Source organism: Nelumbo nucifera, chromosome 6, assembly GCF_055504915.1.
Source record: "Nelumbo nucifera cultivar China Antique chromosome 6, China Antique-T2T, whole genome shotgun sequence".
Lineage (NCBI taxonomy): Eukaryota > Viridiplantae > Streptophyta > Magnoliopsida > Proteales > Nelumbonaceae > Nelumbo > Nelumbo nucifera.
Genome location: NC_142654.1, coordinates 1,278,159 through 1,414,332, shown reverse-complemented (window position 1 = coordinate 1,414,332; position 136,174 = coordinate 1,278,159). Strand labels below are relative to the sequence as shown.

The window sequence follows — 136,174 nt, the reverse complement described above, 5'->3', positions numbered from 1 at the left end:
CAAAAAAATAAAATTTAAAAAAATTAAAAAAACCAAAACCATTGGACAGTTCGAATGGTTCAAACCGTCTAATTTTTCCGGCTCCCCAGCAAACACACAATACAGTGACACAACATGCACTGATAGGTTGCAATATTTTAAAGCTTGTATTATTGCCACTTTGAACCTTGCTATATTCATGCCCATATGTGTAGTAAAGCGTAACTCGATACTTCTCATTTCAACTGAGGCAAGCGAGGAACTGGGATGGCTACGTTGTCGTGAGAAAACCGAACCTTCACTCAGTAGAAAATAGAAATAGACTAATCCTCCATTGCCAACAAACTACTACCTCCAACAGAATTAAATAAAAGAAAAAAGGTATAATACATTTTCTTTCTTTGAACACTGTCATCTCTTCTAACTATGTCACATGAAAATTGGGACTATTTTTTTTTTGCTTAAACTGCTATTTATGGAACAATTATGGGGAAACAATGATGATATAAACCCACCCTTCTGTGGCCTTTTTTTGATTGCTTTCTAGGATCAAGAAAGAAGAGCCACGAAGGGGATGGGTGGAGATTGGAGAAACACATAAAAAGAGGGAAACGGGATTAACGGGCTATGAAGCTGTCAACGCCTTTGAAAACCCATTAGCAGTTTTCAGTGATTTCCTCTTGAAATTCGATATGCTGCAGTGAGGACAAATGTACTCCAACCCATCCGTTTTTGCGTAGTCCTGTCATGTGTCATTACAATGTGATTAACCACCAACTTAACCAAGGGAGTTGAATCCCAATACAAAACAAAACTGTTGGTATTGGTTGCTCTTTCTAACAAAAGCAATCTGGAAACTCCAGGCCTAAAAACATTTCCTACGTAACAGAAATATTGACTTTACCCTGCACAATATGTGATCCAAGTCATGGTGAAAAAGACTTCACCAATTTGGCAACATGCAAATGTTAACTAAACTGATAGAAGATTCTGTAGCCTTATCATATCTTCATTTTCCAATTTATAATTTTATATCGGTTTTCTTTTTAAATATAGACAAAGATAACTGCTATAAATTCAACATGCGGGTTTCTATATAGTAGGTGCACCATACCTTAAAGGCACCAAGGCCCTGCCGTCTATCACAGCCAAAATGCGCCCACTCACCACATATTCCACAATTTACCCAATCGCCTGCTGCGCTACTGGTGAAAGATAGCATCCACTGTCAGAATATATTTCATACCCACACCCACACACACACTGGCACATATACTATGTTAAACATAATATACACTACAATCTAACATCTTATTGAAGATATCCAATTATTCTTGTCCATGAGAGATACTAAAGTTATGTAGAGGATTCTCTACAGAGTCATCAAAAGGCAGCACGTGTCATTGAAAAAGCTATCTTGGCTTGCTAGAAGTCTAATACATCTGCTATTATCCTGGCAGCAGGGGTGCGACTTGGGCAGGCTTGGGTTGGACTTTTGTCAAAATTGAAATGCTAACCCACCAGGCCAACCCAAGTTGCACCCCTCTTGCAAATTGCATATGTGTGGGTCAGTGCTTTGGTAAGTGCAATGCCCGTTCGAACAGCCTTTACAGCATTGCATTGGGAATATCTCCATACTTATGTGCTTTATTTCATGGGGAGATATTCCCAATACAAGGTTGCAAGAGTCTGTTCGAACAGTGTGAACACAGGCTTGCACTGACCGAAGCCGGACTGTGTGTGTGTGTGAGTGAGAGAGAGTGAGAGAGAGTGAGAGAGAGTGAGAGAGAGTACAAACCTGTGACATAACAAGCAGCATTCACCATCCACATCATCATGGGCCAATTCATACTCTAGAAGGTAAGTTTCATAATGTCTTTTTAGAGTGTTCCCAACACCCTATTGCAAGCAACCAAAAATAATGAGACTCCACAAATCATATTAAAATGACTATGAACACTCAAGAAGAGCAACATAAAATGATATAATTAAGTAGATCCAATCAGACCAGTATATTTTATTTCTTTTTCTAGTAAAAAATCACGAGATTTTGCAATTTATACCATGTAAAATTTGTATATTTTCATTGCCATGGAAACCAGATCTTCATCAGCTAGATGGGATAGGCTTGTGGAAGTCGAATTATTATTATCAAATATCAATGTCATGATGACTCATGATCTTCATCAATAAACAGGTACAATTCTATAATAAGCATATAAACATAACTACAAGGATCTGGCTCTACAGAGAAGCTAGGGAAATCACCCCCAACACCACCCAAAAAAATATGGGAAAAAGAAACTAGTAAAAATTAGATTCTACAAGAAAGAAACGCAGACCAAAGTTGTAAGATTCAGACAGGACTAAAAACCAAAATGTTGTATGGGTCACAGTTTTTCCAGTTTATTGTCCAGTTAACCTGTTCAACTCCTAAAAACTGTAATTTAACTGCAACTGGAAAGGTTACTTGTTCCTGGTTTTCACTGTCCAAACATCCAGTCTGATCCAAGTCTTAGCAACACTGCAGCAGACATGTTCTGGATTATCGGATATAAGCATGATGTATTCAAGGAAAATTGCTCTTATTGAATATAAGCATGACATATCAAGGAGAATAGTTCTCTGGAGGTCACATACTTGAAATCGAGCACCATATGTCAAGCCAACCATTTGTACAATTCCAAGATAAGTTGCACTTTATGATGGCTTAATGAGATGAATTTCAGACTACTGAATTTTGTTGATGGCTTAAAGGATGGCAACATAAGTTGCCATCCATTTGTATAATGCCATTGCCAACGCTACTGAATTTCAGACTACTGTAGTTCTTAGCTTGCTTATTATAGCAACATAAATCTATGCACTATATTTTGAGAGAGACAATTATTGAATGTCAAGAACCACTTCAGTATAATGGCTTTCAAGTAATCTATTGTCTAACAAAACTTTTTACTTCAAAATACTTTTTTCAGTAAAAGAAAATGTTTTGATAATAAGATAAAAATTAAATAAGAGAAAAGAGAAATACAACAGGTGATGCAATATATGGCATTGAAGGGGGTATGGTGGAGCAAACCTGACCATTACAAAATCAAACAACTCAAAAAGCAAACCAAAAACATGTCGACCTTGGAAACAAGGCAGACCTATAAAATAAACCAGTGTCAACTTATATTCTGATTGCACCGACGCACTCTCCATCCTCCAAAATCATAAAAAAAGAAAAAAACGAAATAGCAGAAGTCCATTAGAGTTTATGAAATCTTAAAGCACCAATAATCTTGTTAATATTACTAGATAGACACAAAGGTAAGAAACATGCAAAATTTTTTTATTGCAAGCTTATGACAAGAAAAATTTGGACATATTATCTGAATCCAAATACATCCTTCAACAATATCCTCTCTAGAAAAAAACAAGAACAAGAACAAGAAAAGACACAATTTTTATGATGTCAGAGCATGATACCTATTTTTTACCCTTTAAATGTTCTGTGCAAATGCTTTTATTAAGAAACTTAGACAAATTGTGAAAATGAATAGGCACACCAGGAAGCATGGAGGCTTACAGTCATTCTGTTGGTCATTGTGTGATTTCGCATCTTTGAGAAAACCTGGCCTTTCCAGTTAATGCCATTCCCAACATGAAAGCCTCCCCTAGAAACCACCTAAAAGAACCCCAGAACAGTAATAACAATAGAGGGAATAATTAAATCATATCCAACTTAGAAAGATATTTTACCGATTTTGCACTGGCATGCTGGGCAATGGGAAACAGCACACAAACGAAAAAAGAACAAGATCTCACCTCCCTATACAAATTGTAGAGGTCAAGACGCTTTGCATTTAGTATGGCATCAGGGAATTCAGCTAATCCACCTTGAGGGACAAGACGGCTATGCCCTCTAAGGATTAGAAACTGCATCACATCCCTCAGAAATTCCTCCTGCAAGAAAGAAAACATCAGAAAAATAAAATTAATAGAAACCAACCAGGAGTACTGGATGAATTCATTGAGGGAAAGAAAAAACCCCTTGCCCGGCCTAAACCATAAATAGGACACAACTAGGTGGAAGGTGGGGTCATAGATGATATAATGGGAATAAAAACTCAAACCTAAATCAAATCAATTCATTAATTAATCGTATTAGGGATTATACAAATATAACTGCACAGAAAAAAAGATCTATAGATTGGACATTAAGTCAGATATCCACATTAACAATATTATCAGAGGGAAGCAAGTTGGGTACTCATCTTGAGAATATACACTGCATTAGGCCTGGCCTAGGCCCCTTGAAATTTTAACAATTGCTCAACCCTAGCCCACCCAAGATGAACCATTAATAGTACACCTCAACACCAAAGGGGTCCAGCTCTGCTAAAACCTACCTACCACACCATTTCTTTCTAACATGATAACAATTCCTCAATCTAAAGTTGGCAAAAGTGCTGGCATATAGCACTTTCAGACATGGTGTTTCAATTGTCAAGGGATAGCACAAGTGTGCCTTGTATGGTGTCAAGAGTAAAATAATAAATAGCTAATTGTTTATTTGCAGTTATGACCCTAAATTGTAATCCAAGGAGCTGTGACATGCCAAAGACCTGGGCATTTGATTATTTGCATGCATGACCGACGCATCCAAAAGAGTGCAAACATAACAATAAGCAGGGAACATAAGGTATTAAATTTTGGTTGAGAGAATTTTTAACCTCCTACAAAAAGAATTTTGCTTTCAATGTTTCACTTGAATTTCCAGATTCGAGATGAAATGTAGGGAAAAATCTCCCTAGTTCAAGAAAAATAAAGAAACTGTTTTTCTTTCTATTTCTACATTTTTCCTGTTTTTCTCTCATTTCCTTGTCTACATCTGACCAATTGCTATCTATTGTCTTTCCTTCTCTAAACCTCTTTAAAGCCTTCCGACTTTGTTTAGGTTTCCAAGTATACTGAATTCTAATGCTGGAATGAAATTTTAAAACTCAAATGAATTTTAGAACCTTGTGGGCACGGATTCAAATGCTGACACATGCATGAGTATAGTTCCATAGCCGCATCAGACATACATGAATACCTAACGAGTCAGATACTTCAGCACCCAAATATACTTGGCACTCATACCAAGGCAACGATGATTGCAACCAAAGGACCTGATAATATACACATGCACATCTCAGTCTCTAAATAGCCCAGATGTGTCTGACACGGAGTACCTACTCCACAGGCTAACAACCAGTACAAACATACTCATGAAAATGGAGGAACTTACCTCAGAGCAAACCTGGATGGGAGATCTGCCACAACCATGTTTCTTCAAAGGCAGGGGGTTCAAAGAAATAATCTGCTGAGCTTGAAAGGAGCTTGACATTGATTTTCGATGTATGATAGGTGTTGGCACAATACTTGGCTTTGTTGAAGGGATGATTGGTAAGTTGGCCTTTGCCTGGCCTCCATCATGTCCATCTGCATCAGCAACACCTGAAAAGGGAAGCATCTTTTGCTGACGAGTATGAGGGATAGGCCTCATAGCAGCAACTTTTACTTTCTGTCTTAAGGGTATTAAGGGCATGGTAGGCTCATCTATTGATTTAATTTCCTTATTGCCATCTTGATCTACTTGCCTGACAGAATTGCCATTTTCCCCCACCATGTCACTACTGCATGTATATTTAATATCTTGAAATGGCTCAGATCTCTTTCGGCTAGGAGCAGGTGGTCTTAACCAGATAGGAGGATTGACCATGGTGTTGTTTGGAACAATATCCTTCCCCTTCCTAGTACAGAAGAAAAGGAGGCGTTCAGCATCATCTTTCTCAAAAGAAGCAACTGATGATCCCTGAATGCTAGCAATGCCAAGTGTCACCAAACTACGGTAAGAAACTTCTGGTGCTAACTGCCTCAGTACCTGCAAATGCATGCAGCAAGAAACTCTGAGATAATAAGAACAAGTGCACTATGGACATCCAAGAAAAACGAAATATTAGAAACAATTGAAAACCACCAAAACCCAAAAAGAGACTTCAGAAATGAAAAGAAGTGGGAAAAAGCAAGAAACAAAGAAAGACAGGAAACAGAAAGAATGGTAGAAAAAGAACCTGTGAAGCCCATGTTGGGACCTTCATGCAAACTTCAAATACAGTGGCCCCACAAGCTATTGAAGCTGATTTTCGAGGCTCTGACAGTGGTTGTTTGTTTTCCTCACAGCTGGGCAATGCATGGACTAGCTGGCTCTTCTCAATAAGTTCATTTTTTATATGATTCTCCAGAAGCTGAAAATTTAAAGTGAAAAAAATAAAATGAAATTAACACATTCATGCATACAAATTCATAAACCCCAATGGAACTCAAACATGACAATTCTACTATATCATAATTACCTGGTCATCAAAACAAGTCTGTGCACTACCAGACACTAAAAGAGAAATGTGGGCTGAACTACAAGTAGATAAATCACAACGCATAGTTACAACACCACGGGAAAATGTCCCTGCCTGAAGAGGAGGCGGCGGAGCACTGGAACACAGTAAAATGCAATCAATCAGTTCAATTGCTTTATTGTCTCCAGATAAATATGCAAAAAAAAAAATCAAAAACTTCACCCAAAAATACTCATTCAGCAGATGGCATTTGTAAGTTAAAAATAAAATAAAATGAAAGGTTTTTAAACATCCAAACCATCAGAACATACCTAACACGATTATGAAGCTTACTCCCACGTATCTGAAACATCACAGGAGTTAAAAACAATGAGAACTCGCATAATCTTAAGCTCTAACTTTCTATTATTTTCATAATATAAGTATATAAATGGGCATAGATAATGCCAGCCTAATAGCAGCTGGTACGGTCTCCTTCTGGTCGTAGCAGAGACTTAAGATCAAATCCCTCCTGCACCTGGGTTGATGGGGGTTACGGGTTGGGGGATGGGCTACCCCCCCCCCCCCCCCAAGTTGTGCAGCCCTTTGGGAGATATAAAAAAAAAAGCCAGCCTAATAGCTTGGCAAAATAAATGCATTTTTTCTGGCATCCTTTCAATATAGTCAAGAATTTTTTCTTCCCGAATACATTCAATTGGAAAATGTCTCCAAAACAGAATTACTAACTTTGCACAAGAATTAGTAACTGTCCAAAACAGAAAATTTTCCTCCAAAGTGGGCAGGCTTAAAGAGGACCAAAAAGGACATGGGTTTAAATAGTAAGAAATGATTTAAGGGGCCCTAATCTAATAATGGATATGCTACTGAATAGAGCAGAATAGTGAAAAAAGACTTGTGTACCTAACTCCATACAGTTGCAACAAGGTTTAATCTAGTTGAATTGAGTTATGGACAGGCTGGAAGAGAGTATGATTTACATTTTTTATGCATTTTGAAACACATTCCTAGTTCCACCTTAGAATTTGGACCTTAAACTAGAGTTTTATACATTTAATAACAAAAATGAACATATATCAGTGAAGAAAGAAATTGAGGTTAAATAGTTATGGATGTAAAACCAAACAACCTTGCATCATACTTACTTCAATGCTTAAGATGGCATTTAAGCCATCTTCCAAAGATCCCAACAAGAATGCATCCTTCAAAAAGAAACAAGCATGTCATAAGAAACAAATCCAAGGAAAAGAATATTATTCTTTTATTTTTTTAGAAAGAAAATACATGATGAAAACTAAGTGCATCTCACCAATGTGCATGGCACTCCACAAACAAGAAACCTCATGTTCACATCATCATCATATATTTTTATCGCTGGGAGAGAGCCGGATGAACCTTCTTCATCTTCTTCCTCAGCCTCCTTCTCAGGTGGAGCAATATTAATCTTTGGGGGTTCACCTAGTAGGCGTGGCCCCACCTTACTACTAACCTTGTGGCTGTTGGTTGGCAAGACATGGTTGTTTCGTACACAATAGAGCCTAAACGATGCATGGGCAAGTTGGAATGCATCCCATGTATGGCTACATGAACTAGCAACAACCAACAGAAAACCCAAAATACCAGAACAACACAAGTTAATTTTGCTTTCCAACAGAAAAAAAAAAAAAAAGAAAACAAGAAAATAAAACATTCTACAAGCCCATTAATGGATGGTGACTGATGCAACCTTCCTCTACATATGGATTAACCAATAAAGAATCTAGATCATACAACACTTAGACCAAAGATCAAATGAAATGGACAACCCTCACTGTTGAATAAGTGAAATTTTCCACATGTTACAGACATTTTAACCAAAACCATTTAAAAGGAAGCAATTAGCACTGTTCGGCCAGCAAGGATCATCCAGTAGGTCCATTTTTTGTGCTATGACCAGGCAAGAAAGTACATCAACCCTCCATCATGGGCAAGGAGGCTACTCATTGTTGAATTCCTTATACAGTAAATGATAATACCTCTGTACCACTGATAGCAATGCCTGTCGAAAATGGCATGCTGCATAACTAGAAAATGTATTCTTCCAATATATCACATAAGGGACTCCCTGTCAAAAAAATATTAAGGAAAATGTTTCAATTGTTCCTTTCCAATAAAAGAACCATCAGTAAAGAGCATACAAAACTACAAAAAATATCTTACTTTGAGTTCTCAATTCAGTAATTTTCCAATTTAGCATAATGTTTTGAAAAATAATCATATCATAAATAAGTCTTAAATAACCTAAATAAATTATATTCTAGTAAGAATTTCAAAACAAGTTCCCTTGAAAAAATTATAGGGAATAAAAGAATGACGAAGTAGAGAATTAGGTCTTAATTAAGTTAATTCAAATCACATGAATCATATAAAATGCAAGATTCATGAATTGAACTGTAATAACTAAACAGTAATTATAAGATTTATTTAAGAAAAGGATTCAGATGTAAGATTCAAATTGAAACCCTTGAGATCCATGATTTGAATCATAAAATGTATGATCCTGTCAACTATAATTCAGCATCTAAATTTGAACACAAATCAGATCTACTCAAGATCCTTGATCTGGGTCTGGGTACATCCTATTTTGGATTTACCAGGTACATCTTTGAAATTTGAATGAGTTCAAAGACAAGCACCGCTTTCTCAATTGATAAAGTTAATAATAGAGGTCCTTGTATCCTTTAAAACTAGCCTTCCCACCTAACAATTAATAGTCTGTAAAGTTTACCAAGAATTGTTTATGCCCAAATTGACTACCCCCACCCCCAAAAAAAAACAAAAAAAAAGGCTAGAATCACCTTAGAATGAAGAGCCTCTGCCAATTTTTCACCATTTGGGACTTCCAGATAAACCTGCAGCCACATTTGATGATGAATCAGATCAGTTACAATAAACATTTATACCAATTACTAAGAAGGGGTAATGCTTATCATGATAGGAACATCAAAAGAAAATGAGAAACCGGATACCCAATATGACTGACAATAAGAAGAATGGATCACATGGAATTTAGAAGCAGATCCAAACCACAAAAAGACATGAAAGTTTTTATCAAGTTCCTCATAGAATCATGTGCATATATACCTCCTGCAGCATTTGTCTTCCTGTCCTTCGTTTTTTATTTCTTTTTTTTTTGTGTGTGTGTGTGTGAGGGGGGGGGGGAGTATAGAGTCAGGGAGCTTGTAAACTTTTTAGTTCAGTGGTTATTGTACAAGGTGTTGGTTTACAACATATAGCCTTTTTTCCTCAGACACTCTTTTTCTCTACTTTCTTTTTCCTACTTCTGTTGAGTGACTCTTAACTTTTTAATATAATTTTATTTCTATCAACTAAGTTAATGTGTTGTCAAGACATTATAGCATTCTAAGTCACAATTTTATGGCCTTAGGTGAAAGAATTTAGTTTAACTCAAAAGACATATACATGGACATATGAAACAGTAATTATTCGCAATATTTTTTTTAATAAATTAATTATTCACAATATTATCATGTAAAAATATATAGGTAATAGATATTAATATCTCCCAGTTTAATTGATAAGGACCACAGCGATTATCTAATGTAAGTAGCAGGAGTCATAACCAAACATATATCTTTTATTTGAACTACACATACACTCTTGTTTTTATTCATATTTACATCATGACCTTTATAGCTACTTATTTTCATAGCATTCCTATTATTCCTTTATTTAACTTTAAACCTAGTTTTTCCCACTTCCACCATATTCTCTATGCTTCAAAAGCTACAATAAGTGCATAATAATTGTTCAAAGTATAGAGTTTTTTTTCTAGATGTACATTTTGCTGTGTATGCACCAAAGGTACATCTTGTGATAAACTAACTGTTTTATCAACACGAAACATACGATGGTCAATATGAGCAACTACAGAAAGGTACCAGTGTTGTGTTGCATGGACACAGACAAGATTTGGAATCAGAAATAGATACTCTAAATTAGTAAGATGAAAAGATGGATTTCAGGGATGGACTCAGGGATACCCATTAAAGAAAATAATATATTACTAAAACGGTCCGCAGATTTGAATTCTAAATCAGAAAAGGTTGAAAGGAAATAGGCAAGGGAAGATTGGTAAAAATATTCACCAAGTAATTAGTTGTTCTTCTACATGAAATAGGTAGGCAAAGGGAATAAGGAAAAAATGTTATAGATTTTCCCTTCACGTATCCATAGAATATCAGAATCCTAAGGTTGTCCAACATGGACAAGCCATGCATAAAGGGGAGTTCATAAAATACTGGAGGTAACTCTAGTTTAATTCTATGTTCTCCAGTAGTTTCTTGGAGTTGTAAATTGAAAAAAAAAAAAAAAAAACTTTTTGGAAATAAGAATATCAACTGCATAACAGATTAAAAAAGACACTAATACATGCAAGGAAACATGTAATTGTATATGTAGCTGTGGAGTAGCCTCATGGTTATGCTACAAAGGTTTGTTTCGAAGTATTTGGGAGTCCCCAGTTTGTTCAGAAGCAGGAAAGAAATCATAGTTAAAAGCATAAAGTCTCAAGAGGAAACCAAAACTGCACGAAACAACCTTGTAAGAGGTAAATCACTTACAGTGGTGGGTAATGTAGTACCAAATAGTCCACACAAGACTTCAGCACTGGACAAGTCAACACCTCCCCACACCAGAGAACCTATTTCTTCCTCATTTGAGAGCTTTTCTCCTTGCAAGTAAACAAAATTTGGCTCTGATGACTCCAAAACTCGCCGAAACTCATCTGTAGTTGGATTAGTTAGAGTGTGAACCTGCATTGAAACGGAGAATGGTTTGTGAAGCTTAAACAAATGTATAGATATATAAAAAACGAAAAAAAAAAAGAAAAGAAAAGAGAATAATTTGCACTCCGAGTATATTTGGCACCTCTAAACGCCCCACTGAAACAAACTCTGGAAAAGGATATCTTGGTCGATCATCTGAGATATCCTGTTTATAATCAGGATTTTTTCCACAGAACACTGCGAGGAGACTACAAGTATGTTTTGAAGCACCTTGAGCATGAAACATCATTCATACATCACAATCAACACTCCACCCAAATAATCAAATGAAGCAGAAAAGAGAGAAGGTATGAACTTCTTCCGCCACAAAATTGCTTAAATTTGCTGCAAACACGGACCTGGCAACTAGAAAACTGTCCCAAATCAAAACCCCTGACGCATTACTACACCATAATAAAAGAAGACCAGCCTCAAAAGCTTCTCCCGAAATAAAACCCAATTTCCACCAAGCAAACAAACCAAACCTCTAAATCCGCCACAATCCTTCCAAGCATAACATCTCTCAGAACCACCCCCACCGGGCAAGGTCGATAATCCTAAAACAATCTTTTCCCTGGAAGAATACGCACAAGGAGGAACGAAAACCCCGCCAGAACACTCAAATCAGACCTGAAATCTCATCCAAGTCGACAAAACAACCGAGAAGATGAGAGAACCAGGAAAAATTCACAGACCTAGATGACAGAACAGGAAAAATTACAGAGCTAGATGAGAAAACAAAGAAAAATCAAAGGCCCAGATGGGGAAATCAAGAGAAAACTATAACTCAGATGAGGAAATCAAGAGAAAACTATAACTCAGATGAGGAAATCAAGAAGAAAAACGACGACGTAACAGAGAAGAACCAGGTATTTAGCTCCCAAAATCGAAACCCAGGTCGTAAGAGAAGAGTAAAGTAAGATAGAAACCCTAGGCTTCTTAAAAATCACACAAAACCGGAAAGGACATCTCTCTAATAAAAATCCCCTCCCACCGCAAAATCAACAGAGAGAGAATAAAATTAAATTAAATTAAATTCGTATTTGTTAAAGAGGGTGTCAGTTTTCCTGCTGTCACAAATAGACCCAACTCAACCAGGTCAAACAAAACAAAACATCGAAACAAAGAAAAGAGAAAGTGTAGGAGCGGATGGATTAAAATTAACATCTTTTGACAATCCCAGAAGGAAACGAAACAAAACCGGAAGAAAAACAAAACAAAGCAAACCGAGGAAAAAAAAGAAATAGAAAAAAAAACATTAATATTAAAGAAAGTAGTCCTTTTTATCCAACCAAAAAAAAAAAAAAAAAACAGAAGAAACTTTGTGATTGTTTTGATTCATGGGTACCCACGAGATTCGGAGATTATGAACCCAACAAGTTGTCGTGCTCGAAAAGATAAACAAAAGCTAGTTTTAGTTCTTTCTCTTCTTTTTTTTAGATTTGGTTCTTAGAGGTTGGAAATTCTGGAAAATCACGAAATGGATTTTGTTTCGTTTCGTGATTTTGTTTTGTAAATTTTTTTTTGGGTTCTGACTGACGCGATTGGATTCATGAGGCTTGACTGATGTTCCCATCTGCCCAAAGCTTTGAGTCCAACTCTCTCTCTCTCTTGAGTCTTTATAGCATCTATCGATTTTTTATTTTTGATACGTTTAGCTAAATTCCTCCTGTTGCAAATTGCAATTTAATCTCACTCTCTCTCTTCTCTCTCTAGTTTCTATGGTGTCTATGTGGTAAAAGTGGTAGTTCGATCTTCCATGGTCTGATGAGATGAGCTGAGAAAGCGATGCATATCTGGGTCCCAGTCAGACACGAGGATGTATCTATCTGTCTGTCCCTGTGTTCTCAATCTTTCTCATCTTTCCCTGAGAAGTGAGAATTGTTGCAGTGCTTTTTAGCGCTTCATCTTATGTTCACATCAGTCTGTTGTCTGGACTTCCTGTTCCAGATGATTGGCCATGCTTGCATCGAAATTCGGAGCTTGGAATTAACACACGAAAAGGGTCGGATATGGACTGCATCCAGCCAAATGGCCCAAATCCAATCCACTCCAGTCGCTTACTACGCTACTTCCTACATCACTGCATGTAAGGAAATATGCATGATTGAGATTTGAGATCGAGATCCATATTCCATGCCCTTCAAGTGTATCAACCATCCCCGCTCCGGATTATTTACTCATCTTAAAATACAAAACCTCCCCTGAAATTTTTAACAATCATAAAAACCTCTCCTTTAATTTGATTTTAATAAAATTCTCCTCCAATTTTTTTAAAAAATTCAACAAAAATTCCCTTCTATCACTGATTAAACAGAAAAACATATAAAATTACAAAACTATCCCTAATTAATCGTCAAGGCATCCTACATAGAAAAGAATTCAAGAAAAGGAAATGGCGTTCTTTTGTCAATGATACACTTTTAAACCCAGAAAAAAGAAAGAAGAAGAAGAGCCAATAAATATCAACAACCGTAGTCCATTAAATAAGGAAAAAGATAGGAAATTAAAGAAAACTGATGTGATATATGCCAGTACTAAACTGATGGAATCGAACCTCATCCAATTTTTGTTTTCAAAAGAGAAATTGTAATCAATAAGCCAAAGCTTGAAGTAGATGGCGATCCCCATAAACAGAAGCAACACCAAGCCAATAAAGATGAGCCTTTCACATACACAGCCATTGGTTTATTTGTCTGCATGCTTATCTGTTGTCTCTCATTTGCTTGCTCGCTCGTAAACTCAGAAAGAATCACATGGGAGTCCATCTTAAGCTTCACCCAGCCCTAAGTGAATGGGAAACTACAGATTACAGACTAGTGGCGCAATTAAAGATACAAAGAGAGAGGAGCAGAAGCTTCCATTCAGGAAGTGAATTTGAAAATGGCATATAAAACGTAATGAACAAGCCCTAATTTGAGAATGAGAAAGAATTTTGGCCCAGTCGATACTCAATATGAGTGTTTAAATTAAACGAGCACATTTGTTACTTTCAAGAAGATGGATAAATGGCAAGGTGCATTTTTTCAACTTATCATCTAAAATGCAGCGTTGAGAACATATGATATATAGCAAACAGGTAGGCGAACTCATTCACATCTGCCATAACCATAGCTGCAGCGATTCATTGACACGGTCTGTTTGCTTTATACGATGTTTTTTCTTAATCATTTGCGCGTCTATTTTAAATTTTAGCAATTCTTGGTATTTCGAGCAATGGCACCACTGCAAGTGTTTAGTGGTGTTATTTTCTTTTGCTCTGAAAAAGAACGGAAACCAATTGTGGAAGTGTTGTTGCGCAAATGAGGGCAATTTGGGATTTTAAATGACGCCGTGCAGATTAGTCAGGGGTAATTTCATAAGTTTACTACGTTTCTGGTCTGGGTAAATGACGGAAGGGAGGTTTTTGTTTAATTTTTTAAAAATTTAGAGGAAATTTTTATTAAAATGAAACTAAATAGGAGATTTTTATGATAACCAGAAAATTCAGGGGAGTTTTTTGTCTTTTACCCTTAATTTAAAATCATGTTTAGGGAAGAGAATCCATATCTACTAAGTCGGGTTTTGGATAGAATCGCTCCATTTCATAGACTTACCAGGAAGCAATGATCCCGACCGGATCGGTCTCCTTAATTAGAACGTGGGCGATATATGAATATGACGAGACCCACTTAAATGAATGGTCTCGATTCTTCTTCGTTTGGGGTGGGTAATGATTTAGGCACATCCCATTCTCTATAACGATTAACGACGGCACACTCGTTACTCGAAGATCGTAATCATGAGACAAGAGTGTGTACATCTATGCAACATTTACTAATTGCCCTTTCCATATAAACCTGGTCCGGGTTGTGCCCAAATCAGACCAGAAAACGGTTAAAAAAGAAGGGAAAAAAATTAGAATCTACCCAATCCCATACCCGTTTGATATATGTAACAGCTGAAGTTGCTGAATACGAATGACAAAACAATAAACTTTTCCGCTCAGCCACTTCAGCTGTTATCAAATGGCCCTGAAAAGATAGAGATTGCTTTGTAAAACAAAAGGCTGGTCACTCAGTCTCGGTGTTTTGGTCGAAAGTCCAAAACCAGAGGTCGGTCTGCTGATTAACGGACGTACGTGTTTGGAATATGTGATTCTTTTACAGGCAAAGGAGTAGTATTGATCTATTTACCGAAACAAGAGGCTGCGCCTTTGCAGTACATCAAATTAAACAAAGAATTAGAAACAGTTCATTAAAACTTCTCTCTTGGATGGCGATTTTCATTTAGATATCCAATAAGGGATCATGGGGATGAGGATAGGGAGTGAAGTCCCTGCCCCAACCCCAACCCTAATCGTAGTCGAACGTATGAACAGTCCGGGTAGCGTATGTAATGTTTTGCTATAAATAAGTAATATAAGTTTTCTAGGTTAAAAAAAAAAAGTCAACCCCAATCGTAACGTTTTAAATATTTTAAAATATTATTTGTAGATATTCTTAAATAGATTTATATTCATTTCAAATCAAATAGATACTAGGGGAGGGGTCTTACTTTGCAGGGGCTGGAATGGAACCATCAACCCATTGACCCATTGATTTGGTCATTGGCAAAAAACCGTTGAATCAGTCAATGATCCATTGACCCGAGTGATCGAATCATCGACCCGTTGATCTATAAAATGATTTTTGGCCGTTTTTTATTTTTTTAATTGGAAACCATCCAAGCAATAAGTTTCATTTTATCCTAATCTCGGTCCCTGGCCAAAAATCGTTGAATCGGTCAATGACCCATTAACCCGGGCAATCGAACCATTGACCAATTCAATGGTTTTTGGTCGTTTTTTTATTTTTTAATTTTGTTGTCAAAATGGGCCATTCGTTTGAACCAAACAATCGAACCGTCGACTCGAAAACCGATGGCCAAAATGGTTATGTTTTCAAGTCGTATCAGATGGTCGAACAGTCGACCCAAAAACCGATGGCCATAACGGTTCCATTTTCGGGTCATGTGAGTCATACGCTCGAATGACATAACATCATGGTTTTTAAAACCGACCTAGAGATCGAACCAATCAGGGATTTGGTTACTAGGTTGAATGATCTGACCGTTCGAATCAAACGATTGGCCCGTTTTGACAAAAAAAAAAATTAAAAGAAACGGTCAAAACCGTTCGAACGATTCAATATCTAATTATTAACAATATTTATAATAACTATTATATATTTATATAATTAGATAATTATATATATCTAATTATCTAACAATTTATATAATTAATAGGAAATGGGTTGCAGAGAGCACCCCAATCTTATATATAACTAGTCTTTTATATATATAAAAGATTAGTTAAGTGCGAAATCATATTATATTAATGATTTCTTTTCTTTCTTATGTAAATATTTTCCAAAACAAATTTTTAATTAAAAAAAAAACAAAGATTTCCCGATATAGAACCTATCACCAACAAGGATTGGGATTGGGAGTTCATTTTTCTCTCTAACAGGGATCGGGGTAAGAGGATAGGGAGTTACTTAAAAATCAGGGTCAGAGATGGGGGCTGGGGAGTATGATTCCCACCCCAAACCCAATTCATTCCCATTCTTCTTCTTCTTTTTTTTTTCTTTTCTCTCTCTCTCTCCATCGACCAGTTGAGCAAACAAAATAAGATATTGGTTATGTTCCATTAGCTAAGCAATATTTAGTATTTACTTTCTATTTTATTGTTTTATTTTCAAAGAAGTTATTAAAACAAAATGAGCCATTCGTTCAAACCAGATGGTCAGACTAGATGGAATCATCAACCCAGACAACAAATTTTGGCCATTCGTTCAAACAATCGAATCATCAATTCAGACAACAGTTTTTGGCCATTTTTTATTTTTTATTTATTTTTAAATCAGAATGAGCCGTTCATTCAAAGCAGATGATCAGACTATTTAACCCGGGAAATATTGGCCAAAATGGTTCCATGTCCGATCCAATTTGATCTAATTTTTAAAACCTTGGTTCAAATACCTGAGTCATATTTTGTTTGCATTTTGTTGTTTTATTTTAGGAATAAAGTTATGCTTTAAAATCTTCATTTTTGTAGTCAGAATTAATTAGTATAAAAGTTGCCATATGGATAGTGAGGTGGAAGAAATTAATCAGTTGAGTAGTTGCTCTGACTTTGTCCCTTCAAATCGGACTCTTTTCTTTATCAGTTATGATCGTTTGGGGTTGTAAAAATCTGCAGAGTTTTGTGGTCTAAAGGGGTTGAAGTTATTATGAAAACCCAAAGTATGGTATAATTATGTATTTGACCAAAATCCCACAAAGAAATTTACCTAAATAGTTACCAAGCAACCCAATCAACTTGAAGGAATTCTTTAAGATGTCAACTTTCTAGACCCAAAGAAGAAGCTCTTAATCAATATTATTTATAATATAATACTTTACATGCATCAATTATAAATTGTCATTAACAAGTAAACCATGCAACTTTTAAGTTGCAATTTTGTTCATTGTCAGAATTGCAATTGAAATTCCAAAATTTTGGAATTTAACGAAAAAGGTCATTCCTTAATCCCTACTAAACTCTCAGCTGGAAAAAACCCCTCCAATCTACAATATCCCAAAAATCCTCTTATTTGTATCAAGTCCTTGACAATCAACCAATTAGTTATTGGGTGTTAAATTGGACTAAAAGAAATGTTTTTAATTGCTAGTTGAATTTTTAAAGTTTTTGGTATAGTTCTAATTTGAAAAACAAGGGATCATTTTACAGATTCTTTAAATGTACTCTAAACCTTAACTAGACATTTCCTCTAAAATGAGTAGTAAATTCCTTTTTGTTTGACAACAATTCATTCTAATACACTTCATTACCAACCCAAGCTTCTCACTTGACCAGATAAAACAACTCAAAGTTAACATAATGCCCAAAATTGGTTTAACCCCCTCCAACTCTAGTGATATGGGTGAAGAAACACTTATTGTATGTTTTTTTTTTTCCTTCTTTGACGCCAAAAAGGCAAAATTAATTCATAAATGCTCAGATTACAAATTCAAGATATAAAATCAGCAAGAAAAGTGAAAATTACAACACCACTTCTTGTAGATCACCATAGATATAACTCTGAATAGTGGATTCATTCTTTTTTTTTTTAATTTCCTTAATATTACATGCCACACATTACAGGGAATAAAGGGACGAAGACAGAACAGGATGCAGGTGAACTTGCAATTACATGGATTTGATCTTGTGCCTCTCTCTATAAAAAATTTAACTAAACAGAAGGGGAAATACAACCAAAAGGGTCCAGCCAACTGGGCGTACTATACCACCAAACTGACCTATTCCTAAAGCTTATTCGACTTCTGGGCCACAGTATGAACACTAACTGTTAAGTTCTTGTTTTTACAAACTTTACTGAATAAAAATTCAAAATACCAAACTAAACTTTAAAATATTGTCTATCCACACAAAAAAGGTCCAAAATATGCCTTCCCATTACAGACTTCAATCAGAGCTTTGGAATCAGAAATTATTACTACCGGACTACTGAGCGCCAATGCTGTCCTTGAGTAAAACAAAGAGCCTCACAGACTGCAGCAAATTCCGCTTCCATAGGCTTAGAGATCTTACCTAATCTTCCACCTACTTTCATCTTGGTAAGTCGTCCAATGTTCTATCAAACCGTAAAGGTTGACTCCATATAAAGGTTTAGGCCTTGAAGGAATTAAATCTGAGTCTCCCTCGGTTACAAACTTACAATTCATGCACATAACTGATTCCATATTCTTGCGTAAAGGCCACTGGGAGCCATCTCACAGAACTAGTAGGGCTATAACTTGTGCAGTTCTAACTCAATCCCAGCCCAATCCAACACAATCTTTTAGGCCCTAGGTTCAAATATTTTTACTTCTGGCTGGACTCGAGCCTAGAAAAAATCCTGGGCCAGGCTCTGGTTAAAGCCTAACCAGATGTGAGCCCAAGTCTATTTTTTGGCTTGATTTCGTTGTAATTTATGCTAAAAATAAGATATAAAGTAGGGATGGCAATTTTTATCCTGTCCGGTGAGTACTTGCCCCTACCCTCCTCGATGGGGTGTCTTTTTTTTTTTTTTTTTGCTTAAAATCAGATTTTGGGATGGGTATGGGTCTTAGGACTTTACAACCCATATTGTTGCAAGGCATGCGAACTTATGCATTAAATGTTGAATTTAATAATATTTTGAATTTTTTGTAAAGGATAATTGATAGCTTATTTGTTTTTTACATGTTTTAATCAAATAATTAGAAATTTAGGTGTTTGTTCATGTTATTTTACTAATTTACTTGTTTATTGCTTATATATAATAAAAAATAACAGGAAATTAAATGTGAATTCTAGACCCAACCCATCTCACCCTCAAATGTGAGGAGGATAAGATCAGGGAGGGTTTTGCATTTTCATGTACAGAAAGAGTTTGGATTTTGAAAATTCAACCCGCTACAGGTTGGAAAATCTAAAGAGGTGGATAAGGTCTAGAATTTACAAAACCCACACCATTACCATCCCTAATATAAAGCCACAAAAAGGAAGAAGAAGATGGATGAGCAGAACAAAGCCAATGGAGGACATTGATCTCATCAGATGAAGTTCAACACTGAGAATAAGATGTCTACTACGGTAGATAAATCCTCTGAAAGAAAAGCACTGACCAAATTAACCACTTCAAATCACTTGGTAGAATGACTAATTGAAGATCAACCCCCTGAGAAGGTCAAACAGCAAGTAGAGTGGCCACAGCTTCAACCAAAAGAAGCAATATACATTGATGTTTCTACTTAGGCAGCTAAGAACAAAATAATATTCCAGAGCCTCTGATTATCATACATACCATAGTCCATAGGCACCTCCTGCCCTCCCGAAAAGCACTATCGCATTTGATCATGTGTTAACATCCTGAGAAGAGGATATGTGTTTAAGTGTAACCATCAGCGTCATGAAGTTTGGTTTTAGCAGAGAAAACAGTATTTTTTTTATCAGAAGGAATACAAGGTTTTACACTATATATATATATATAATTCTGACTCCATCATATGTGGCTGACACACAGATTCATGAAAATCCAACCTGAGAAAATTGTAGATTATCAGGATTGAGGACCAAAGATGATTGAAACAAAATTTGTAATAAATGATTTTATTCATTATTATTGTTATTACTATTATTTTTTGATAATAAAGAGAACAAGAGTTGTTAGAGCATTCTCACAGACACAGAAGTTGCAATGATTTTGGCCTAACAATTCTCAAGTTGAATGAAATGATGCTATGGCTATGACATATTATCTGACATCACCACTTCTTTTGACCATCTTTATTCTCATTTACATGATCTAAATGTTTGGACAGAGCGCCAACATGATGATCCCTGCCCAAACATTTACATATCGGAGCTCTGTCCAAATAATAATAATAATAATAATAATAAAAGAAACAATTTTTAACGTAACAACTAAAAAGTCAACATATAAACTGATGCCGTCACCCCATTTCATTAGCCGATCACCAGATTCAGAAAAGCTTAATACTTCAACAATTTTCTTACTACTTTATTCGTTTTAACGCTTGCACTTCTTTCTTCTAGTACAACGACACCTAACACTAAAATTGTGACTTGGGACTGGGAGAAGAGAACATCACGTCTCTTGTCTTTGTAAATTTTAATAAACAAGGGTACTGAACTGTATTTTGATTTGGAGGCAGGTCTTGACTCTTGGCGCTCTCTTTCTCTCTCTCTCTCTCTCTCTCTCTCTGTCATACTATTCCCATTTCCCAAATAATGCATATAAGAACCTTTGTTAGCTACTGTCAATCTCCCTATTTCTTTCTTTAAACGCTTTCCTATTTCTGGATTTCTATTTAACTCAACTGTCTCTTTTGTGTTCTGACGAGAACCAACTATAAACAGACAAACAGCACTGGCCAACGGCCTAACACTACCATTTACTTCAGTCCATGGTCGATAGTCTGAAAACATAGTCTCAATCATCTCCGTTTTTTAAACTCCCGGAGAGAAGCAAATCAAGTAGAGAAGAAAGCTTATCATTATATTATCATCTGAAAGAAAAACCACGAGTTCAAAGTTGGGTAACAAAGGTACTAAGGTTAATTTATGCAAATCACTGAGGTTTAAACATTGAATCAAGCTGGAAGGATACATACTGAAATAAAGTTCTCTATCAATGCTGCATCGAATTGTATGATCGCCCTTCAACCATTCATGGCATTAATAAGCCAAGTTGAAAAATCAAAATGCAAATAAGGCCATAATAAACCATTAAGAGAATTTACATCACTTGAGTGCAATGCAAATCCAAACCCGCCCACCCACCACCCAGCAAACAAATGACTATCACATACATATTATTATCTCCTATAGGATGAAAACAGCTTACAAATGCCAGCAAGGGATCAATATTACCACCATCATCTAAGCCTTATCCCAACTATGTGAAGATCAGTTACATGAATCTTGTTTCGCGATTCCCATTCTGTTATAAAAATCTACTCATATACAAATATGCTATAAAAATTTACTCATATAAAACAAACCAAAGGTCCACAGATGGGCAACTCATGAGGTATTAGCTCCAGTTAAAACTGCAAGTACAGTTTAACAAATTCATCACTGACCACTGAGGGCATTAGAATACCAAGATCTGTAAACAGAAGGGTGAGATACCAGGGTGGTGTTTGAGTTTAACCCCTATCAGATGTTTCAACCTCAACTCCTTTTGGGTTGAGACCCCCAAAATCAAATGGGCATAGGGCAAGGACCACTTCCTTCTGGTGGGGAGGGTAGATACGTGCAAACTGCAAAGCAAACAAAGATATGATGTTTATTAGTTAATCTGAACCTAATTTGAGTGAATTTGAAGTGGTATATGCTGATCTGCAACATACATTATGTTGACATCACACTTCAGCATTATCAGCATGTAATAATGAGCATTGTGCCAACTGCCAGTGCCTAATGACAACAAATCTAGAAGCCAGAACTGTTGGGCGTTCTTTCAACATTATTTTCTCTGTACTAAGAACTCCCTCCTAAAAATAAAAAAATAAATATCCCAAATGGGAAGTTCCAAAAAAGAATTAAACAACACAAGAAGGGAGCAATAAGAAGAAAATAAATAGCTATACTAAGGCTTCATCAATATTTCTGGTTTAAGGGCCAAAAATTCCAGGTCTGGAACAGGCCAGGGTTTGCACAGGTAATGACAAAGCCAAGTTGGGGCTGGTATCAGGATCACAGATATTGCTAAAGGGCCGTGACCAGCAGATAGCCCAGACAATTGCAACCCTAATTAGCCATTTGTAATGAACAGTTCTATGAAGATCTCCTATATTATAAAGATAAATAACATGCCATCATTATTCAGTAGACTTCTCTCTAGATATCTCCTCCAGGATTTTATTCACCATCAAAAACACATGTGACAACATAAGAGGTTTCTATGGCAATCCAATTGATTAGATTTTTTCACCGAGGAATGACACCAAATTAGACTCCAACTATAAATTCCTATAACATTACCTTGTAGCTTCCAGCAACCACAAAAACCAGATTTCTTCATGCCATGAGCCATCAATGCAATCTGATATGTTCCCATCATGTTAATTGTCCCTCCACTTTCAACTATTCCATAGCCCCAACAAACACTGTGTCAACTTTATCCATTGCATAAGTCGCTGCAGAGTCAATTAGAAGCTTTAGAGGAACATCAAGGTTTGCAAGCTCATTAAACAATTGTAACCCTGTCCTATTTGGCCTTCCTTTGCATATTTCAAATGCATGCAAGAAATAACCTCCAGGTAATTGCATTGACATAACTAAATTGGAGCCCAAAGAAAATGGAGAGTAAAACAACAATCCAAGTAGTGCAATCAATTGGACTATTATAATAATTTCTTTTTCTTCGTTTCCTTTTTGTTGATTGGTCTGCTTTTTCTTAAATTTCTGACAGCATTAGAGGTGTGATTAAAGTACTTAGTCCTTCTAGAAGGCCTCTAGGTGGATGAGGGACCACTAAAGATTTCTTGTTCATTTTCATATACACCCTAATTTTTGAAATATAGTTTATAGTCAATAATAATTGATTCGCCTTATCCCACCCCAGCACCACCTCTAAACATCATATTAGAATAAATTAATTAAATGCAGGAACTAAACACATTGATGTTTCACTTGAGGATTGTATCTCCAAAACTGAAAAATTAATCTTGCTAAATAGTGAAATGCAAGTATATCCACTTTTTTCATCAATTTTATAATTGTTTAGATGGATGGCAATGTAATCATGCAAACCTTTAAAGTAGACAACATTTCTACTCAAACATTCACTTTTACCCTGTTTGCAGTTGAAACAAGAAATGGACGAAACAATCCTGTTCCCAAAACCCAGAAGAGTTCATTACTTTGCTCTGCAATCCTTGGAATCTCCAATAAAACTCCTGAGAAACCATGCACCAAGATGGTACAATCATCAAACCACAATAAGCTTATATACATCACGAGATATCTCCCCAAACTTCTCTCCATGTTCAATCAAGCGAAAATTTGTAGTATTAAACTCCTCATATGCTAAAGCTGAGGTTCTGGTTACATATTGCATGAATGGATCACAACCAGCAGTCAAGGAGATTGAGGTTGTATCCCATGAGGCCATGACTGAAATGCACAAAATGGGGTTAACTTTCTTTATTTTTATAGTAGAAACAAAGTTCAATAAAAGAAAAGGAAGAAGAGAGATATAATCCAAGATAATGACTCATCACCAAAATATCCAAAAGCAGATGGTACATTGTTCATTTTCCTTATGGTACATACTTTATGCCGAAATTACATCATTACCTCCCCTATCAACTGTTGGACCCTCTATCCGATAAACAAGATCCATTCTGCAATTAAAAAAAGAAAAGCACCCAAATGAAGGCTTATGACTCCTTTTATCATTTCAGTAACCCAATCATCTCAACCTTTTTATCTTCCATTCAAACCATACCATCTAAACATACTTACAGCTTCCAATCACCCTCACCCCCATCCCTTCAAAACCCCCAGTCTTCCACCATCAAATGGTACCTCGCCTATTGGTAGGAATTAGGAAAGCCTACATGTTGAACTCATCAAATGGTACCTCTCTTTCTCTTCCAACCATTTTACTTGAAAGAAGAAGAACGTAGCTCCTCGTTTTTAGTTTATTCACTCTACCTAGCAAGATGAAAACAATTTCGTATAAACACCTTTGTTTTTCCTTTTTTGAGTTGTAAGTTGATCATGCATGATAAGGTAAGAATCCCCAAACTCTATTTGGTGATTATGGTGCTAAGAAACATTCTCCAAGTGCAAGAGAAATCAATGACAGCAGGATAGAAGATTTGATAGTATGAGCAGAGAAAAAAACAGAAAGTAAACAAAACAAGGATGTTGATGTTGGCATGCATAACCAGTAAAAATTTAAAAGATATCTGATACACAACTTGTCTAGAAAAATATATTGTTTGCTTACAGAAGCTGTGGAACAAAATTCTGAAGCAGAAAAATTCTTAATGAATGCCTGGAGTAAATGAAACTGTTTAATGGAGAAGATATTCTTTTATTTTAAACTGATGCTCAGAACTTCAGATTTTTACAAATCATTAGGCCCCATGCCTACATAAGCTTCAAAAGTTAATATAACATTAAAACAGAATGACATAAAAAAGATGCCCTAAGAGTTATGTTTACTTTTTCTTGTGTGAAACAGGTAGGAAGTCTCCTAATGTACACTGCAGGCAACAGAAAATGGAAAATGCAAAAGGTAAACAGAATTTTAAATTAAGTATGAAAGATAGATGATATTATTATGATAAGAGTAAGAAAATAAACTTTCAATCAAGTAAGAGAGAGAGAGAGAGAGAGAGAGAGAATTTTCAACCAAAAAAAAAATCAAAGGCTGGCCCATGTTTCTCAAATTCCGGGTGGAAACATCTAAAGTACATCAGTTCTCAAATCTCAATGAAGATAGTTAATTTCATAAAGTTGTGTTTGAATCAACCAGACGGAAATGAAAATGTTCAAATGAATTCCATCAGCATTAATTTTGGTTTCAATTTAAAAACTAAAGAAAAAAATGTATAGAAAAAGACCTAGATACCATACTCACTGTGCCTTGACAATGACATTTTCTCCCAAATATTTCATTTCTGGTGTCTATCCTTTACTCTTCCTTTGCGAGGTAAAAAGGTTGTGGGCCATCACCAATTCAACTGGAAAAAAGAATGTGCAGAATGCGGTTTCATCCTGCAGTTCCACTGGATGCCTCTCTCTGTTGCAACTACAATTTCAGGGCTTAACCTCAGGTTTCCACCATTGAAGCTAGAGCTGCATCATGTTGTCTCTCCATCAGGTCAGATGCAGCAGACAGGACCCTCACTATATCCAAGAATGAGTTTTAGGAGGTCAAGATTGACAGAGGATTCTAGTTCATCAAGCCCAATAAATACATGTTCTTGAACACTTGAATTGCTTCTCGAGTGAAATCTTCCCCCCTCAGCTCCAACATTAGGGAATAATAAGTTGAAGAATGGCTTGCAAGCCCCTTATCAACCATTTCCTGGTAAAGCTGGAATGCCTTTTCTGGTTCGTTCAATTTGCAATACTTCTTAATAAGTATTTGAAAAGGTATATGGTCAATAACTAAACCAGATCTTTGTACCTTGATGAAAATCTCATGTGCTTCCTTTGTTTCCCTCCATACAATGACCTTGAATCAGATCAGTGTATGTAATAATATCTGGTTGGCAGTTGGCACCCTCTTCTTGGCATTTCACTGTGCAACTGCAATGCACAATGAACATGCCTAAAATTACAAACAGCCCCAATTAACAAGGTGTAGGTTATAGTATCAATGAAAAGCCCATTTGAGAGCATCTCTTGCATTAAGGGTTGTGCATCGACAATATTTCGTCCTTTTATTTGTGCATGAATCAATGCATTATAAGTGAAGATATTCGGCACAACACCTGATGCTACCATCTGATTTCTAACCAGGAGAGCGTTGGTAAGATTTCCAGATCTCCCATACCCATCTATCAGTACATTCCAAATGGTTGACACCGGTTTCACAGAATCTTCTAGCATATGTAGATGAGTAACTGGTTAGCTATAGATATCATAAGCTTGACTTCATGTTATAGACTGGTTAGCTATAAATCATTTTGAAGAAAGATGATCTGGTTTAACACCCATTCTTGACTTCATGTTATAGATATCATAAGCTTCATCAAATATCCCTTCTTTACAAAGTGCACTGCTAAGAGTGTTGTAGGTAAGTACCCCAGGAAGTAGGTCCGGTCCTTTCAACATGTCAGAGACATATCCATACCATATGCAAGCTTCATATCTGCTCTCCCTTCAGCTACGAGCGAAGGAAACCGAATTTGCTACTCATTGATCGCTCCTTACTCCAACCTCATACCACATCGCAGCCATGCATTCCCATGAATGGCCTTGCATTGGGAACAAAGGCAAGAGAAGTTTTGCCCAGGTTTCATACCTTTCCCTCCGTTCCCCGGCTTTTCCTTCGTACCTTTATGTTTTTCAAGAACCTAATTTTCCGGGTAATTGCACTCATGGTTTTCAAAACCGGACCGGACCGGAAGACCGGGAATCGGTCAGGTGACCGGTTCTATTTTCCTCAAAAACCGGATTTTCCTCCAAAACCATTGATTTTGGTCAGAGAACCGCTGAACTGGGTGGTTAATCGTTCGAACTGTTCAAACAGTTTTTATCATTTTTTTTTTATTTTTTTGTGAGAATGGACCAAATATTCAGTTCAAATGATCGGACCGTTTGACCTGATAACCAGACCCCTGACTGGTACGGTCATCGGGTCGGTTTTAAAAACCATGATATATATATATTAAATTTACCTGCTTAAATGTATCTTGTGGCTGTGGGAGTATTTCATAAGTCAGGTATCACTCATACCAATTTTGTCATGGGTCGCACATGATGGGAACCATAATCTCATTGACCTAACTCCCCTCCACCCACACACACCTAAAATCCCAAAAAATAACAGGGCCTCAAACCAAACACAGTCTTAAGGCACCAGATACAACTTAAGAGGGGTTTTACAACATGAATGTTTTTGTTTTTAGAATCACCACATCATCAAAAAAAAGAAAAAACAAAAACATGTTTTTGTTTTCAAAGTGAAATATAAGTTGGTTTTGTTTTGAAAAACAATACATGTTTTTGAAATGAACAAAATATTGGTTTTTAAAATAAAAACAAAATTTCTAATATAAAAATTATATGATATATAGAACATTTGTTGAACAATAAGATGAAAACATGTTTTTGAAACCATATTTAAGAATATATTTTTGGTTTCCGTTTTAAAAACAAAAAACATGTACACAATCAATAATATGTTTGTTGTATTTTTGTTTTAAGTAACAATCTGTTTTCAAACAATATCATTTTGATTTGTTTTTGAAACAGCAACTAAAAAAATAATTCATGTTGTAGAATGCCTCCTCAGGATTGGTGGGTTGTCTCTGTCCATTTTCCCCAGTAATGATATCTATCCCATAGTAGTTTCTTTAACAAGAGTTTTATTGATTCTTAGACCTCATAAATTTTTAAGAGCTTATAGAATTGAAAATGGTGACAGGTGGAGAAACCTCTCACAATGGAATAATGTAGTAAAAGTAAGATTTGGGACAATACATTCACAAAACTGATAAAGAATTTATGAGGGAGGCAACCGAAGAAACCATAAATTCCCTTACAATATTTTCTATCGATTTCTAAGAATAATAGGTCAGACATCGTGGGGTTCAAAAAGGGATATTTGTTTGAATACACAGAAAATATATTCTGCCACCTAAGTTGGTATTTCACCGGAGATGCTGTGTAATTAATTAATGTGTTTTATAGAAAGAAAGAAACCACTTCCACTTATGCTTTGAAATCATTTTCTTATGCTTCAAAATGTATCACACGGTCCCCAACATTAATTAATTTCCTGTATGGCTTGATTAATTAATATACTAAGTTTGACATACATCGTTTTTAGCTTGCCCTTTTTGATGAGCTACGTACATACATCACTTGTAGTAGTAAATAGTAATTAATTTGGGTTCCTGATAAAGGGGGTAGGGGTAGGGGTAGGTAGAAGGACTTAGGAGGCGAGTGGATGAATTAATTAATAAGCACGTTCTGTAAGAGTAAGACCATGATGAAATTAGCTAGCTATAACTACATTTCTAATTAACAAAAAATTAACCAGGTGTGTAGGTTATGCCGCAGCAGCAGGAATTCTTCTGGAACGACCAGGTCCTGATTGTTGAGCCAGACGAGTTGTTCCACTTCCACAGAGGCCAGAATTTGCTAGCATCTGTTTCCTAAAAGCCTCCAGCTCTTTCATTTCATCCAGGAGGATTTGCCGGCATCGCCACTTCACACTGCAGAAACTTTGATCACCCCTACCCCTATACAATTATATGCCCGCCGATCCAGATAATTAATTCCAAAATCGTATTAGACGAACGTAATTAAGGCCTCATGGACCGTGCATGCTTTATTAATTAATTAAATTATGACGAAAACGTTCTGTAATTAAATTACCTGTACATGCAGATGTCCTCCTGTGGGATCAGCTGCTTTTTGCACATATGACAGGTTTTCAGAAAGTTGAGAAACTCACCGACCTTTACGTGGTGCCGTTAAATTGGACAAATATACTCTTTTTTTTTTTTTCAAATGTTCAAAAATACTCTTCTACCCCAAATAAATGATTCATCTCCCTCTTCTCTTGAATCCATCACCTACAAATCATACGATTCACCTCCCGCAGCTGTCGCGTCATTTACTTGTGACTGATGAGGGCAGATTTGGCGCTCCTCTGACTTAGCAACACGTGGTACAACAACATCACACCTTAGTGTCACACGAACAACTGTGGATCCCACAAAGTCAAGGAGGCACATCTTAGAACCAGTTCGAGCACCTCGTACACAATTTGGGCACCTTGGTAGGGTGGTTACCAGCACCTCATTCAGGGTCGACTTGTGGTACCTCGTCGTTACCGGTCCAATGGATCTCGGCCTGAGAAGTGACATCCTTGAGGACTTGCCTGTTGGAGAAATGGGATCATTGAAACTTGGAGGGGAGAAGCTCTGAGGCGCGACTGAAGACACTGTCTTTAGAATGTTATTTGCCCCCACTCAGATTCATTGAGTTTGTTGTTGGGTTACAGGCAAATCCATTCCCAAGATACAACAGAGCCTTGGGCGAGAATCTACAACCAGCAAAGTTGAAGAGTCTCCGAAGAAACCTTCTGTGAGACTGTAGCAGACCGGACAGAGAGAGAGAGAGAGAGAAAGAAAATGAATTTCGAAATTGTTGTGTGTTAGATGTCTGATTCATGCTCCTTAAATAGTTTCTGAAGAGTTATGAAGAAAAGGTAAGTGCTGGTTCAGAGAAGGCTCCTTGAACAGTCACAATTTCAAACATTGTGACAGTTTAAAAGGTAGTTAACAGTTAATGACTGTTAACTTTAAATTGTGCCCTCTTGATCACACCCGATCGAAGTGTGAGCAAAGTGCGCCTCATTGCGCCACACACACATGCACGCGTGTTGCGCGCTATCAAGTCTTCGTACTCTCATCTTCTATTTCTAAGGAGTATAAATCAGCTCCTATTAAAAAACCCAAACAAAACTTGTAAATATCCAATGTGGGACAAGTTAAAAACAGTTTTTACTAAGAAAAGAAGTTATTTTCAAAACACGTATGCAAGTGAAAATTCTTATGTAATTGACCAATCAAACCTATTGGATTTAATCCCTAATGAGATTAAAATCCAACATTGCCTACCTGTGGTACCTTGTCAGTACCGGTTGAAGTGACCTTGGCGTGAGGAGCGACCTCCCTCAAGGACTTGCCCGACCTGACTAAGGTCCAGGTGGTGACCTGCGAGACGTGCTCATCAACCTCCTTTGCATGCATCATGTCACTCCCAGGTCTCTCGAAAGTCGGCTCCCGCACTGAATGTTCCGGAGGAAACCGAATAAGGCACAAGGCTTGGTCTATATGCGTGACTACCTCCGAGGACTTCGGACCGGTCAGGCACGTCTTCCCAAAGATCTTGGATGCGGTGCATGAAGCTCACACCAAAGAAAGCCTATACAAAGGTTTCATCTCCTCCCTGAGAGAAAAGGCAACCTCAAGCCCAACGTCCAAGTTGTCCTCCAGTAGGGAGCACCAAATTGCGCATCATCAATTGGCGTCATCTGTGGGAACCGCAACACAAAAGCTAAGTTCTCACCCATTCTCTAAGCCTCAAGTAATGGCATCCTCAAGCAACAACATCAACGCCTAGATCGAAGGAACCCCCCAGGGGGTAGAATCAAAATGATTGTCCCAAATAAGTTCCAGCAGCCTTGCCCAAATAAAATCTCCTAGCCTTGACTATAAGGCCGCTCCTACGTGTTGAGCCCTACATGCTCTTTACGAGAGTTGACGACCAACAGACAGTGAGGCTACCCCCACAAGTTAAGCCCTCTATGGTTCCGTGGGAGTTGATCTATTAGACAGTTTTGTATGCCCTTAGCTTCAATCTGATTTGATGTACTTTTGACATTTAGTGTAAATAAATAAAGTGCATGTTTGATTCATGTTGTTTGGTATGATTCTGTGTAAGACCCTAAAACTGGACACTTAATGAGACTCGTGTTAGTTTTAAATGTTCACAACCATTGGATAAGTCTAGGGAGATTTATCCTGCCAAGGCTGATACTGGTGTGCCGCCAAGTGTTGGGATGGCCTGTCTCAGCCACCAGGGTAAGACCTAAGGCACGTGCAGTATGGGATTACTCGAATCCTTGAACCGGACCAGATTTCTAGTATTGCCCTGGACCTTAGAGATAGATGGGCAAAACTGGAAAGTTACACCTGACCCCTAGACTCAATTATGATACTTCACTAGATGTCGGATTGGGCTGTCTTTGATATGCCAATCAGTGAGATCCTTAGCGGGGGTCAAAACCTGGGCATGTTGGGGCAGTCTGAGAATTCATTTGAGTGGGTGATCATAGTGACAGGATCAGCCCCTTTGTCGGACAAAGGTAATGATCGGGAATACACTCTCTCTGATGGAAACCAAACTACCGGCAGTTGATTTCAATCGTTGGAATTTTGTTTTTGAAAAATTTATATATATGAAATATATTTAAGTATGGTTTCAAAATGTTTGCAAATGGTTTTAATTCCCGGGATCCATGTGAGTAGAGAGTGCATCACTATTCCTTGCAACCGAGGGAGAGGTCCTCTCTTGTCGGGCAGTGCTTGATCATTATGGGCTGAGAGGTTAAGTGTAAGGCCATTTAGGATAATACCTGATGGGCTAATCTTGCACATGCCCACAGTCCTTAGGCTATTATAAGATGGCTTGGCACATGGACCACTTAGTGTAACTGTTGGGCCCATAGGGTCCATGTGATGGCTCAGGGGTTCACTGGGCTTCTCAGTGAATTCGGCTAGGCCTTGTAATAAAGGTTGGGCCGAACCCATGTGGCTGGTGTGTAGATCAATGTTTGGGTCTTACGCCATACAAAGAAGCCCAACTAGGCAGCAGATTGGAAACCAATTGAGCATTGATTATTAGATGGGCCAAAAGCCCATTTCGGACTGGGCTGATATGATCACCCACTTAAGGGGCGGATCTGAGATTAAGGTTAGTAAGAGGATTGGGCCTTTAACCTAATCCACTCCAGGAGACCAAATTTGAATAAGATTTGAATATTGTAATCTCCTGATAAGATCAGGAGTAAGCTAACATAATCTGCAGATGGGATTAAGATCATCCTCTATCTAGATACTGATTTGGATTGAGATAACTCCTAATGGGATTAGGAGATTTCTTAATCAAGAAGAAAGAGGAGAAATCCTAAGAAAAATAACAGAATTCGAACCTAGGATTTGGAGTAAGAAAACTTACTGCGAATTGAGATAGGATCTCATACACTCCAGAGAGAAGAGAAGCAATCTTCGCCATCTTCATCTCAGGTGTTCTCCTCCAGCTGCCACCATTCTCTGAAAAGATTCGATCTTTGAAGAAAAAAAATCAAGGAATCAGTTCTGCAGAAAGAACTGAAAAGATTCGGTGCTCAGTGTTTCTAGAGGGTTCTTGTGAAGGATTCAGTGTGTAGGACGCACTCTACTGGTTCCGTTTCACACATTGCTGTGTCATCTTCGGCAGGAGCGGATCTTGGTGTCCTCTTTGGGCGTGAACACCATCTTTGGGAGATACTGCTTCTCTGGATCAGGTATAATTCCTCCCTTGTCTTTTGGTTCAGATCTGGTTCGATTATGGTTCAAGTAGGATCCCTGAATATTGTATTCTAAATTTAGGGAATATGATTCTCAATTGGAAGAATGTAGGAAAATTTTTGAAATTCACCCTCCCATTCCGCAACAGCTTTGGCGTCCATAAGATGGATCCTACCATTCTTTTAGTTGATGGCCAACAAACTATGAGGCCGCCCCGCAGGTTGAGCCCTCCATGGTTCTCATGGGAGTTAATGGTCAATAGACTATGGAGCCTTGTAGGTTAGCACTACCGAGGTGACGAGGTGTATGTAGGCCGAGGTGCAAAGAGCGAACTGGCTTGTTAAAATTTCAGTGATCTGACTGAGACTCACTTTGGCGACCTGGACGAGTTTACTCGCGAGACGTAATCATCCTGGACTAGCCTCGTCAACTCTGTTCACGAGGTCACCCTACAGGTTGAGCCCATTGTGGCTACTACGGGAGTCGGCGGCCAACGGACTACAATTGCCCTTGCGGGTCAAGCCTTTCAAAGTTCTCATGCGAGTTGGCAACCTGCAGTTAGTAGAGCTGCCCCCGCAGGTTGAGCTCCCTATGGCTTATCGTAGTAGACGACCAGTGTGTCTGAGGACTAACGTAGTGCAGTTGTGGCACCGACCCGCCATTCAAATGCTAATAGCAATGCACGTATCAATGACGCTATCACAAGGGGGTAGAAACTAAACGACCAGCTTGGCCGAGCTTCAGCGGTCTGGCCTAGATTGTCTCCCAGTACAATTGTAGAGCCTCTCTATGGATCGAGCCCTTCATGGCTCTCGTGAGAGTGGGCAGCGAGCTGAATGTGGAATCGGCCTCGCAGATCAAACCTTTCACGGTTCCTATGAGGGTAGGTGACTCGTAAACAATTGAGTGATCCCCTCAAGGTGAGCCCCCATGGCTCTCGGAGTGGACGACAAGCAGTTCTAGGAGCGGAGTAGCACATGTGCTTCATTGACTTGCGAACACAAACATGAAACAGTCAATCCTATGTGATGGCATAGATGCAGCCGCGTTTAAAGCTACTATAGAATGACCATTTGCTTTGGTGACCTGGTTAAATTGAACTCTAAGGGGAAGCCAAAATCACTTTCAGCATCAAGGCCCCTAAGTCGATCTCAAAACGCGTTAGCAACAGGTAGTCCGCCCTATGCAGGTCGGCCCCCATCTATCTAGCTTGACATCATTTTGACAGCCAAAATTATAAGCGCTTTGGTGATCTGGACAAGCTGACTCACAATACGTGGACGTCGACGAAAATCTACTAAGAGGAAGCCAAACCGCTTTTAGCTAAGGCCCCCATACGCCGACCTTGGGATACATCGGTAGTTCGACATCGTTTTGATGGCCGAAATTCTGAGTAACCACTTTGGCAACCTGACCCAATCGAATTCTAAGGGGAAGCCAAACCGCTTTCAACTTCAAGGCCCTCTAAGCCGATATCGGAACGCGTTGGCAACAAGTAGGTTGACCTATGCAGGTCGGCCCTCATCTATCTAGCTTGACACCGCTTTTGACTTTGTTGCTACTACACTACATCAATCTCAAAGGATTAAGGTATCTCACCGTTGACTTGATTAAAAAAAAGAAAGAAAAGAAATGAAGGAAAGGAAGACTTCAGAGAGGATTTCATACAACCAACGAAATAGAGAGTAGGTCACCTCAGGCCACATCTTCAAACAAGCTACACCCTTCGTCGAACTGACCTTGGCTCGAGTGTGGGGGCAATTGATGAGGGAAGATTTGGCCACCGCTGACCTAGCAACACATGGCACGACAGGACCGCCGCATGACACCTCAGCGCCTCACAAACAGCTGTGGATCCCACTAAGTCAAGGAGGCACACCTCAGAACTAGTCTGAGCACCTCGTACACAACTTGGGCACCTCAGCATGGCGGCTAGCAGCACCTTGTCCAGGGCCGACTTATGGTACCTCATCATTATCGGTCCAATGGATCTCGGCATAAGCGACTTCCTCAAGGACTTGTCGACCTGTGGTACCTTGTCAGTACCGGTTGAAGTGACCTCGGTGTGAGGAGCGACCTCCCTCGAGGACTTGACGACCTGACTAAGGTCCAGGTGGCGACCTGTGAGACGCGCTCACTGACCTCCTTTGCATGTATCATGTCACTCCTAAGTCTCTCGGAAGTCAGCTCCCGCACTAAATGTTTTGGAGGAAACCAAATAAGGCACAAAGCTTGGTCTATGTGCATGACGACCTCCGAGGACTTCAAACCAATCAGGCATGTCTTCCCAGAGATTTTTCAACTTTTGTAGGGGCAAACATAAATGGGACTAAATACTCATCATGACATTAAAGCCAGCGCCTAGCGGTGTGATATGAAAATCCATCAAAGCAATCCGGTAAGGCTAAGGGATCGACGAACAAGGTTTGGCTGAATGTTATAGCTATTCAGTAGATTGTGAAACCAATAATAAAGTTTCACACCAGTAATAAAATACATAGGGCCGCACGCCAGTCAAACATCCATCGCGTTCAGCTAATCCGAATTCCAATTGGCAATCCCACGGGTTCAAAGCTTTGACACGCCATTATGAACTTCTTCCCTCCACCTTAGTCTGTTCCAAGCTTTTGACGACTTATGCTTTGATACAAGTTGGCATTGATGATTGATCTATTCAATACAATAAAAAATTTTCGTTTGTTCTTGATAGAAAGAGGTGCAAGGTCAGTGGTGACTGGTGAGGGCAAAATTGGGTTTTCGATAATTTAAAATATCAGATAAAGGGTAAATTATAAAGATCCCTCGTACTATGGGGTCAGTGACAAAGAACCCCTATATTTTTTTTTTTTTGCGACAAAGACCCCTGAATTTTATTCGTGAGACAAAGACCCCCTAGCCAAGTGGCCATTAAGTCGATGATAAATTACTTTAAATTACCAAAATACTTATATAATTTTTTTTTATTTTCCTTTTATTACCCTTTTCTCTTGAACCCTATTCCTAACCTACATGCGTTAAATTACCAAAGTTGGCTACAACTAACAAGGACGATTGAATTCTTTGTATCCTGTCATCAATTCCGATCCGTGGAGGGAGTTAAAGATTTCATCATCTTCTTCGCTCTGTCCCTCCCTCGACATGTTCCCATTCGTTCTCGAGCTCGCAACCTCTGCATTGATGATGTAGAAAAATTTCTACAACCAGCAATGATGTTATGACACGTCTTTTTTTGTGAAATTCATTAAACAACAGAATGTAAAGCGATAGCGGACGTTTGGACTCCATTAAAAAAAGCTAAAATACTTAGAAACCGCTCTCAAATTTCTCTCTCCCTTGTTTCGTCCCCCCTTCCCTCGAGTTCCTCTCTTTCCAACCACTATTCATCTCATGGATGTGAGTGCCACTACAGCCATGAGCCCCTGCCAGTTTTGCTCCTCGCCAAGTCGTTCTTCCTCCGACTGCTAACTGCTTCTTGTTAATAATCAGTGGGTGATCAGAGGGATCGTTGGTTGTAGCAGTGTTCGAAGCTGCTGTTTGGAAGAATGATCAGAGTTCGGAGCTTGTAGTCAACGATCGTTGGTTGAAACAGTGTTTAGAGGGATCATTCTTCCTACGACAGCAACATTTGGAGCTTGCAATGGTGGCATTTTTGGGTTGAAGAACGAAGAATGAAGGAGAGAGAAGAAGGGGAGAGAGTGAGCAGGGAGAGAGAGAGAGTGGTGGGTGAGGTTGAAGAAGAATGAAAGGGAAGAGGGGAGAGAGAGAGAGAGAGAGCGGGCAGGTCGAGAGGGAGTTGGAAAAAGTAGGCGATGTACACGGTTTATAAAATATCAAGTTTTTGGAGTGTAGACACCCCATCAACTGTGGATTCCAGATTCCATTAGGTTTTTGCAGATGATGCTACAACCAACGATCCCTCTGATTATCAGTTGCAACAGGTTTGAGAAAGCTCTGACGGGAAATAACACAAAGCGAGAAGCTTGAAACTTAAAAAATAGAAAACAAAAAAATTGAAGTGGGTAGAAGATTAAAACTCAAAAAGAATTCTTATTTTGAAATCTGATGGACTTCTTTTAGTGTGTTTACAGTCTAAAAGCCGAGAGAATTGGAATATTTGAGAATCAAGCCAACGGTTGCAGAAAAAAGCAAATGGTCCCCCTTTCTTTCCTCACCTATTTGAACTTGAACTGATTAACATAGTTGAGGACCGTTTAAAACTATTTCCCTGATCTTCTCTTTTATCTAAATAAATTCAGCTCACCAGCATTATTAGCAAACACAATTGTAATTGTCCAACCGGAAGACAGGATTTCGGTAATAGAATGGGAATAATAAAACAACGCACACAGAAAACAACTCCAAGTCTAAACCTAGTGAGTAGTGTCCCTTTTTTAAAGGCCTAGCAAGTAGCAAGCAGCAGCAGTCGGAGGAGCAAAACCGGCGGCGGTTCATGGTTGAAACGACACTCTCACCCATGAGACTGGCAGTGGTTGGAAAGAGAGGAACTTGAAGGGGGCGAAATAGGGGAGGGAGAAATTTGAGAATTTAGAATTCTTGTAACAGTGAAATGAAATGAGAATCTTTTTCGATGATAACTGACGGAACTAGGGTTGTTCACGGGTCGTATTGGGTTGGTTTATTGATGTTTTTTCAACCGATCCGACCTGGTCGGGTTACCTAAAATTGAAACCGAAATCAACCATATGTTAAGCAAAACCAACCTGATCGGTTCGAATGAATTTGGGTCAATTTGGTTAGTTGTTGTACAACCTAACTTTAAATTAGGTTGTAAATAGGATAGAGACAACTTATTTAAGTAGGAACTAAGCAGGTTGTAACTACTAACTAGGAACTAACTATTAAGTCGGTTCGATTCAGGTCGGTTTCGGTTTTTACACATGAAAACCAAAACCGAACCGAATCATCGATTTATGATTTTTTATAACCCAAAACTGACCGATGTTAAAAAATATCCGACCGACTCGAATTGGGTCGATCCGAATTGATCGATTTGATCGGATTAGGTCTTCTTATGAACAGCCCTAAAGGGAACGCAGACGGAAGAGGTCTTTGTCGTAGTTATGGCAAAAATTCAGGAGAGTCTTTCCCACTGACCCCACAGTAAAGTGTGGGGTTGGGGGGGGGGGGTGGCTTTGTAATTTACTCTAAGATAAAATGAAATCTGACAAAGGACTAACTAATGGGTAGTATGCATCGTAAGAGGTCATTTTTTAAGAATAATTTAAGTAAGTTTTTAAAATTTAGGGGATATTTAAGTACTTTTTATCAGATAATTTAAGATAGAGTAAAAGAGGAAAATTAATTGAAGGTTTGCCCTGTCCTCCCGGGCTTTCTTTCACTTTTCACTTCTAACCTGCACGCCATGGCGTAAAAGGAAGAGCAATCAGCGTGTGTAGCACTACTCCTGGCTCCTGCTAGTTTCTTGCATTGGGTAATGAGATGAGAACCATTTTCACCAAAAAAAAAAAAAAAGATGAGAACGACATATATAATAAATTATTGAAAGAGGTCGGTCGAGTAAATACTGAATACTAAATAGCATGTGCGTGACGTTGCTAATAGCCTAATACAGAGATCTCACACCAAGACCAAGTAATATTCAACTCGGTCGTGGGACTGGAGACACTTTTAATCGGCCGCTATCATCAAGCTGTTGGCCATCTATTTGCATATCACAAATAAATAAATACCAGATAATTTTAATTTATTTAGACATAAAATGGATGTTTGGTTTGGTGGATGAATCCAAAAACGTGCACAACATGCATATTAAAAATTGATGGTCGAGTAGGCTATTATGTGAATGTGATGGTGCCAACTGCCATGTTGTAACAAGTGTTCTCTTCGACGCGCCATCAAGTGCCATCCACTGTGCCTATAGCCGCAACTCCAACGTCCAAGTGTGTGTCATGGGTGGGCTAAGCATGTACTTTTGTATGGGGGACTGCCAATGGTAATATTGTAATATTGTAATATGCTTTTTCATCTTTTTGACGTTTCTTATTGTCACTCCTCCAAAAGCTTAACGTACTCTTTGAGGGGAGGTAGGTAGTCGAGTGAGCTCATAAGCGTGTAAAGGTTAAGCACGAGATCCCCTCGACACTATACTGTGTGCTTGTGCTTACCACTGATTTATGCAATACAAGTAGCCTTTTGCTAATTCGTGTGCCTTCTTGTTGCCTTTGTGTGTGTGTTTGCTTTGTTTCGTAGGCTTACTCGTCCATTTCGAGTGCCGCACGGGGCCCCAACGATTACCCCTGTGACAGTTGGTATCAGAGCAGGTTGCTCCTCAACGCTCGTGACCCTTGCATAGCAACACTAGTGGTGGCGCAATGAAGCACAACAAGGAACTCACCGACGAGATTAGGCATGGCCTTGCCCATGCGAGGGAGACTGATGAGTCTCTAGGCGTTGAAGCCACTACAGAGAAGACCCCAGGGGGTCGCACATCCAAGACAAGCAAGCCTGACAAGTCAGTTGACACGCTTGCTGCCTTCGACACACGCATCCTTCGCTGTGAAGTGACTGTTGGGGAGATGCGTGACCGAGTAGAAGAAATCCACTTGAATGTGGAAACAATTGAGAGCTCCGTGGTGGAGCTAGAAGCCCGTTTAAATGGCATTATGAACGAGGTCCAAGACGTCCTGAATAGAACCCTCAAGGAAGTCCTTGGAACAAAATCCCGACAAGAAGGGAGCTCATCTCGATCCGACATCCAAGACCAGGTGGATGAGATTAGAGCTGAATGGGTGGCCATGAAAGTAGCCATGGCCTCTCCCTCCGACCTCCAGACTCAATTGGATGATCTAAGAGGAGACATGACGCTCCTCAAGAGACTAGTGGCCAGCACTCCAAGCCCCTCCACAACACTGGCCCCTGCTCGTGTGAAGATTCGGGAGCCCACACCTTATGCCGGCTCCCGAGATGCTAGAGAACTTGACAACTTCTTGTGGCAAATGGAACAATATTTCCATGCCGCTGGCATTGATGATGACCTAACGCAAATTCGTACAGTGATTATGTATTTGACTGACATTGCTATGCTATGGTGGCGCAGGCGATGCCAAGACATTGAACGGGGTACGTGCACCATCGAGACATGGGCTGATTTCAAACGAACTAAAGCGGCAATTCTACCCAGAGAACGTGGAGTACCTGGCGCGGAAGAAGTTGAAATCACTCAAGCATGAGGACTCACTCCACGATTATGTTAAAGAGTTTTCAGCCCTTACCTTGGAGATCACGGACATGTCCGACAAGGATCTACTGTTCAACGTCATGGACGGTCTGAAGCCATGGGCCGAACTAGAACTCCAACGCCGCAACGTGCAGGACCTCGCCACGGCAATGGCAGCGGCGGAGCAACTCAATGAGACCAGCTTGTCAGATGAAGAAACCCCTAAGCCAGAAAACCCGCGTTCCCCTAAATTGAGTGGGGGAGCAAGTCCCTCACGCCCTCCATACGACAACTCCAACTTCAACAAGCCAGCAAGACAAGACTATGGGAAGAAGCCACAAGGAGAGCAAGGCCCTCAGCACCGTTACAAGCCCAGAACCGCTGGGTCCCCAATTTCTTGCTTCCTTTGTGGGGGAAATCACTTGGTTCACAACTGCCTAACCAAGAAGAAGATCAATGCCCTTGTCGCCAAGCTCAGTGATGACGAGCAAAGTGATGAGGAAAAGTCTGTACAGGCGTCTAGAGTGGGTGCCCTTCAACTCTTCAACGCCATGGTGAAGAAAGAGGCCAATCATGAAAGGCCAAAGAAAGCCCAAAGGGGGCTGAAGTATGTAGACATCCTCCTCGGCGGGAAGCAGACTCAAGCCCTTGTTGATACAGGGGCCTCCCACAACTTCATCTCAGTTGCCGAGGCCAAGCGACTCAATCTGAACACTGTGAAAGAGACAGGGTGGATCAAGGCCGTGAACTCCGGGGCAAAGGCGATTGAAGGCATGGCTCGTGGGGTTGACCTCCAAGTTGGGCCGTGGACAAGCAAGATTAATCTTTCAGTGGTACCCCTGGATGACTTCTGAGTTGTCTTGGGAATGGACTTCATGAGACAAGCAGAAGTAGCACTCCTACCTCACATCAACTCTTTATGCATCTTGGACGAGCGCTCCCCTTGCATAGTACCAGTTACGACTTCTACTAAGGTTCATGGGAAGCAAGTTTCTGCACTACAACTTTTTCACGAAGAAGCCTTGTTCAACACCAACATGAAGGAAGCAGAGAAGTTCCCCACTCCACTGGCGGAAGAAGCCGCCCCTCAAGCCAACAACTACAACAGCAGTAGGAAGCAGCAGGCCATCCAGCCGTCTACACCTCTCAGCAAAAGGGTTCGTGCGTGTCGACAACCATCAAGCAAAGCAGAAGATCCAAGGCCGTGTCAAACTTTGCCCACACCATCAAGCAAAGTAGAAGACCCAAGGCCGTGTCAAACTTTGCCCACACCTACTGCCACAACCATCGGGGAGAGCGAGTGCCACCCGAGCCATTTAGGGGCCACATTCACATTATCCCTCAAGATAAATCCCGTAGTAGCCTTGCGAGTCACCCTTGGGGAAAAATGCATGGGAACCAACACCCAAACAATCCAAAATACCATTTTGACGTAGCCTTGGCCACCAACTTTCCTACCACCATCAGGAACAAGTCAAAATCCTACCTTGAAGCAACCAAGCAGGGACTTAACTTAGGGACTAGCCATAGGTTTTCCCACCATCGAGAACATCCACTAGCAATCTACCCAACCTACTATCTGGGCCTTGGAAGAAACCCGGTTCGTGGAGCAGTCGAAGAACCTTCTTTCACCAACAACAAGTTGAAGCCTCAAGCAGAAGCTAGTCTTCGAGGACGAAGACTGAATTGAGTGGGGGAGACTGTAACAAGTGTTCTCTTCGACGCGCCATCAAGTGCCATCCATTGTGCCTACAGCCGCAACTCCAACATCCAAGTGTGTGCCATGGGTGGGCTAAGCATGTACTTTTGTATGGGGGACTGCCAATGGCAATATTGTAATATTGTAGTATGCTTTTTCATCTTTTTGACGTTTCTTATTGTCACTCCCCCAAAAGCTTAACGTACTCTTTGAGGGGAGGTAGGTAGTCGAGTGAGCTCATAAGCGTGTAAAGGTTAAGCACGAGATCCCCTCGACACTGTACTGTGTGCTTGTGCTTACCACTGATTTATGCAATACAAGTAGCCTTTTGCTAATTCGTGTGCCTTCTTGTTGCCTTTGTGTGTGTGTTTGCTTTGTTTCGTAGGCTTACTCGCCCATTTCGAGTGCCGCACGGGGCCCCAACGATTACCCCCGTGACAATGTGCCATCTCCTTACATTAACACTTAGGGATAGGGCTGCAAGTCGGGTTGAGGTCAACCCTAGCCCAACTTTAAGTTTTAAACCCTAATTTTAACCATAACCCAATCCGATCAATCCAACATTAATCCTAATCTTAACTAAATTTTTTCAACCCTAATCCAACCCAACCCAATCTAATCTGAAGTCAATTTCTTCCCATCCTTTAAAATCTCATAGAATTTCTCGATTTTAGACCTTAACTCAACTTTCACTACATATATTAATCCTATGTTTCATTATTATTTGTTTATTGACATTATTTTTTTGTTCTTTTAGTACAAAATTCATAAAAACAAGTGTTAGAAATGGTTATAGTTTATTATGAGTTATGACTTACGATATATCTTTCTTGGGCGGCAAACAACATAGAGGAGCCTTACTTAGGGAGAATAGAATAATTAGTCACTTTATTCACTACTAGTTGAATAATTTTATTTACTATTAATTAATTGGTAAATTAATGATCAAATTTTGCTGTAAATTAATTAAAGTATTCAAAGTTATTGTTGATATTTAAAATTTTAATAATTGTATTTTTTTATTTAATGTTGATTTACAAAAAATAATTATTGTTAATTTAATATGAACTAATATTGTTTAATAAATTTAATTTTATCAATCATTTGTAGTAATTTTAATTATTGTTATTATCTTTATTATTTTTAAATAAAATTTTATTCTTTAAAAAAATAAAAATAATTACAAAAGCTAACATCTTTATTAATTTCACTAATAATTAACAATTATATAGGAATGGCAACGGGGTGGGTTCGGGGCAGGGCATCCCATCCCTGTCCCTGCCCCATAGTCAAGACATTCTATCCCATCCCCGCCCCGTTCCTAGTGTCAGCTGGTTCAAGGCAAGGCATCCACTCCTCGTTAGGGATAAGGAATCCTCGAATTCCCCCTCCTCGTCCTTAATGTCAGGCAAGTTCAAGGAAAAGCACCCACTCATCATCAAGGATGGGGAATCCTTGAATTTTCCCCGCCCCATCCCTAGTGTCGGGTGGGTTTAACGCAAGGCACCCACTCCCCATCAACCCAATATTCAATTTGATGACAAAAATTATCAAAATGATATACTGAGTATCAACCGCAAGGTAAATTTCTAAAAGTACACTAAATTGTCTTTAATTTTCAAAAATGTAATTTTATGAAAATTTTGAAAATTTTATTAAAATTATATAATTTTGAAATCTTATTCAAATTTATATTAAAATTGTTATTAAATAATTTAATTTCTTTTTAAATGGTTCACTTACAGAGTCAAACTAATTTAACTTATATTTTCTAATATAAAATAATCAATAATTTCCTTTTTCCAATATTATAATAATTTATCTTAATAATTTGTGTAATTATTGGTTCAAATTATAGTTTTCCCCTTTTTGTACTCATTTATCTTTAATAATTTACAATAATTTACAATAATTTACAATGAAAATTATATAATTTTTCAATAGATTTCCAAAATCTATCTAATGTAATAAATTTTCCTAAAATTTAATTATATAATACATTTTAAATAAACTTTCAAAAATTCTATATATTTTAATTTCCAAAATGTTATTTTACAAAAACGTAGTTTTATGAAAATTTTTGAAAAATTTATTGCGTTTGTATAATTATGGAGATTTAATAAAAAATATTTTAAATTATTAAATATTTATTTTTATTAGGTAGTTTGCTAACAAAATTACATTAATTTATCCTTTATTTTCCAATATAAATTAATTAATAATTTTATTTTCCAACATTATAATATTTTATTCCCTCATATGCATTCGATTATTAACTATAATAATAGCAATAACTAAAATTTTACACTTTTTCATAATTGTTAAATATAATTCTCAATTTTATAGAACTAGTTAAAGAATTTTCAATTTTTATAAAATGTTGTTAATTAACATGAGTATAACACTATTTACCAAAAATACTTTAAAAAGTCATGATGAATTAATAATATTATTTATTTATTTTTAGTAATTTACTAACCGTATTAATATAAATATTTAAGTTTTGGTAATTTATTAACTTTTGCTAATAACACTATTTAATACTCATTGAATATGGATTGGATTAAATATTAACTGTATTTAACTATTTATTAATTAATATAAATATTTTAAATGATAGAGAGTGGATATAGATGGAGGGAGAGATTTTAGGAATTGATTGGGGAGTGGGGTAACATAATATGTTCCTAATGGCTTAGAGGAGATACCTTAGCAATTCACACAAGGAAAATATTTGGCTCTTTCTACTTTCTATTATTATTTTACACATTAATTTTAGGATTTCAGATAAGAATTTAGGGTCTATTTGGTTTTGTAGTCAGGACTGAATTGGAATTGGAATTGAAATCTTTCAGAATTGGAATTGGAACCGGAATGATCTATTCCTGTTGTCTGGTTCAAAGAAGAATGAGAATGAAAATTGGAATCAATAGGAATATGATTTCATTCTCAAGAAAGGGGGAGGGAATCCACCAGGAATGGAAATAGGGTTTCAATTCCATCAAATCAAACAGTTAGAATATTCCGATTCCAATTTCAGATCCCTATTCTTGTGAATCAAACAAGGGCTTAAAGTTTAGACTTTAGGGTTTAAGATTTAAGAATTTGAAATTTAAAGTTTAGATTTTAGGGTTTAAGGGATTAAGATTTAACATTAAGGAATAGATACTTAAGTTTAAGGTTAGAGAAGAAAAGTAACGGAGAGAAGGTAAATGACGTCATCTTTATAGGGTACAGGACCAAACGTGAGTCAGCACTCTGCGGTGACCCACATAACTTGCCATCTGTAGACTGTAGACTGTGTAGTACCCCATTCTTGACAGCGGAACTGGAACATATTAGGCCCCAAACCTGTAGCCTGTATACATAGATAGAGGTCCACTGTTCCACTTCCAAGATGTTACCATAAGGCAGGGAACCCAAGTTTCGGAAAATTTTCCACGGCAAAAAGAAGAGTTGAACTGAGATCACATCAGCGCCGTACATACACATTTCAGTATGCATTGCAAACATTTCTTAGAGATGTTCTCAATACACGGTTGGATGTGCTGTGAAGCATTATGGGGCGTCGATGAAACAGACAATAGTAGTCCAAACAGGCTTTTCCTTACCTTTTCTTTCAAATCAAATATAGCTAAATAAAAAATCAAACAGACAATAATCCAAATAGGCTTTTTTTTTGTTCTTTTATTTAGGACATGAAAAACGTGCAAACTCATGGGAAAGAAAAACAAATACGTGCACACGATATTCATTCTTCCCACCCAGTACAAGAAGAATATATTCTACCCATTACAAGAAGAATATAGAGGTTTTATTGTTCATTCCACCCCAACAAATATAGGGGTTTTGAATTGTTGTAGGTGGAGTGCAACAGTGTAGTTATCCCAAGAATATATATTGTTTTATAGTCAAATGAGCTACATATAGGCCTTATAGGTGTTGCAAGTTGGGTATCTTTTTTTTTTTTGTTTTTGGTAAAAGTATTTATGTTAAAAGGAACCGAGAAAAACACTAAGGATACATAATGATCCCTTAAAAAAATATTGGCAGCTTGAGGGGATAGGAAGCAAAAACATAAGATTTGCGCACTCTTGCTAGTTTAGCTATATCATGGGTCTTAGTGACTGCAGACCTATTAACATATACCAGTTTTATAGTAACAAAAAAGGATATGTGTGCATGGATAGCTTGGATATCCCCTCTAATGTTTCCTTCGGTTCCTTTTAATGACAAATGAGAAGCTTTGGCATCTAAAAAGAGAGTTGCTTTTGTCATGTCATGTTTCAACAGGTATTTGAGGCCTCTAGCAATCGCCCACATCTTTGCTACTGTTGGGGAAGAGGCCAAGCATGGTTGTCCTTCTACAAAAGAGCGATTAAGAGTGTAAGAAATAGAAACTAGCCCTGTAGGGGCATCCATGGTGCACGGGTCCCAGGGTCCATCTACCAATATAATATCTTCATGCGCATTGACCAGATTAGGGAGATCCAGGGGAGGCTCATGGGTTGCGGCTTGCTGGTTGTTTGGGCTCGGAAGCTGCAACTTGCAGTATGAGTTGGCTCTTCTGAGAACAACCGATGGAACTGGGTTTTCACTGTTGAAGATTGTAGCATTTCTGGTATCCCAGATAGCACGGAAGATGGAGATAATGTGTGCCAGAAAAACCTTTCGGTCTTCTTTTGTTACTACCATTCCATTGTAGGTGCACCACCAGGTTAGGACATCCCTGGAGCCTGACATTAGGAAGGCTTCAGGGTTGAAGCCAACATAGGCTTGTAACCAAACTTCTCTTGTGAACGGGCATTGTAGAAAGAGATGGGCTTGAGTTTCAACTTCATCTCCACAGAAGGAACAATTTACTTCATTGTTTCTAATGGCACTCCATGTGTTTGATTTGGTTTTGACTGCATTATGTAGGAATTTCCATATGAATAATGGACACCAAAAAGGAGCCTTGTTTGACCAAATCTTTGTCCATTTGATTACAGTTGCATCAGCCTGCACACCATCTTGTAAGAAGGCCAAATAGGCTGATTTTACTATGAAGTCCCCATTGCTCGAGATCAGCCAAAGAAGCCGGTCCACAGAGGCTGGGCTGTTGATGTGAATACTTTGAATGGCTTCTACTATCTCTGGTTCAAACCACTCTAGTAATTTATCGTTGTTCCAGCCTATACCTTCTGTTAAAAAGTCTTTAACTTTCATGGTGTTGTGGGGAATGATTCCTTCCTTGGGTCTCGGCTTATTATCTGATATTCCTGGGATCCAAGAATCCTTCAGAGCATCTATTGTGTCATTTGTCCCTACTTTCCAGCAAGCATGCAGTTTGAGTTCTGCTGTTAGTTTTAGGGAGCATTTCCACCACCATGAGTCTGACTGTCTACCCTTGCATTCAAATATGCTATTCTTCTTCTAGTATTTACCTTTGAGTTGGAGGGCCCATAGGGCATCAGTACTATTTATTAGTTTCCATACCTGTTTGGAGAAGAGAGCTTTATTAAAAGGTTCCATGAGTTTCAGGCCAAGTCCACCATCTTTCTTGCTGCGACAGATTTGTTTCCATCTAATGTTGTGTCCACCTTTGTTGTCTTTGCTTCCATTCCACCATAAATTCCTTTGGATTCTGTCGAATTCCTTGCAGACTACTGATGGAAGTAGGGTATTCAACATTGTGTACATGGGAATACTCTGTGCTACTACCTTGAGAAGAGTTAACCGGCCAGCTTGCACTACAAGAAAAATGGACTATGCCAGCAGTTGCAAAACCGCCGGCTTACCCCTTTAAACTGCCGCCTTAAACCTCAGCCGGCAATTTAGCGGTCGCCTACTTTGGCTCTGTCGGCCTAGCTCATGGCTGCCGGCTTAGGGATGAAATACCGCCAGCATAGTGTCCCAATCAAACCATCTATATGCCGACGGTTTTAAGTAAAATGCCAGCTTGATGAGGGACAAAAAGTGGCGGCTTTTAAAAACTGCCGTCTTACATGCTCAAAGCGGGTAGTTAATACCGCCGGGATAGTGTGAAGAAAAACAATGGAATGATCTGCCAGCTTCTCACAACCGCCGGCACAGACCCATGTTATTTTAAAAAGTTTCACTATGGCGGCAGTAACGACCGCTGACATAGGTTAACTATTTTAAAAAATATATATATATTTTACACTATTACTAGTGGTGATGAGCGCCGACACAAGTCATGTTTATTTAAAGACACTTTTTTTAATGCCAAATGCAGAGTTACCCATTTAAAGTCCCTTTGCTATCATAACCAATGGCACCTTAAAATTGTCTTTTTTAATATTCTCATAAAATTGATTTTGACATCAACAAATTTATCCTCCAATATTTAACTCAATGTTTCAAACCATCGAAATAGTGAATGTAAAATGGACTGTGGATAGCTAGGGAAACTAAATGGACAGCCACAATGGTAAACATCGATAGCTCTATGGTAGAAAAACGGGGAAAGAAAGATTAAGGAAATAATCTAGAAAGCTCATGCAAAGTTGGCTATTGTGCCAAGAGAATCAGCTCTAAGATTAGAGGACATTGATTCGCCAGTGATTGATGAGTCAGTTGATAATGCCAATTGTTTCTATACTATTTCACACACTTTTTCCATAGTCTCGACTTTTTCCTTCTCATAAAACAAACACCTTAATCACCAATTATATCATTAGAGCAAACATCAGAGGAAATAGCTTACATGTATGGACAACTCATATAAAATGTACTAGGTTTAGTAAGATCCAACTAAATTAGGATTGACTATAATTTTGTTGAAGAGCACATGCTATAAAGAGGAATACAAGATAGTAAAGAGCTTGAGCGCCTCATCAAATCTCATTCAACTTAACTGGTGCCCTCACTTCTCTTGTAGGGAACGGTAACAAGATAGGCAGAGCTGCTTTGGTGGCCATAGCATCTTCAGGAATTTTGGGTCACCAGTCCCCAAAGACTCCTCTTCTTTTAGCCTTTCATTTACTTTGTTGTGTGTATCCCATATGTCTTGTTGAAAGGATAAGGAACACTACAAAGAAAATAAAATCCTAGTGAGAAGGTATTAAGAGAATCTACAGAATGTGAAGATAACCAATTAGAAGCAACTTAGGTGCCCTCACATTGAATATGTCTTAGAAATGTCTGTGGCACTCTTGGCATATGAAAAAGTTGAGTGAAATCAAAAAATTGTTGTAAACTCTATGTGGCTTTCTCCATTTTCTAGCCTAATAGATAGGGATTTTAATAGAACCCATAACCCACACCTGCAAAGCAACAAAAAACTAACTGAGCCAAACATAAACTCCACTTTCAAACCTTAAGCTCAAACCTTACCTTCTAGCAGATAGATTGGAAAAAAAAAAAAACTATGTAAGAAGGTAAATATAGATCTCATAAAATACCTTCCACCTTCTAACCATGCAACAATCTTGGGGTTATCCACTTCATTAGAAGGGAATACCCTTGTATAACAAGCATGTACACCAGCAAACCAAAATAAATAGCAAATGCATCATCAAGATGTAAATATCATAATAATAAGTTAACTAACTTGCACAAAACCATTCATTTCCTGATCTACATTCCAGATGGCTAGATGCACATAAATATAAAGGCAATTGACAGAAAAGAGAGAGAATGGTGTTTAGTCTAAAATATTGCCATTTATGTCCAAACTACTCAGATAAGTGCTTATCTCCCTCTCAATGTGCTTGTTTACACCTCTAATTTCTACCAAAAAAACAAAAAAGGTTACATCTCTGATGGGTTCACTTTATATCTGAAATTTTTGTCTGACCAGCAAGACCCTCTTTGCTTGTTAATTGAAATCTAAACCATGTCAAATATTGTGTCTAGTTCAAAACTGCTGCTCTAATCAACTGTTACCTCCATTTTATCTTTCCTTTTTTGGGGCTTCAGCAAGCATTTTTGACAATATCACCAACTTAAGGATACGCATGCTGGCAGTTTTTTGAAATCATGGCTCAAAACCACTACCTTAGCCCAATCAAGCATATTATATTTCCCAGGAGAAGGAGCAAACCTATCATGTGGCAAATGTAAAGTTTAACCCAAAACAGAGTACTTTACAACTCAATGGGTTTCTATTGGTAAATTATACATGGAGTTTAGAATACATTACCCCTCCCCCATTCAAACATGACAACTAATCAAACAAGTTTATCTTTGAGTCTGAGTGAAAGAACGAAAGAGATGGTCTATGTTGTATGCCAAGACTGCTTATACTCAAACTTGGATTGTCCATAATAATAAATGAAGATGAACTTAACAAAGAATAACAATAACTCTAGTGAAGAAGATAACGACAGAAAAAGAGATTGACATCAAAACTAAGAGAATGACAGTTATACTACAAACACATATCAACTAAGAAAGCAAATATGAAAACCTCAACTGAACAACTTAAAGAACAAACTAAGATACAACCTTAAAAAAATACTCTCTAAGGCTGAAATTAAATGTGAGAGAAATTTTAACTAATAACTAGGAAAACAAAACAGTCATAGTTAGCTACCAATAACCAAACAACCTAACATTTAGATACCTATAAATCATGAATTAGCACACACTTATCAAACAATGTAAGATAATTAACAACTCAATCAAATGATTAATAATTATATAAGTAACTATCACAAAACAAAGTAATACTAAAAGAAAGCTTCATCAATATAAATCAAATTCAGTTTAGTGGACTTTCCTGTAGCTGCCAATTGGGAATACTTTAAATTTTGGCTAGGTATTGCATTGAACACACTAAAGTCCATTAATAAATTGCAATCTTGGTGAAGTACATCTCTCCACTCAATGCCTTCTTTGATAACCTTGAAAACACTTTACCTTCAAATGGATAGAAGCTTGGGTCTAACACTAGGTTAGCTACCCCATTATAAGGTAAGGTCCCAAAATAACTAACATCAAACTTATAATAAAAAGATTTTAACCAAAAGGGAGGAAAAAAAGATGAATGAAAACAGGATAGCATGTCCAATTCAAGAAATCACTGCTAAATAGGTGGAGAATTTAGAGGGGACCAGGGCAAATTAACAGTACAGGTGCTGGTGTTTGGAGCAAATCTATAGGTAGTGGATTTGGGGGAGGTGATGAAGGAAAATGGAACATAAATCCAATGCTAGAAAACTAAATATTTAAATAATAAAACTAAAAACTCAGCCATTGCAGGTTAAAGTTTTGGCTGCTAGCTATTGGCTACCATTTATCATTTAGAATCAAAATCTCGATCAGCGATTAATAGATGTTATTACAACTCACTCAAAGAAAGGTGAAATAAAAAAAAAAAAAAGAAACAATTGAACCATAAAATGCATAAAGAAGTAATATGGACCCAACACATACCACCATGAATTACTTGGTGGATTTTGGAGAAGTCTGGGACAAGAAATCCTCTATCTCGATGAGCCCAATGCGAAGTCCCCATAACATGGCATCCAATGCTACCCCACACGCTATTGCGCCATCACCGACAATAGGAACATCGAGAGGATTGACAGAGATGGCTACCATCAAAGCAAATTACCCACGAAGGTACAACAACGACCATCTCATCGATCTTCTTCTGAATGTTTGTTGATGTCCTCAGTCATTCATTTGCAGGCAAAGTTGGGTCCAAAGACTTAGTGCACCATAAGCTCTTCAATTAAGCAACTAGCTGTAGCCATAAAGGCAGATTCTTTGGATTTGCAAGTATGTGTCTACAGGAAATTCATAGTACGAGTGGTTTAAGAGGAGCACATTAATGATGCTGGTTGTGGTTTTAGGGCTTTTGTCACCTACCTCTTCTCCGCTTCCCATCATCACCTAATCTCAAAGATAAATCAAAATTTGGTGAAAAATAATGAGAAGACAATAACAAGCCTGAAGAAGAGAAACCAATCTAAGCAACTCCAAGCACATATTTGCACGATCTAATTGCTGGAAACCTTGCCCCTTGCGACATCGTTACATGTTAGGGATTAACGGGGTTCAAATTTAGGGCTGGAGTTGCACAAACGATGACTAGGGCTGCAACTTGAGAGAGAGAGAGAGAGAGAGAGCACCTCTAGTGGATCCGACAATGGCAATATGCATCAGCTGCAAGTTGGGGCGGCAGCCGGCAAATCTCTTCGAAATGGAGAAAGAGTGAAACAGTAAAAAAAAAAAAAATTCTCCAATATGTTTCTTAAATAATTAAACCGGAATTCCAATTAACCGGTTAGACCCGATTTACCCCCAAAAACTTCTTTATTTCAAACTCTTATCGGTGGGTCCTGAAAGACTGCCACCTTACGCACACCTGAACCGGCGATTTCAAATACCGCCGGCATTGCCCAATTTGCTTGTAGTGTTGGGATAGAAGTTTGGCTTGCCAGATTGCCAATCTCTTGTTTACCTTGTCCACAACTTCTCTGTGAGCTACTGTCTCGTTTTTCCCTACTGTCAGCCTTGCTCCGAGCTGTCTTGACATTCTTTCAAAGGTGATGAGGGTGCTTTTTATGTTGAGGAGAGATTCTGGAGTGGTTCTACTGGGAATGAGGCAGTTATCCACAAAGAGAAGGTGGGTGACTGGAGGCATATTTTTTGCAATCTGAATGCCTTGGATATTCCCATCCCGTTCTTCTTTGAAGAGCAGAACCGATAGAACCTACATTCCTAAAATAAACAGATATGGTGAGAGGGGGTCACCTTGTCGGAGACCCCTTTTTGTTGTGCAATGTTCAAAGGATCTTCCATTGATTTTGATGGAGAAAGCAGTTGTAGAGATACATTGCCATGTCATTTCACACCATTCTTCGGGGAACCCCATTTTTCTCATTGCATGTATTACGAAACGCCAACCCATTCTATCAAAGGCCTTGACCATGTCAATTTTTAGAGCAGCCCATTTCCTTTTGCCTTTTTGGGTCTTCAGCTTGTGGATGATTTGTGAGGGTTCATTTGAAAGAGTGCAGATTTGACTTTTTTGGGGGTATGGTGGTGAGGAAGCTTTTGTCTTCTTCTGAAATTTCCTTGAAAGGAAGCCCATCAAGCCAAGTTTGGGTAAAGTCTTCACTAACTCCACTTATATCAAGGGTTTGGTTTTTAAGGGAATCTGCAATCTTGTGAGGGCCTGAGATCCATTCTCCTTGCTTATTTTGAATCCATTCCAGACCATTCCATCTTTGTCTGAAATTTGATTTTTGATAGAAGAACTTGGTGTTCCTATCCCCTTCTTTTAGCCAGAGCTCTCTCGATTTTAACATCCAGAGTTGCTCTTCATATTTCAGCCTATTGTTGTACTGGGCTTCCAGTTCCTTGTACTTGCTTCCTGGTGTTGGCTTTCCTCTAAAATGTTGGCTTCCAGCTTTTTCAGTGTACTTGTGATATTTCCAAAGACCATTTTGTTCCATTGATTTAGCTCTTTTTTGATTGCTCTTAATTTTACTGTTATTCTGTAGGCCCTTGATTCTCTCACATTTCCTTTCCATTGTTTTTGGATAATTTCACTGCACTCCTCATGTTCTATCCACATTGGTAGGAAATGAAAGGGTTTTTTCTCATTGTGCTTTAGGGCCGAGGTGTTGAGTATGTGAGGGTTGTGGTCTGAGTTTACTGCAGGTAGGATTTGGAGTTTTGCTTCATGAAACCAGTCCAGCCACTATGTGCTAGCATAAGCCTTGTCTAACCTTTCTCTAACTCGTCTTTTTCCCGATTGGTTATTGGTTCATGTGAAGTAAGGACCAGAGCAGCCTAGATCAAGGAGACCAAAGTGGTCCACAAAGCTCTGCAAAGGTTGTGAGATGTGGATCCGACTACTTGAGCCCTCATAATCCGAGCTGGAAGTGATGTCATTAAAATCCCCAATCACTAGCCAGGGAGTGTTCAGGAGATAGTTTTTTGATGAGATTAGGGAGTTCCAATAAGCCTCTCTGTCACCTCTACTAGGTTGGCCATAGAGGAATAGGATAGTCCAGTTTAGGTACTAAGGATTTGATTCAACTCTCAGCTCTATGTGTCTCAGGGAGGAGTCAATAATTTTGATTAAAAGCCTATCCTTCCATCCACATAGAAGGCCACCACTTAATCCTCTAGCTCCAATGATTTTGAAATTGTGATAATGGTGTTTTTTGCAGAGAGTTTGGGAATCCTGCTCATTTAGTTTGGTTTTAGAAAGAAAGATTATGTCTGAGTTCCAAGTAGAGCACCAGTTTCTCAGGGTTCTTCGAGCCTCTCTTCCCTCCCCCCCCCCTATATTCCAGGCCAAAAGTTTCATGTTATAGTATAAAAGAATATAGTGAAAGGCAGGATAATACAAAATAAAATAATGAATTTTTAATATGAGCAAAATAGACAATAGTAGTGCATAAAAGGTGTCGAGTACCTTAATCAATACAGTAGGGATGGCTGTTGCTTGATGATCTTGCTTGTTAGAGGCAGAGTCCCAATTTTCTATCCACGTGGCATCCTCCAGGAGGTTCAGAGGTTCGAGAACAGTTGACGTTTGCTTCAAGTGGGGGCTCTCTTGGATTGGTATAGCTTTTTGTGGGTTCACCCTCTATTGGAGAATTATTATTCTTGAGGGCTGCTATCCAGCTCCTTATATAGGATCCATAGCTCGATTCTTTTCCTTCCAGATCCAATCATTTTCCTTTTTCAAGAAGCTTCTCTCCACAATAATCATATCCAGCCGAGAAGTCCATCATTGACACTTTGTAACGAGGAGGCCTACCTTTGCTTTTCTTCTATTGGGAATTAATTATGACGCAGCTATCTATTCTCATCTCTGAGTCCTGGATTTGCGCTAATTCAATAGCTCCACTTTGCATGAGGTTTGAGGGCCGACTTCCTCTCTTCTTCTTTCGAGTTGGGTTCTAGGTTGACTCGGAACGCTTCTGTTTAGATGATTCACCTCCCTCGGCGGGTTCTTGCTCTTTCACCTGTGAGTATGGCTTCCCTTGGCGATGCGTTGCTTGCTACATGCATTCTCCCGGAGCTTCTAGAGATCGATTCTCCATTTCTTTGATGACTTCTTCGTGCGGGACTCCAGGTGGGAGTTGCTTGCATTTCTTCCACTGGTGGCCAACCAAACCGCAATAGAAGCACAACTTTGTCAATCCGTCATACGCAAATCTAGTCCAAGTTGGTTTCTCAGTGTTTTTGAGAAAGAAATCACAAAATAGGGGTTTCCTCAGGTCTAGCTCCACGCGCATGCGGATTGCACGTCCTCGCGAAGGTTTGCCTGGGGAGACTGAGTATGGAGAGTCGAGTACTCTTCCAACTGGACTAACTAGAAGTTTACAGTTCTTCTCAAAAATATGGCTGCGAGGTGCATTTATGAGTTGAACCCATAAATTTTGGTGCCACAGTTTAATTTTCTCCCAGACTAATCCCTCACGCCATTTCGCTATCAACATCCAGCTTAAATGAATAAACCAGGGACCACCATTCAAAACTCGCTGCATGTCTTCCTCTTTGTCGAAAATGAACACCCAGCCTCCACTATCGTCGTGGTCAACTTCTACTCCCGTCGTCGGGTTCCATGCATTCCATACAAAAGTCTTTATGTTGTCTTCGTTCACTTGGATTCGTGGGAAGATTCTTCCCCGTAAAGTTCTTGCCACCACGTCAAGAGTTTCTGGTTCTATATTTAGTTCATAGACTGAGCCTAACTGTGTTGCATGTTGTGCCAGTTCCTCACCTAGCTCAGCGATTTGCCTATCCATTAAAATCTCTAGTGCTTCTGTCCTCGGTGGGTTTGAGACCTGATGCCTCTTTACAGCAATAACAACACCGTGCGAAGTTAGCTCGATATGAGTATCATGGAGGGGTGCAAACAAGAGAGAGGGAAAATGTTCCTCACAGTAGTTTAAGTGTTTGCAAAAAAGAAAAAAGTGAAGATAAGTTGGGTATCTAAATTTAGAAAATTTAGGTATTGAATGGTAGTTTCAATCCCTACCCACAAGTTGTTCCCACATCCCTACCCCTACCCATAGAACATCATAGCTGTTCATTGAAAATATCTCCCTTTAGGGGTGGAGCTAGGATTTTCTCTTGAGGGGGCTAAAGACTAGTAAACATAGATAGGAGGGCCAAAAGTTAGTAAACATGGACAGAGGAACCAAAATATAGGTAAGAGTTTAAGTGGGTATTGTGGGGATTTTTTGAGGTATAAGGGGGCCATGGCCCCCCTCCACCACCTTGGCTCTAAATTGAGATCTTCTACCAACAAAACATGTACCAACCCCTTACCAACTTGATCCAACACCACACATCTCACCATGAGACTGAGACCCACCATAAAAGTGGGACCTGCCATGTATGAGATGTGTGGTGTGAGATTATGCTGGTAGGTTGTTGGAATGACTTTTGTTGGCAGGTGATCCAAACTCCCCGGCTCCGCCCATGTCTCCCTTGTCATTCATGGAGAGATGTTCCCAATACATGGCGGTGATATTCTGTGGGTAGGGATGTGGGAACAATTTGTTAATAGCATAACCGGAGTGACTGAATGTGACTCATTCAAATTTTGACAAATGCCTAACCAAAACCCATCCATAGGATTCAATTTTGAATCTCCCATTACAGCCAGCCAAAGACCTTAGCAACAAGCTTGATGGCACTTTGGTTCACGATGGATGATTGATTGACGGTGCTTGTTGCATCCTTAGCATCCTTAGTCCCTTCATTTCTTATGTAATAATCGATCACCCAAAACCCAAGTAGTGTATTACTGTATTTTACTATATTTCTCTATAGAATAGAATCCTTGTTTTTCACTCTGCTAAAGTATGTGGAATCAAAGCATATAAGTGCAAGGGTTACATGCCATTAATTAATTGTGATTATTTCATGTGCATGAGGAGATGTACGCAATCAAATAGCACCAAAAGCCCACTTAAAAATCAGGGCAGAAAGTGATTGTTATACATTTCATATCTAAATACCTCTCATCCTAAGCTAAGGGTCCGTTTGGTTTGCAGTTGGAATTGGAATAGGAATCGGAATGGTCTATTCCATAGCCTGTTTAGTTCAGACAGGAATCAGAATGGGAATTGGAATCAACTGGAATGGGATTTCATTCCCAAGGGAGGGTGAGGAAATGGTCATTCCACTAAGAATAGAAATGAAATTCTAATTCCACCCAACCAAACAGTTGGAATCGGAATTGCCCATTCTGATTCTGATTCCAGACCCCTATTCCCATGAACCAAACGGGACCTAAGTATTAAATTTAACTATTATGACATGCACCAAAACCAATGCAAATACTTTTTTTTTAAAGAAGCATTTGCTTTATACATTATAGATTTTAAATATAGATCTACCAAACATTGTTTGGTTTCAACAGAATGAAGAGTAAGAGAGAACAAGCCATCTAGGTTCTTCATATGCAACTAGGGGTGACCATCAAAACCGAACTGAACTAATGAAACTGAACTGAAAAATCTGGTTAATCAAATCAATCAGTTTATATACATATATATATATATATATATATATAGATAGATAGATAGATAGATAGATAGATAGATAGATAGATAGATAGATAGATATTATATCTATTAACAAATAGATCTATCTAGATAGATAGGTATAGTACTTATATTATATAATTATATGTTTAAAAAACCAAAAATTCAAAGAATCAAACCAATCAAAAAACAAAGAGATCAATCGATTAACTAAATGATTTTGGTTTTCTAAAAACCAGTGATGCCAATTTGAATCCAAAACAAAGGCCCCACGGTTTGGTTACCCGAACCGTGAGCACCCCTATCTACAACAACATTGCTTTTCTTTCAAACAAAGAATAATCACTCTCGTTTTACTAGGGACAAGAATGATATTTCCATTTTTATTTTCTTTTGGTTAAATTCAAAAGAACATTATAGTAAAAACTATCATTTTTACTGCTTGAGTTCCATCTAATAAATAAATCAGTTATAAACTATAGAGGGTGTCATTTTTACTGCTTACGTTCCATCTAATAAGTAAATCAGTTATAAACTATAGAGAGTGTTATAACATGCAAAATATTGGTAAATCCATAGTAAATGACCCTTAAACCATTTTTGCAGTTTGAAAGCCAACCCATCGAATTAAACGATAAAAGTCTGGAACTGGACAGCTTTCCAATTCAATCTTGATGCTTTTTTTTTCAGACAAATCAAACATATTGACAATTAAAACCACCATCGAATGGATTTCATGTAAGACTTCATTAAGGACTTATCTCCTTTTTGTTGTTAGCATACCTCTATAAACATTGAGTTTTTAATTGCAAAAAGGAGATTAGTCAGTTAAAATAAGGAATGTCAAATATAGCTACTAGTTATTGATGGTGTGTGATTTGGTAGCTCCCTACTGGGGGACCGTTCAGACATCAGAGTAGATAGGTTGCTTGGTCGTGCTGTAAGGAAAGAGAGAAAAGATTAGAGTACCCAGACTATTTTACCCGGTATGGGCACTCCGATGCTTAAGTTAGCAAACTGAAGTTTTTCTGAGAGCTACAGAGCTTGAGTGTTAAAATCGTGTGTACCCTTCTTAGAAAATGGGGGTGCCTTTATATAGGCATCGGTTGGTATGATCATCACACACCACATCTGAGATCCCTAGGAGGACATGACTTACCGGTCCAAAGTCCTCGGAAGTAGTTTCAGAAGCGGACTAGGCTTTCATGCCTTCTCCGTTGCCTTTGAAACAATTGGTGTGAGAGTGATAAGACACACACAAAGGAGGTCGGTGGGCAAGTCTCGTAGGATGCCACCTAGACCTCAACCAGGTCGGTAAGTCCTTCGGGGAGGGCCATTCCTCACACCGAGGTCCCTTCGACGGGTATTGACATGGTACCATAGGTCGGCCCTAGACAAGGTGCTGCTAGCTACTCTCCCGAGGTGCCCGAGCTGTATAGGAGGTGCTTGGATTGGTTCCGGGGTGCTCCTCCTTGACTTAGTGAGATCCGTAGTTGTTTGTGTGGTGTTGAGGTGTCATGTGGTGGTCCTGTCATGCCACATGTTGCAATGTCATTGGAGGGCCAAATCACCCTTCATCAATTACCCCCACTCCCGAGATGAGGTCGGTTCAGCGAAAGGAGTAGCTCATTGTAGGTCCTTGGCCTGGAATGACTAGTTCGATCAGTTTGTAAGAATCAATCCAGTTTGCTCCCCGAGTCGGAGTAGTTTAAGGGTTGAATGCAACATTACACAGGACTTTGCCATCTTGATTATCAAGGCATAGGAGCGAACTCATCTACTCAAGGAGAGGCGGAGCAAGTACTCTGAGGACATCTACCATAGTAGGGATGTAACCGTCAAGGAGTTCTACAATTCGATCGAACACCTCAGGAGCAAAGTTTGTCGTGTTGTCCTCAAGAGGGGCTTCAAATTGCGCAATTGCCGCCTCAGGTCGCTCCACTTTCGTAGACTAAAACGCAATATCCCTCAATCCGGTCCTCGAAGGAGTAGTCAACAAGATCGATGCAGAGACTGAAACCGAGGTGGAGGACGACTATGAAGAAGTCAGCCAAGTTTGCATGTCTGTCAAGGTGCTAAAAGCAAACTACCTTTGAACCGAAGTACACTTAGGTTGTGGTGTTGAAAAGCGAACTGGCCAATTAGGATAGCGACAAAGTCAAAACACTATCGAGCTAGTTAGATGGGGGCCGACCTACATACGTTGGTCGATGTGTCTCAAGGTCGGATTGAGGGGGCCTTAAAACTGAAAGCGGTTTAGCTTCTCCTTTTTAAGTTTTCTAGGTGAGGTGCTTATAGTGTAGGTCGGCTTTATCCTAGTTGCCAAAGTGGGTCAATAAATCCTTCGGAGGAAGCCACTCCTCACACCGAGGTCCCTTGGACCGGTATTGACAAGGTACCATAGGTTGGCACTGGACGAGGCGCTTCTAGTCGCTATGCTGAGGTGCTCGGACTGCTTCTAAGGTACACCTCATTGGCTTAGTGAGGTCCACAGCTATTCATATAGCGCTAAGGTGTCATGTGGTAGTCCTGTCATGTCATGTGTCACGATGTCATTGGAGGGCAAAATCACCCTTCTTGTAACTTTTCTTGGGGTATAAGAATAATTTAAGTTGTCTCTCCTATCAGAAAACTTTGTCTATCCATGGGTAATAGGTTGCCTCCACGCAAGATGCTGATTCAAATATATAAGCATGTATTGAGCAGCATTAGTATTTTTCTTGACAACAAAAATTTGCCCTTGTATCTTCACCTCAATTTGGATTTAGGGAGGTTTCCAACATACAATTACTTATAAGCTTCATAAAGACTTTTGATGGTTTAAAAGTTGAAATTATTATTGTCATCTTATAGGGATGTGCTTGTTAGTTTACCGGTCTATGGTCCTTGATTTTATTCTTGATGTGTAGGATTTTATAGGCCAATGAGAATAGCCAAATGATCGGTGAAAGATTTGTTCAAAATAGACTAACATGTATTAAACATTGTTTTTCAACTAGTAGGGCTGCTTCCTATTATCTAGAATAACCCAATGTTCCATTAAGAGATTATATACATAGGGCTCCAAGTAGAAGTGGTGCACATGACATATTGAGAAGAATACAACTTTAATTAAGAAATCTCCCTCCTAATTAATATATTCGCTTCTTCTTCACCAAGCACGGAAGTTTAAGGATAACTATAAGTCGGTGGCTACCTAAGGAAACTCCGATTCGATCTGCCCCCCCGGCTGGGGAGGATCTACCTCATCCCGATCACAAGGAGAGGTTCACCATGATGGGGGTTCACCATGATGGTGGTTCCAGGGGAACCACCCATAGCTCTCAAAAGTGTAGGGTGGTTGGCCTACGATGCAATGAGTGAGTGGGAAACGGCCCAGATCGTAGGGTGGTTGACTTTTTGGGTGCTAAAATCCAAAGTCGAGAGGAAAACAGCCCAGATCGTACGCTAAGGTCCCTAAGCAATCACTTAGTGGAAAAGGAAGTGATCGAGCGATGACAACCAGGAGGTGGGCTTGGAAGTAGTCATCCTTTGAAGAAAGCGTAATAACTCACTGGTCTAGCTCCATGGCACCGATATATCCACTTATTATTAAGAATAGAAATTGGTTGAAAAAGGCTCTACCTGGACTATCGAAGAGTTTGGACCCTATAATTTTTCCATTTCAATTTCCAAGTCCCTCATGAATGCCAAAAGATACTTTTGAGAACCTACCCTCTTTTGTAAGTTCACATTTATATAGTACACTAGTGGGAGCCGTGCGATGTATGGGATGGGACACCCCTCTTTGTCCCTTGCCCCCATCAGTCAGGACACTCTACTTCATTTCCGCCCCAACCCTAGTGGCGGAGTGGGTTTGGAGCAAGGAACTCATTTCCCATTAAGGATGGGGAATCCCCAAATTTCCCCACCCTGGGGCAACCACCTAAAAAATCTAATTTATGAATATTTTACAAATAGGATTATAGGAATTTGGGGGTATTTTAGGAATTGGATTATGACAATTTGAGGGTATTTTATAAATGAAATTATGGGATCCCAAGATTATAAGAATACTAGCAGGGACCCATGTGATGCACAGGATTTGTTAAGTTAAAGATAAACAATAGAAACATGTAAGACTATACAATTGTTTTATATAATAATTAATAATCATTTATATTTGATATAGTACTTTTAATAATTTTTTTACAATACAAAAATAACAATAATTAATTTTAGATAAGCTTTTTTATCTAACTTATAAGGAATGACAATTTTCCCCATTTCCCTGATCCCCGTGGGGATTTGTCCCGAATGGGGTGGGGATGGGGATGATTTTCCCCCCATAGGGACAAAGATGGGGAAATTTTCATCCCCGTTGGCAGGGACGTTGCAAGGACGGGGAGAGCACTCCTTGCCTCCTGTGGACCTCGATCCCCACCCCATGGGATCCCCGCTAATATATATGTATATATACGCATACGTTTATATATGTATATATGTACACATACGTCTATATATTACTATTTTTAAAAATATGGTTGAATATGTTTGAATCTTTTCTAATAGGATTGTAAACTTTAATTATTTTATTTTATTTATAAAATAAAATAAAAAGCAAAAACATAATGGTTGACATTATAAAGAATCACAGGGAGTTGGGATCCTCGTGGAAATGGGGATCCCTATGGAGATGGAGATGGGGATAATTTTGTCCCCGTTAGCGGGGATGGGGACAGGGGTATGGATGGGGATTTTCACGGGGACAGGGATGGAGAGAAGCTCGTCGTCCCCACCCCACCCCTTGCCATTCCGAATCAAACTAATGAAACTGACCAACCCAAATTCTAGTATTTCTAGTCGGCTTTGGTTTAACAATTTCCCAACCTGATTAGTTTGGATCAGTTTCACTTTGGCCATTTGTAAACTGACTAAAATCGAACGACCCGACCAAATATATTTTTTTAATACGGGAAAGTGGGAAAATTCCAATATTTCTTAGGCTAAAATAGTTTATATCATAAATTTATTTTTTTAATAATGCCTTTGTAATTTTTTAATTTAAACTTAATTTTTTAAGTTTAAATCTTTTAAATAGATCGACCATACCGAAAATTAACCCAAACTGATATAACCTGAGTGACCAGCCCCCCAACCTGACCAGGTCGATTTGGTTGGCCAAACAACCTACAACTGAACCGAACTAACCCATGAACAATAGTTTAATCTCCAATAATTATTAAAAATTTATAGAGAAATACACAATAAATTAAATTTAAAAAGCTAAATAACAATAGTTTAAACTCCAATAATTATTGAAAATCTACAATTAAATAACAAATCAAAAATAGATTTAGACATAAATATTGAAAATATATTTATCACAAAAAACAATAAATAATTATTGAAATACAATAAATATTAATTTAATATAGATAAATATATAATAGATAAAGATTAAGTTTAATTATTATTAATAAACAATAAATTTTTAAAGTTATTTTCTAGAACTATTAATTGGTATGAAATTAGTTATTTACAAAATTATTTATTTATTGAAATAATGTCATTATTTAAAATTTAAAATACTAATTACTAGTTGAATGTAATAATCCATTAAAATTATAGTACTATTAATACATAATTTTGTTTTTTTAACTATTTACAATCTAGTTATGTTAAATATTTCATTATTTAAAATATTTAGTTATTTAACTAAATATTTAAAATCTTAAACTATTTATTATAATTAAAAGTTACTCAGTAACTCTTTAAAATATATTTTTAATTGATTTAAAATATTAAGTTTAATATTTTTGTTATTTAAGATATTTAGTTATTGAAATATTTAAATAACATTTCATTTTTAATGTTAGATTTTTATTATTTGAATAACATTTAGATTGAATAGTCCAGAAAATCATTATTTATATTATTTGAAGATAATTTTGTGATGAATTTTGTAAAAATAAATAATTATTAATAATATGAATATTATTAAATAAATTATAATTATTTTTTGTCTTTTTAAGGAATATTTTAATGTTATTATATAATTTTGTGAAAAGTGGGGGAGAAGATAAATGAGAATTAGAGATAATTTACTAGAGAAATTCTCTACTAAATTAAAGATAACTTTGGAGAAAGTTGGTGAGTGAGTGAGTGAGTGAGAAATAGTCATTTACTAAAACACCCCCTATAGTTTCATGGATTTACTAAAATCTAACCTATAGTTTGTATTTTACTAAAACACCACTATAATTTGCAATGGATTTAATCAATCTTCCATTGGATGACAATGGAAAATGACAGTATCGACCCTAGTGTTCATTTAAATAAATTAAATCAAAATAAAATAAAAATAAAAATACCATTTTTGCCCCTAATAAAACATGGGCAACCACTCTATTGGCTATATTTGGTTAATTTTGTTTTTTGTACAAAAAAAAATGTTAAGGCTATTTTTGGAGTAAAAAGTCATAGGTCCAATGGAAAAACAAACACTCCTTAATGAAAGATTGATTAAGTAAATAAGTTGTAAAATATATGGGATATTTTAGTAAAATGAAAACTATAAGGTAGGTTTAAGTAAATATGTAAAACTATAAGGTGTATTTTAGTAAATGATCCTAATAGAAATGCATAAGAGTATACAACTATTTTATATTTTCAACTTTTTAAATAATTAATAATTATTCATATTTTATATACTACTTTTAATAAATTTTTTATAATACAATAAAAACAATAATTAATTTCTGTTAGGTTTATTCATCAGATTGAGGAAATTGACCAACCCGATGAACTCGACCTGAGTTGGCCAGTTTTCTAGTATTTTAGGTCGGCTTTGGTTAAAAAATTTCCCAACTCGACCAAATTGGATCAGTTTCGCTTTGACCATTTGTAAACCAACCAAAATCGAATAACCTAAAAATTGATAAATATTATTATTTTAAAATTTAAATATGAAAAAGTGGGAAATTTCTTTATTTCCTAGTCTAAAAGGTTTTATATCATAAATTTAATTTTTACATTTATTTTTTTAACAATTGCACTATAAGTTTAAAATTTAAATTTAATTTCTAATTTTAAATCTTTTGAACCGATGAACCGAACAAAAAAAATCGGCCTAAACTGATACAACTTGAGTGGTCGGTTTTCACAAATGATCAGTCGATTTCAGCTGGTAGGGCTGTTCACGGGTCGGGTTGGGTCGGTTTACTGAGATTTTTTCAACCGATCCGACCTAGTCGGGTTACTTGAAATTGAAACCGAAACTGACCCTATGTTAAGCAAAACTGACCTAGTCGGTTTGAGTCGGGTTGGGTCGGTTTCGGCTCTAAGTTCAACCATGGTAAAAAATTGGTAAATTGGAGAAAGAAGACTGAAATTTGATGTAAAAAATGACACCTAATTCTATTAGAGAAAGAAGACTGAAATTGGTAGGGGGCGGACCAAGTTAGAATAGAAATTATCAAGAAAATAGAAAGTCAAACTGTATTAGAGAAAGAAGACTGAAATTTGTATATTTCAAGAAACCTTCTAATCTAAGTAAAAAATGACACCTAATTCTAATTGTAATTAGTTGCCTATTTGGTGTAAAACACCATAAAAACTAGGATCATTTGATTCTTTTCTTTAAATTTTTCCAAAAAAATTCCTTGTTTAGTTGTCTTACAATACTTGCCATTAATGTCATTCGTAACTAGAAGACTAGAAATTAAGTTAGGTTGTAACTAGGATAGAGACAACTTAGTTAAGTAGGAACTAAGTATGTTGTAAATACTAACTAGGAATTAACTACTAACTACTAAGTCGGTACGGTTCGGGTCGGTTTCGGTTTTCACGAACCATCGGTTTATGCTTTTTTACAACCCGAAACCGACCGGTGCTGAAGAAAACCTGGCCGATTAGGGTTGGGTCGGTCCGGGTTGGTCGGTTTGGTCGGGTTGGGTCTTTTTATGAACAGCCCTATCAGCTGGCCAACTCCCCAACCTAACTAGGTCAATTTGGTTGGTCAAATAGCCAACAACCGAACCGAACCAACTCATGAACACTCATAATTTCAGCTAAATTAATAGTCTCATCTCTGATAAATAACAATAGTTTAATCTCCAATAATTATTGAAAAATTATAGCAAAAAATACACAATTATTGAAAATATATTGATAACAAAATATACAATAATTACAAATAATACAATAAGTACTAAAAATATATTAAATTAGTATATATAATTATATAATAAATATATATTAAGAGTTTAAAACCATTATTAATAAATATTAATTTTTATGAAAGTTATTTTCTTGAATTATTAATTGATATAAGTGACATTAGTTACTTACAATATTATGTAAAAATATGAAATTACTATTAAAGTTATTTCATTATTAATTTTGTAAAATATTAAATTATTATTAATTTCAACATTATGTTATAATTATTTTTTTCTTTTCAGATTTGTTTTTAAATTTATTACATAACTTCTTTATTTTAACTAATTTAATATCTAGTTATGCTAAATGTTTTGTTATTTAAAATATTTAGTTACTTAAACACTTATATAATATGTATAATATTTAAATGTTAAAATATTAATTATTTATTGAATTTAATAATCCATAAAATTATAACTTATGCTATTATTACATAATTTCGTTATTAATTTTGTAAGATATTAAATTATTATTAATTTCAATATTATGTTATAATTATTCTTCTACTTTTAAGTTTTTTTAATATTTATTACATAATTTCGTTATTTTAACTAATTAAAATCTAATTATGTTAAATATTTAAATAATATGTAAAATATTTAATATTTTTTGTTATTTACTGAATTTAATAATCCATAAAATTATAATTTATACTATTAATACATAATTTCATTATTAATTTTTTAAGATACTAAATTATTATTAATTTTAATTTTATGTTATAATTATTTTTCTACTTTTAAGAATTTTTTTTAATTTATTACATATTTTCGTTGTTTTAACTATTTAAAATCTATTTATGTTAAATATTAGTTATTTAAATATTTAAATTTTTTTGTTAATTGAATTATATTTATTTAAAGCTATTACATATTACTAAATATTTTGTTATATAATTATTTGTATATTTATAATATTTTGTTATTTAAGATATTTATTTATTGCGATATAATATAAGATTTTATTTTTTTAATGTTAAACATTTATTATTTGAATAACATTTAAATTGATAATCCGGAAAAACAGAATTCAAATTGTTAGTACATAATTTTGTGATATATTTTGCAAAAACATAAAATTATTCTTTTGTGTTTTTAATAAATATTTTAAAGTTGTTATATAACTTTGTTAGAATATTTAAATAATTCTTAAATTTTTTAATCCAAACTTTCTTTAGATTGATATAGATAAAAAGTGGGGGAGAGGATATATAGGAATTAGAGATAATTTAGAAGATAAATAGCAATTAGAGACTATTTGGGAGAATGTGGGGGATAGTGGGGGAGGTAGTTTAATAGAGATTTTAAGAGAAGATATTATTTAGGTTATTGGGAAAGTGCATCTCATTGGTTGTTTCAGTAATGACATGGAATTAAAAAATAAAAAATTCAAAAAAAGATTAAATTTCTAAACTTCCTTGTTTTTATATATATATATATATATATATATATATATATATATATATATATGATGAAAACGTAGTGACATTTTAAAAATCAATATTAAATCTGTAGATATTTTACAAATTTACCATCGGGTTTGGGGAATTATATGCAAATCCCATCCCTAAATTGAGACAAAAATATTTTCCCTGTCCCCACCTCGTCTCTACCTTGTCCTTCTGTAAGATTTGAGAAAACCTGTCCCATTCAAGGTAGAGCAAGGTAGGTCCCCAATTTAAAAGGAAAATTTCCATCCCTACAATTCTAATAATGTTTCAAGCAAGATGACGGTGAACAATGAATTCTTGGCAAAAATAAATAAATAAAATAAATAAAAAGAAAAGAGGAAGAAGAAGAAAGAGAAGAAGAGGAATAGAGGGTCCTAGGCAACAATGGAGGAGGAATAGAGGGTTTGCCTCTTCACCAAAGACTAGACCCTCATATCTGAGTTCCTTATCTATGAGATATGCAAAAACCCTTTGAAATCTAAGAGACATCTCAAATCTGAGATATAGGCAAAAACCCCCTTGCCAAAATCACTTCATCTTCTTCGCTCGAAGCAAGAGCGAACTAGCGGTAGTAACCTCCCTCCACCAGAGATTACCAACAATAGTAGAACCAGTTTATGTCCGATCTGCTCAAATTGAAGAGGACATTTTCGACCATACAAGGGTATATTAGGGATTTTCAAAAATATAATCATGTGATATCACATTTTCGAATTTTTTATTTTTTCTATTCCATTCCATTTTTAAGACAACCAATGAGATGCACTTTCCCAATAACCTAAATAATCTATTCTCCTAAAATTTCTCCTAAAATACCTCCCCCACTTTCTCCAAAATTATCTCTAATTCATATTTATCTTCTAATTATCTATAATTCCTATTTATTTCCAAAATTATCTCTAATTTAGTAGGGAGTTTCTCTCCTAAATTATCTCTAATTCCTATTTATCCTCTCCCTTACTTTTTATCTATATCTATCTAAAGAAAGTTTGGATTAAAAAATTTAAAATAATTTAAATATTCTATTAAAATTATATAATAAACTTAAAATATTTATTAAAAACACAAAAAATAATTTTATGTTTAAAAAACAATATATCACGAAATGATATATGTACTAACAATTTAATTTATGTTTTTCTGGATTATTAGTTTAAATGTTTTTCAAGTATTTAATAATATGTAATAGCTTTAAATAAATAAAATTCAAAAATAAAAAATAAATAAATATCTTCTAGATTATTTAAATATTTAAATAACTAAATATTTATCACAAATAGATTTTAAATAGTTAAAATAACGAAATTATGTAATAAATTAAAAAAACTCTTCAAAGTAGAAAAATAATAATAACATAATATTGAAATTAATAATGAAATTATGTAATGATAGTATAAATTATGATTTTATGGATAACTAATCCAATAAATAATTAATATTTTAATATTTAAATATTTTACATATTATTTAAGTATTTAAATAACAAAATATTTAACATAACTAGATTTTAAATAGTTAAAATAAAGAAATTATTTAATAAATTTTAAAAAATTTATAAAATGTAGAAAAAAATTATAATATAATATTGAAATTAATAATAATTTAATATTTTTACATAATATTGTAAATAATTAATTTCACTTATATCAATCAATAATTCGAGAAAATAACTTTCAAAAAATTAATATTTATTAATAATAATTTTAAACTCTTAATCTGTATTTGTTATATGATTATATATACTAAAATTAATATTTATTGTATTTCAATAATTAATTATTGTTTTTTGTGATAAATATATTTTCAATGATTATGTATAAATTTATTCCGTTTTGTTATTTAACAGAAAATTTTTAATATTTATTGGAGATAAAATTACTTTTATTGAATTTTTTAAATTTAATTTTTGTATTTTTGTTATAAGTTATTGATTAATATTTGTTAGAGATTAAACTATTATTTGAGATTATAATATTTATTGACTAAGTTAATATATTTTTAGTACTTATTGTATTTATGTAATTTTTGTATTTTTCAATAATCATTGGCGGTTAAACTATTGTTATTTATTAGAGATGAGACTATTAATTAAGCTGAAATTATGAGTGTTCATGAGTTGGTTCGGTTTAGTCGTATGTGGCCAATCAAATTGACCTAGTCAGGTTAAGGAGTTGGTTAGATGAAACCAACTAACCTTTTGTGAAAACCAATCCACTCAAGTTGTATTGGTTTGGGTCAATTTTTTTGTTTGGTCAATTTCCAATACAATTATTGAAAAATAAATTTAAAAATTAGATTTATGATATAAAACATTTTAGACTAAGAAATATGGGAAATTTCCCACTTTCCATATTAAAAAATATATTTAAAATATAAAATATTAATATATATCCATGGTTAGGTCATTCGATTTTGGTCGGTTTACAAATGGCCAAAGTGAAACTGATCCAACTTGGTCAAATTGGGAAATTTTTGAACCAAAGCCAACCTAAAATACTAAAAAACTGACCAACTTGAGTCGACTTAATCGGGTTGGTTGGTTTCATCAATTTGATGAATAAACCTAACTGAAATTAATTATTGTTATTTTTGTATTATAAAAAATTTATTAAAGTAGTATATAAAATATGAATAATTATTAATTATTTAAAAAGTTGAAAATATAAAGCAATTGTATACTCTTATGCCTATTAGGGTCATTTACTGAAACAAACCTTTAGGGATGGCAATTTTCCCAATCCCAGATGGGGACCTGACTTCCCCGACCCAATGGGGTCGGGGATGGGGATTGTTTTGGCGAGGTGGGGGCGGAGAACGAGGATTAATAGGAATCCTCGGTCGGGGTCGGGGTCAAGGATGGGGGTAAGGTCCCCGCCCCGCCCTGACCCCGATAATATATATATATTATTTATATTAAATATACTATTATATATTATATATATATCAAAACATATTAAAAACATTATTTATTATTTAAATTTTTTATTTATTTAAAAAATACTATTATTTGAAAACATTTTGGGGATTCGGATCCCCACAGGGATGGGGGTTCCCATGGGGAGCCCATTCCTACACACCTTATAGTTTTACATATTTACTTAAACCTACCTTATAGTTTTCATTTTATTAAAATGTCCCATATATTTTATAACTTATTTACTTAATCAACCTTTCGTTACGAAGTGTTTGTTTTTCCATTAGGCCCATGATTTTTTATTCCAAAAATACCCTTAATACTTTTTTTGTACAAAAAACAAAATTGACCAAATATAGCCAATAAAGTGGTTGTTCATGTCTTATTAAGGACAAAAATGGTATTTTTATTTTAATTTTCTTTTGATTAAATTTATTTAAATGAACATTAAGGTCAACACTATCATTTTCATTGTCATCTAATGAAAGATTGGTTAAATCCACTGCAAATTATAAGTGTTGTTTTAGTAAAATGCTAATTATAGGGTAGATTTTAGTAAATCCATGAAACTATAAGGGGTATTTTAATAAATGACCATTTCTATTATTTAGCTTCCGCTTAATAAATCCCGTGCATCACACGGGTCCCCGCTAGTATATATTAAAACAAAGCAGTCAAGAAATTTTCTCCTTTTTTTGAATTTTTTATTTTTTTTATTCCATGTCATTTTCAAGACATCCAATGAGATGCACTTTCCCAATAACCTAAATAATCTCTTTTCCTAAAATTTCTCCTAAACTACCTCCCCCACTTTTTCCAAAATTATCTCTAATTCCTATTTATCTTCTAAATTATCTCTAATTCCTATTTATCTCCAAAATTATCTCTAATTTGAGATCAACTTCTATCAGGGCAAATCTGTGCCCATAGCATTCTAAGAGCCTTTTGCAATCTTGCATTGGGAATAACTCCCCATAAAATAAAGCACGCAAGTGCGGAGATATTCTCAATGCAAGACAGTAAAAGCTGCCCGAATGGGCTTTGCCCTAATTGAAGCTGAATTCCTCTAATTTAGTAGAGAGTTTCTCTCCTAAATTATCTCTAATTCCTATTTATCCTCTCCCCTACTCTTTATCTATATCTGTCTAAAGAAAGTTTGGATTAAAAAAATTAAGAATTATTTAAATATTCTAACAAAATTATATAATAACTTTAAAGTATTGATTAAAAGCACAAAAAATAATTTTATAATTTTACAAAATATATCACGAAATTATTTACTAACAATTTAAATTATGTTTTTCTCGATTATCAATTTAAATGTTTTTCAAATATTTAATAATATGTAATAGCTTTAAATAAATACAATTTAAATAAGAAAAAAATTTAAATATTTTATAGAATATTTAAATATTTACCACAACTAGATTTTAAATAGTTAAAACAACGAAATTATGTAATAAATTTAAAAATATTCTTTAAATTAGAAAAATAATATTGAAATTAATATAATTTAATATATTATAAAATTAATAATGAAATTATGTGATAATAGTATAAATTGTGATTTTATGGATAATTAAACTCAAAAAATAATTAACATTTTAAAATTTAAATATTTCACATATTATTTCAGTATTTAAATAACTAAATATTTTAAATAAAAAAATATTTAACATAACTAGATTTTAAATAGTTAAAATAAATAAATTTGGTAATAAATTTAAAAATTCAGAAATGTAGAAAAATAATTATAACATAATATTGAAATTAATAATAATTTAATATTTTTACATAATATTGTAAATAACTAATTTCACTTATATTAAGTAATAACTCGAGAAAATAACTTTTGAAAAATTAATATTTATTAATAATAATTTTAAACTCTAAATCTGTATTTATTATATAATTATATATACTGAAATTAATAATTATTGTATTTCAGTAATTATTTATTGTTTTTGTGATAAATGTATTTTCAATGATTATGTGTAAATTTATTTTGTTTTTTTATTTAATAGGAAACTTTCGATAATTATTGGAGATTAAACTACTATTTATTGAAATTTTTAAATTTAATTTATTGTACTTATTGTATTTATTGTATTTTTGTTAAAACTTATTAATTAATATTTATTAGAGATTAAACTATTATTTGAGATTATACTATTTATTGACTAAGTTAATATATTTTTAGTACTTATTGTATTTTTGTAATTATCAATATATTTTTAATAATTGGGTATTTTTACTATAAATTTTCAATATTAATTATTATCTATGGTTAGGTTGTTGAATTTTAATTAGTTTATAAATGGCCAAAGCGAAACTAATCCAACCCATCGAGGTTGGGAAATTGTTGAACCAAAGCCAACTAGAAATACTAGAAATCAGGTTGGCTAGTTTCATTAGTTTGATCATAATGGCAATGGGGCGAGATGGAGACAAGGAGCCTCTCCCCATCTCCGTCCCTGCAAAAATCCTCATCCACGTCCCCGTCCCCATCCCCACTAATGGGAACAAAGTTATCCCCATCCCTGTCTCCACAGGGATCCCCACTCTCTGTGATTCTTTATAATGTCAACCATTATGTTTTTGTTTTTTATTTTATTTAAATATAAAAGTAAAATAATTAAATTTTACTATCCTATTAGAAAAGATTCAAACATATTCAACCATATTTTTAAAAATATTAACATATAGACGTATGTGTACATATATACATGTACAAACGTATATATACATATACATTAACGGGGATCCCATGGGGCAGGGATCGGGGTCCACGTGGGGCAGGGAGTGCTCTTCCCGTCCCTACACTGTCCCACCAATGGGGATGAAAGTTTCCCAATCTTTGTCCCCGCGTGGGGGAAAATCATCCCCATTTGCGCCCCATTTGGGGCAGATCCCCACAAGGATCAGGGAAATGGGGAAAATTGTCATCCTTAAGTTTGATAAACAACTCTATCTAAAATTAATTTTTGTCTTTGTATTGTAAAACAATTTCCTTATTTAATTTAAATGGAAAAAATAACACCTTAGAATCTATAAAACAATTTCCTTATTTAATTTAATGTATTTTAGGTCTTCAAAATGTGTTAAAAAAATACATTTAAAACTATACGGGTCAAGTTGGGTTGGAACCGGGTTAAACCCTATAGGGTCGGGTCAGGTTCAAGAATCGTGCATTTTTAAAGCTGGATCGGATTGGGTTCGGGTTGGAGTGCTAGAGGGTCGGGTTAGGACCGGGACAAACTCGTGCCGAACACGACTCTTTGACATCCCTATGTATACTCTTATATGTTTCTATTGTTTATCTTTAACTTAACAAATCCCGTGCAAGGATTTACTAAATAATAGTATAATATGAATAATTATTAATTGTTTAAAAGTTGAAAATATAAAACAATTGTATACTCTTATGTGTTTCAATTAGAGTCATTTACTAAAACACACCTTATAGTTTTACATATTTACTTAAACCTACCTTATAGTTTTCATTTTACTAAAACATCTCATATATTTTACAACTTATTTACTTAATCAACATTTCATTAAGGAGCGTTTGTTTGGCCATTACGCCCATGATTTTTTATTTCAAAAATATTAACATTTTTTGTATAGAAAACAAAATCGACCAAATATAGCTAATAAAGCGGTTTCTCGTGTCTTATTAAGGGCAAAAGTGGTATTTTTATTTTTATTTTCTTTTGATCAAATTTATTTAAATGAACATTAGGCTCAACACGGTCATTTCCACTGTCATCTAATGGAAGATTGATTAAATCCATTGCAAATAATAAGTGGTGTTTTAATAAAATACTAACTATATGGTAGATTTTAGTAAATCCATGAAACTGTAAGGGGTATTTTAGTAAATGACTCATTTTATTATTTAGTTTTTGCTTAATATTATTAAAAAATAAATTTATAATGTAAAATGTTCAAGACTAAAAAATATGGGAATTTCCTCACTTTCCCATATTAAAAAATTATATTTAAAATATAAAAATATTAATATTATATATATGTGATTGTGTTCGATTTTGGTCAATTTACAAATGGACACAGTGAACCCGATCCCAATTTCAACCGGAAATATTAGAAATTGAGCAATTCAGGTCGAATTGGTCAGATTGGTTGTTTCATCAGTTCAATGAATAAACTTAACTGAAATAAATTATTGTTATTTTTGTAATATAAAAAATTTATTAAATGTATTATAAAATATAAATAATTAATCATTATTTAAAAAATTAGAAATATAAAACAATTGTATAGTATTATGTGTTTTATTGTTTAATTTTCCTTAACAAATTCCGTGTATTGCAGGGATGACCGCTAATTAAAAAATAAATAACAGGTGAAAACATAATACTGGCGAGGAGCGATTGGTTTGTATTGTAGTCGAACAAAAAAAAGCACCGAGTTGTCAGGATTAGGCATAAAAAAAAAAAAAAAGATTGAATTGAGACTAAAGACTAAAGTAGATTCCTTAAGATAAAAAGGGTATTAGGTGCCCTCTTCGATCCGTTGTTGCCGAAAGTGAAGAGTTGCAGCCTCTCTGCAGGTATTGGATTCTTATTTCTTAGCATTGATTTTAAATGGGAAAAAAGAAAGATTAGAGTCTAGAGAGTAGACATCTACATGTACCCCGCCCCACGTACTTAAAAATTAAAACCAAAAAAAAAAAAAAAAACGATGATGTTTGGCTAATATCCAAGTCAGCTGCTTCTTTGCCTTCAAAATAGAATCCATTTAATATTTAATTTTATTTTATCTATTATTTATTGATATTTATATTAAAATAACTCATAACTTAATACAAGTGAGGAATTCAGATTTCGTCCGTCTTTATTCATCCAGTAATAGGGAAATGTTTACAATGTACCATTGCAAAGGTTGTGAAGTGGGTGTGAAGACATTATATTTATTCATTATCATCATTATGATAATAATGATGATTTATTATAAAAGAAAGAAGATAAACCCATTAGCCCAAGTCCAACGACACCACATTTAAGGCTTAAGCCATGAATTGCCACATATTATTATAATGGAACCCAATATTACGCATCTTTAGCTGGATAGGATATGGATATCTCAGGTGGAGCGTGGAGGTGGTCAGGTGGGTGGAATCGGGATCCCTCAACCACGTCACATCCCAATCTAAAGGCCCATAACCCAGACATAATGCAACAATATCAAAGCCCACCAAGCATTTTCCTTATATATCGGAATTCGGAACTCAAATATTGAAATATACTGGCTTCATGGGAGAATAGCGTAATTGAGTCAGTTGGGTTTGATTTGCATTATAAATTTTGTATCGTATTTGGGTGTGTGATGGATATAAGACTAAAATCTACCTTTTTTTTTTTAATGTAAAAGCTTCAGAAAAAACAAATTTATTTTCATTTTCAATACGAAACGTATTCTCATCAGACACCTACAAAACTAGAGGGCAAATTTGCTTTGATTCAATATTTGCACTCTTACTAAGCACAGCCTAAGCTAAAGAAATGAATAATGAGTAGTGAGTAGTGACACTCTTCTACACCAATATTTGCTGCATTGCTAAGTAGGATAACCAACCGGCTCTTCCTTGAGACTTCCAATTCCAAACCCAGCCTTTTCCAATTTCCAGGGACAACGGCTGACTCCAATAAGACCGCAGTCAATGGCAACCACTGTGATTTGTGATTTGTGATTTGTGAAGGTGAGCGCCAGAAAAAGATCTGCACCCCGGGTCCCGGCCCTTCTATGATTAGTTAGAATTTTTCCTTTTTATTCTCCTTTTCCTTTGTGGGCCCCATGCCAGATCCTAAATTCCTAATGCCAGCGGCATTCATGAGAGAGCCAGAGGGAGAGTTGTTTCCAGTTTCCTAAAAAATATCCTACTAATTACGTATCCTTGTATGATTAGAAATCCAAAAACTTGTAAAATTGAAAGAGTGAGAATTTTGGACGAGAGCCCTTCTTCATTACGCGGCTATAAAAGCCCTCGCTTCCCATTCCTTTCTTGCAAAGCCAAAATCTCTCTTTCTTCTCTGAAAGTCATAAGTCAGTCATTCAACATATGGCAAAGCTATCTCTTAACAGCTTCATCTCCCTCAGGTTTGTGCTTGGTCTTTGCTACTCAATAGCCATGCATAGTTTTGATTCCAACATCTGGTCCTTCCTTTCGATTTCGATTATTTCATGCATATATATACAGTTTGTATATATCTTCGTGATTGATTATTGCCTGTTGTTACTGCTATCTCATTGATTTTTATCTGTTTATCCGAATGCAGCCGGAGATTATTTTCTGTTGCAGCGACCACAGAGAATTACGGAAAGTCATCACCTTCAGTGGTTTGTGTTGCCAGGAAAATCTCAGATTATGGTGCTTCTAGAACCGGAACTCCTGCACAGTCGTCCAAGGAGGACTTCTGGATGAGAGATCCAAAAACAGGTAACTGGATTCCCGAAAGTCACTTTGGCGAAATCGATGTGGCCGAGTTGAGGGAGAAGCTCCTCTCCAAGAAGTAATCTACTACTTACAAAATGACATTAATTGGCTGGCTTTTGAGTGGTCTTAGACGTATATCTGTCTCATGTATGCATTGGTAGCAAAGATTCAGCAATACCCTTTATTCCTACTTCATATATAGTGGCTTTGGAGTGTTTTTTTAATTCTTCTTCTTTTTCCTTTTTTTTTTATTTAATATGGAGTGCTTTTTTATATTCCTTTCAATTAACTTGTATAAAGAAACTATCTAATGGAAAAGGATCACTACCATCATAAACAAAAGGCTCTGTTTCTTCTCTTTTTATTTCCTTTTTCTTGGTTGAAAATTTAGTTTTTTCTAGATTATACGTTTTTTTTTTATTTTTTTCCAATTTACTTGGGCTTACAACACAAGCTCAGAAAAAGCTCCCGAAGGAAAGAAAGAAGTTAACCTTAAGCCTATTGTTTGGTTTGATTAAAAAAAAAAAAAGGAGAAATAGAAAGTTGAGGGTAATTAAGTTATTAAGGAATTTCGCAAAATCTCTCTAAGAACTTTCCCTCGACTCCATACTTTTTGTCTCTTATTTTCTACCAAACCAAACATATTCTAAGTTTCTCAATATGTCTACTGTGTAAGACAATTTTGCACTATTTCTTTGCCAGGAGCTTGCGCTTCATGAAGGATTAGAATTACATTGTTTGGATAATCCAAGCTTGGGCTTTTAGCGCTGTGAGAGACCAAAAGTGTTTGGTAAGACTGTAAGAGTTGCTTTTAAAAGCATAACGAAAATACTTTCGAGTCCCAGAGCTTATCCAAACGCAATATAAATCTCGACAGGTGAAAAGTGAAAACGTAAACAGGCCATCCATCTTTTACAAATAAAAGGGGTTATGGGTGTTGATTCTTGAAATATTGGGACAGGTCACCAAGTCTCTGTCTATGTGTCCCTTAATAAATGGTAAAAGAATTTAGAATATGATAACAAAGTGGAGTAAAAGGGCGGGCGGGGAGAATCAACAACCGAAAAAAGAAAAAAAAAAAAAGAAAATCTGCAACAACCTAACAGGGGGAGTAACCGGAGCATCTTACACTTTTAAGTGATGGAATGGGTATTAGGAAATCAGTTGTCATTAATTGCAAAAGACTTTTTGGATTTCAATTGTTCTTATAACTAAATATAAAATTAATTTAAGATTAAATGTTTAATGATATTAAAACTAAACAAATCCATTAATTTGGCTTGTTTGCTAACCAAAATTAAACGGCATCGAGTTTATTTCTCAGTAATTTCAATGAAGTTGCTTGTGGGCTTTTCTCAAAAGAAAATACTAACCAAAACATTTTATATATTAGATTAGAAAACATTAATCTTCAGCGTTGATTCTCTCCTAAATTAATTTTATGCCAACCCAATTGATTGGGAAATTAATTAAATGAAAATGAATATAATGTTTAAGAGAAAATGAAAAAGGATTCATGGATATGATTGTTTCATCTTCTTTCGGTTTCTAATATTGCATGCACTAAAACAATTAATTCAACGAAATAATTAATATATCACTAATCCATACTGTATATTAAAAAAGGATTGAGGCCATATTAGAAATCCAGTTGTCTTGGCTTGTAGTGAATAAAGAGTTCAACCATTTTGGTCCTATAATTTCAAATAAAAATATAAAAAATACATGAAGGAATGGATTAATAATGGGTTAAATGAAAAAAGTATCAATATGGTTATACGCTTGGGTGTTGAGTGTGTGAATACATTGAACCTTGGGCAAATAATGGGTTAAAAACTAGGGGCTAAACAGATTGAATTCGAATTAAATCAAGCAATATCCAAATTCAAATTCGATTAGAAAATCCGATATTCAAATTTGATTCAATATCCGACAGATATTGAAAATTAATATTCAAATTTGAATCCAATTAAATATTTGAATATTCATTTCGATTCGAATTCAACCAATTAATTATTTTAGGTAATTAATAAATATATAAAATAAATATTTTATTTATATAAATATATAAATTATTTATATAATTTAATTATTTTATATATAAATTATATAAAACATTTAAATAATATATATATATATATATATATTAAAGTAGAAACATGCCACGTCATGGCCTGAGCTTTCTCCCTTACCCCAATCGAGAACACTCTTAGACAATCTTCATTTTAGCCTTTCTTGCTCCCTCATGAAGCCACCTCATCACTTACTTCTCCCAATCTCATAATGAACTATCTAATTTATCTAATTAATTATCAGTGTTAATTAAAATTATTTTACGATATTTTTTTAATTATTTAATTAATTAACAGTATTAGTAATACATTATTTAACAGTATTTATTAATTAATTATACTATTTATTTAATTAAATACCATATTAATAAAAAATATTGTTAATTAATGAATTACTAATTAATTATATCAAAATATTGTTAATTAATTAATAGTATTTTTATAAATATTGTCTATTAATTAAATAAATATCATAATTAATTATGGTATTTATTTAATTATTTAATTTAGGTATTTTGGTTATTTTGGTAAGGTTAGGGGTATTTTAGCCAATTTGGGTCTAAGGAGGCCAAAACAAAATTCTAATCTAATGGTGGGTATTTTGGGTTAAAAAAATGAAGGGTGGAGATGGATTTGAGTATATATAGTGGTTTTGCGTGCATGGGCCAATGAGATTGTCTAAAATGGAGTCTTTTATATGGAGGGCAAATACTGGTATTTTTTTCTGAAGTTTTATAAGGTGGGGTTTTTAGGCATTTTGAATCGATTGGTGGGGTCAAATTAACCTAAATAGTAAGGGTGGATTCAAGTCGAGCCAAGCCAAGCCGAATATCTAGATATTCGAGCTTAGCTCACTCATAAACTCTGAGATTCAAGCTCGACTCGAATTAGAGACTTGAGCTCGACTCGAGTCAAAAGCTCGGAAGCTCGAGCTTGGCTCGAACTCGACTACCTTTGATTGCATATCTCCCTCAATTGATGAAGTGTCAAGTTGAGGTCTCCCTAGTAGCAGAGGTTCTGAGTCGAGGTCTCCCTAGCAGCCGAGGTGTCAAGTTGAGGTTTATGAGGTGCCGAGTTGAGGTCTCCCTCAGTTGTCGAGTGTTGAGCCAAGGTCTCCCTCAGTGACCGTGGTGACACCCTATGTTCACATTTAGGCTCGCAAACCTCACGAGCCGAGCTTTATTAAGCTCGAGCTCGACTCGATTAGCAAACGAGCATACATATTCGGCTCGAAGCTTGGTTTAGACTGAGTTGAACCAAGCTTTTCACGAGACGAGCTCGAACAGGTCATGAGTAGCTCTTCTCGTGGCCACCCTTACTAAATAGGCTCGGGTCAGTCAGATCTAGAGGGGTAGGGATTCCAATGGTGAAACCCTATGTACACAATTAGGCTCGCAAGCCTCACGAGCCGAGCTTTATTAAGCTCGAGCTCGGCTCGATTAGCAAACGAACATATATATTCGACTCGAAGCTCGGTTTAGACTGAGTTGAACCAAGCTTTTCACAAGCCGAGCTCGAACAACTCATGAGTTGCTCTTCTCGTGGCCACCCCTACTAAATAGGCTCGGGTCAGGCAGATATAGAGGGGTAGTGATTCCAATGAGATTGTGTGTATGGGCCAATAAGATTGTCCAAAATGGAATCTTTTTATATGGAGAGCAAATAAGGATCTTTTTGTCTGAAATTTTATAGGGTGGGGTTTTTAGGCATTTTGAATCGATTGGTGGGGGTCAAATTAGCCTAAATAGGCTCGGATTAGGTAGATATAAAGGGGTAGTGATTTGGTTAATTTATTAACTTTGAAATAAAATCTTGGTGTGGTGGAGGGGAAAATGAGGGATTTTTTTTGGTTGAAATTTGGCAATGTGGTGTTTTTTAGCATTATGGGTTGATTGGTAGGGTCAGATTAGCTCAATTGTGCTGAGATTAAGCAGATTCGGAATGGACTTGATTTAGTTAATGCAAAGCTTTGAAACAAAATCTTAGTGTAATGAAGGGGCAAGCAAAGGTATTTTGGGTTGAATTTTTGTGGGTAGGGTTTTAAGGGTGTCTAGGATATGATGAGAACATCTTATTGGTTTTGGAGGGCCAAAATCATGGAAATTTAGATCAACGAGAACATTTGAAATGGAATATTTTTCAATGACGGGGCAAATGGGGGAATTTTAGGTTGAAAATTTATGGGTAAATGTTTTTGGTGTGTCTAGGGTTCAATTGTATGGTCTAATTGATTTAGAAGTGTTAGGACCAAGGAGATTTGGGTTGTGGGTGCTTCAAGCTAATGAAAGAGTTTGAAAGGGCATCTTGATTTGATAAAAGAATAAACAGAGAAGAATCTTGGGTTGAAATTTCAGGGGTAGATATTTTAGGAGGTTCTAAGTCCGATGATGGTGTTCGGGATTTTTTAAGTACTTCGGAAGGATTAGAACAGTTTGATCAGGTGTTCAGAGTAAAATGGGGTTTCGATGATAAATTGAGCAAAAATCAGGTGCTGAAAATGGTGTTTAGGGTAAGTGTTTATAAATATCTATGACTCTTTAAAGCCAATTAACTCTAATTTATAATTTGGTTAAAAAAATATCGTGCATCTCAAAGGTTCCGATTAATATTATATATAAGAATTAAACAATCAGTCAAATTTAAATATTTATCGAATCAAATTAGACTATATCTAAATTCGAATTTAATTAACTATTCAATATTCAAATTGAACCGATTATATGAAATCTCAAATTTAAAATCGGATTTTCAAATACTGTTGAGACACCTATTAAAAATATTTATTATGAAATCAATTGGATGATAGTAGAATAATTTATATTTGCATCTAACCCATGTAAACGCATTTATTGTTCAAAAAGGTCGGATTTGATTTGGGCCATATTAAAATGGATTGGATATGGATCCTGCTTGTGGGTCCTCTCAAATCCGATTGTTTCAAAGTAGAACATAGGAAAAAAGAAAAAAGAATCTAATATAGGAGGCATCTTAAGTCCAATCCACGTGCATCACACTTCACACGGGTTGCTTGTAGCCTTCTAAATCCCAATCAGCCCAGATCAGACAGGGGGAATGCATCTGACCGTGAATTGATGCTAAATTTACGGACAGGATGTGATTTATAAGGGGGAAAGGGCTAGTTGTAGGGGGGCTGGAATTCAGAATTCTGCATCGTGTGTATCCGTATTTCTCCCAATAAGATAAGGCCATAAGGTTGTACCTGTTGGGTGTTGAGCAGAGCACTAAAAAACTCATTTTTTTTTTTCTGAAATCGGCTGTTGTTAACAATTCAGCATATGTATATATGGTGGTGATGCCATGCTACTGACGTGACGTATTATCTGATGACATCACCACATCTTGGCCATCTTTTGGACTCTCCTTCTCTATAGTGGGAATCTCGTAGACCCGTTAATGGTCCAGAATGGCCCGTTAGTGGGAATCTCGTAGACCCGTTAAAATCACCCTTATTTATTCAACCAGAATTTATATAATAAAGACTGTCCGAATTTTTAGCTTTTTGGCTTAAAACATAGAAGACGTTAGATGCAAACATAATGGAATTTCTTTTATGATTCCAAAACTCAGTTTTCCTAAATTTATTTAATCAAGTTGAGCGTTAATAATAATAATAATGAAACAGAATTTTTTTTCCTTAGCTCAAATTCGTCCCGGGTAAACTGACGCCTTCACACCATTTCATTAGTCACCATGTTCAGAACCACCCCCCCCCCCCTCCTCCCATTCGCTTTAATCATTTTGTTAATAACTTAACTTTATATCTTTAATGCTTGCATTTCATTTCCTCTCTCGTACAATAACACTAATTGGGAGAAGAGAATAATATCATGTCTTGTGTTTGTAAATTCTAATAAACAAGGGTATTGTATTTTGATTTGGAGGCAGGTCATGACTCCCATTCTCACTCATACTATTAATGCATATATAGGGATTGTATTTTATTGTTCAGTCTATGTTAGGCAATTTTTTTAAATTATTCGATTTAGCTAATGTATTAATTCTATCTTTACTGTTTATACATTTATCTTAAAGTATTTTTATTATTTTTGATAATACATGCTAAATTCATCATCCACTTACCACTACAACAGTACAACTTGGGAAATTAACAAGCAAGAAAAAGAGAGAGAAAAAAAAACCGAAACAGTGACGGTGGAGTGGACAAACTGATGAAAAAATTACAAAGAAAAATGACAAATGAGTAACAGGAGCCTCCTCAAACTACAATTCCATTTTCACCAGTTCCGGTTCCAGCGGGAGTGTAATTTAACTTTCTCATCATATAAGCAACACCATTAGCATTTACAAAAGAATCATAAGAAATAGCTTCATTGGATTTTTCATGGTGGCAGCATTCTCATTAGTAGCAGGAGCACCAACAGCCCCATGTGTTGTGTTGAGGAGACAGGTGTGTCTTGCATAACACAACATATTGTTTAAATTTCTATCACCTGAACCACGACCATCTGGGATAGAATAGAAGAATTAGCCGCATCTTTTTTAATGTTACAAGTAGTTGATGAATCCGTAGCACCGCCGACGAAAAAATAATAATAATAAAAATAAAGCATCACCGTCAGGAAACCCAGCCCTAGCTATTAGAAGCAAATGTCGAGGAAAGTGAGGAAAAGAGGGAGAGAAACAAAGAAAGCTGAGAGGGTTAGCGTCAATTTGTTTATGTTTCTTACCTGAAATCAACTGGCATCACTAAAAACACAATAACAAATCTAATTATTTTTGGGCTTTCCCTATCCTCACTCGGTGATCGGTAATTTCGTCCTATAGCACATCTTCTAGGTTTTTGGGTGAAATTCTTCGCCAACCTCCCTAATTCACAGCCATCTCTCTCCTTCCCAGTAGGGTTTTTGGGTTTCTAGGTATTTATTGTCGGGGGAACTCTTCGGCGACCTCCCTAATTCACAAGGGCCCTACAGACAGGTAAGGAATATGGAAAGGAAACAGAGAGGAGAATAAGGATAGTTTAGGAATTTAAAAAAAAAAAATTATCAGTCACATTATGTCACATGTGAATGGAGTATGACAGAAAGTTAGCGGAAATGGAGGTTTTAGGCAATTGTCAGAAACAATAGGGGCATTTCAAGACAGTATGTAAACAGTAAAGGTAGAATTAGTCAATTAGTTAAACCTTAAGGATAGTTTAAGAAATTTGCACTATAAATTTTTATCAATTTATACAATTGGAACAGTAACAAGTGGAAAAATAAATCAAAATTCAAGGGGTAGTGAATCATAGGTGGAATTGGTTAATAAAACAAAATAATAATAATAAAAACTTCTGAGGTGGAATGAACCATAAATTTCTCATACATGATAATCAAGGTTTTTAAAATGGACTAGAGAAGGAACCATTCTGGGTCCCGTTCTTGGGTCAAATGGACCGATCGTTTGGACCGAATGGATGGCCCTCTCTAACAAAAAAAAAATTAAAACGAAAAAAAAAAAAAAAACAAAAATTATTGTCCAGATCAACAATTTGACCGCTTGAATCAGCAGTTTGTTGACCAAATCAACGATTTTTTGCCAAATAACGGTTTGGGGTTGAAAAAGAACCAATCAAGAGTGACCGATTCTCTTTTCCGGTCCGACCATCCGTTTGAAAACACTGATAATAATAATGAGAGAATAACTTTGTCGGGGGTAGCCCATCCCCGTAGCCATAACCGCCCAACCCTAATAGCAGCGGGATATCCAAGGCCCACCAGAGAAGAGAGAACCTATGGAGACACCATCAATTGATAAGAAATTTATTATCTACTCTCAATCTCCTTATTTCTTCTTTGCCTCATTTCTATTTGATTCAGTTTACTTCAAGATCATCACATAAGTATTCCGACGAATTGTAAATACTGATTATACTTGTATTACGAGATCACAATTCACAATACTGTGGACAAGCAATAGGCCAATAGCTAACGCTATCATTTACTTCGGTCCATTGTCGATAGTAATCATTGACATAAACCTAAAAGCAAAAGGCTGTGGGGCCGATTGCTGATTACTGTGCATTTGCCAAATAAAATCTTCTTTTTATATAACTTAAATAAATCTTATAATCTTTCCATTTTTATGCTTTTAACCATAATTTAATTAATTATAATGATGTCATTAAATAAAACTAAAAAACAATCATAACTTGTTCTTTCTCTTTTTCCTCTTTCATATTTGATAATAAATATGTAATTATTTATAATGGTGTCATTGTTAATTATTTACAATGATACCACTAAACTTCTACCTTTTTATATTTATTAAAAATGGTCTTTATCTCTCATTTTATTTACAATTGGGCCGTGTTGGGCCATGCTTCTCTCCCCTAGGATACTTTAGGGGGTCGCCCTGTCTGAGCCTACACAAGCCTGTGTCGTGTTGCGGGCCAGGCTGGTCCGTGGGCCAAGTCTTAGGCCAAGCCACGAACTGAGCTAATCCATGTTTTTTAAAATTTTTGAAAAAAATAATGAAAAAAGTTAACATAAATTAAAAAATAGATAAATTTAAAAAAAATCTTAAAATTTTATTTTATATGAATTTTGATGTATATAATTGTTTATATATGCAATAATAAAATGAAATAATGTAACAAAATTGAAAATAAAATTATATATTATATATAATATACGGCCCGAGCCCTCGCAGTCCCATGCTGTGCCACAGGCCAAGTCTTAGGCTAGGTCGAGCCACGAGCCAGGCTAAGCCATGTTTTTTTTTTATTTTGAAAAAAAAATTAATGAAAATTTTAACATAAAATAAAAAAGATATTAAAATTTTATTTTAGCTCGAGCCTGTACGTGCCCATGTTGTGCCACGAGCCAAGTCTTAAGCCAAGCCAAGCCACGAACCGAGCTAAGCCTGTTCATGGGCTCGATAGCCCAATAGTTCATCCCAACCCATTAACAACGCTAAATTAATTAATTAAATAATTTGAGATAGCCTTTACCAATCTTGTCATCTTGTCTTGATAATACATAAAGTTTTATTTATTTATTTATTTTACTGAATTATTTAATTAGTTAATAATTTAATAATCTAATAAATTATTATTGCTAGCAAAGTAAGACATAGGATCATGTATATATTTATATATATTTACTCTCTCACTTGATTGTCTATCTCATTTATTTTACTAAATTTATTTATTTATTTATTTATTATATTAAATTAATTATTATTTATCTATTTACAATTATTCCACTATATAAAACAAAAATGCAAAAGTCATCTCTCCCTCTTTCACTCTATTGCCAGATGGCCATGATTATTTATTTATTTATTTACTTATTTTATTAAATTAAATATATTATTATCCATAAATTTTTATTTTAAATAGATATTTTTTCATTAAACTTTTAATTAAAATATTTACCTTTCACAAGTTTTTCTCCTATATAACAATATACCTTTGACAAGCCACTTACCATCATGTTTTGCCCAACGTAGGACCCCCCACTAGTTGGTTGTTAAAACAAAAGCATCAACTCTTGGTCTTATATGTGCCTTTTGTTTTCAGAATTAAAACCGAAAGGCATTCTTAAATTTCTGGTAAAGACCAAGTTTTAATGTAATGATCTCTTATAATCTTTCATAAATCATATAATACGCATTTCAAAATTTGTGTTTGTTTTAAAATCATCGTTTTGATGGTGATTTTATTAAACGAACCCAGCTTGTCTTTGTTTTTTTCAAAACAAAAACACTGTTCAACAATATGTTTGTCTTTATTTAGCTGATTTATCAACTTCAAAAACAAGCAAACAAAAACATTCACATTCCAGAACACCCCGTAAGTTTCTGTTTTTCAGTATAGTTGGTAACATTACGCATCACTGAGGTGTAAACTGTAAACATTCAATCGAGATGGAAGGAGACAAACTCATAATTCTCATATGAACATCAATGAGAACAAACGGATAGGAAATGCTGCTTCGAATTGTATGATCTCCCTTCAACCGTTCATGGCATTAAGCCAAGTTCAAAATCCAAATATAAACCATTAAAGTCATGTTTGGTTTGAAGCCTAAGAGAATTTTCAGCACTTGAGTGCAATACTGCAATGCAAATCCAAACCCGCCTACCCACCACCCCGCTCAAACAAGGCTATTATAAGTTATCGTAGGACAAAAGCAGCTTGCAAATACCAACAAGGTCTGTTATAAATCTTTGGGCCTATAAGAACCTCACAAGTCCATAAAAATCTCGTATAGAGCAAATCCAAGGTCTGTTATAATATGCTAACCAAACAATTCGGTGAGCAACTTGGAGGCATTAGCTTCAGTCAACTACAAATACAGTTGGATCAGTTCATCACTGACCACTGAGGGCGTTAGAACACCAAGATCTGTAAACAGAAGTGTGAGATACTGGGGAGGGGTGTAATCCCTAGCAGATGTTTCAACCTCAACTCCTTTTGGTATTGGGACCCCAAAATCAATTGGGCGTAGGGCAGGGGCCATGTCCTTCTGGTGAAGAGGATAGAGACGTGCAAACTGCAAGGCAAAACAAAGAAATGATGTTTACATAATCTGAGGTAATTTCAGTGAATTTGAAGTGGATGCATATTGATCTGCATTTACCATTGAACCATGAATTTGGTATTAAATCTTCTGCATAATAAAAAGCTCCAGATATATACATAATTCAATTAAAAAACACCAATTGATAAATCTTTATCATTCACACGAAAAGGGATAAGATAGGAGCTCATGACACATATTAGTCCTTGTAAACAATAACCTTTATGTTACATTTCAACTTTCAAATGTTATCTTTTTATTAGTTCAACTTTCAAATGTAATTTTAACTGACAGAAAAATTCCAAAAAGAAAAACGAAGATAAGTGTTTGGGCACCATAATAGATTTGGCCCTATCTCATCATGAATTGTTTAGGACTGGAGAGTGACACTTCACTAGTTTTGTTGACATAACATGTGGGCATCATCAGAATGTAATAATGAGCATTGTGCCAACTGCCAGTGCCTAATGACAACAAGTCTGTACTAAAAACTCACTGCTAAAAAATAAATAAATATATAACAAACAACAACAAGGGAGCAATAAGAAGAAAATAAATAACTTTACTAAGACTTCATCCACATTTCTGGTTATAGGGCCAACCATTCCAGTCCTTGACCAGGCCAGGGCTTGCATAAGCAAATCCAAACTCAGGCTGGGCTGGTACCAGGGAGGCACAAATATTGCTAAAGGGCTGTTACATGCAGATACATAGACCAGCCAATTGCAACACTAACTAGCCACTAATGTTGAACAATCCTACCAAGATCTCCTATGTCATAAAAATAAAATCATATGAACATTATTCATTTTTTTTTTGATAAATTGATCATTATTCACTTATTCAGTAGACTTCTCTAGGTATCTCATCCAAAATTTTATTCCCATTAAAACGCATGTAATAACACAAGGGAAATCTATGGCAATCCAATTGATTACACTTTTTACCCAGGAATGTTACCACATTACACTCTAGTCATGCATTCCCATAACATTACCTTGTAACTTTCAGCAGCCACATAAACCGGTTTGTTCATGCCATGAGCCACCAATGCAATCTGATATGTTCCCATCATGTTGATTATCCCTCCACTTTCAACGACTCCATCAGCCCCAACAAACACCATGTCAATTTCATCCATTGCATAGGCCACTGCAGAATCGATTAGAAGCTTTACAGGAACATCCAGCTTTGCAAGCTCATTAGCCAATCGTAACCCTGTCCTATCTGGTGTTCCTTCTGCATATTTCAAATGCATGTAAGAAAAACCAAGGTTATTGCATTGACATATCTGAATCATGATTCAAAGTATTGATAAACCTTTATTCATTAAAAAAAAGTGGTCCCTGAAAACCAGTAAATAGGTGTATTGGGTACCCAAAGATATGATACAATATGCCTGATATCGGGGTGTATCATATTGATACTTTGAACCATGATCTGAATTGGAATCAAAGAAGATGGAGAGTAATGCAACAATCCAAGTAGTGCAGTCTATCGGACTATTATAATAACTTTTTGGGTAAAAGACCTAAACATATCCTGAGTTTTCACAAAATGACTTAAGCATATTCAGATAGACTTAAATATACCTTATGGGCTGACCCCACTGGACTTCAACATACCCTCCATCAATTAAACAACTCATTTAAAACTTTTAAATGAGTTGGGAGGTGGTGGTGCTTCAAAAGGTCAACACCTTAGACAAGCTTCAAAGAAGGCCAAATTGCTTCCTATCACCTCATGTTATAGCCTGTGCCTTGCTTGTGGTGAGACAATTACATATCTATTTATACCTTGTCCTTTTGTTTACTTTATTTGGAATTCGTTTTCATCTCTCTTGGTTGCAAGTGGACTCCTTCCAATGTGGTAGACAGAAATCTTTATAGAATTCAATAAAGAATAAGTTACAGAAAAGCGGGGGGAGGTAAACTATCTTAACTCCCCCAAAACAAAGAAAAGAAAAAGTACAGAGTTAGAAATAAGCCCAAAACAAAGAATCCCTATTCACCCCTTGCTTAGCTAGCCCATCAGCAAAGGAATTTGCAGTTCTTTTCACCCAGCTGTACTTCATCTCAACATCCATTGCCAACCAGTTGAACTTTTTCCTCTCATTGCTGTATTTCCACATTCCAATCTTATCTTCCTTTAGCCAATTTACCACTACCTCCAAATCACCTTTAATAATCAGTCTCCTAATATTCAGTTCTCTTGCCCTTTGAATCCCTTCCAAGTCTGCTAAAATCTCAGCCCTAAGAGAGTCACCCTCACCAATCGGGCCAGAGAAAAGGGCTAAGGCATTCCCTTCTTCATTTCTGAAAATTCCCCCAATACCTAATAGCCCTGGATTCCCAATGCTACTGCCATCAAAATTCAGCTTTATATAACCAGCAGGAGGGGGAATCCAAGAAGGATTTACGACCCTTTTAACCTGGGCAGAACATGCTATTTCTTTCCATCTTCTCAACAAATCATCCACAGTAAAGTCTGAAAACAGGTTCAGGGATTTCAACCAATGTGCTACCCTTATGTGGATCAACTCTGTTAAGTTCTTAGCATTCCTCTCCTTATCTAAAAATAACCTAGAATTTCTTTCTTCCACAAAGACCAACACACAACTGCCCTTATACTCCTCCACATTATCCTTCCTCTTTTCACTAGCCAGCTGAAAAAAGATGGAGAGAACAAACTCTGTACATTCAAACGAGGGTTCCAACTACACCCAAAAAGGGATAAAGCCCAATCCCAAATGACTTTTGCATAATGGCAAGACACTAATAAGTGGTACCCATTCTCCCCATCTGCTTTGCAAAAAATACACTTGTGCGGAGAAAAACAAGTCTTGGGTCTTTTTTTCTGAAGAAGATCACAAGTGTTGATTCTTTCCAGGAAAGATTTCCAACAAAAACTCCCAACCCGAGGAGGGATAGGTTTGCACCATATCTCTTTAACAAGGAAAGACAAGCTTCTTTAGACTTCCAAAGAAAAGGGGAAGGATAATGTGGAGAGACACAAGAGCAACTATTCTTTGGTTAATTTGGGAGGAGAGGAAATAATAGAATTTTTCAAGGGACTGACCGATCTAAGAAACAAGTCATTGACTCCATTTCCATCAATGTCATACATTGGCTGAAACCGATTGAGTTGTTCAATGACTACTCAGTCGAGGATATTTTCAGAGTCTAGCTAATGGTGGCGAGCTCATCAACTTCAAGGAATTTGGGTCAGGATCATTGGATCCCCTCAGCACAACAAGTGAAGCTGAATTTTGATGGACATTCTTTGGGTAATCTGGGCCCTTCTGGAGTGGGGGGAGTATTCAGAGATCGGAGGACAGACTGGTAGCATTGTACTCTGGACCTATAGAGGTGGGAGATTCACTAAGAGCTGAAATTATGGCCCTACTTCAAGGTTTGAGGCTGGCTAAGCAATGGGGTTTTCACAATCTGGAGGTGGAAGGGGACTCAGTTGCTGTTAGGATGATTGCAAAAAGAAAGTTTGGGGACTTAGAGTTTTAGACAGTAAATGAGAGAAATTTTCAGCTATGCAAGGGAGGTTGGGGCTCTCTTCAAGTGGATCAGGACATCAGTTAATGGTTTAGCTGATGCGTTGGCAAAGCAAGGAACTGCTAGGGAAAATCTGTTTGGGCTGTGATGTAATCTTTGAGTTAATTGTGGGGCCTATGGGGTCAGCAGTCCAGTAGTGAGCGGTTGACACTTGTGCTCTTATATTTTTTCAGTAATGAAAGTTACAGTTTCCGATCAAAAAAGGGAAGAAGAAGAAGAAATCGTTATTGTGTTTAATATTCAATAAGAAACAATATTAGCAAAGAAATTAATAAAGGCACATGACTAGTTCTCATAAACCAAGACAAACTCGATAAAAATTACAACATAGAAGATCCTGTTTATTGTCAAGATCATAGAGAAAAAATCTGAGAGAAAAGTAAACACATGAAGCATACTAGTACCTTTAGTAAATACTAGAGAGGGGGAGGGGAAGCCAAAAGCCCAAAACAAGCCAAAATTTCTGGACCAGATGAAGGAAACAAAGGAGGACGGTTGGAAGAAGAAAAATACAGACAAATTTTATAAGAGATTAGGTAAGGTCTTCTGCAATGAAGCTGAAACAGAATTTGGTAAAGAGAGAAAGTTAGGCCATTTCTAGAGTAAAACAGAAGAAAAAGGCGCTTGATAGAGCCCACCAAAAATTTTGAAATACAATATACTTCATTGATTCACATTATCCCACCACCCCCAGCACCACCTCTAAACATCTTATTGGGATAAATTAATAAAATGCAGGAACCAAACATATTGATGTTTCACTTGATGCCTGATCTCCTAAACTGAAAAAAAAATCTTGCTAAATGGCGGAATGCAAGCATACCTACTTTTTTAATCTATTTTATACTTACTTAGATGCATGGCAATGGTGATTATGCTAATTTTCTAAGTAGACAACATTTCTACTCAAACATTCACTTTTAGCCTGTTTGCAGTTGAACCAAGGAATGGACAAAACGAACCTGTGCACAAAACCCGGAAGAGTTTATTACTTTGTGCTGCAGTCTTTAGAACTTCCAATACAACTCTTGAGAAACCATGGACCAAGATAGTACAACCATCAAATATAAAATCTTGACTAAGCATTGCAATGGTCCTGCGTGCCTGAAACATAAAGGTTGAACTCAAATTTCACATAGATTTTTTTGGTTGCAATTGTCACTTCAGAAATCATAATAAGCTTATATACCTTGCGAGATATCTCCCCAAACTTCTCTCCACGTTCAATCAAACGAGACTTTGCAGCATTAAAGTCCTCATATTCTAAAGCTGAGGTTCTGGTTACATATCGCATGAATAGATCACAACCAGCAGTCAAGGAAATTGAGGTTGTGTCCCATGACTGAATTGTACAAAATGTTGTTAACTCCTTTTTTATAGTAAAAACATATTCATTAAAAGAAAGAAAAAAGAATATACAACCTATGGTAATAACTCATAACCAAAATATCCAAAAGCGGACAGTACATTCATTTTCCTTAAAGTACATACTTTACCCCCAAAATACATTATTGAAACAAAGAATAAAACTTCCTACCCCTTCAACTATCAGCTGTTGGACCCTCTAGTTGACAAAAGAGATCCATTCTCCAATTAAAAAAACAAAGAAGGAAGAAGAAGAAGAACCCAAATAAAGGCTTATGATGCCTTTTATCATTCCAGTAACCCAACCATCTCAACCTTTATATCTTCCATTCAAACCATACAACCTGAACGTCCTTACACCTTCCAACACTCTGCCCCCACTCCCTCCTAGCCCCTCAAAACTTCCAATCTTCCACCATCAAATGGTACCCTCGCCAATTGGTAGGAATTAGGAAAGCTTGCATGTTGAACTGGCCATTTGCATCTTCCAAACTTTTTAACTTCTCTTTCTCTTCTAACCATTTTACTTGTGTAAGCCCAAATACTTGGTGAAGATGGTGGGCTGCGAAAATGGGTTGGGGAGAATGGAAAGTGGCTGGACCCCTAGAGGATCTGCACTACATATCCTCTGGCAAGGGATCAGGCCATCATAGCTCCCTATTAGTCAGTTATCTGAGAGAAGAGAGATACTGTGTGAGGGAAATGGTCTAAGAGAGAATGTCGGTGGAGGGAGGACCTGGGGGGAAAATGACGGTGGAGTAAGTGAGCTCCCTGTTAATTTCTGAATATTTACTATTTATATTTTCTAATTATTAAGTAGAGAGGTTTCTGGATCCTTCCATGCCACATTAGCTAATGCGGACAGTTGTTAGTCACTTAATTTATTCCTAATTCTTATTATTTGCTTTGATTACTACTTGGTGACCTGGGTTGGCAATTAGACCAGACCGGATAGACTTAGAATGGATTAAACCAGGTCTGTAGCGATTTGCAAGTCTATGCTCTTACTACTTGAAAGAAGAAGAAAGTAGCTCCTTGATTTTAGTTTAATCACTCTAACCTAGCAAGATGAAAACAATTTCATTATAGACATCTTATTTTTCCATAGATTTGTAAGTTGATCATGATAAGGTAAGAATCCCCAAACCCTATTTGCTAATACAATTATCAAGTCACCACGTAGAATCATTTAAAGAGAAATTCTAATTTGGCAATTATGATGCTAAGAAACATTCTCCAAGTGCAAGAGAAATCAATGACAGAGAATAAATGACAGTATAATAAAAGATTTGGTACTATGAGCAGAGAGAAAGAGAGAGAACAAAGAAAATAGGGAAGTTTATATTGATATCCATAACCAGTAAAAAACTAAAAGATATATGATACACAAGTTGTCTAGAAAAATGTATCATTCGCTTACATAAGTTGTGGATCAAGATTGAGGAAAGGATAGGGGAAAAAAATTCCTTCAATGTCAGAAAACTCTTAATGAATGTATAAAATTCTTAACAAAGACATGGAGGCTGGAGAAAATGAAAATGTTAACACAGAAGATATTCTTTTATCTTAAATTGATGCTTAGAACTCCAGGTTTTTACCAATCATCCGGCCCCATGCCCACACAAGCTTCAAAAGTTTAATATAATATGAAAACAAAATGACATAAAAAAGATGCTCTAAGAATCATGTTTACTTTTCTGTGTGAAATAGGTAAGGAGTCTCCTAATGTAAATATAATTAGCTTTTGGGTTCTTGTTCTTTTTGTTGTATCAAGGCTATCAAGGCCCTGTACATCCTCTCATGTACACCCTTCCCCTTTTTTGTTTATAATACAAGTTATCTTCTTTCTTCGAAAAAAAAAAAGTCTCCTGATGCAAGCAACAAACGAAATGAACATTAAAGGTGACAGAAAATGAAAAGGACCAAAAAAAGGTAAACAAAACTTTAAACCAAGTAGGAAAAATAGATGATATCATTATAATTGAAAAAGAAAAGAATAAGAAATAAGTAAAATAGGAGAAATTTTTTAAGAAAATTTTGAAAGGCTCGCGACTGGCCCATGTTTCTTAAATTCCCAGCAGAAACACCTAAAATAAATTGGTTCCCAAATCTCAATTGAAATGTGCCCCCAATTTCACTCTATCTACACATCTAAAACAAGGAAATAAAATACCTCCTCAATGCAGTACAACTACAAACCCATTCTGCTACAGACCAATAAGCATGCAACAGGAATTGACTTCACTAACTTCGGTAGCCAGAGAAAAGGAACAATCTTCAACACCCGTCAAAACACGTCACTAGAAAACAACAATTAAATCCAAATCCTATTCATTAGCCAAGTTTTAAACACAACCCAGTTCTCCTTGAACATTATTATATCAGGCATCACTTACTTTGAGCGAATCCGAGGCCTTCTTCAGCTCAATTTCGAGCTCCATCATAGTTGTAGCCTCACTTGTTCGAATCACGGCCGTCAAAGCCAGAATCGCAGCCACAGCTTCCGCCAGGTCGGGCTGTTTCCTCCACCGATTGAACTCGTCGATGACGCTAAAAGCCTTTGCAGATCCAGAGCTAGAAGCAGCGGGAGCGACTAAGCCCTTTTCCAGCGTCAAATCGGCCGGGTCACGGGTGACAGCGGCCTGGGCCTGGGCCAGCCAGTCGCTGGTAACGACGCCGTGATGAGCCGCTCTGGTCTCGTAGTAGGCCGAGATTCCAGGGTTAGGGTTTGGGTTTGCTAGGGTTTCGGGTCTTTCGGACATGTCGAGCCTCTCTGTTCTGCTCTCGTCAGGCTGCTGCCGTTGCTTATCGAGAACGAACGAGGCCGATCTCCTCCACATTTATACTCACCCTCCCACTCTCAGTCTTCCCCCCGCCCACTTTCTGATTGTCTGTCTATATGAACGACGGTTTGCCTGATTCCGGTAACTCGGGAACAGAGAGGAGAAAGGAGTTCCGTACAATAATCGCTTGGGTGGTGTCGTGGTGATGATATGAATGCCATTGCCTGGCCTCATGGCTTGCACTGTGGCTGCGCCACGTCTTTTTGTGAATACACCGGCAACCTTGATAACCGGTTGCCCCAAACAGTTGCCATCATATATATATATACATACTGAGGCTGAGGCTGAGGCTTATTTGACTTAGAATCCGATTATCCCGTTAGACCCAGCTTATAATAAAATAGTTGTTTACGCTCATAACTTTAAGGTCTAGTTGGGTTAAGGTAAGTTATAATTGGTCATCCTTAAGTAGAATATTTATAATTGAAGTATTATTAATTTTATTATTTTTATATGAAATGAAAATAATTTGTTTTATTATTTCTAATGTTTGGTTACTTTTTATTGTTAATTTTAATTATCCTATTAATATTATTTTTTAACTAGAATTCAAATGAATTTTAAGTCAAATGGAAGGGTGGAGACTATGTCTTAAAATTTTATCTCTCTCATTAATTTAGAGTGATTTAACTATTTACAATATTTTTATTAATTAGTTTTTTAAATTATTATTTGTTTAACAGGTTGGGTTGGACCCATGTTGGCTTTGAAGTATTAAGTCCAACTTGGCCATGAAATTTGTGGGTTTGATAGGGTCAGTAACCGGGTTGAACTGAAATGATCATCCATAAGTAAGTTGTTTTTGGTTTATTAGATTAACAAGGAGAGGAGGGAGAATAAAATAAAAAAAAATAAAAAGGAAAAAAGAAAAAAGAAAAAAGAAAAAAAAACAATTTAATAAAACAATATAAAGAGAGATAACCAAAGGAATTAATGAGAAGGATTGTACAAATGCAAATGCTATTATCATTTTGTAAACCTTGCAGATTTGTATTTACAATCTCCCCAAATGGAGCCATATATACAAATTTATTGTATTTAATAATATAATATATCTAGCCAATAAAAAAATATAATATAAAATTTTAGTTGTACCATATAGAACCAATCAACCGGTATAAGAAAAGTGGTAACTCATTAGGTTTTTTTTTTTTATCAAATAGGGATAGGCCGGGATTGAGTACTGGTCAAGCCCTCTCGGTATATCATGTCTTAGCAGTAGTGTAGTTTTTTTTCCTAAAATAATGTACAAGAACATGCATACATACATACATAGCTAGGCACAATAATATGAATTAATGCAGATCTGCTGAATTTTGGCTGGCTGTTCCAATGACAAGACTACACATTAGTGAGACACAAGAGTTGAAGAGCTGAGTCTGTTGACACACCTTATTTTTATTTTTGAAAATAGGGTTTGGACTTTGAAGAAAGGTGAAAGGTAGGTTACTCGAGTCGTCTTCTTCCTCCTCCCACCTTTGTTTAGTTATGTTTCCACGACACATAAACAACATATGAATCTGTCTTCTTGTTTAGCTAGGCACCCCGCATAGTCTGTCCTGTCGAACCATGGAGTTTAGATTCCCTTCGAAGGATTTAAAAGATTGCTCCATGCCGTCTGTGAAAGCTGATGGAAGCTAGCAATGGTGCAACTGTAATCAAATTAAACCTTTCGACCACTCTCAGTGCTTCCTGCTGTTCTAATAAAGGCATCAAATTTGTTTGACAACCACTTTAAGTATCGGAAGGAAGACCAAAGGTGAAGGGGAATACGCCTAGGTTTTGCGCCACTTCTACAGCCCAGGGAAGGAACACAGTCAGCACAGTGTACTGTAGACTGCTAGGCAGGCAGAAGATCAAGACACTGCCTTCATTTGCGAGTATGATAACGGGACTAAACCACAGATTTTTAGCTCACACCAGAAAACAAGTGATCAGCATCGTCAATGGGTTTCATGCCATCATCGTAACCAGGCCCCGCAGGCAATGGCTCTGCAACAGGCAGTAGTGGGGGAGGAGGATTTACCTACTCTAAAGACAACAATTGGCATTACTGGTGGTAGCTCTACAACTGCAACAATGGAAGAAGACTAATCCATCTTTTTCTGTTCTTTTTCTTTTCTTTTTTTTTTAAAGGAAAAATCCACTTTAGTACCTAAACTTTGAGGGTAGTGTCAAGTTAATACCCGAACTTCCTAACGTGTCACTGCAGTACCTAAACTTTCAAAAAATGTCAAGTTGGTCCCTGCCGTTAACCAATCATCAATTATCTGTTGAAAATGTCAAAACTATCCTTCAAAAGAAGACAATGCTCATTGTCTTCTATCTCGAGACTGAACTGGTTATCTTTAAAGAAAAAACATGAACTATGATAGAGGGAAACAATAACTAAAAGCAAAGAAATAACTAGAAAAAGAATGAGATTCAAATCTAAAGGTAGAAGGCAATGATTTCATTAGTCTCAAGGTAGAAAACAATGAACAGTGTTTTCTATATGGGGTTTTTATAGAAACTCTAACCAACTCCTTTTAGGTTTAGCCTTCAAGTCGGTTTCTCTCCTCCTTTCCCTGCCATAAATAAAAACTCTTAAAACCCTAACTATAAATCCCTTTGGTCGAGAATTATTCAACATTCATTTAAAATTCTTCTTGTTTTTTCAAGAACCTAGCGCTCTTCAATTCCTCATCTCTCTCCTTTGTTTCAAAAAGGAAAGTGTCCCCGTAACTCTTTTGTCGGTTCTTTGTTGCATTTTGATAGTTTTTCTCAATCTTTCACACAAAATCCTAGGTTTTTCTTTTTACCAAATTTCTTTATATTACGTTTTTTGCAATTTTTTTGGTAGGAAAATTTGGCCATCTCAAGTCCGTAATCCTCAAGTTTTTTAAGTTCATTTTGAATCTGTGGACTTTCGAGCCCTAGATTTTAGTAATTCAAATTCTAGGACTTCTAAAGGCCACGTTTGGTTGAGGTGGAAATCAAACCGGGGTAAACTTTACACCCTTCTAAGATTTTGGCACCAGCGAAGCTCTGATCGGCACCGACAATTTTGGCAACTAGGTGGGAATCCTTTCCACCACTCCGATCTCCCACAAAACCCAACCCGATCTCCCGCAACTGGATCTATTTCTCTCTCTCTCTCTCTCCTTCTCTCTTCTTCTCCCCCCCCCCCTTTTTTCTTTCTCTATTCTATCACCACCGTTGCAACCAGTTGCAGCGGCATATCTGAACCCACCTCTGACCTTTCTCTTTTTCTCTCTCCACCTGTCTCTCTTTCTCTCTTTTCCTCCTCCTTTTTCTTCTTCCTCTACTTATCTCCTCCTCTCTTCTGTTATTTTAATCACTGTAGATCGTCTTCTCCTTTGAGATGAACGTAGAACGACAACAACAAACTCAGGCCTATATTTTTTCACCACCACTGAAATCACCTTGTAAATAGAAGGGAATGACCTAGGTTGGTGGCATGTCTTCCTTTATGTTGTGTGAAGAAGAAAAACAATGACGTAAACAAAAGAACATGTGGTCCAAACGGAATCAGCCAACAACAAAGTTTTCGCCATATTAGTTCAAACATTGAAATGTCAGTAACGTTTGTTTAATGTTAATAGCTAGGTAGTGGGGAAAATAACTACACCATCTCATCGAATTTACACCTTGACAACCAAACATGGTTAGTGTAAATTTTCAAAATCTATCGGTCCCAATTTCCATAGACAACTAAACCGGTTCACATTTCCCATCAGTGTAAAATTGAATTTACACCTAAAACAAATGCAGCCTAAGATTCATTTTATAGGTTTTTAAGGTTGTCTAGATTTGATTCCACTATAGATCTCTAGATTCCAAAGTTTTCGAAAACCTGAGAAAATGCCTACATATTTTAGTAATTCAAATTATGGAACTTCTTAAGATTCATTTTCTAGGTTTTAAGGTTGTCTGAATTCAATTCCACTACAAATCTTTGGATTCCAAAGTCTTCGAAAATCAGAGGAAATGCCTGTGTATCTCATGCCCAATGAAATTGCAGCCATCAATAGTGGTGATGTGAACTCAAAGCCTCTTGTACAAGTCTTGGAAATCAAGCTCATAGGCAATATTCATAGGATCAATATCGCCTTTTACTCTCTGATTTCGTTTCCACTCAGCATGCAATGTTGGCGACTCAACTGAATGATCAAGTGAAGAGCGGGGGAGTACAAAAGGGATTTGTTGTTCAACTGATCGATTACATCCGCAACATTGTTCAATCTCAAGGTAGAAGACAATGAACAATGTCTTCTTTTAAAGGGTAATTTTGACATTTTCAACAAATAGCTGATGGTCGATTAACGACAGGGGCCAACTTGACACTTTTTAAAAGTTTAAGTATTGCAATGACACATTTGAAAATTCAAGTACTAATTAGACACTACCCCTAAAGTTCAGGGTACTAAAGTGAAAATTTCCCATTAAAAAAAGTATGTTGACCGATTTATGATTTATCTCTCACAACTCTTTATGTGTGGCTTGGACATGGTGTATTCCTATTAGAATTTAGGAACACAACCAACCATCAGCCAAGCCAAATTCAACTAATCCGATATCCTTTGGCTTGCCCCATAAAGGGAAAGGTGAGGTGCCTAGTGCCGTGCTATATGGTAGACTTGTTGTTAGTGGAGTCAAGGTTATAACTTGGAAAGATGTAAATATATATTATGCCCTAATTGGCACTAGACATGTTCATGGGCCGAGTAGCCCGATGGCCCGGCCCGGCCCGCACCCTAGTCGGGCTTGGTCATGTAATTAGGCCCACAGGCCTAACACAGTAAGCCCGACTGTGTTACGGGCTAGGCTCGGGATTTGTCAAAAAAGCCCGACCCGACTCAACATTATATATTTTATAAAATACATAATATGTATTTTATATATTATATAAATATATAAATAATATAATATTTATTGAAATATATATATATATTTATAATTTATTATATACATTTTTTTTATTTTTTTCTTTATAATTTCTCTCACTCTCTCTATTCAGCCGTTTCAGTAGTAGTAACAATATGGGCTAAATTTTGGGCTCGGGCCCAGGCCCAGGCCTGGGCTTCGGGCTTTTTATGAGGGCCAGGCTCGGGCCCAAGTTGTAGGCCCGATGGTCGGACCGGACTCGGGCTCGAGCCTTAGAAAAATCTATTAATACAGAGTGTAGCCCGACCCGAACCCGACCTAGCCCGACCCGAACCCGGCCTAGCCCGACCCATGAACAGGTCTAACTGACACCCACAACATTAGGAATAAAGCTTGGGATTCATCAAAGAGAGAGGGATAGAGTATAGGCCAACCGGCAAGTGGCAACCGACCACCAAAGGTGCCAGCTAGATGAGGCTGAGGGTTCTAATGATGGCTGTTCAAATGAACTTTGCTGTGACTGAATCCGGTTCCCTGTAAAAGACGTATTTAATACTGACGTAAAACCTTAAACTTTGCTCCCTAGCAATACCCATCTTCTATCCCCATTGTGATTGTGAGTATAGGCTGTATAGCCCATAACCCATTTGCTTACTTGGACGAAACGGGATCTGCACCCATCAACGCTTCCAACGTCTCCACACATTGACATCGGAAACATCTGCGAGCCTTGTTGAGAGCAGAGCAGAAACCTTTTGAGTTTTGAGTTGGACGGTGTGGATCGATTAGCTGTACGCTTGTACCATGTCTTGGACCACAACACAAACAACTTACCCCATGGGCCATGGGCCATGGCCAAGTTCACTTAGCTCAAGACGTTCGGGTTCGAGCTTCTTGCCAAGTACCAACCATGTCAAACGTTCAAGACTTAGGGCCACAGGATCTGTTGTAGAAGGATATATCACATATGGGGCTTACAACTCAACTTGCCAAGTGATGAGGTCATGGACCCATTTGGATTGGGTCCCACTGAAAATAGGCTTCAGCTTGGTATTGATTTAAGAATTTTCCAAGCCGTTAGATCATAGGCATTCTTAGGTTGGAGTGTTGTGTTGGACCCGTCCATTCATTGATAACACGTTGGAAGTTTTGTGGGCCCGGATGGCAATTGTGGATCCACGGCCCAGGCAGTTCCTTCCCCAAAATTAATTCCTATACTTTATTGGAGAGCAGCGCAGCTCAGCTGTTATAGTATCCTGAACGTCCATGCTTAGGAGATTTGTTTATTATGTTTTTTGATTGGTTTTTATTATATATATTTTATTTACATTAGTCTCTGCTCTGTAAATATGTATATCTTTTCTTTTTATTGTTAAAATATCAGTAATGAGGGTCTTTTTCTGTGCCACAAGCAAAACCAAGAACTAAAAGAAAAAGGGGAGAAATAATAAAGCCCAGAAAGGTGAGATTTTCTGAATTTTGTTCGCGATTATTCGTTCAATTTCCGTGAATTCTGTTAGAAACCTTATCTTCTAAATTAATTAAATGGAATATCGATAGAAATTGCCGGAAATTATAGGTTCGTGTTGATGCCTCTTTCTCCATTTCTATCTTTGTTTTGGTGTCTGTTTTCAACGGCTGAGAACAAGAACTCTGCAATCGAATATGGAAATCTTTGCTTGATTTCGATTTTGTTTCTGGGTTTTGGTCCGTGAAGACTTAGTTTTGGTGGGTCTTTGATTCTGTTCTCGTGGTCTAAATCGGCAGGCAGGTTGTTTTGACTGGAAGATCTGGTTGCAGTTTTGGTGTGAATTGAAGGTGCTTTTGATCAGAATTCGGAATACCCATATAGGTCTTCGTTGGTTTCGTAAGGAAAAAGGTTGGTTTTTAGATGTCTCGGGTGTTCGAATCGAGTGCACTGGTTTCGAGACTGGTGATTTCATGATAGGTTTACTGGAAGTGACGCAAGGGAGCAGTTTGAGTCGATTGGAGATGTGCCATGGGTGTATTCAATATTTCAATGCAAGTTACTCATTCCGCAGGGAGTGATTGATGATAAATGGATTTTGAATATTTAGGAAGTCCGAGTTTTCTCTTCAGAGTTGTTTATAAGGTGAATTGGGTTGCAGTCTGTTGTGGGTTTCATTTATATTTTTTCCTAGTTGGTTTCGGTTATCAAGAGGATTATCATAGGTTTAATTTGGCACTTCTGTTGTGATTTCGGTGAACAAATTTGGATCCAAGTGCCTCCTTGGTGGAAGTTTCAGTTTCTTGTACTTAAGTTATGGTATATGGAATTGGATTCTCATATAAGAGCAGGAATTACATTTTTTTTGTTCCAGACTTCCAGTTACTCCTTTTCTGTGAGTTAAAACATTCACATAAGAAGTGAATATAGTGCCAGTAATTGCTATCCAGTACTTAGCATATGAACTAGGGCTTCTTAGGGTCTTGATTGAAGCAACAATTACTGCAGGTACTGATGCTGACAATATTTGTTGCTTGATGAATGCTTTTATAAGGATCTGGATTCTCTTTCTTATATTTGTAGGGTATTGGCATGAATTAATTGATTTCTGCTCTTCCAAACTTGGTGATTAATGATTATTTTCTACAGTGGCCAATGAGCAGATCATAATGAGTGGATCTGGGACGGTTCTTAGTCAATGGACACCCCCGACAAGAGGTTCTCTGAGCTAGTTGATATTGTTAAATCCTGGATCCCTCGAAGGACTGAGCCACCGAATGTGTCGAGGGACTTTTGGATGCCCGATCAAAGCTGTAGGGTATGCTACGAGTGTGACTCCCAGTTTACAATTTTTAACCGTAGGCACCATTGCCGCCTCTGTGGACGAGTGTTCTGTGCAAAATGCACTGCAAACTCGATTCCTGCCCCGTCTGATGAGCAGAAGACTGGCCGGGAAGAATGGGAAAGGATCCGTGTTTGTAACTATTGCTTCAAGCAATGGGAACAAGGTATAGCAGTGGTTGATAATGGCATTCGAGCATCCAGTCCGGGTCTCAGTCCTTCACCCTCAGCAACAAGTTTGGCCAGCACCAAATCTAGTGTCACTGGTAACAGCAGTAATAGCACTGTTGGTTCTACAGCATATTCAACTGGGCCTTACCAACGGGTACAATACAGTCCTAGTCTCAGTCCCCATCAGTCTGCCAAAATGGAACCTGGTACAGATAAGGAAGACATAACAACACCTGCGAGAAGCACAGATCCTGTTGCAGACATAGGGATTCCATCTCCCAATCAATATGCTTTTTGCATTAACAGGTTTGCTTTCATCTCTACTTTTGTTTATACACCTATGTTGAATCAATGGTATTGATTGTCTATGCAAATAGAGGTATTCTGCTATTTATAAAAGAAGGGTAGTTTACACTGTACTGCTTATAATTTTAACTTGATTTTTATTTTTGACCATTACTACACATAGGTTTGCCATTTGTTAATTTGATAAATACCAGACACATACTCATATGTGAGTGTTATCATTAGATGTTATCAGTACAATCAATGTGCTACCACATTTTGGAGAAGTATGTATGGTTTTACATCATACTACAGCCTCTATTTCAGGGGATTTGATTGGCTTTAAAACATTCTCAAAATCTAAGGGGGTCTTCAGCAACATGAATGGTTTTGTTCTTCTTGAGTTTTCTGATGTGGCAGTTGTTCTTGTTTTGAAAAATAAAACCATAGATATTGGCAAAAACACCCCCTAAATCTAGTCCCCATTCAACCTTTCATTTCAGGGGTTCAAGCAGACAAACCCATTTAATGATAGAAAAGGGTCCACTTAATTAGGTCTTATTCCTCATTCTTTGGTGTTGTAATTGAGCAATGAGATATTGCTGAAATATGCAAAAAGATTCAAATGTACTTGCATGCAAATCATTTTTGCATTTCAGGGGCTCAATAGCTCTGTATTCCTGACAGGTTAACCAATGAATGGTAATCCAACAGATTGAAAGGATTTTAGGCCATATTATAAGAAAAAAAACACATACTCACATACATGCACAAATATACTTGCATGCTTATTACCAAAAAAAACCTGAGAAACTTGCATGCTTGCTTTTTTTTTTTAGTACCATAAGAGATTAATTGCTTGAAACAAGTACTTGAATATATATGATAAAATGGAGGTAATTGAAAATTTTTCTTTAGTTTCTTTTTCTTTTGTATAACCTACATTAAGTCTATTATGTATTATTACTAAACATTATTCTAGTCCAGAACCACTATCATGTGGGTTGTCAACAATTTGTGCTCTTGAGATATTATTATGGATTATTTCTGTGTGCTTATTCTTTTTTGTCAGGAGTGATGATGACGATGATGAATACGGTGCTTATCGATCAGATTCTGAAACAAGACATTATAATCAGGGTGATGACTTCTATGGCCCTGCTGAATTTGATGAGATAGACAATGCCTATGGGTCACAAAAAGTGCACCCAGATGCTGAAAATATTGACACAACAGGGTTGAGCAATTCTTTGTTACATGAGAGTTTAGATTCACAAGGCTTGGAAAGAGTCAAGAAGCAGGGGGAAGAAGTGGAAGGACATGATCATGTTGACGACTGTGAAGCTGCTGCTTCTTTATATGATATGGATGGTACAGAGGCTGAGCCTGTAGATTTTGAGAATAATGGGCTTCTCTGGCTCCCTCCCGAACCTGAAGATGAAGAGGATGATAGGGAAGCCATTCTATTTGACGATGACGATGATGATGACGCCACAGGAGAGTGGAGATATTTGCGCTCTTCAAGCAGCTTTGGGAGTGGGGAATACCGTAGCAGGGATCGATCAAGCGAGGAGCATAGGAAGGCTATGAAAAATGTGGTAGATGGGCATTTTAGAGCTTTGGTAGCTCAACTATTGCTGGTTGAGAACTTACCTGTGGGTGAGGAAGATGACAAGGAAAGCTGGCTAGAGATAATTACGTTTTTGTCATGGGAGGCTGCAACACTCCTTAAGCCAGATACAAGCAAGGGTGGAGGCATGGATCCTGGTGGGTATGTGAAGGTCAAATGCATAGCTTGTGGTCGCCGCAGTGAGAGGTAAGTTTTATGATAAGCATATGATTTAAGCTTAGTATAGCACACTACCCCATATTGCTTGCTTGTTCCTGATTCCCTAATCTATTTGAGTTAATAAATCTAAAGTGTTTGGATTGTTTAAGGAAATATCATTGTGAATGAATGTTACTTTATTAATTAACCCAGAGGCCATTGCTTGGTGTTATAGTAAACTCTTGGTCTGACAAGAGTAAGAATGTGGGTTCAAGTCTGTGCCACTTAGTGCTAAAAATATTAGAGGTTAGGTCTGTATCCATTTTATCCCTAGAGGTGTAAATTAGGCCATGCCGGCGGCACGGCCTGGCACGACGATTTGCGGGCCGTGCCAGGCCCAGCATGACCATGCGGGCCGTGCTGGGCCTGGGATTTTAGGTCCACGGGCCGGCACGACACTGCACGACGGAGAGGACCGTGCCGCCTACGGCCCGTGGGCTGGCACGACCCATATATATATTTTATATATATTTATATAGTATATAATATATTAATAAATAAGCAATTTTATACACAAAATTCATATAAAATTAAAATTTTAAGTTTTTTTGTCAATTTTTTAAATAAATAGCTTTGGCCCGATACACGGCCCATGGGCCCACATGGGCCCGGGCTGTGGGCCGTGCCATGCCGACCCCCAAATTTTTCACCGGGGAGGGCGGCACGGCCCGTCATGGCCTGCACAAAGTGCGGGCCGCTCACGCCAACACAATAGATTTCAGAGATCAGTATTGAGTAACGGCCTTAGTTAGTTTTGGCCTAGAAAATTGTAATTTTCTGTTTAACTCTCACTTGGAGTGTTCGGTCCACCAAGAGAGGAGAATTAGAGTTTTGCATTTGATTTTTAATGTGTATCTTTTACTTTTTCATGCAGAAAAGGAATAAAAGAGAGATTACTAGGAAGTAGGAACTAAAGAAAAATTTTAGGATTTAAATTCTGAGTCCTCTCCATATATATCACCAAACCTGTAACATCCGACTTGGAAGTTAGTTCATATTGAATTAGTTCACAAGTCTGTAGCATTTGAACAATTTAGTTAACTACAGTTTAACATTTTAACCATATTCTGCGCATCTGCTCATGTGTGCACATTCTTGTGCATGTGGTGTAGGACTGACTGGGGAGTTTTGTCAAATAGGTGGTTGTATGGATAGACTGCTGTGAAAAATAAGAAAAAATTGAAGAAAATCTGATGAACAGAAGGTTTAAGCCAGGGTTTTGGGTTGGGAAGGTGCAGATAGGTTTAGGTAAGAGTTGTGGATGATAATTTATGGTTAGAACTTAGAAGTTCAAGAGATGGGTTTATGAGAAGAAACAGGGGAAAACTTCCTGGTTATGTAAATATCTCTAGAGAAAGTAAGTGATAAATCAAGAGAATAGGAAGAATTTTTCAAAATTGCTTGAAAGGAGTCTTTAAGGGTAAACTAAAAAGGGTGACTAGGGGGCTTCAGGTGTGGGAGGAGTATTTAGGAATGAAAGAGGTGCTTGGGTCTAATTGGGGAAGGGGACTCATTAAGGGCAGAAATCATGGCAGTTTTGTATGGTGCCCAGAAGGCAATTGAATTAAAGATTAACAAGTTAACAATAGAGGGTGATACAAACATTTTTTAGCTGGCCAAAGAAGAGGGGAAAATTGTTATGGAGGTGTTTAAGGGCTGCCTTGAGTTGGACCATTTGGGAGGAAATGAACTCAAGGATATTCTTAGATAAGGAAAGAATTAAAGAGGCTATTATTGAGACTATCACTGTTAGGGTGGTCCAGTGGGTTAAATCCTTGGAGTTGTTTTCTGATTTTACAATGGGCGATATTATTAGAAATTGGAGGTATTTGGCTTGTTCAAATCAACATAAGACTTTTACAAATCCTGTTTGGTCCCCACCACCCCAGGGCTTCACTAAGCTAAATTTTGATGGGACTATGGGAGTAGCACAGGCAATCCTAGTCCTTCAGGCATTGGTGGTGTTTTTAGGAATGAGGAAGGCAATATTATTGGTCTATTTTTAGGGACAATAGGTGTAGGGCATTCTTTGAGGGCTGAGGTAGGCTTTGGCCATGATGGAAAGGGTGCAAAGAGCTAAGGATTTGCACATTAATAAGGTGGTTATAGAAGGGGATTCAAAGCTGGTGATGGGTTGGCTATAAAATGAAGAAGTCGGGCTGTGGAAATACAACAGTGAAAGAAAGAAGTTTAAATGGCTGACCCGAGGCATGGATGTGAGAGTACATTGGGTTAGAAGAATTGCTAATGGGTTTGTTGATGCTTTGGCAAAACAAGGGGTGGGAAGAAATCAGTTGTTTTGGGTTCAACTGTAATGGTTTTTTAATCTTTGGGGAGAGTTGAGAGATTTTACCTCTCTTCTGTAATTTATATTCTATCATTAATGAACTTTGCAGTTATTGATAAAAAAATAGAGGGATGAAGACGATAGTGGCCATGGGGTGGTTGCTGAAGAAAGAGAAGGCTTTGTGGGTGTTATAATTCAGGTCTGCCTTAGAGTTCGGCCTGACTGAGTTCAGTTATGTAGAAGAAGAAAAAGTGATAAAGAAAGAGAGAGAGAGAAGAGAGAATTCTGATTCGAACTGAAAGAGTCAACTTGACTTCTCCCAGTCGGCCAGTAAGTATTTATATTATTATTAAAACATAACTGAAAAGACCTATGTGCCCTTACTTAAGTTAAGAGCACATGTTTCAACACAACATTACAGATCAGCAACATCAATCAAGGTATAAAGACAGAAATACCCCTATGTAGTCCACTCTTCCCCGACTCAAGCCTTTTGTAAATAAGTCAGCCCACTGATTTCCTGTATTAACATGTGTAGTGTCTAGCTCTCCATTCAGCACCTTCTCCCTCACAAAGTGACAGTCAACCTCAATGTGCTTGGTTCTTTCATGAAACACTGGATTAGAGGAGATATGAACTGCAGCCTGATTATCACAATAGAGCTTCATTGGAGTGTTAATGTTGTACCCTACTTCCTGTAGAAGGTTCCTTAGCCACACTAATTCACAAGCGGTATGCACCATAGCCCTATATTCTGCTTCTGCACTGCTTCTTGCCACAACCGTCTGCTTCTTACTTTTCCATGTCACCAAGTTACCTCCCAGAAACGTGCAATAGCCTGTAGTAGACCGCCTATCAAACATAGAACCGGCCCAATCAGCATCAGAATACCCTTCTATTTCAAGTTTTCCCCCACTCTTGTATATCAGACCGTGGCCCGGGGCCCCTTTTAGATACTTCACAATTCTCATAACCGCATTCCAATGAGGAATCAGAGGTTTTTGCAAGAACTGGCTTACCACACTAATTGCAAATGAGATGTCTGGGCTGGTAATGGTTAGGTAGTTCAGTTTGCCCACAAGTCGTCGGTATCTGCTAGGGTCTTCAAACACTTCACCCATATCACTGCTTAGCTTGGTATTTGTGTCCATGGGTGTTTCAGCTGGTTTGGCACCCAACAAGCCTGTTTCTTCCAGCAAATCAAGCACATACTTCCTCTGGCACAGGTTAATCCCATACTTGGATCTCGCTACTTCTATCCCCAAGAAGTATTTCAGTTTACCCAGATCCTTTGTCTGAAAGTGATCCTGCAGATAAGTCTTCAGCCTGTCAATACCAATGTTATCATTCCCAGTAATAACAATATCATCTACATACACCACCAACAGTATTTTTCCTTCCGGAGAGTCATGACTAAACACAGAATGGTCAACTTTGCACTGTTTCATGCCAAACTTCTTTACCACCTCACTGAACCTACCAAACCATGCTCAAGGAGACTGTTTAAGCCCATATATAACCTTCCTTAGTCTGCACACCTTACCATCCTCCCCCTGAGCAACAAACCCTGGAGGTTGCTCCATGTAGACCTCCTCGAGTAAGTCACCATGCAAAAAGGCATTCTTGATATCAAGCTGATATAGTGGCCACTCATACATGGCTGCAAGAGAGATCACAACACGAACTGACCCTATCTTAGCAACCGGTGAGAAGGTCTCTGTGTAGTCAATGCCATAGGTTTGGGAGTACCCTTTTGCAACTAATCGCGCTTTCAGGCGTTCAACACTACCATCAGGCAGATACTTAACCGTATAAACCCACTTACAACCAACAGCTTGCTTCCCAGGAGGAAGAGCAGTGAGGTCCCAAGTATGATTACGATGAAGGGCTGAGAGTTCTTCTTCCATGGCACGACACCACCCTGAAGAGGCAAGGGCTTCCTGGACATCTTTAGGAACAATAGCTGATGATAACAAGGTAACAAACTGGCGATGGGAAGCGGAAAGGTGAGTAAGAGAAACATAATTAGAAATGGAATGAAGGGTGCAAGTACGTTTACCTTTCCGCAAAGCAATGGGTAGATCAATCTCAGATGCTAAGTGGGGGTCTGGTGCCGGATCCGTCGACGGAGATGTAGCCGGAGGAGTAGTAGTTGGTGCACGTGGGCGATGTGTATACACATGACGGATAGGTGGGCGTTCAACAGGTGGTGGCACCGGAGGCAAGGATTTGGTCACGACTGGAACAAAGGGAGGAGGATCGACAACGGGAAGTGGAAGAGGAGGAGGTGATGAGGAGGAAGAAGCATCACCAGACCCCAAAAAGAACGGAGTAGACTCAAAGAAATTGACATCAGCACACACAAAGGATCGTTGAGAACCAGGATGGTAACACCTATACCCTTTCTGGGTCCGAGAATAGCCAAGGAAGATGCACTTGAGAGAACGGGCATCAAACTTGTCGTTCCCGGGACCCAGATTATGGACAAAACAGACACACCCAAAAACTCTCAGCGTAAGAGGAAACAGAGACAAAGTGGGAAACAAGACCTGAAATGGAGACTGACCATCAAGGATGAACGTGGGCATCCGATTAATCAGAAAACAAGAGGTAAGCACTGCATCACAACAAAAAGGTTTGGGAACATGCATGTGATGCATTAGGGATCTTGCTGTTTCAAGGAGATGGCGATTCTTTCTCTCAGCCACCCCGTTTTGTTGTGGGGTGTAGGTACACGAGGTCTGATGTATAATGCCGTGTTGGTCCAGGTATTCCTGAAATGATGAGGATAAATATTCGCGGCCATTATCAGAACGAAAAACTTTGATGTGGGTACCAAATTGGTTACGAATTTCAGCATAAAATTTTTGAAAAATGGTAAACAATTCACTTCTTTCTTTCAATAAATAGAGCCACGTCATCCTTGAAAAATCATCCACAAAAATGACAAAATATCTGTATCCATTATATGACATTACTTTATAAGGACCCCAAACATCTGAATGAACTAAAGAAAAATGACTCGACACACGGTTATCAACCCTAGAACTAAAGGGAACACGATGGTGTTTCCCAAACTGACACGACTCACAATCCAAAACAGAAAGCTGACTCAAGGACGGAACTGAGGACTTAAAGACTTTGAGCGACGGATGACCAAATCGGCAGTGCCACTGGAGGGGAGAAAGAGATGACTGGAGAGCTGTTGAAGTTCTACCACCACCACCGTCAAGATAATACAGTCCACCTGCTTCATGCCCTCCACCAATCTTCATCCCCGTCTTGAGATCCTGAAAGACACACATAGAAGGATAAAAGGTAATGAAGCAGTTAAGTGATTTGGTCAGCTTACTAACAGACATAAGGTTAAAAGGCAATTTAGGAACATACAGAACTGATGAGAGGGAAACAAGATCTAGGTCAACATTACCAACACCGCAAATTGAGGATGTGGAACCATTAGCAAGGGTAACATATTATGATGTTGAGCAATGAGATAAGGAGGAAAACACACCTGGAGTTCCAGTCATGTGATCGGAGGCTCCAGAGTCAATGATCCAGGGATTGGGTGTAGATGCCAGACAAGCCATACCTGAGTGAGCAAAAGTCGCCGTGTTTTGCTGTGATTGGATAAACCTCTCATATTCATCACGGGGAACACTCACCATCTCCTTCATGGGACCATCTGTGGATGTAGGAGGCAATTGGTCAGATGAATGATTCTCCTGTCTAAAGCTGGAACTTGAGTCACCGGTCGCGGCATGATTGGTCCAGGTTGAGGGAGGACCATGTAAATCATAACAATAGTTGATGGTATGTCCATCCATACCACAATGAGTGCACTTCCTCGGGCCTGAGCTACGTCCTCTACCACGGGCTCCCCCTGAATCTCCGCTCCCAGTACGACCACCACCACGATTATAAGTAAACCCACCATTGCCACTTCGGCCATATGCAGAACCACTACCAACACCACGGCCAGACTGAGCTCCCCGAGCTCCACCTCTACCACCACGGCCTCTCGATGCAGCAAAGGTAGATCTATCTGAGATATTAGAGTTCTCAGTAGATCCGATAGAAATCCTCCGAAGTCAAGCAAATACCTCTTCTAGGGACGGAAGAGCTGATCCCCCTAATATCTGAGCCCGTACTGGTTCATATTCAAACTTTAGTCCCACCAAAAATCTAGTCACATCAAGCTACTCTCTCTGTTGTTGCTGAATCTTGACATCAGAAGTGAGAGGATGATAGACATTCAATTCATTACGTATGTTCCTCATGTTGGCATAGTACTCCTCAAGACTCTGATTGCCCTGTTGCAGATTAAAGTACTCTTGATAAAGCTAATAAACTCTGGTTGTATTGTCCTGCCCCGAATACAATTTCTTCGCATGGTCCCACACATCTTTGGCAGTATCAAGGAACATGAAGTTCACACTAATCCTGGGTTCCATACTGTTCCACAACCATGTGATGATCTGAGCATCCTCTTGCTCTCAGTCTTTATACTCGTGAGAGTTAGAGGAGGGTTTCTCCTCTCTGATGTGTTTTACCTTCTTCTTTGCCTTCAGAAAGACTTCAACGGATTTAGCCCAAGACACATAATTCTCTCCATTTAACTTAATGGAGGTCATCTGAACATTCAGGTAGTCTGTAGGCACCATCACACTTGGTTTATAATCATTAGTCTCCCATTATGTTATCACCAATTCTGCACACTTGCTGAATTCTATTATCACTGAGATCTGCACACTACACACCACTAGGTCACACCTGTCACACTGATTGCAGCACTAATTGTTGCTGGAATGTGTGCTCTTTACACCACAAACCCTAAATCTACAACTACCTGAAATCTCACCACTATATGATCATATCTCTTCCTTCAAAATGCACAAAGAAACCAGCATAAACCCTAGCACTTACTGGCCGAAACCCTAGCAAATGGTCTGAAACACACCTCCTATTTAATCCATAACAGATATCATGCACTGAAATCTCTTACCTTATCGCTGAAGTAACACCCATGCGAGCAGGAGAGCAGTCCACACACAACAGCCGCTTCACACACAACAGCCACACACAGTTCGACCCTCTATTCTTCCTCTACTAGGAGAGGGCAATCTCAGAAATCACAGCAACCAACCACATACGATCTGACTGGAGGCATAGAGACCCCCAAGGGAAGAGGGCGATCACTCCTTTTCAGCCCTTTCCCTTATCTCCAATTGAACACAGAAAAAAAAAAGAAAACCCTAGATAGGGTGCGCAGAGAATGAACCCTAGGCAAGCAGAAATCTAGGCAGATTTAACCTAGCTCTGATACCATGTTATAATTCAAGTCTGCCTTAGAGTTCGGTCTGACTGAGTTCAGTTATGTAGAAGAAGAAAAAGTGATAAAGAAAGAGAGAAAGAGAGAAAGAGAGAAGAGAGAATTCTGGTTCGAACTGAAAGAGTCAATTTGACTTCTCCCAGTCGGCTAGTAAGTATTTATATTATTATTAAAACATAACTGAAAAGACCTATGTGCCCTTACTTAAGTTAAGAGCACATGTTTCAACACAACATTACAGATCAGCAACATCAATCAAGGTATAAAGACAGAAATACCCCTACGCTAACAGTGGGTTTATAGGAATAAAATGAAAAATTTCAAATGGTTAAGCAGGGGCTTACAAGTTCAAATACAAGGGGTGCAAGGATCATCCAATAGGGGTCAGTTCTCTTGGGTTTTATTGTAATACATAAGAACAGGGGAGAGATGGCTGACATGCTCTCCACTGTTGTTAATTTCTTGTACATTGGGTTTATAAGAAATGAATGAATTCATGGTTACTTATAAAAAAAATGGTGACTAGGTTATGTGGGACTTCACTACCAGGAAATAAGGTTTTTATGAGGTGTGATTTCTAGGAAAGATTTTTCTCTCTAAGGAAAAAGCAAGTAAGCAACAATAAATTAGGATTTTGTGTGACTTGAAGAAAGAAGAACTCACCAGAGATCACTTCATAGGTCTTAGATAAATAAATTACTATTTCAAGGGACTTGGTGTACTTCGCAGGTTGAAACAAAATAACAGGAGATGCTATTCTTTGTTCTACACAAATGCCCAGATTTCTGATAATCTGGTTCTTTTTTATTGCAATATTTTCAATCCTTACCTGTTGCTTATTAACCCTGAAAAAAACCAAAATAACAAGATAAAACAAGAGGGGGGGGATAAAGCTCTAGAATCACTCGGGTTTATCTATGAATTAATTTTAAGGATCTAGGAACCACTCTTATGGTTTGGTTGCATCACATGACCAAGACTAGCTAGAGCTTCAATATTTCATTTTTTTTTTCATTTGCTCTAGAGGTAAGACAAAATAACAATCTAGGGTAAAATACTACAACCAAAGAGGAAAGGAGAACAATGGTTAATCAAGAAGAAGCATTATTTACTACACTTTTCATCTTTAAAATAATCCAAGTCAAACTTTCAAGCCAACCCAATTTGCTCCATGCTGTCTTTACTTGGTCAAACTTTCAAGCCATCCCAATTTGCTCTAAACTTGATAGGTTTCCCTTTTTGGTAGACTAGGAAGACTTGTGGGAAAACCTAACAGCAAGGGCCCTGCCTAGGGTAACTTTATATCATAATCCTGTTTGTTTAGGATTGTGGCTTGAGGAACCTTCCCTCACCCTTTCATTTTGAAAATATGTGGCTTGAGTTCCTAGGTGGAAATTGAAGATGGAATTGCAAGAAATCCTAAGAAGGGAAGAAATTTCTTGGAGGCAAAAATCTAGATGCAAGTGGCTTCAGGAGGGGGATTGAAACACGAGATTCTTCCACCTATAGCAAGTGGAAGAAAGAGGAAGAATTTCATAATGAGTGTAGAGTTGGATGCTCGTGAGTTTAGAAGGGAAAGGAGATTGTTAAAGTGTTTGTGGATTATTTTAAAGGTGTCTTCTCCAAAAGTTCTTTAAAAGGCATGCCTCAGGCATGTCTGATGCACCTTACACCTCAGCCTAGGTGTGCACCTTTTTAAAATTTTACGCTTTTTTGATTTTTTTGAACCTAGAGGCTAAGTTGGGGGCTCTGCCCTTGGACCCTCGACCACGCTCCTCGAGGCAAGCCCAAACAACTGAACAAGTACATGTTAGGGTCGTAAATTCTTAATTCTCACACAAAAATAATGATTTTATAATTTTAATTACCTTTTAAGAAGATATTTTATTAGGATGAATGAATGAACAACATTACGAAATAGGGGGTGTACTTGTTTGGGCTTGCCTTGAGGGGCTTGGTACAAAGGCGACTCGTAGAATCAAGAATGCAATATATTTTACATCACATTAGCTACTTGAAGTGATGCATTTATGGAAAAAACGAGATTGTGGGTTTTACATGCTTGAAAATGTTTTATATGTTTGATTTTATTTTTAAATTTTCATTTGGATATGCTTTACATGTTATATTTATGTATTTTAATGTTAGATAATAGGTTTTTTAAATATTTATTTTAAAATTTAAGTTTTATTTTTATTAATATTATGTTTAATATTTTTTTATTGTTTTTGTTTTTTTGGCATTTTTTGAATTTTCTGACTTTTTTTTTTATTTTTATTTTTTGTATTTTTGCATCTTGCTTCAAAAAGTTGCAAGCCTCGCCTTGTGCCTTGGGTGCAAGTTGCGCCTTGTGCTTTTAAAACACTGCTCCAAAGTAGAGGTGTAGACAAGAACTCCTGAATTTGGATTAGGAAAGGGTGATAGATATTCTTTTTTTTTAATCAGTACCAAGAAAGATTTTATTAATTAGAAAAGAAAGATTGGGCAGCCTCAGCTACCCCATTATGGTGATAGATATTCATTTTAGAGCCTTGGAGTCTACTTTTAGCCTTGAGAAGATTAAAGAGGCTGTGTTTTCCACTGAGAGATCAAAAGCCCTTGGGCTGGATGGCTTTACTATGACATTTTTTTAAAGACTGTTGGGAGACTTCAAAAAATGATTTAAAGGAAGTCTTTGATGAGTTTCATCAGAAAGGGGAGATTTCTCCAGGAACAAATGCCATATTCATTGCGTTATTGCCCAAAAGGAAGGAAGTGAAAACCCCAAGGGATTTTAGGCTTATTAGTTTGGTGGGAAGCTTCTACAGAATAATAGCAGAATTCCTGTCAGGCAGACTAAAAAAGGTTTTACCCAAAGTAGTCTCACCATTTTAGGGTGCTTTTATTGAGGGCAAACAAATTCTCAATTAGATTTTGGTGGCAGATGAATGCGTAGTCAAGAAGAGAAGTGGAGGGAAAGGCTTCATTTGTAAATTAGACCTAGAGAAGGATTATGATCTTCTGGGATGGGATTTTCTTCTAGGGGTAATGGAACGATTTGGGTTGGGGGATAGGTGGAGGATGTGGATTAAGGGATGCTTGAGTTTGGTGCAATACTCAATCCTGATCAATGGGAGTGCTAGAGATAATTTCCCAGCTAAGAGAGGCCTGAGACAGGGGGGCTGGGGGCATTATCCCCATTCCTCTTCACCATGATTGTTGAGGTCTTAAGCAAACTGGTTATTAAGGCTGATCTAGAAATTTAATTAGAGGATGGAGGATAGGGAATGAGGTAGTGCTTACCCATTTGCAGTTTACAGATGACATAATTCTTTTCTGTGATGATGAAAGTCTAGATTCCCTAAGAAACCTAAAGGAACTCATTAGCTCTTTTGAGAACATATCAAAATTAAGGTTTAACCTGGGAAAAAGCTGTGTGGCGGGCATAAATTTGCAAGAGGAGGAAATAATCAGAATAGCAGAGATCTTAGGCTGTGAAGTCAAAGATTGGTCCTTGGAGTACTTAGGTCTACCCTTGGGTGGGAATCCAAGATCAAAAAGATTCTGAAAACCAGTGGTGGAAAGATTTGCAAAAAAAAAAAAAAAAACCTTTCCCCTCATATGTGCATACTTTGCAAAGAAAGCGGTGAATCCATTTCCCTTATCTTTATTTCCTGCCAGTTTGTGCTTTGTATTTGGGAGCATCTTTGTTCTCTCTTTATTTGTCGTCTTTTGAAGGTTTATACAATGGGGGGTAGCCCATCCCCCAACCCAGGATTTTCAATGAGAAGAGCCAATCCTAATTGGAAGTCTTAGACAGAATAAAAGTAAAGGTGGCACATTGGGTGAAGACTTTGGGAGATTTTCAAGTCTTCTCATTGATTGACATTTTGAGACATTGGCAGGAAGTAGCACTTTTGGCTCAAGACAAGGAAAGAATAGTCATGGAATGGAGACCTCCGGCGACCAGCCCTATAAAACTCAACTTTGATGGAAGCTTTATAGGCAACCAAGGTGTGGCAGGGTTAGGAGGGGTCTTCTGTGATTCAGAGGGCAAGGTACTAGCTTTATTTTCAGGACCTGTTGAGCATGGTGACTCAGTGACCACAGAGCTGATGGCCTTATTCCAAGGTGTAAAGCTTGCAAAGCAGCTTGGATTCAAACAGTTGGAGGTGGAAGCCTGGAAGGTGACTCTCAGGTGGTCATTTATTGGACAAGAAGTAACACCCAAATCCCTTGGATCTATAAACACACCATTTGGGAGATTGAAAGTATAACAAGGGAGCTAACTGTCAATTTTAAATGGGTGAGGAGAACTGCTAATGGGATGGCAGATGCTCTATCTAAAACAAGGGGCTTTTAGGCATCAATTGTTTTGGGTAAAATTGTAATTTTTGCTTTCTCAGGTAGAGTTTCCCCCTTGGTGTATCCTTATAGTTTCCTTAATAAAATCTCCTTTTGTTGATAAAATAAATCTAGGGTAAAATACTGTTCACCATTATTATGAAAATGTCATTGGATCCCTGAATTAAGTGAAAACACCCAGAACTCCCTATCTTTTTTTTTTTTTTTTTGATGAATGAAAATATTTATTAAATCAGAATATAAGGCAATACAGGAAACCCATGAAGAGGCACGAGCTGTTACCTCTTCTAACAAAGTATTACATCAATTAAGAACTGGATAAGCAGAAATAAACAGAAATAAAATTACATAGCAGCCCAAAACAAATGATCCCTTGAAACCCCTTGCTTAGCTAGTCCATCTGCTAAGGAATTTGCTGATCTTTCTACCCAAAGAGAGGCAACTGTCATATTTCTTGTGAGCCAATTGACTTTCCTCAATAAATCTCTATATCGTCACATAGCTGAAGCTGGCTTTGTCAGCCATCCCACAACAATTTTAGAGTCTCCTTCAACTATCAAGTGTTGAACTCCTAACTGTTCAGCAATCTGGATGCCTTGTACAGCCGCTAAGATCTCTGCTCTATTTGAGTCTCCTATTCCCACAGGGCCTGAAAACAAAGCTAGGATGTTCTCTCTATATCTCAGCACCCGTCCTATCCCCGAAGGGCCTGGGTTTCCTTGGCTGCTACCATCAAAATTCAGCTTTGCCCAACCTTCAGGCGGAGGCTTCCACACTGCAGCTGCCTTGTCCCTCCTCATATGACTAGTGGCCACCGCCTTCCAGTTACTCCAAATGTCATCAAAGGAAAACGTATGAAAGAAGTCCAAAGTTCTTAGCCAATGAATGGCTCTAGTCAATATACAATCCTCAACTGTTTGTAAGCTTCTTTCCTTTTCTTTGAACACCCTTGCATTCCTTTCTTCCCAAATTGTCCACAAGGCTGCTGCTCTAATACATCTCCACATCATTTTTCCTTTTTTTGTAGGCCACACAAAACAAGAAGGATCGAACAGCTGACTCCCTATCTACTGACTATGAAACTTGAAACTAACTAAATAATGGCTCGACAACTGATTCCCAATGACCAAACCCAAACTATTGATAATTAAAACGACAAAATATCCTTGCTTTCCATAAATTAAATAAGACAAAGAACTAACAAAATTATGAGATTGTGACACTTATATCCATGCCTTAGCCACCCAAATATGTGTAATGGGACTGTTTAAAATCCCCATCAATATGCATGCATATATTTTTGTAACCTGTCACTGTAACCCTTCCACCCTTTTTGTCATAAAAGGGTAGAATAACAATCTACTATATTCTTTTATTAAGGATTATTAAATGTTTATTGTCATTCAACTCGTTTACCTTTAAGACTAACAAAGGCATCCAGATTATCAGAGAACTATTTTACATGTGAAATCCATGTTCTGAATTACAGAACTTGATACTCATGTCCATGTTTTGAGTTATGGTATTTGCATTGTATCCCCGGTCTAATAGGCATATCTGTAACAACATAAATCTTTTGATCTATATTTGCAATTCAAATGGAAGCATAAAGGTATAGCATCTATACCTTATTTATCTGGTTCTTATTTAACTAATGAAACTTTTTACCTCATTTGTACTAGTGTGGTGGTCAAAGGAGTTGTTTGTAAGAAAAATGTGGCCCATCGGCGAATGACATCAAAGATAGAGAAACCCCGGTTCCTTATCCTTGGAGGAGCACTTGAGTATCAGCGGGTTTCTAACCTCCTGTCAAGTTTTGATACTTTGTTGCAGCAGGTTTAAATCATTAACCTCTTTTTCTCTGGATTTGTAAAGTTGGATAAAAAAGAGAGATACAAGTCTGAAACAGTTTTTTTTTCCCAACTTTTGATTATTGACTGGTTGATACATTAACCAAGCAAGTGTGGTGTTTCCTGGATTTGGATTATTTATTCTTATGGGTTTTACATCTGTATTTAGGAAATGGACCATTTGAAGATGGCGGTTGCAAAGATTGCTGCTCACCACCCCAATGTCCTTTTGGTTGAGAAGGCAGTTTCCCGTTTTGCCCAAGATTACCTCCTTGCAAAAGACATATCCCTTGTTCTCAATATTAAGAGGCCCCTCTTAGAACGCATGGCTCGCTGCACAGGTGCACAGATTGTACCTTCAATCGATCATTTATCATCACCAAAGTTGGGGCACTGTGAAACATTCCACGTGGAGAAGTTTCTTGAAGAACATGGTAGTGCTGGGCAGGGTGGGAAGAAATTGATGAAGACATTGATGTTCTTTGAAGGCTGCCCAAAGCCATTGGGTTGTACTGTAAGTCCTTTGGAACAATTCAATCTGAATTTATTATATTTTGAAATATTGTAATCCATGGTCTTGGTAATATAAACCATGCTAAACTTTATGTATAGTACGTGGTACCAAGTTTTATCCACCTGGGAAACTTTGTGCTCGAACAATCAATTCAACTATAAAATATAGTTTAGGAATTTTATTGCATAATCTAGAAAAGATTATGTGGATTGATGAGTCAAAACCTTGAGAGAGTGTTCTCAGTACCTATAAATGGCTGGTGCATGTTATATGTTCCATTATTCATCATGTACTGTTTCAGTGCGTTTAGGGTTCAGTCTTTCTCCTTGGTGTATCTATAAGTTTATTATTTGAATTTGAAGTGGTCTTTATTTGCTTTTATTTGTTTCAGATTTTGCTCAAGGGTGCAAATGGTGATGAGTTGAAAAAGGTGAAGCATGTGGTTCAATATGGAGTTTTTGCAGCATATCATCTGGCTTTAGAGACATCATTCCTTGCTGATGAAGGTGCCTCTCTGCCAGAACTCCCATTGAAGTCCCCGATAACTGTTGCACTTCCAGACAAACCATCCAGTATTGACAGGTCTATTTCCATGGTACCTGGTTTCAATGTTCCTGCTACTGGCAAGTCTCAGGGATCTAAATCCAGTATTGAACCACAAAGATCTGGCACAGTCCTGAGGTCAAATACGACCTCATCAATACACAGTGCCTCCATTAGCAAAATGGAGATGGCCTTGTCACTTGGTTCACCTAAGGATCTTAATTCTCTGTATGAGGGTCAAACTTCAAGATTTGACTCTTCAGCTCATTTCCATTCCTTAACTCCTTCAATTCAGTTTGGGTCTGATACCTACCATAATGAGATCTTTCCAAATCATTCTGTAGAAGAGAACAATAAAGTGGGTTTTAGAGATTCTCTTGAGTCCAAGCATTCTGCAACTGATAGTTGTGAAGATGGCATGGTTGGCCATCTGGTTGGTAATGGTTTTGGGGTTCTAGAGCCCTCAGGGGATGAAAGGGCTGTAATTAATGATTCTCAAGTTGATTGTGATGCAATTGCCACAAATGAACCTGGTGCTTCAGAATTGACATCCTTGCAGCATCATAGAAATAACTATTGTGAGGAGCAGGGGTCTTCTAAGGAAGAATTTCCTCCATCCCCTTCTGACCATCAGAGCATTTTGGTTTCCTTATCAACCCGGTGTGTGTGGAAGGGGACTGTCTGTGAACGAGCACATCTCTTCCGGATTAAATACTATGGTAGCTTTGACAAGCCTTTGGGGCGTTTTTTACGTGATCATTTATTTGACCAGGTTATTATTTCTTCACCGTTTCTAGTATCCACATATTTTCTGTAAATGGCAATCTGCCAACTCTATTTGGGACTGAATTGACATTTTTTGTCAGAGTTACCGGTGCCGTTCATGTGAGATGCCATCAGAAGCACATGTTCATTGTTATACACATCGACAGGGCAGCCTCACAATTTCTGTTAAGAAGCTTCCAGATTTCCTCTTGCCAGGTGAGCGAGAGGGCAAAATTTGGATGTGGCATAGATGCCTGAAATGTCCTCGAACCAATGGGTTTCCTCCAGCAACTCGGAGAGTGGTGATGTCTGATGCTGCGTGGGGCTTATCTTTTGGGAAGTTTTTAGAACTCAGCTTTTCAAACCACGCTGCTGCTAGCAGAGTAGCTAGCTGTGGTCATTCCTTACACAGAGACTGTCTCCGGTTCTATGGGTATGTTATGCTTTTACTTGAACAATTTTGTGGTACTGTAATCATTCCTTACACAGAGACTGTCTCCGGTTCTATGGGTATGTTATGCTTTTACTTGAACAATTTTGTGGTACTGTAAATATATAGTATGAGTAGTACAAGCACTGGTACATAATGAAGGAACATCAGTAGTCAGTTTGTATGACACATGAGCAAGAATAGACCTGCTATTTGATAGACCCAAATAGATCTCATTGGTGTTGACTCCTAAAGAAATCTACTGGTGCTCACTCTATTAGGATCTATTTAAATTTACAATAGCTATTCATTTCTTCATAGAGTTCTAGTTGATTATAGTCCAACAGTCACCTCCTGGCCCCTTTTCTAAACCTTTTAAATATCCCTTTTTATTTACTTGATCAACCTGTAAGCTCTATTTCAGATAGATAATCTTTGCTCACCTATCAGTTCTGTCTCCCCTTTTTTCTTAATTTTTTAGAACTTCATTTATGATTTGTCTATCTCCTTTGTTGGGAATACCTAAGCTAAGTGTCAAAAGCAAGAAGATGAGGCTCTTCTGGTCTAATATCATACCCATCACAGCCACCTCAATTAGTTGCTAATTTGCTATTTGGGTGGGTCTGATATCAGTTACATGTTCACAGAAGACATGGTTAGAGTGCATTGATGATGGAGAATTCATGTAGTCAACCCCAAATAATTGGGGTAAATGATTTATTGAAATGTTGTTAGGATTGGACTGTATGGAAACTGGAAAGCTCACTAGTTCACAGTTTAACCAGCAGTTAGATTGTTCAGCTTGTAAAAACTGTCAAAAAACCAGAATCAAGTAAACTTGTGGTTCACTGGGTCAGATCTGGGTCTGATGGCACTAATTTATTGAGTTGATTTCTTGTTAATCCATTAGACAAGTTCACAAGAATCCCAACATAAGACTGTTTTAGATTGGTTGGATAGAGTTGAAAAAGCAGTACGGAAAGAAAAATTGGGTAAAGGGGTGGTTATAGAATGATTCCAGCCTCCCAAAAAATATAAAATACTGGTTTACCACCAAAATTACTGAAACTACAGCTAAAAAGTACGCTGCTATCTGGATTCTCCCGGGTTTCAGAGATCCCTTAGGTGGTTATTTTCAAACTTATATAGATGCCTTTGTATTCCATTTATAAATCATAATTAGTAGTCTGTAGTACAGTAGATTTACTTTTCCATGCATTCCACTTGTAATATCTGATTCTTTTTTGATCAGTAACTGTGAAAAGTTTTATAAGTTTGATATGAAAAAATGCAGTGTACATAATATGCCAAGGATCCCTTGTGTATAGGCTGTCTAAACCCCTATCCCATTTACTCTGCTTTAAACTTACTCAGATTACAATTGAGCCTGATACAGTCCCATTGATATCAGCGAGCCTATTTGCTAATCTATGGATTCATTGGAAGTTTGCAACACTGTCAGCAATTGCTGCCTGTTTGGTCATGACATATGTACTTCCAAATTCCTTGTTATTCTTCAGCCACCTCATTACTATCCTTGACTCTCCTTCCACCAGTAAAATTCTCCTTGTGCTTTGGCCATTCTCAACCATTTTACTACTTATTATCTTGTCTGGACATTATCTCATTTTCATTGCTGTATTCTTTCATGAACAGGTTTGGGAGGATGGTTGCATGCTTTAGATATGCTTCAATCGACGTTCATTCTGTTTACCTTCCACCTCCAAAGCTTGATTTTAACTATGAAAACCAGGAGTGGATACAGAAAGAAGCAAATGAGGTCTAGTGATATGAACTTGATTCCAAACACATGATTCAAATTGTAACTATTTATGGTGGCTGATTTTTTTTTTTTTTTTGATTTTTCTTGAACAGGTGGTTGACAGGGCAGAACTTTTTTTCACTGAAGTATTCAACAGTCTCCATCAGATTGCAGAAAAGAGATTAGGTGCAGGATCACTTAACAGCAGCATGAAAGCACCAGAATTAAAAAGACGAATTGCAGAACTAGAAGGGATGCTGCAGAAGGAGAAGGCAGAGTTTGAGGTGATGCTTGTTATCATTCTTCTCCTAATCTTCCAAGTTGAAATCACTTTTGGATAATACAGCAGGCAAATATCTTTGTGTTCTTGACCCTCTATTTTCATCTTGGTCCACTTATGTATCAGCCAGACCTAGACTACCTCGAATGCACCATAAAATTGGGTCTGGATGACTTAATCTATTCATAAAAATAAGAAAACAGGCAACTAATCTTGCATGGATAAAAATATTTTCTCTCACTGGTTAATTTTAAGATGGTCTGGTTTGAATGAATTTGGGTCGTCTTCCAAGTGGTTGCTAAATGTTTGGGTTTTCCAGATTGATGAATCCATAGGCTTTACACCACATAGGGTGCATATTCTTTTTTTGCATTCAGATTCTGATTGATTTTTCAACTTTGTTTTAGGAATCTTTGCAGAAAATACTAAATAGTGAGGGAAAAAAGGGCCAACCCATAATTGATATTCTTGAAATTAATCGATTGCGAAGGCAGTTACTTTTCCAGTCTTATGTGTGGGACCACCGCCTGATATACGCAGCCAGTGCTGACAGCCCTCAGGAAGGACCATGTGGATCAGTAGCAAAGCAGAAGGAGAAAACACTCGGTTCTAGTGAGAAGATTGTTGAGATGAACTGTCCTTCCAAGCCGGGTAAAGCTACTACTAGTCATGACTCCTTTGTTTTGGATGCAAAGTCCGATGAGGATCCTGTTCAGAAAGGAGCATTTGGTGAGCATCCCAACCAGCCTGACTCAGTTAATCAAGGAAGAGATACAAAGCAGGATTCTGATTATGGAAAAGAGGGCACGGATGATCTTTCTACCATCATAAATCATTGTGACCAATCTGACCCCTTGAAGACTGGGGCAACTGTTCGTAGAGTGCTCTCAGAAGGCCAATTCCCAATTATAGCAAATTTGTCAGACACCCTTGATGCAGCGTGGACAGGCGAAAATCACCCAGGAAGCACAACACCTAGTGAGAATGGTTATGCATTTTCTGATGCAGCTCTGATGGATTCATCAATCATAGAAGCTGTATCAGCAAAACCAGTTTTGGAAGATCATAGTGGCCAAAGTGGAGCTGAGGTGGTTCAATCTCTTGCGCCTGCATTAGTGAGCAAGGGGGCTGACAACATGGAAGACTCTATAAGCTGGGTGGGAATGCCTTTCCTAAACTTCTATAGGTCATTCAACAAAAGTTCCTCAGGAAGTTCTCCAAAGTTTGATATGGTTAGTGAGTATAATCCTATCTATGTCACATCATTTCGGGAGTTGGAGCGTCAAGGTGGGGCTAGATTGCTTTTGCCTGTAGGTGTCAATGACACTGTTGTGCCAGTTTATGATGATGAACCTACGAGTATTATTGCATATGCATTGGTTTCTCCTGATTATCATGCCCAGGTATCTGATGAACGGGAAAGACCAAAAGATGGGATAGAACCTTCGGTTTCATTACCATCTATTGATTCTGTGAATCTTCACTTGCTTCATTCTTTTGATGAGACAGTCTCTGAATCATTTAGAAATCTTGGGTCCACAGATGACAGCATCTTATCCACATCTGTGTCTAGGAGCTCCCTGGTGTTGGATCCTCTGTTGTATACAAAGGCATTGCATGTTAGAGTTTCTTTCTCAGATGATGGCCCACTTGGAAAGGCAAAGTATACTGTCACTTGTTATTATGCAAAGCGGTTTGAGGCCTTGAGAAGGACATGTTGTCCATCTGAGCTAGATTTCATAAGGTCTCTTAGTCGCTGCAAGAAGTGGGGAGCACAAGGTGGCAAGAGCAATGTCTTTTTTGCAAAAACCTTAGATGATCGGTTTATCATCAAACAAGTTACAAAGACAGAGCTGGAATCTTTCATCAAGTTTGCTCCAGAGTATTTCAAGTATCTATCTGAATCAATTGCCTCTGGCAGCCCGACATGTCTAGCAAAGATCTTGGGGATTTATCAGGTATGATATCTTTAAACCAAACTTAATAAGGTATGTTGCTGACTCTTAACCATGACCTCATCCAAATTGACTTGGATTCTAAGTGAAACTTTCCCAGCTAAGACTCTATGCTAAGGTACTTGTTGATTAATGACCAAACTTCTATATTTTAGGACAAAGTAATCAACTAGCTTAATTCCAAGATTTGGATTCTTGGTATTGATTAAGTTGTCTTGGACAGTTCCCCCCCCCCCCCCCCCCTCCCCCTCACATGCTTCCCTGACTTAATGCACTGTTTGGAATTGAAAATTTGCTAATTGTTGATGTTTGTGAAGATTGTTAGTACTGGTTGCTGGATTTCAATATTTGTTTGAGTTTATTATGGCTGAGCCGAACTGCTTGAAATTGAGCAGTTCCTCTCCAGTTCACCTATGTAATTCCTCAAATGTCTATATCCTTAAGGCACAATTTCCAAGGTGAAAAGTAATGCTTGGTTGAATATGCTACTGAAGTCCTATGATGCCCAGATATGGACATGGACATGGGAAACAGGGATATCTCTCCATTTCTAAAATCCAGGACATGGATATAGTATAGGTATCCCATGTAATATGCTTATATCATGTTTTTATATCTATTTCTTAAAGAGAAATGTTATTTCTCAAGACTTACATCTTGCTAAATAATATGTATAATTTTTTATGGTATAATTTGTTAAAGCATACCATCTTACATCTTTTAAAAGTTTTTAATGCTATAGAGTATATCTAAAAGTGTCCATGCATTATCTGTTGTCTTGTCTAGTATCATGTCTGAGCATGTCTTGAACTGGTACGCCAGGCATGTTTAAGTCGCAACTGGTTGATTGCATGATCATAACCATCCTATCCGTGCATTTCACTGCAGACCGTTAACTTTGTTTTACGTTTTTAAAGAATTTGATGTATGGGACAATTTCAACTATTTTTTAAGTTGCCACAATTTTTACAAGTATCAATTTTTTAAGATGGGAAAAATTCAAAATAACCGTTCTGTGGCCTTAGACAAAATTTGGTTGAAACTTTAATTTTACTTAAGAAGTTGAATTTTATGACTAGTCATAAAATTATACCAGACTCATATTTGGGGTGGGGAGGGGTGATTTTCTAGTCAGGTTATTTTGTGAGCTTCCCTAAATGACCCAGGTATCTTTCCTAAATGACTGGTCCGTGGCCGATGAAGTCTGTCTCCTGTCTGATGGATGGTCTGGATCAGCCACATGATTTTTTATTTTTTGGAGTAAAGAGAAAATTCATTAAACAGAAAAAGATATATACAGGAGAATTTTTTACAACAAGTTTGCTAGGATAGAAGCCATTAGAGAAAGAATATTTTCTTGCATCTTCTCCTGGCTTCTCTCCTCTGACCAGTTCAAAGGTTTCACGTATGCTGATCATGAAAGGAATTTAATAGAGATTAATCATTCTTCATATAGTGACAATCAGCCTGAACACCTCATCACTCCCAGGCCAGATCTAGATTATTTACTGATGTTTGATGGCAGTTGTAGATCAACTTCCGGCCAGCCTCTGGCGGCTGGCATTGGGGGGAGTTATTCTAAACAGAGAGGGCTCTGTGATTTGGGCTTACAGTGGTCCAGTTGTAGATGCTTCTGAAGCTGAAATCAGAGCATTGGTGATGGTTCTGAGAATTGTTAGATCTCTTCAGCTTAACTCTGTTCTCATTGAGGGGGACTCTAGGAATGTTATTAATTGGGCCTCCCACTCAGATAAGGGCCCTTGGACGCTGGGTCACCTTCTCAATGAGATTTCTGAAGTAGTATCTTCTCTGCATTGCGGTTTTAGATGGATTCCAAGGGAGCTACTCAGCTGTGGATCTTTTGGCTAAATCTGGGGTGGATAGAAATTTTTTGTATAGTGCAAACACTTTGCCCCCTTAAGTGGGGGGAAGATATTTTAGTTCTGTGTGGTTGACTATTTTGTTTGTACATTACATCCTCTCATGTACATCCCCCCTCCCCCCTTTTGAATATTATGGTTACCTTTTCTTTAAAAAAAAAAGATAGATACAATCCAATAGGTGACAAGATGGCACCTAGCTTTTTTTTTTGAAGAATCAGAATAAAAGATTTCATTAAAATAGAAAAGAATCATACAACCTGTCAACCTGGGGGGGGGGGGGGGGTGTTAAGATAGCACCCAATTACAAGTCTGTAACTCAAGAAAATTCCAAAAATTCTCCCCCAACTTTGTTCTGCTAGTCTGAAGGAAATCTGTATGCACCAGAATCCAATCTGACACCAAATTCGCAATCAAGGCTAAAACACCTCCAACATTCTTCTGTCTGTTCTCGAATAATCTTCTATTTCTCTCATTCCATAAGACCCAGCAGACTGCAAAAGGGACGCAGCTCCCCATGATCTTTGCTTTCTTGCTCCCATTAAAAAGCATAAACTGAAACAGATTATAAAGACTGAATTTCAAGCACATTCCAGAAGTTCTCCCCCAAATCTGATCTACTGACTTGGTCAAAATCTGGAAGCACCCAAACCCAGTCTGCTACAAGTTTCCCCACCAGAACCACCAGTGTTTCAGTATTTTTAGCTTTGTCTTCAAAAAGCCTTCTGTTTCTTTCGTTCCACAGGACCCAGCACATAGAAAAGGGAATGCGGCTCCAAACTATCCCTGCTTTCCTGCTTCCTCCAAATCTTGGCCAAGAAGAGAAAATTTCTTCTGTTGACCTTGGCTGAAATACTATTTGCCCGAAAGAGAGAAATAGAATTTCTTACAAGAAAAGAATAGGTGGAATACAGTCTCTTCATCTGAGCAGTACAACACACAGAAATTTCCTAATCAGAATACTCTACTTTTTTAAGTAGTCGACTGTTAAAATACTGTCCAAAGCGACTCGGGATCTGCTACCCACAAGTTGTACCCACATCCATACCCACAGAGCACCACCACCATGTATTGGGAACATCTTCCCATGAATGACAAGGGGTGTTAGGAACCTGCCTAACTCAGGGCTCTTCGAGGGGCCAACCTCCTGAATTCTTGGAAAGAGAGAGAGAGAGAGAGAGAGAGAGATTAATGCTGAAAGAGTCCATCCCTTATTCCTTTTCTGCTCTACTACTTATAGTTTTACAATCTTGATTGTTACAGTTGTTACAAGTGGATGGTTAGTTGTGCTGATGTGGCCTCCTCTTGTAAAACTGATTAACTGCCTTCTGTTCCTCTTGTAAAACTGATTAACTGCCTTCTGTTCCAGCAGTCTTGACAATCCCCCCTTCCTTTAGAGCGACATTGCCCTCAAGGTCTAATGTAGGAAAATTTGATTGCAGATCTAAGTAGGAAAATTTGAGTCCATGTGCATGAATATGGGCTGATCTGGATCTCCTCTTTGCTTTGTTAGTGTTGCAAGACTGATGGGCCTTGGGCCTTGCATGTTTGCCCTTGTAGATGGACTGTAGAGTTTCCTGATGTGAAGTCCATGGTGAGACGGGCCTAGTCACAGATCACGGGTCCTAGCTGTCTTAACCATTGAATGCCTAGCACCACGTCTGCTCCACTGAGATGGAGAGGATATAGTTCCACCGCAAACTGATGACCCGAATCTTTAGTGGTAGGCCCTTGCAAATGCTATTGCAAGATAGGCTGTTACCGTTGGCCACATGGACCGTAAAGGCCGTTGTTGGTTGAACCGTAAATCCCATTTTATCCACCAAGACTTGAGTTATGAAGTTAAGGGAGCTGCCACTGTCTATGAGGATTGACACTTGGCATCCTAGAATCAGCCCTGCAACTCTCATTGTTTGAGGGGACGCAAGTCCCGTAAGGGCTTGTAAGGATATTTCAGGCGTGCCATTGGATTGTATTTCCCACCCTGGGTTAGATTCTCTGCAACCGGTGATGTCGTCTTCCTCTTCGGCATCTGTTTGGAGGAGAAACGCTTGTTGTTTCTTGCAGCGATGGCTCGGCTCAAATTTCTCTTCGCAGTTGTAACAGAGACCTTTGTCTCTGCGGGCTTGCATCTCTGCCCAGGTTAGCCGTTTGAAAGGAACCAGTGGGCCTGGGCCCAGTACTCCTTCCTCCTTGTCTGGTGCTGTCGTCCTTTCTTTCTCCCTTCTTGCTTCTGGACCCCATGGTCGCTGCACCTTTCTTGCTCGACTGAACTTGTCCTCATACAATCTTGCTAGTGCTGCCGCATTGATGACCGAAGTGGGCTGCATCGCTTTCACTTCCAGTCGCAGTTCTTCTTTTAGGCCGCCGCCGAAGCTTCCCACCAATGCCTTCTCCGTCCACCCTTGGACTCTCACGGCTAGCCTTTCGAACTCCATCTGGTATTCTTTTACTGATCCCACCTGCTGCAGCTTTGCCAAAATTTCATCAAGATCTTCGAACCCAGATGATCCAAAACGAACAGTCATGGCGTCTGTGAAGTCTGCCCAGGTTTGACGAGGGTGCCCCCTTCTGTACCATTGAAACCAGAGGATAGCTTCCCCTTCAAGATGCGCCGAAGCCAGAGCTACCCTATCTTGTCCCGGTGTTTCATGGTAATCGAAATACCTTTCGGCTCTGAGAATCCAGGGAGTTGGGTCGCCGCCTGAGAAGATGGTGAAGTCGATTTTGGCTATTCTTGTTGCCGCCCCTGTTCTGCGGCTGTTTTCATTGCTGCGCTCTTCTTGGCTTCCTCTATCAGTGTTCGTTGCCCCCTGCTCCAGTTGAAGGAGGAGAGCAGTGAAGCCTTCCTTCATTTCTTTGAGATCTAAAGACATTCGATGGATCTCTACCTCCATCTGATCCATTCGGGTGTCTACTGACGTGTTTCTTGTGTTGGTCATGCTGGCTCTGATACCAAATTGTTAGGAACCTGCCTAACTCAGGGCTCTTCGAGGGGCCAACCTCCTGAATTATTGGGGGGAGAGAGAGAGAGAGAGAGTTTAATGCTGAAAGAGTCCATCCCTTATTCCTTTTCTGCTCTACTACTTATAGTTTTACAATCTTGATTGTTACAGTTGTTACAAGTGGATGGCAGTTGTTACAAGTGGATGGTTAGTTGTGCTGATGTGGCCTCCTCTTGTAAAACTGATTAACTGCCTTCTGTTGGTCTGTTCCAGCAGTCTTGACAAGGGGGATATTCCCAATGAACAGTTGTCAGAGATGTGGGAACATCTCGTGGGTAGCAGATCTGAGCTCGTCCAAAGCAACCAACCAAGCAAATGCTTCCACTCTAGGTAGAACAAGATTCCCCCAGACACCCCCCCTCCCACCCCCACATGATCTGAGACCAGCTGATCCTTCACCAACACGAAATATAAGGTTTTCACAGTGAACACCCCATTCCTGCACTCTTTCTTTCCACCACAGCCCATCCCTTGAAGAGGATGAAACCTTAACCTTCTGTAACTTTTCCAGCAACTGAATACATTCTTCTATCTCCTGATCCAGCAGGGGTCAGGGTTCTTCTGAATCTGGGGAACCATACAATCTGATCTCCCTCAGTTCAAAGCTTTGATCAACTTTAATGTGATGCTCAGTCAACTTGTAAAGCTTCGGTCACATATCACACAGCTTCTCTACTTCACACCACTCATCCTCCCAAAATCTTATCCTTGACCCATCACCCAACCTAACGGTCCTAATTGATTCTTTAAACTCTTGATTGAACAGCATTATCCCTTTCCAGATACCCATAAGAGTTGGAGACCTCCCTTGACTCCCACCCAAACCTCACCAACCCGTACCTCCCAACTACAACCCTCCTCCAAAGAGACTCCATCTCCCTTTCTAGCCCAAACCTCCAAAGCCACTTATCCAAAAGGGCCTTGTTGAAAATTTTGACCCTCCTAATACCCAAACCACCATTCCCTTTTGGCCTATATACCTTGTCCCACTTCTCCAGATGAAACTTCTTAGCTCCCCCAGCCCCTTCCCACAAGAAATTCCTCTGAAGATTCTCAAATTTTTCCGCCATCTTTGCTGGAATCTTCAATAAGGACAGATAATAAATCTGTAAACTAGAAAGAACACTCCTAACTAGTGTAATTCTGCCCCCTAGAGAAAGATATTTTGCTTTCCAGCTCTCCAACCTCTTCTCCATTCTTTCAATTACTGGCCTCCATATTTCTACTTTAGAAGCTTACCCTACTGGAAGGCCCAAATAAAGGAAAGGCAACTCCCCAACTTGTCATTCGAACACCACTGCAAACTGATCCAGCTCCTCCCTCCTTACTTCCCCACCCCAATCAGCAAGCTCTTAGCTAGGTTAACTTTGAAACCTGTGAGCATCTCAAAGTTAGCCAAAATGGCCCTAAGATTCAGCACCTGATCCACTGAGCATTTCTTCATGTGGAAGAAATAGGTATGGTTGTGTGGGGAATATCCTTACTTGACCTGATTAGGAAACCTTCTCCTATATGTATGTGGAGCTGTCAACATTCCAGATCAACCTAACAGACCTGAACTGGTCATACACAAACATGCATGCATGTGTTGTGGAAGAGAGAGACAATGGGGTCTGGTGTGTATTCTTATTGATTTGGGACCAGACCAACTCACCAACCTTAATCCAGCCCATTTATATGCATGTTTGCTTGTTGAGTTGTTTAGAAAGAACTTGAACAACCATCGTGTCTTACACATGGCAACATTGTTTGAGGTGCAAAGGAACTCTATCTTTTCACTCCCTACTCATAGAAGAAGTTTAAGCTTGAAAGTCATAGCCACACACAATTTTAGAACAAGTTCTTTTATGTGGGAAGCTTTGAAACTTTTTTTTGTAACCTTGAACAATCAATATTAATCACGGAAAGTCCAATACATGGTGGGGTGTATGCTGATTGGACAGTGGAGTTGGGTAGGTTGCTTATCCATAGGGTCCCTATCCAGGTTTGGCTACATAGCCCTCCAAGTTTGCCTGAGATTTGCTAAATTGAATTGATAACAATTAAAGGAGATTTGAGAAATGATATCTCGTAGACAGAATGTGGACAGTGGCCATTGGAGATTACCACATTTCCTGGATGAAATTAGAGAACTTCTTTCTCAGATAAATGCCCAGATCCATAGGATCCCAAGGGGTCTTAATCTGGTAGCTGACATGTAAGCTAAATCATGGTAGTTGTTGTTAAGGGTGTAGGGACCAGTTTTGAAAAGACTATTCAGATTCTGGAAACTAGTTCTTTAGTTCCATACTCGTGAATCAGAAATTCTACAGAACCCTAGGGTTCTAGTTCTTGGTTGTCAATGCTTGAATCCTGAGAAAGATAGTTACCTTGTAGTAAGTTTTTCTTTACACATTTTTCTTGTATCTCCATTTCTGTTCTTGAATTTGATCTTCTGTATTGGTGTTCTGTGGCAGGTTACGTCGAAGCACCTTAAAGGAGGGAAGGAATCAAAGATGGATGTTCTAGTTATGGAGAATCTTCTTTTTGGACGGAATGTTACAAGACTTTATGACCTTAAGGGATCTTCGCGGTCACGGTATAATCCAGATTCAAGTGGAACTAATAAAGTTCTGTTGGATCAGAATCTGATCGAAGCGATGCCAACTTCTCCTATTTTTGTGGGAAACAAGGCGAAGCGGTTGCTGGAGAGAGCTGTTTGGAATGATACTTCTTTTCTCGCGGTAACCTTAAGAACCAATCATTGATATTAATGGGTTCAAGTATTACATAAACCATTTACAAATTAGGTTCTTGCTCTTGGTGGTTTTGGCGTTGCACTCTAACTGTGTAATCATAGGTTTCTTGAGTTCTGAGGTACCTGATGCCAAAACTAAGAGGGTCTTTAAAAATTTCACCTTTAGCCTAGGCAGATTGCAAACCATACCATGCTCCAATAGTGATTCAACTCCTTTGGGTTTTAGACTTTTAGTTCAACAAAACTTTGCTTCAATTAAAGTGACCCAAGAAAAAAATTAAAATAAAACAGACCAAAAGTTGGGCTACTTGCTGCAATATATCTAGGTTTAAAGCAGCATGGTTTCATCTAATTTTGTTTGCATATTCCTGAACAGCCCAGAGTGACAGCTTTAGGTAAACTGAGAGCAGACACAAGTAGTGGGGATCAGTCTATTGAAGAAAAAAGCTAAGGCTGATTAGATTATTGCCCCATCTTTGTCATATTTGTTTGGATGGTCTGCAAAACTGTTGGCAATGATCTTTTGACTAGGTTGACCTTAGCATTGGAGAGAAGCTAGGTGGTTTAGGTAAAACACTGGCTTCATCTCCCTTTTCCAGAAGTTACCGGAAAGGGTGCATTAGATTCCTTCCCTTGATATATCCTGTGAAGACTCTAGGTTTCCTTTTGTCTTTGGTATCTTGAATGATCATTAATCAAATTGACATTCTCATAATCACTTTGGGAAAAGGGAAAACTCTTTCTATTTTTATTATTGTGTATTCTGCAGTTTGCTGGAATTGGCTGACACCTAGTATCCTTAACTGGCTGCAAAATTTTGTTTTTTCCAAGTTACATGTTTTTGAGGACTGCTTTGCAGTATGTCTTTTTGATCTGTAATTCACATTCATTTCATGGCAGTCCATTGATGTAATGGATTACTCTTTATTGGTTGGGGTGGACGAAGAGAAGCACGAGCTGGTTCTTGGGATAATTGATTTCATGAGGCAGTACACATGGGACAAGCACCTTGAGACGTGGGTGAAGGCTTCAGGCATCCTTGGTGGGCCAAAGAATTCATCTCCTACTGTAATCTCGCCTAAACAATACAAGAAACGGTTCAGGAAAGCTATGTCTGCATATTTTCTTATGGTACCAGATCAGTGGTCCCCTCCAACCATCATCCCCAGCAGGTCTCAATCGGATCTCTGTGAAGAGAACACACAAGGTGGGACCTCCTTTGAGTGATAGTACAAAACAAGTTTACCTGTATATGTCTGGATGTAAGTTGGAAATCAATGATCTCTCTTTTTGTTTTGTTTATTTTTTCTGTTTTTCTTTCCCCCCTTTTCTTTTCTTTTCTACTTGCCTTTTTTTTTTCATGTTTTTCCATTGTAAATTTTTTGGATGGCAGCCTCATTGCTATTCTTAGAAAATGTATAAAAAAATTTGATAGAAAGAGCAGAACAAGGTTGGCTGGCTAATGCCAAGAAATTCTCGACGAGGTATAAATATTAGATGACCTCTCGGTGAGTTAGGTGTACAAGAACATCTTTGTTCATATTCTTATTTTACTTATAATATATATCACGTTATACCGTCAGATTTCTGTGCATGGGTTTGGTATTGGTATTACATGTATCATTCTTCCCATTTCCAAGGAGCTTCTCTGTTCTGATTATTTAGGGTGTTTTGGATCGAGGTTTCCAGCAAAGCCTAACTTCACTCAATTGGATAATGATATAGATTTGTTTTCCTACATTGCATTTGCAAAACGGCGAAATCTCCGCCATTGTTGCTAGGCATTCTTAGGCCTGCTTTTAGCTTTTAGCCTTTTGTGTGATTCTCAAATGAGAAGTGTGAAAGTGCAACCACCAGATATGCCCTTCATTGTTTTGTGTAGTGGGAACAACAAGGACGTTTGTACTAAAGATTTCTTGGTGATACGCCTGATCTCCCATAGGGGCTGTTTTGAGTAGCTCGGCACCACACTTATAACCCCCCTCTCCAAATTTGGTGGTAGTGGGATTCGAATCCCGACTTGTAATAGAATAGGAGATATGCAGGGAAGACATTTGAATTTGGTAATCAGAAACAGTGATCTGCATTTCTGGACTCTGAACCATATATCTTTCTATTGCATTTCTGATCGTCTGCAAGGGGCCCAGTTCCAGTAAATATTCATGATTACTCGAGACCAGAAGATGTACATGACTACATATAACATAGGTAATAGGTGCCATGCATATCATCATCATCATCTAAATAAATGTTTACAACCCCTATATGATAAATGGGTATTCCAATGTGTCGCTAGTTTTCAAAATCAAGCAATAAATCTTTTCTTCTGTAAACTTTTAAGGAGCGCAGCTAGTCTGTTTCCTTGACAAGTGCTGTTTGCAACAAGTCATAACCCGTAACTCATATATGAAAAGATGAGCAATTTGTTTACTAATGATTAAAAGTTTTTTTTTTTTTATTAAAAAAAAAAAACCACCTCTATAGGCCTAAAGATAGTTGTCTCCCATTCCTAGATCCTAAGTGTACAGTACATTTGAGGTTCAGGTACTTCAATGCTTTCTTCTTCACATTGGGATAGTGTCTTACATGCATAAACATCATCATCATCATATTAATTAGAAAGCTCTCTCTAAGCAGTAAGCACTAGCAAGCAACTTATTTTGTTGGAGGCTTGGAGCTTTAACAAAATCTGTTAGAGCCGTTCCAGTCCACTTCTTCTTGTGCAGTGACAGCTTTTTGTCCATCCGCTTCAATAATTTGAAAGCCGTTTCTCTGAAGAAGATTGATGATTTCAATCTGTCTGAACGCACTGAGAGTTGAAAAAAAAAAAAAAAATCAATTAGAAAGCAGATATATCAATATGTTGATAGCGCTAAACTGCTGCATCTTTAATTTGGGCAGAAAATTTTTTACCTTAGGCTGGGAGCTGGTTTTGGGGCCTCTGCAGGTTGAAAACGCGGGCCCTCGTCAAGTCCCTCGCATATAATTTCGCCGTTGCCATCCCTATAACAGACTATTCCCCTTGACTGATCTTCAAAAACCTGTTAGAAGCCAAAGTGTTGTTGACTTGAAGAACACACATGAGGATGAGGTGGCAAGGCCGACCCGCCTTGCTTTCTAACTAAAGAAAACAAGTAAACACAAAAGCTGGAAACATACAGAAAACGGATTGAAAAAGAAAAACAGTACAATTGGAGTAGAGCAGGATTAGCACCTTGTTTTCCATGGATGATCTGATCTGAAACCCAGCTGGTGATTTCTTGGCAGATGGTAATTGGATCTGTCTGTCTCGAAGCATAAAGATTCTGGTGACAGGCTTTTTGATTAAACCTGATTGAAACATCATATGGGGAGAAGAAGAACAACAACAACAACCTGTGGCCATTGAATTTGAAGCAGCCGGCTTTCAAGCTTCAAGTTTCAAGGGCACATGGATAAGAAGAAGAGATGAAGCTGGCGATGGTGGCTTCTGTTTAGTGTTTTAGGTGGCTGAAGCTGAATAATGGTTTTGGCTGTGGTGGGTTTGCCTTGTACCAGCAAAGTAAACGAAGAAAAATATTTAAAAGAGGCTAATTGTTTATATATTCTTATCTTAGTATGTAGATGTAAGTTGGTATATAATAGGCTTATCTTAGTACTGTTGATGGAGAATTGATACTTGTGGGCCCCTCTGATACGTCGATTCCACGACTTGGCTCTCTATCATGATTGGTGGAGATTCCATGTGCTTACATTATTGTTCACCTATCGCTATTATTTTATTGCCTATGTAGTCATGTACACATGTAATTCTTCCACTTGCTCATTATTTATTATTTTATTTGTTCAGTGTATGGCATTAATGGTGCTAGCGTATAAAGTCCAAACTCCCAAAAGAGTGAGAGATTGATCATAGGGAGAATGACGGTTCAGCCGGGTCAGAATTTTTAGGCCCAACTACTGTTAGGGTAGGTGTTAGCATACGGAATTGATGTTAATTTATGGGTGGGTATTGATATATAGAGTGTGAATATTTGACATTTTAAATGTTTATAGATTTGTAGTGGAATTCAGAAATCTACATTGGAGCTGTCCGTACTTTTCCATTGATTTCTTATGGCTCTGCACTCAATTTAGACAGAATCATTATTATAATTAAAATGTTTTATCTCGCTTTATAAATTTTTATTCATTTTATGGTTTTATTTACCAAAAT

The 136,174-nt window shown here is 37.5% G+C and overlaps 6 protein-coding genes and 2 long non-coding RNA genes across 11 annotated transcripts; 2 read left to right on the top strand and 6 right to left on the bottom strand.

Annotated features, from left to right (window-relative positions):
* Positions 1-313: 313 nt before the first annotated feature.
* On the bottom strand, positions 314-12,442 carry LOC104609264 (ARID/BRIGHT DNA-binding domain-containing protein). 2 transcript variants are annotated; one of them, XM_010275524.3, is made up of 16 exons: positions 11,671-12,442; positions 11,289-11,544; positions 10,982-11,173; positions 9,197-9,250; positions 8,375-8,463; positions 7,669-7,948; positions 7,505-7,561; positions 6,674-6,705; positions 6,363-6,498; positions 6,081-6,254; positions 5,255-5,890; positions 3,790-3,927; positions 3,551-3,649; positions 1,778-1,878; positions 1,094-1,184; positions 314-721 (listed from the first exon to the last, which is right to left on the bottom strand). In XM_010275524.3, the coding sequence occupies exons 2-16, from the start codon at positions 11,433-11,435 to the stop codon at positions 605-607; spliced, it is 2,343 nt and encodes a 780-aa protein (XP_010273826.2). In that variant the 5' UTR covers positions 11,436-11,544; positions 11,671-12,442; the 3' UTR covers positions 314-604. The 2 variants fall into 2 exon arrangements, with proteins under 2 accessions (XP_010273826.2, XP_010273825.2); XM_010275523.3 differs by having other exon boundaries at positions 11,289-12,366.
* A 9,284-nt stretch (positions 12,443-21,726) lies between these two features.
* Positions 21,727-26,762, bottom strand: LOC104609384 (uncharacterized). The gene is made up of 3 exons (XR_016077193.1): positions 25,351-26,762; positions 22,740-22,894; positions 21,727-22,015 (listed from the first exon to the last, which is right to left on the bottom strand). It is a non-coding gene; the product is annotated as an uncharacterized LOC104609384 (long non-coding RNA).
* Positions 26,763-48,071: 21,309 nt separating this feature from the next.
* On the bottom strand, positions 48,072-51,612 carry LOC104609263 (uncharacterized). Its single transcript, XR_737236.2, has 3 exons — positions 50,806-51,612; positions 48,549-48,692; positions 48,072-48,457 (listed from the first exon to the last, which is right to left on the bottom strand). It is a non-coding gene; the product is annotated as an uncharacterized LOC104609263 (long non-coding RNA).
* Positions 51,613-54,398: 2,786 nt separating this feature from the next.
* LOC148790536 (uncharacterized) lies at positions 54,399-55,148 on the bottom strand. Its single transcript, XM_088889587.1, has one exon. It carries the CDS (start codon positions 55,146-55,148, stop codon positions 54,399-54,401), a length of 750 nt encoding a protein of 249 aa, XP_088745713.1.
* A 20,278-nt stretch (positions 55,149-75,426) lies between these two features.
* Positions 75,427-76,288, top strand: LOC148790535 (late embryogenesis abundant protein Lea5-D-like). Its single transcript, XM_088889305.1, has 2 exons — positions 75,427-75,583; positions 75,763-76,288. The coding sequence occupies exons 1-2, from the start codon at positions 75,546-75,548 to the stop codon at positions 75,998-76,000; spliced, it is 276 nt and encodes a 91-aa protein (XP_088745431.1). The 5' UTR covers positions 75,427-75,545; the 3' UTR covers positions 76,001-76,288.
* A 9,868-nt stretch (positions 76,289-86,156) lies between these two features.
* On the bottom strand, positions 86,157-94,487 carry LOC104609262 (uncharacterized). Its single transcript, XM_010275521.3, has 5 exons — positions 93,869-94,487; positions 91,297-91,449; positions 91,070-91,211; positions 87,539-87,780; positions 86,157-86,514 (listed from the first exon to the last, which is right to left on the bottom strand). Exons 1-5 carry the CDS (start codon positions 94,310-94,312, stop codon positions 86,308-86,310), a joined length of 1,188 nt encoding a protein of 395 aa, XP_010273823.1. The 5' UTR covers positions 94,313-94,487; the 3' UTR covers positions 86,157-86,307.
* Positions 94,488-100,436: 5,949 nt separating this feature from the next.
* FAB1B (phosphatidylinositol-4-phosphate 5-kinase family protein) lies at positions 100,437-133,561 on the top strand. Of its 3 annotated transcripts, XM_088889626.1 has the most exons (13): positions 100,437-100,664; positions 100,970-101,678; positions 101,820-102,488; positions 103,540-104,283; positions 117,941-118,094; positions 118,278-118,622; positions 119,014-119,937; positions 120,032-120,363; positions 122,017-122,140; positions 122,236-122,406; positions 122,810-124,360; positions 131,699-131,965; positions 132,880-133,561. In XM_088889626.1, the coding sequence occupies exons 3-13, from the start codon at positions 101,869-101,871 to the stop codon at positions 133,204-133,206; spliced, it is 5,559 nt and encodes a 1,852-aa protein (XP_088745752.1). In that variant the 5' UTR covers positions 100,437-100,664; positions 100,970-101,678; positions 101,820-101,868; the 3' UTR covers positions 133,207-133,561. The 3 variants fall into 3 exon arrangements, with proteins under 3 accessions (XP_088745752.1, XP_010273822.2, XP_010273820.2); XM_010275520.3 differs by lacking the exon at positions 100,970-101,678 and having other exon boundaries at positions 100,525-100,664; XM_010275518.3 differs by having other exon boundaries at positions 100,577-101,678.
* Positions 133,562-134,453: 892 nt separating this feature from the next.
* On the bottom strand, positions 134,454-135,568 carry LOC104609259 (LL-diaminopimelate aminotransferase). The gene is made up of 3 exons (XM_010275516.3): positions 135,194-135,568; positions 134,893-135,020; positions 134,454-134,788 (listed from the first exon to the last, which is right to left on the bottom strand). The coding sequence occupies exons 1-3, from the start codon at positions 135,362-135,364 to the stop codon at positions 134,659-134,661; spliced, it is 429 nt and encodes a 142-aa protein (XP_010273818.1). The 5' UTR covers positions 135,365-135,568; the 3' UTR covers positions 134,454-134,658.
* Positions 135,569-136,174: the final 606 nt, after the last annotated feature.

What these genes read in the sequence shown, in the direction of transcription:
- LOC104609264 (XM_010275524.3), bottom strand. Translation starts at nt 11,435, where the DNA reads ATGATGTTTCATGCTCAAGGTGCTTCAAAACATACTTGTAGTCTCCTC. An exon ending in GTACTACATTACCCACCACT is followed by an intron (nt 9,251 to 10,981) that starts GTAAGTGATTTA and finishes ATGTGGCTGCAG; the next exon opens with GTTTATCTGGAAGTCCCAAA. An exon ending in AGACTTGTTTTGATGACCAG is followed by an intron (nt 6,255 to 6,362) that starts GTAATTATGATA and finishes TTAAATTTTCAG; the next exon opens with CTTCTGGAGAATCATATAAA.
- LOC148790536 (XM_088889587.1), bottom strand. Translation starts at nt 55,148, where the DNA reads ATGGATAGGCAAATCGCTGAGCTAGGTGAGGAACTGGCACAACATGCA.
- LOC148790535 (XM_088889305.1), top strand. Translation starts at nt 75,546, where the DNA reads ATGGCAAAGCTATCTCTTAACAGCTTCATCTCCCTCAG. An exon ending in AACAGCTTCATCTCCCTCAG is followed by an intron (nt 75,584 to 75,762) that starts GTTTGTGCTTGG and finishes ATCCGAATGCAG; the next exon opens with CCGGAGATTATTTTCTGTTG.
- LOC104609262 (XM_010275521.3), bottom strand. Translation starts at nt 94,312, where the DNA reads ATGTGGAGGAGATCGGCCTCGTTCGTTCTCGATAAGCAACGGCAGCAG. An exon ending in AGGCCTCGGATTCGCTCAAA is followed by an intron (nt 91,450 to 93,868) that starts GTAAGTGATGCC and finishes TGTACAATTCAG; the next exon opens with TCATGGGACACAACCTCAAT. An exon ending in TGGCTGCTGAAAGTTACAAG is followed by an intron (nt 86,515 to 87,538) that starts GTAATGTTATGG and finishes TTTGCCTTGCAG; the next exon opens with TTTGCACGTCTCTATCCTCT.
- FAB1B (XM_088889626.1), top strand. Translation starts at nt 101,869, where the DNA reads ATGGACACCCCCGACAAGAGGTTCTCTGAGCTAGTTGATATTGTTAAA. An exon ending in TGTGGTCGCCGCAGTGAGAG is followed by an intron (nt 104,284 to 117,940) that starts GTAAGTTTTATG and finishes CATTTGTACTAG; the next exon opens with TGTGGTGGTCAAAGGAGTTG. An exon ending in AGGAGAAGGCAGAGTTTGAG is followed by an intron (nt 122,407 to 122,809) that starts GTGATGCTTGTT and finishes ACTTTGTTTTAG; the next exon opens with GAATCTTTGCAGAAAATACT.
- LOC104609259 (XM_010275516.3), bottom strand. Translation starts at nt 135,364, where the DNA reads ATGGCCACAGGTTGTTGTTGTTGTTCTTCTTCTCCCCATATGATGTTT. An exon ending in GATCATCCATGGAAAACAAG is followed by an intron (nt 135,021 to 135,193) that starts GTGCTAATCCTG and finishes GGCTTCTAACAG; the next exon opens with GTTTTTGAAGATCAGTCAAG. An exon ending in AAACCAGCTCCCAGCCTAAG is followed by an intron (nt 134,789 to 134,892) that starts GTAAAAAATTTT and finishes TTCAACTCTCAG; the next exon opens with TGCGTTCAGACAGATTGAAA.